The sequence below is a fragment of the Lacerta agilis genome, chromosome Z (assembly GCF_009819535.1).
Source record: "Lacerta agilis isolate rLacAgi1 chromosome Z, rLacAgi1.pri, whole genome shotgun sequence".
NCBI lineage: Eukaryota > Metazoa > Chordata > Lepidosauria > Squamata > Lacertidae > Lacerta > Lacerta agilis.
The window spans coordinates 44,478,514-44,606,192 of NC_046331.1; the positions used below are offsets into that span (position 1 = coordinate 44,478,514).

Below are 127,679 nucleotides of genomic sequence, written 5' to 3' on the forward strand. Positions count from 1 at the left end.
CTTAAAGGAGAATGTTAGCCGCTTTGAGACTCCTTCGGGTAGTGATAAAGCGGGATATCAAATCCAAACTCTTCTAAAACGTTTTCAAAGCTAACACTAACTAAAAATACAATTATGGGGAAAACTGTGAAAGGAAAGGTCTAATCTACAACAAATCATGCTCTATTTAAAAGCTTCATGATACAGTTTAGTGTGCTTTTCATTTGGCTCAAGTATGCCATCTACAAGGCCTGCCTTAGGCTCACATCACACACTTGAAGGGAGGAAGAAAAAACAGCCAGTCACAAAGTTCGCTTTGCACATATGTTGTGAAAGCATTCAAGACCCCCTGTACCCCTTTTGCCCCACACTACAAATTTAACCCAGTAACTATTATGTGGTACTGCAGCCAACAGCAATCTAGCAGGGAGTTCCTTGGGTAGTAGAGAGTTAAGAACAAAGAAATATGTTTTATCATTTGGACAAAGAAGAAGAATTTAGTTTATTTGAAAACTGCAGACACACAGCTCAAAAATGGGAACAGAGTCTGGCTTTTTCCATTTAATTAAATAAATGTATACAGTCATACCTCATGTTGCATTTGCTTCAGGTTACGCCTTTTCAAGTTGTGTCCCGCAGAAACCTGGAAGTACCAGAACAGTTACTTCTGGGTTTCGCCACTTGTGCATGCACAGAAGCGCTAAATCGTGCTGTGTGCATGTGCAAACACAGCGCTTCTGGATGCGAACGCTTTGAGTTGCGGACGTGCCTCCAGGACAGATTATGTCCGCAGCTCAACGCAAAAATGCATACATGACAAAGAACCAGCAACGGGTTGGGACTCTTCCACTGTACACTGAAGTAATTAAATGAAAGGTTAATTTCAAAGACATGGTAATTTGTCTCATTTCTACCATTCTCATCACACTGTGGAGCAAAGGAGGGAAAGTTACGGGAACACCCATTGTGGCAACTGATGGATTTGTCTCCAAGGCCTGTAAATAGTCAGGGCACAGAATAGCTTCTAAAATGATGGGGGAAAGAGATACAGATGGACTGATTATAAGAGGTGCAATCTCTCACTAGCTGGGGGGCGGGGCGGGGGGAGTGGTGTCATAAATGGACCTGCTGCATGAACTGTGGCTCTAGTACAAAGGGGTAGTGGGGGGGTGTACAGGAAAAGAGGAGCTACCATCTTGCCTTATGATGCATGACCATGCATTGCTGCTGTCAGGATGTGGCAATCCCCCTTCCTCCTTTTCACCCTGCTGTTCTTTCCCCCAACCCAACACTTTTGTTACAACAGAAATACAGGGAAAGGGAGAACAGCAAATAACATGGGGGAACAGGAATCTCCCCTTGCCCCTCACAAACAAACAAACAAACAAACAAACCTGATTTGCAGCTTTAGGATTACTGACCACACAGTGCAGAGGGAACAGCTCAATGCCCTGAACCAGCCAGCTGCCCAACGCTTTTGTAAATATTGCAAAATAGAGCTTCCTTAGGGCTCAGTTTCATTACTCCATAGTAACAGAAGTCAGGAGCAAGATGTAAAGTCCTGACAAGTCACAATATAAACCTGAGATTTATTTATTTGGCAGTTTTACCTCAACATCCTTAACTCATAAGCTTCTGTACGACTCCCATTTAAATCACGCCATATGTCACTGTTAAGTGTCAAACAAAGAAAATAATTTAAAGAAAGTGGCGTCCATTGCCCAACAATACATTGAAAAAATGATTAAGTATCAAATTAAATAGGATAAATAAAAGCATATTTACATTTTTTTCTTTAGAAAACCAAACCTAATAAATTCAAACTGTGCAAACTGAAGAACATCCAACACTCAGATGTTAGTCCTTTAAACTTTACGTTACCAATCTTACAAAAACCTAATATTCAAAAATACACATTGCATCTATTGAGACACAAAGAAATTGCAAAAAAGTTTAAGACTAGTAAAAGAGTTATCACAGGCACTTCACATGTAAACAATCTACAGTACAACTGAAAAAAATATTTTGGCACCAACCTAGAATACTGAAAAACCCACATAAAACTTGTCCTTTATACTGTATCTTATTCTGCCATCAGCATCATCAATATCAACATCATCATCATCATCATCATCATCATCCGCCCAACTAAAATACGGGAGATGGTACAACAGTAAGAAGTGCAAGAAATTAGGGACACAATCTTCTGGAAACTGAAAAAAATGCATCACATGATTTATCATCCAGATTTCTCACACCATGCTGCAGTGATTCTTTTGCTGTTGTTGAAAAAAAAAGTACATAAAATAACTTTAGACTTCTTTCTAATGGAAATGTGCTTAAGAGCTGCTATGCATATTATATTTTTTAGCGTGACCCCATAATGCACGCACTAAAACCATAATATATGCAAGACAGCATTGCACATTTTTCAAAATGCATACATGACAAAGAACCAGCAACGGGTTGGGGACTCTTTGCCATATAAAAATCTCCAAAGCTCTATGTTTCTTGCTCATTATAAAACGTGCGCAGCAAACCTAGGAGACAGCCTAACACAGTGTAGCATTAAATAGGAAAAAGAAATAATGAAATATTAATGAGAGAACTCAGAATGTGTACTACCTTGAAAAAGAGAATTTGATAATCTCAAAATCCCTTATGGCTCTGGATTAAGCAAGCAAGCAGAACAATTCTTTACCATACTGGAAAACTGTCAGTTTAACATAACACATATGCTTAAAGTAAGGCTGTCCACAATATCTGGCCTGCAATCACTTCTGATGGCTTAGGGTGTTCCTCTGAAAGAAGCTGAACTGGAATCAATCCACATCAACACACATCATGGTAACAAGTTGGTTCTCTGAGTGTCCTGTTACAGGCAGGAAAGCTGTGATGCTTTAGATGAAGGTATTTCAAGAAGAGCCTGAACAGTAACTCCAACTTTCACAAGGCCCCTTTCTTCCAAAATGTGATGGGGCAGGCAAAGTCTTTCCTGGGAAAGAAAATGACTTTTCAGTATGGTTTATTGCTGTTAATGCTCACACAGACACCCTAACTTTCCAGAGTAGCAATTTACTCAAACGTCCTAATTCCTCGGGGATTGGGAACCTCTGGTCCACACCCAGATACAGCCCAAGGAGGCCTCCCTTCCAGCCCTTCCTCCTACTGGAACATGTTAAAGACATTCCTCCTCTCCCTCCCACAATTGTTCATACTTTAAAGAAAGGCCTGTCCCCAGCCTTCTGAAGAAAGGCTGGGTCCCCAGCCGTTGTTGAACTACAACTCCCATCATTCCTAGCTTGCAGGACCAGTGGTCAGGGATGATGGGAATTGTAGTCCAACAACAGCCAAGACCCATGTTTAAGCAACATTGGACTAATGTATCTTGCATGAGCCTGTGCTATCAATAAGTTTTCCCAGCTTATACTAATCAACAGCAAATTCTTCATCATTTGAACAGGTCCCCACCACCACCCCGAAACCTATAAAGCCACACTATTGTTGAGGTTTGCACAAGTGAGATGGGGAAACCTGTGGCCCTCCAAATGATATTGGACTCCCAATTCCCATCAGTCCCAGGCAAAATGTCCAATGGCCCAGGTTTACTCCCTGGAATTTCCAGATAGGGTTGGAAGACTTCAGTGTGAAATCCTGGCGAGCCATTGCCAATCAGTAAAGTAAGTACTGAGCTATATGGACCACTGGTCAGAGTCCTGGGAAGGTAGATCTAGTAAAAGTTAAGCAGATCTGGTTGGTCAAACAGAAAATCATTTCAGCATTTTTACCTGTGGGACACCTAGTTTTTTGCAAGCATCAAGGAAGTTTTCAACATTTCTTCGGCACTTTGCCATACTGAGTTTAGGCTGTTAAGAGAGAGATACAGTTGTCATTATTCATATTTTCGCAAAGAACTTGAAGCTTTACATTACAAATATACAATAGCAGAAGCTCTGATCACTTAAAACAGTGGTCTTCAGCCAGTGTGCCGTGGCACCCTGGAGTACCTTGAATGATGGTCAGGGGTGCCGCGGGCAACACTGGTCTCTGTCCCTTTTCCCTTCCCTCCCTTCTTTGATGCCCTCTCGCGTCTCTGCCTCCCTAAGGCTTGCACAGCTTTTTACTGCAGCAGCCCTGGCTATAAGCTCTGCAGGCGAATAGTGCCTCTGGGAGGCACCTCTCTTTGGGGCGGGCCACCGGCTCACAGACCAGGGACAGCAGCAGCGGCTGCCCGGAGGGCTTCCAAGGAGAGAGGAGAGGAGGCCGAGGGAACACTCCACAAAGGAGGGTGTTTGATAAAGGGGAAGAGGCTGCCAGCTCTGCATGCAAGAGCCCCACAGGGGAGCCGCAGAAAGAATGTAGTTGGTCAAGGGAGCAATGGATTCAAAAAGGTTGAAAACATCTGTCTTAAATTATCACTTAAACCAACTAATCTTAACTCACAAGGTTACAAGGAGGCTTACATAAATGCACTGTGAAGGGATGTAAAAAAACAGAAACGGCCATGTTAGTTTTGAGAACAGTTGGTTTACTCACCACAGCTGGTGATGGGACATGAATACTGGCAACAGATCGAGGTCTTATATGATTGGCTAAATGGCACAGAACCACCCCATCCATTAATGCTGCTCCAATGTCATCTGGCAAACTGACCTTCAATCGCGACTCTAGATTCTAGGAAAATAAAGAGAGTACAAAAGGGATAATGCTCATTTCAAGGCCACTTTAAAAGAAGCCAGGTTTCATATTTTCTCTTTGTATTATTTAACTAAAGACAATCAAATGACATGAATGTTAACTCTGCAAACCAAGGAATTCATTTCAGACAGAATAAAATTACATTGCGCAGCTGCTTTATTTGTTCTCTCTCTTCCCTTAAGTGCTCCATTTTCCTCCTCATTGTGAATCCGGGGTCTACGGCACTGTAGTCCTGGCGAGAGCGGCCAAAAGCTGCAAATGGAATGAGGAAAATTTGAGGTTTTGTTTCCTTAACTGCACTGCTCACAAGAGTCACTCCCAGCAAGACAAAAAGCCGCTGATATTAAAACTAAGCTCAGTAAAATGTAAGAACGCTCCTGTACCACTTGATGACTTGAATCAGAAAATAGCTTTCTGTAGGATACCTGGAAGAAGAACACTCTGGATTTATGCAAATCAACAGAAATCAAGCATATTGCTGACTGTGTGGTGAAGCATACAATTCCAGTTGTGTAAATGGATTCTGACTTGGGCGTTAGGGGAAAGGGTCAAACAAGCATATAAACTACTTTGTCTCAAGAGAGATCATTACTCCATCTGGCCCAGGACTAGCTACTTCAAAAATAGCTCTCCAAGATCTCACAGTGGGGCTTGGAAATATGTCTGCCTGGGAGCCATTTTATTAGTGGAGGAGATTGCAAAGCAAGGGCTCTGCAACACTAAGGCCCAACTCACATCTAGCTCCCCACCCCCCAACCCCCACCCACTAATCCAGAGATCCCTCTAGAATTTTTTTGGGGGGCTGCTTTGGTCCAGGGTGGTGTCCAACTAAGTCAGGCTTAAAAGCAGACTCAGGGACATCAAGCCACAGCAACTCATTTTAATTGGTCAACTGATCTGGATCCAAACAAATAACCTTTGCTAGTTTTGTACAACCTGCATATGACTATTCACATCCTTCCCAACCACCTCTGTATGATTCTCTGCTGAAGATCACCTTCTATTGTGACTATTTGGTTCTCTTACAGCAGTTTGTGAAGGACTTCTCATGCAATTTCAGCATATGTGAAAATATATGGATTACTAGCTGGCCCAGCCACGCGTGGCTGTGGGGTTTTTTGCTTTTTAAAATTCTGACCCCGAAAGTATTCTGGAAGCTCCTGTTTTCGTTCTTCCCTGTCCCTCTAGAGCAGGGGTCAGCAACCTTTTTCAGCTGTGGGCCGGTCCACTGTCCCTCAGATCATGTGAATTAATTCCTACGCCCCACAAATAACCCAGAGATGCATTTTACATAAAAGAACACATTGGTCGGTGGTATTGATCACTTGGGACTGCGTGTGTTGAACATGAGAAGCTGCGGCAGCCATTTTAGGTGAGGGCACTTGGGAAATTTTAAAATGCCTTTGAGTGTGCAGCGGCCATTTTAAGTGAGGGCACCTTATGGAGGCCTACTGCGGGCTCTGATGACGTCAGCAGGCAATCCGCCTTTCTATTGGATGCTGTTGGAGTCTTCATTCCTTTTGCTGGTGAGGTATAATAGGGGCACCACTTTTTTCTCCTTTATCCTTTATTTTAGGTATGACAGGTGTGGTTTTTTTAAAAAAAATTATTATGCCAGATCCTTCCTGGATGGTCAAGTTACGCTTTGTCCTAATTTGATGCTGTTTGGTGCAGCAGTTACGGAGAACATAGGTTTCCGGCGTACACGCAATGGGAACATTTATATACATATATATATATTTAGATAGATAGATACATCCCAGCTTCTAAGAAACCCACAGCAAAACTGAAAAGAGCAGTTCTATCCTTTTGCCACCTCCAAAATAACCTATTTTCCAGGTTCAGCATGTGTGGAATGGTGCATACCTGATCTGGGCTTCAGTCCAAAAGGACCATGAGAATTGCCATCGGCCCTTTCATAATCCTAGGGGAGAAGGGAGATGTCAGAAGGCCCCCAAACATAACTAAAGTTAAATGAAGATTGTTTTCATGTGGCAAGTACATAGTCTTCCTTGACTGAAAGGGGGAAATGTTTTAATTTTTTTAAAAAAAAATTAGCTCAATTATAAGCTGTATTTGGCGAGATGCTACACCAAGATTGCTCACTCCTTTCTCTCTTCTCTGCATGCGTAACAAACATGTAGCCAGGGGAAGCCCCAAGGAAATGAACTGGGCTTACACAAGAGAATCTTTTATTTGGAACACAAGCAACACTTAAAATATTAATTCATCAAAAATTAATTCAATTTTTTTTATTTTTATCATGAAAATGGAATATACCTTAAGCAGTTAGAAGCTTACTTTTCTGTGTTTTTCTGACATACATTGTAGCTAATGTATAATATACTCCAGGTAATTCTTCAAAAGAACTGCCATTGTACAGTATTCTCTAATTTAGCAAAGAATGGCATATTTCATGTGAGTTCCATGCAGCGGTGTTAACAGGTAGTGAAAAACACACTGACACAAACACACTTGTACCTCGGATGACACAGGAGACTGTGGGGACACATTAGTATTATCACTGTCTTGCTAAAAAGAAACCAAAAAGATGGAATTATAAAATGAAAGATATGTTTTAAAATAAAAAATTGCATGATTATGAATATGCATGATATACAAGTATTCTTATACATAGATGTATGATTAAACATGTGTATGCACACCAAAATAACAGCAACAACTAAGACATGGCTGCTCAACAGTTTCACAATGAAGGATTTGGAAAGTTTCTGAACCTTGGTCCTTCTGCAAGTGGAACAGTGTGCCATTTTTAATACTGCATTTATGGCGCTGAACTCAGGAAACTGTCTGCTGGAGAGTTCAAACTGGATGCCATGGCCAGCTGGAGAAAGCAAAGAACTGAGCACAAAGCTAACTATTCACTGGGCAGTGTGGTCAACATCTACATTAAAGCTATTAACTGTCATTAAATGGTCAGATATAGAAGTGTAGGCCTTTTTGTATGAGCTTTTTTTTATTAAAAAAAAAAAGATATCTGGTTTCTTCTTAATCTTTCTAAATTCCCATTGGAGTTTGCCCCTGATTTATCCAGCAACCCCCTTAAGTTGAAGAACACAGCGTATCTGGTGAAAAAACTTCTTAAGTGATTAAAAACTAGGTGTTATTTGGGAAGCTTCAACAATATAAAGACAGAGGCGAGTGGGGGAATTCTGCCAGTGAACTTCTAAGTAGAAACTATGACTTGGACACTTCTGCATTCAGGCAATGACTGGGTTCATCACATTTTCCCATTTCGTCACATTTTGCCCAGTTTGAGGTAACATTTCAGTCAAAGGCCTGAAGCAAAACAATTTCTGTAGCGCATGTGTTTGGGTACCTTGCTTTCCTCTCCTTTTTTCCCCTTTTAAAACCACTTTGTCAAAGCTGATTCAAATCAAAACTGCTAGAAATGAAAAGTGTGCACCTTACCCCAGTGTTTTTCAACCTTTTTTGGGCAAAGGCACACTTGTTTCATGAAAAAAATCACGAGGCACACCACCATTAGAAAATGTTTAAAAAAATTAACTCTGTGCCTATATTGACTATATATAAAGTAATTCTTTTTAATAGGAATCAAATAAACACAAAGAAAGTATTTTATAATTACTTTATTATGAAATAGTAAGTAAACAGAAATATGAAAAATTATAAAATACTTTATTCAGTGTGCAACCAGGGCCTGTTTGGCTTAACACAAAGCTGATATTCTGGCTGGAATTTTTCCCACGGCACACCAGGCAACATCTCGCGGCACACTAGTGTGCCGCGGAACAGTGGTTGAAAAACACTGCCTTACCCCATTTGCCACCTAATACAGAGACAGCACCTAAAAAAATTAACATTACCAGCATGCACTGCCACTGTTAAATCACTTAGTGGAGATGGCAGTGACAATGAGAGAAGCAATAGGTGAAAAAAGTGGGGGAGACCCTAAATTCCAGGCGAAGTTCGAGGAACTGAGCCTCAACACTTTAGAAGCTCATGTTGACAGACACCGTGGAAACAAAGCATCAAGGTGCCCTACACTGGACAGGATGAATTCCATCTTTACAAGCAGCATCAGCTTCCCATAGGTTCAGAAGTTTTGTGCATGAGCCTAAAGTAAGATTTCTGCTGATATTACAGCCAATTGGATCAGCACAAGTTCAAATTCCTTATGTAGTAGCTTCTTATCACAGTGCTAACTCACCTCATCATTTTCATTGCCACTTGAACTCTTCCGGGAAGACTTGTACTGAAAGGCAAACAGTTTGTTTTAAACAGCTGTTTATAGCATATCATTTATGTGATGTTGCTGGAGTCCACTCCTTAATTGTGCTGTTGCCTTCTGGACCTGTGGCCACAGCTCATGCCTTTTCATGCTGTCCACAATGTCAAAAGTCTCATGGGCATTTTAGGGTGGCAACTGACAATTCCTGTGGTTGAGTGGGCTGAATCCTGCCCACGGGTTAACGATCCCCAGCTTAAATCCTCAAGTACAACAAAACATAAGCAAAAAGAAACTGAAGGACATATAATTTACTTCCTTCCATATTGCAAATGTCTTTCACAAAGCCACAGCATGGAATGTGTTTCTTCTCCACGATGTACTCAAAACTGGATTTTGAGGAAGCTAGTTTAGCAACTGCCCTTCTATAAAATTACTATTTCCAGAACAAAATTGTTTTAGGGTGTGGTGGGGAACTTGTGGTCTTCCAGGTGTTGCTGGACTACAACTCTCACTATCCCTAATATTTTCAATATCGTGATATATCAACAGCTAAACATCATGATATATTGATGGAAACTGCTACTACTTAAAGGTCTAAAACTGATAAATGATTATAAGAGTTTTGGATTTGATATCCCGCTTTTCACTACCCAAAGGAGTCTCAAAGCGGCTAACATTCTCCTTTCCCTTTCTCCCCCACAACAAACACTCTGTGGGGTGAGTGGGGCTGAGAGACTTCAGAGAAGTGTGACTAGCCCAAGGTCACCCAGCAGCTGCATGTGGATGTTATATTATATTATATATTATATTATATTATCAATCACCTCATGGTCACTTTTAGCAGCAGGCAAGCCAAAATGCATCCCAACAGGACTTTTGGTTTTGGGCTTGGTTACCAAATGGTGGTATTCAGGACAATCCAAAGTATGGCAATGAGTCATAGTTAATACAAATCATCTGAGACTGTTAAACTGCCAGCAGACAGAAGCAGCAGCAGCCTGAGGGTGGCAGAATCAACAATGGGGGGGGGCAGAAGCAGTGGCACCCTGCAAGGCCTTGTGGTGGGTGGTGGTGGCAGTAGTGGTGGCAGCCTGCAAGGCCTTGTCATGGTGGTCACAACCGTGGCGGTCTGTGAGGCCTTGTGGTGGCAGCAGGAGATGCTGGCAGAAGTAGAGGTGGTCTACAAGGCCTTGCTGCGGCAGGCTGCCACAGCTTTGTCAGCCTCCAACTACTGCTAAGAGGACTTGCAGGCCGCTGCCACTTCTTTCCACCATGGAAAGGCCACACAAGCCCTACTGCTTGTGCCACTGCAAGGCCTCCTCATCTCCTGTCACTGCTGCAAGTCCCTGCAGGCCACTGCTGCTTCTGCTTCTAAATCCTACCAGCACTGTGAGGCCTCACAGGCCAATGCCGTTACACCTGCCACTTCCCCCCGCTGCGAGGCCTCACAGTACGCTGCTGTCACTCCCTGTCACTGCTGGAAGAGTTCCTTCCCCCAGCGGCACTGCTAGCAGAGGTACTCAGGAGCAGTGGCAGTCTCACCAGCGATATATTGCTGAGCGAAACCATCATCGCACTCTGCCCTCATATGATGCAGAAGGAGAAACAAACTGTATCAGAGAGGCGCCAATACAGCTTGTTCCTCCCTCTGCATCTTTAACTGCTCGACTGAAGAGTGTTCAGCTGCCCTTACCTCAGCCAAGCAGTTAAAGGAGCCCCCACCCCATTCTGAGAGCCAGCAGTGGTGTGGGGGCTCCATGAAACTGCTCAGCTGAGGGGAGCGCGGTTGGCAATCCCTGAAGTGAGCAGTTAAAGGAGCCCTGATGTTCTGCACACTCGCCCATGAGTGGGGGGAGCACTGGGGCTGTCTCTGCTGGAGAGCAGGAACCTTCCCAATCCCCAGCTAAGCTGTGCAAAACAGCCCTGGCGATCCTGCCCCACATGTGCGAACGGATAAATTCCGGGTCTGTCTCAACTGGGGAGGGGCAACCTTCCCAATCCCCAGCTAAGCAGTCCATGAGCACCTGGGAGAAACTGCCTTAGTTCCTGTGGTGAGAGCTGAGGCAGTTTCACCAGGTGCCTCACGGGCAGAGGCCAATGCCGCTTGTTTTTCAACATTGCGGTATATTGCCAAACCACGATTTTTGGCTGGAGATACACCATGATGTTGAAAAGCTGTTATTACCCAGCCCTAGTGATAACACTGCAATGTTTAGCAGGTGATATTATGAGGTTTAGCTGCTGATTACATTGCAGTGTTTAGCTGGTGAGTTATCGTGAAGTTTAGCTGGTGAGTTATCATAATATTGAAAACCAGATATCACCTAGCCCTTATACACGTTGTGATTTGAGATATATTGCCAGCTCAAATATTATGAAACAATTATCACGATGTGAACTTCAAAGCAGTTTTGGACAATATATCAATATATCACCCAGCCCTATCCCTGATCACCAGCCATTTTGGCAAGGGGTGTTGGGAGGCTAAGATCTAGAGGACCACAGGTTCCCCATCTCTAGGCTAAAGGTGAGGCTTAATTTGTTCTCAGCATTCAGCCCTCTGAAAGTTTGGAGTTACAGGATTCCACTCTGCCTGCACTGCAATACAAGTGAAGCAATACTAAATGTCTGTAACTTGTCTTTTAATCCAGACATATCCAAAACTAACCCCACCTGCACGCATGGTTTTGAACAGTATCTGCCACCACTACTTCCTAAAATCACAGTATCTACAAATTTGAGCAAGGACCCCATTCACATGTCATCTCAGTAAAATACTCCCAAAAGAATTCTCTGCCTCATCACCCATACTGTCACACCAACTCTCACTGATTATTCAGTTGAGGCAAAGAAATTCTTTACTCAGGCAGCTTATGATTACTCCTCCTGCCCCAGCTCAACAGATGCAGCCCCCTTTTTGGAATCCAACTTCAAAGCTGCATGGATTGGGGAGGGGGAGGATTCTGAAGCGGCTACGTGACCATTTTAACTGCAAATATCAATCAAATACAGATTTAAAATATAGTTTGCTTTGAAGCGTGACATTGTATTGCGCTTGTTTTACAGTACATTCCTGAATTTTTAAGTGTCACGAGTGAAACATCTGACAAAGTCAGCTTCGTAATGGAAGACATTCTATATTTCAATCCAACTTGAAGCTTCGCACAGAAACCTCAGTTATGCTCACTGGGTTCCAAGGGAAAGTCTTCTATCCTCAGAAAGCAGGCAGTGCCCTCTGGTGGTAAACTCTTACTTTCAAATTTAAGCTGTGTTTCTGGTTCTAGAGTTCAACACGAAGTCAAAGAGAAATGCCAGAAAGTTGAAAGATTTGGGAAATCTTAAGAGCAGAAGTAATCACTGAGCACAAAAGGAGATACCATCACAACAAGAACATTTTCCCCATCCTGCCATCAGTATAAATGTTATTTATTTTGGATAGCCTGGGAGAAAGTCAGGTGCTTGGAGTCTCGTACCAATATGGGAATACAGCTGAAGGGTATGGTTAAGCAGACATTCTAAAATATCTAGTCCGGTATAAAAGGCAAGACATTGCTCCAACAGCTAATGTCATTGCTATGTCTCATTTTGTAACGGAAATAATTTAACACATAGCCATGGATGTGATTGCAGGTTAGTACAAACAGCAAATACTGGATACTTCCTAAAAAGGATTAGACACATTTATAGAGAAGATCTGCTGATAATTATAACAGCCTTGCAAATATGTCCAGAGAAGTTACTAGACTGCTGGGAGAGGAAGGATGTGAGGAGGCAGGCAAAGCAAGTGCTCTGCTGAGCTATAGCCTTTCCAATGCTATAGCAAGAGCATTTTCTTGTAGTGTAATAATGAAATCACTCGACCCTAGAGCATAATCCTGCTCAAACTCTTTTTTCACACTTTCAGCCTCTTCTCTTCTTCTTCTCTTCCATAATTTGCATCAACTTTTAAAAAAGAGAGTTTGATATCAACCACTGTCTGAGGTTCAAATAAGTCAAATTAGGCTTTTGTTACATGCTTTGAATGGACTTAGGTGGAAGTTGACACTGAAGTAACACTGAACTTCAGCTGTTTTTCAAAGGAGTAGTTTTTGTATTTAGATTGTGTGCATGTGAGAAATTGGCTATTTAGGAACACTTTGTGTGAAGAGTTGCAATCTCTTTAAATTATACCAAATTTCAAGTGAGAGGATGGAGTCTGGGGGAAGAATTTTTGTTCACTGAATGGATTTTCTTCCAGCATGCGCAATTTGTACAAAGCAATGTCAATCACACAGCACTTAGCTACATAAAGTGCTTTTCAGCACTTCCTGTGACAACCATGCAAAATTGCTCTTTATTTTCATTTTATTCAGTAAGGAAATCAAGGGCATCAGTGGATCTAGGCTTTGAACCTGAATCTGTAAGTACAGCTAGACACAACGAATATTTTCCTTGTATATCCTGCAAATGCTTATTGCCTTAAAACAGAAAAGCTAGAAAAACACTAGTTCACGGTAAAGCAACCCTCACAAGCTAAACATGCAACATGAATTAATGCACAAAACCAACTAGTATTTGACAACTTGAGCTGTCATTCAACAACAACATGCTGTTGGGGGGGGGGGATTCTATTTCAGTTGTCCCTTGCCAAAAGGTACTGCCAGGGTGATACCTTAACCTAAGCTTTCATTTTTTTTGTAATAAAATCTTAATTTTTGTAGAGATACTCAGGCCGCTAATCAGATTAAGCAACGAATTTGCCACCATAAAGGAACAACATACCTTGAAATATTCTTTTCTGATTTGCTTGCTCCGCCTCCTCTCCTCATTTTGCCAGATAACTGGCTGCATGTCCGGCCAGTGTTGCTCATCTGGGTGGTCCTTCTGATTCTCCAGTGACTGATGGGAGAAATAAGTTGCTTCGTAAGACCAGAAACTCCACTCTGACATTCCAGCAAGCGGTTCAGATTAAATTACTTATATCCTGGTCCTCAGAGTGGTCTGGTGGAACCACCCCCAATGAAAAAATAAGTAGGGGCTCCCCAAATCAGGGGTGTGGAACCTTTTTCACAGTCAAAGATCGCATTATTTCATGGGCCACCTTCTAGTGGCTGAGTGCCAGTAGGGTTTGGGGCAACAGATGCATAATAGGCTACTTGGTCAGTCATGCAAAAGTCAGAGGTTCCTACACAGGCCTGGAGGGTCACATATGGTCCCTGATCTTGAGGATCCCCACTCCTGTCCTAAACAAAGAGCTCTGAAAATCAGAGAAGAGTTGTGTTCCGCCTGTCTACTGGCTGCACAGCTAGATTCACCCCTCATTACTTCTTACTTAGAGCATTGTAAATTTGCTGATCAGAACAATGAAGATGTTCCTACTTCCAGTCAAGAAACTGAATTACATTTGGTACCAGCTTTTTTGTTTAAGATAACAGTACCATGTGTAAAAAGTTACTGAGAGGAAAAGTAGAAGGGTAGAGTAATAAAATGACTATTAAAATATTACAGTGGCTACTAATTTTCCCATTTAGTTTAAATTATTGTCATTATGTTCCCATTTAAGTAGCCTTGCAGTTGGGTACAGGACATACAAGAGAATGTAGTGAAAAATATCTGAAGACACAACGACCTCATTCAGGCACAGCACTAAGCTATGTTTTATACTACAATTTTGTATTACATGAATGAACCTGAGTGACCCTGAGGTTCACATATTACATTACCTATCAACTGGAAGCCGCCCAGAGTGGTTGGGGCAACCCAGTCACATGGACAGGGTACAAATAAATTATTATTATTATTATTATTATTATTATTATTATTATTATTATTATTATCATTTTATTTATTTATTTATTTATTTATTTATTTATACATACCACCTCCTGCCCTGGGACCTTAGGGTGAAGTGTGGGTTGATAATGGTGATGGTAATAATAATAATAATAATAATAATAATAATAATAATAATAATAATAATAGCAGCAGCAGCAGCAGCAATTCCTCATGTGTCTGTTTCACTGCACCATGGAAGAGAAAGTTCTCCATTAATGGGGAGAAATGGCCTGATAAATTTGTCAAGGCAGTTTACTCAAAAGGCTTGCACCTGGAGAAAGCAGGTTAAAAGTGCAATAATTTAAAGATCAGCACTTCTGGGAGAAAACAATCTTTTTGTTTTCTGTTTTTGTTACATTTGTGCCAATGGCTAGAACTGTCAACTTCCCTCCAGAGCTTGTATAGTACATTTGGCTAGTTTACCACCAGACCTGACCGTTGCCATGAAATCAAGCCAGTCAAGAAAGTAGGAGCAAAACTATCACAGCTGTTCAGACAGTATTTTGGATGCTTGTGTATCTCTGCATTACCTGCCAACTGTATGGGGATGATGGAGAATTTGCTTCATCTGCTGAAAGGCTAGATGAAAACACACACATACTGAGCCAAGTCAAGCAACTTACAATTATATACATATCAGCAAAAAAAAAAAGTTTTGTTTCTAAATGACCTAGACATATATTTTAAAAAAGGGAGGGAGGGAGGGATATCATCCTTATGGGCTGAGCAGGTGTGGGTAATAACACTCAGAAAGCTTGTTTACTAAGGAATAAAACAATCTAGAAAATCACCATGTTCTGGCTGTTCACAGCAGAGAAATCTTTTAATAACTAAACTCAATGAGAGTTTCCATTAAGGAACTCAGGTAACATACTTTGGAAGAAAGAATTTAAGCAGGGTTGTTTCATATCATGACTTGTCTTTTGGACATCTATCTCATGGAAGTGTATTCTTGTCACAATACTGAAGTGTTAATTTCAATGATTAATCAGCTGTGCTAAATATCTTTGAAAACTTAACACCAGAACAAATTGTTTTCTCAAGTACTCAGAAGTTTAAAAAAGGCTTTCTGGACAGTTGTTTAAATACATTAAGAGAGCAGGAATTTACAACTATTAACGCTGACTACAGAAAACAGTGCTATGCAATAAATCAACATGGTATCTAGGGAAAGCTGTCTGCATGCATTTCAAAGATCAATTTTTTAAAGCACACTTGTGCCTTTATCTCTGCCCTTAAAACACTCTTGAAATCTATGTAAAGCTTTATAGGCTGTTTAATTCTGAAACAACACCTCGAAACCAACAGTTATGAAGAGCACCCTTGCACAGTCATATATTCTAGAATCAATTTCTGCTATCTGAAGGTAATGTGGAACTTTTGAGAAAGAATTAGACACTTCTCAAGCAGCCTTTATTCAACCACCACCACCACCACAGGGTTCACTCAAAGTATTTTACTACTAAGAAAAGCACAACTGATACCTTTTTTCTGATTCCATGGTCTGTTTTGGTCTGTTTCTTGTACTTGCTGACGTGGAGTGATTCAGAAGTCTAAAATCAAACACACAAATGTGCACTTGAAACCACAAAAAAATTCATGCTGAAATTGTGTGGTTTAAAATGCATTTGAATATTTACAGTCCAGCTCTTACTGAGAATTTGAGCAAAAGTCTAGAGTCTAATAGAGGAAAAATATGTTACTTTAACACCATTTTTATTGTCCTTAACTAATTTGAAGCCTATTGTTCTTGGGTTACATGATCAAAGAAGGTGACTATGAGAATCACCGAGAAACATTCATTCTGACTGGTGACTTAGTGAGGAAGATAGTACAGAATAGACAATATTTGACTAGATGCAACAGTGACAATGGGGAAGAAAGATTCAGAAAAAGGAAACACGATAGAAAAATGCTGAGAAGAGATAAGTAGTATTTCATCACCGAGGAGTTATTTGAAGATAGGTACAATAGCCATGCTCTTGATCTAGTGAGACCCAGAGCACCCCCATCTATTTCTGAGTCAGATGTACAGAGCATGCCTGAATATTGGACACAGGCAGAAGCATTTCCACAGTCAGACTTCTAACCACTGGGAAGACTTGCAGGCGCACTACCCATAACCAAAAATATAATTTGCCCCGTGAAGAAAAGAACAATACCTTTAAAAATCGCTCCCCTGTGAAAAGTCTCATCACTTCCATCCTCAAAAAGTATTTGTATTATTAAAATTCCATTATGCTTTGAATTTTGTTTTTAAGTGAGTCATAATGGAATAATACAATTCTTGCCTCTATTTTTAAACTGTTGCAGATGAACTGCTCTGAAATTGATTCTGACAAAGGGCAGCACAGTTTTTTTTTAAAAAAAAAGCACAAGCAAATAAAGATAATCAAGCAATTCTATTGACAGAGCTGGTACTTTTAGAGCCCACCCCGGCTCTGATCTGTATCCTGCCCTATGCTATAGCTCCCCAGTTTTGGATAAGGTTTCTAACTCCTTTAAGTCTTCGCATCTTTAGCAGCACACCAAAAAAATGTTTTCATAGAATCAAAGAAGAAGAAGAAGAGGAGGAGGAGTTTGGATTTGATATCCCGCTTTATCACTACCCGAAGGAGTCTCAAAGCGGCTAACATTCTCCTTTCCCTTCCTCCCCCACAACAAACACTCTGTGAGGTGAGTGAGGCTGAGAGAATTGGAAGGGACCCCAGGGGTCATCTAGTCCAAGCCCCTGCAATGCAGGAATAGCCTGTTTGTGCCTTGTGTTGTCAGCTGAAATTCATGTGCCATAAAAACAAAATACCTTGATGCGCGTCCTGCGACCCTTGTCCTCTGGAAGAGCTTTTCACTGAATGAAGTTCTATAGCTTAATGGTCTCCGTCTGAATTCGTATTTCATGTACATCAAAACCCAAAGATGAAAGAAGGAAGGAGTAAAAGTTGACAGGAGAGGACAGGGATGTCATTAGTATAGTGAGCAGAAAGTAGTAAGGAGGTAGAGCTTTAACAGGGTTTAAAAGACAAAATGCTTAATGGTTGAGCTTTGTGTCACTCTTTTTTCTTTTTGACAAGGTAAGAATCAAAGAATTTTGAGTAATCTTAATTTACCCTCAGTCAGATTGCTAAACTCAGTTCATTTCAATCATTCCCAGTTTTGCACTTACCAGTTTTAAAGTGGACAAATTGCACTCAAATGTTAGCTGCAGAGAAGCAATAAAGTTTGTCCATGTTTATCAACACTAAATCTCAAATATGTGAATATTAGAAGAGTCTGGCTGCTGGATTAGGCCAAATGCCCTTTGAGTCCATCCTGTTTTCAGTGGGCAACCAGATGTGTCTAGGAAGCAGGACCAGAGTTTGATTGATTTCTTGGTTAAGCTTCTGTGTCATTTGCCAAATTATAAAACCCCACAAGCCTTTAAAACAAAATGCAGCCTGGGAATTGCATATAGAGTTCACCTACTGTTGTGATCCAAAGGCTAAATACCTGTTCTTCTGTTCTTGTTGCAGCAGCTGGGCAGCTATTTTCCTTAGGTCAGTCACTTCTTTCAGTTCATCATCTTCCTCTGCCAATACCTGATCCTTCTGAACCCTAAAATACCCCACAAACATTTCTGTTTTAAATCAGAATGCCAGAGAAACAGCAGGAAAAGAACTAAGACTCCCTCCTCCAACAGCTACTCATATTTCCCATTCTAGATATTTTTTAGTACCCACCTGATTTGTATAATTTTAATTTGTTTTAATCTTGTTTTAATATTGTGCGGTATTGTGTTTTAATAATGAAGTTGGGTTTTAATTGTTGTAATCTGCTCTGGGACCTTAAGATGAAGGGCAGGCAATAAATCCTCATAATCATCAATACTAGTTAGAATGCCTAGTTAGTACTGCTAGGGAACACACCTCTTCTCATCTTCCCAGTTTTCATTTTCTTCTGTTTTCTGAGACTTTTCAGTCTGCTTTGCTCGTTCCTAACATGCACACAGGGGTGGGAGAGGGAGGAGAGAAAAGAAAGTGTGCAGGGGTCACATTACTGAATTTCACAATATGTAAAGTGGGTTGCTAATATCCAAGTTATTCTTTAAGATGCTACCTTAATATATGAGATCGATGGCCCAGTTTGTACATCTCCTTGATCACAGGAAGCCACATCCTCTGAGCTGGGGTCAAGGTAATCACACACTTCTGGGTCTGGTCATCAGGGATGATGACAAAGCAAGTAGGAGGGGGGGAAAGGGAGATTTATTTTATACAGATAGATGTATGGCCCAAATAACAAAACAGAACTCCCTGAGACAAACATATAAAAACTAAACCAAACCAAACCAAACCAAGGCTGGCATGGCATATTACATTCACAGGAAAATATGATAAAGCTGGTTATCTATGTATTTATTATAAAAGAGAGACAAATAAGTGGAAAGTACCATTATAAGGAAGAGAGGAAGTGTGGTGCACATGACTTACAAAATACAGAAACCATCAAAGGCACAAGGAGTACAAAAAATAAAAGGCCCTAAATTACATGAAGGAATTTTTTCAACCAATTAGATGTTACTTATCCCAGATTTCTTGAGGGACTTGTAGAAGAGACAGGTGTAAATTTTCTTTTTTTATATATTCAATAAAATCACACCAAACTGAGAGAAAAGTGGTTATCTTTTCTTTAAAAAAAAAAAATGGGTGTGCCGGTATTCATGTAATGCAATTCTCCATATATTAATTCACCATAATGAGGTGTTAATTTTGGACAATGTTTTCCATCTCTGGGTGATTGGTAGATGTGCAGCAATAAGAAGGCAATTTAACAAAGCTTTTGATTTTCTATTTTTATTCTCTCCTTCAAAAAAAGACAGTACCAACATAGGTGAGAATTATTTTTCTTTTTTGTGGGAGTGGGGTGATCTTATTTATTTCATCAAAAATGCATAAGGCTTCAGGAAGGAAATATTCCATTCTTTCACGTGTCCTCCCACTTGTGGTTCTCATAACAATGGACTAATCCTCAAGGACAAACTCTTGCAAGGTCAAAGAGAGCCACTGCAAGGAGATAAAAAAATAAGTACCTGCTTATTTTTAAACAGTTTCACAAGGGAAACTGTTAGTGTAAAACACTGTTGGGGAACTTCAGGCCCTCAACACTGCTCTACAACATCCTCAAATGCTTCCTTTCTGGCTTCAATAGGTCCTTGAACTATGAGGATGCCCCTTGCTTGACTGGATGGAAGATGGAGGGATGTAGAAACCTCTAACTTTAAAATTTGGCTAGAAAGTACCCTACAATACATATTTATTGTCCAACACATTTTGCCTCTGGCCATTCCCACCACTGGCAAGTGCCACCACTGCCACCTGAAGATTGCACATGAGGAAAAGTGGCTATCAGATGGGAGGATAAATCACCCACCCTTGGCTTAAACAACAATTGAAACAAACAGAGTTAAACCATAGCTGATTATCCAGGATTCTTTCAAACCACCATAATTTAAACTGACAAGGATTTCCAGTTAGTGTAAATTGGTATGCTATCAATTGTCTCCTCACTGCTGAAGTAGAGGAAGAGAAGGGGAAGTACATGTGCCCAATGTTCTTTGAGGCTTGTACTCAGTGATGCAGTGTTACGTCCAAAGCAGAAGAACTGAGTACAAAGAAGACATTCCCGAGAACCAGAAATTGGAACTTACCTTTATGCAGCTCAGGTTTATTTCCTAGTAACTGATTGTCGTTTCTGAGTGTCTGCTCCCTTGTTGATTCTGATACCTGAGAGTGAAGGCTGATTGTGTCATCATCGGATGGCTGAAAAGAGCAGTTAAGAGCATAACCTGCATATTCCACTTGTTGTTCTGATAAACTTTGCATCAGAAAATCAGCTTCCCACCACAACCAGCAGAGGCCACTGTGGCACACTGCTGGAGGGCAGGCCTATATGTAGAGCATTTCCTACTCATTGAGACAGGAGAAGACATATTTTTCCATTTAATGAGCTATCCAACAGATGTGAAGTTTTCAATGAGCTACTTAAAATGACCTAGAATCATAGAATTGTAGAGTTGGAAGGGACCATGAGGGTCATATAGTCCAAACCCCTGCAAAGCATCTTTGGACCATGACCCTGAGATTAAGAATCTCATGGTCTACCAACAGAGCTATCCCAGCTCAATGAATGTCAAAAGTACACAAGTTCAAGTTCTGTTTGCTCAAGACAAAAAAAAAAGAGGAATCCTTCAGGGTTGTTTCATTTTACCACCATCAAGCTGGTAAGATACGGATTTAATGTTGAGGGATTGTTTACTGGATGGTAAGGTAAAGGAACCCTGGACAGTTAAGTCCAGTCAAAGGTGACTATGGGGTGCGGTGCTGGCACAGGCAATGCTTCAGAACACTGCTATGAAGGAGAAAGTATATAACAAAGCAGGCAAGCTATCTTATTGTACTTTACAGTCATTTTTAAACTGCAGTTTATTGAAATCAAATGGAATGGAGATTTAGCCAAACTAAGAATTCTGAGACAATGGAAAGCAGTCAGAAGAGATATTAGAGAAACCCACTGCCCCTGCTACCTCTTTCCTTTGAGTAGTTTAGAAAGGACAGGCTTACTTCTGTTGTGGATAACCTTTTATCCCCATTATCGCTGCCAATGCCAGAGTCTGGGCCGTGGTTTTTATTTGGATAAAAATCTTCCATACTGTAATAAAAGAACAAGTACCTTAATTGTGACAAATACTAAGACGCAGGTTCTGGTTCTCTGAGTGACGAACAGCCACTTCTTGTAGAGCAATATGCTCTTTTGAAGATGGAGAGGTTCTTGGTATTAAAAAGGTGTGTCCCACTGAGATGCAATTGGACAATCACAGATCATAAAAAGTCAAAAGGGACTGACTATATTGTCTGATAATCCTGCAAAATGTCTCAAGACAACACTAGAGCTGTGTCAGGCAGGGTGGATGGCCACTTCTCCCTGTTATTTGTGGTTACAAGTCCTGTGCTTTTAACCCAGAGTTTCCCTACCAAATCACAACACTGACCCCAGAAAATACTCATTGCCCCACCTACTCCTTATCTTACTGTAAACAAATACATGCATCACTTATTCCCTACATTCCCACCCCTTTCTTTGCTGTTTCCTTGTGTTTATTTCATATTAGAATCCCTTTGGAAGAAGAATCTTCTATATCTCTTCTTCATAAACCTCCATATAGATAGACGGTACTATATAAATAGTTCATGTTAGGAAGAGAGGTTAGTACACATGTGCAGAAGTCATCTTCCTAAGATTATTGAAATTTTTATTAATTATAAAAGATGGACAGGGGGTTGAGCTTAGCAGGAAAAGGTACCCTAATGTGTTTCTGCAATCACATAAAGGTTCTTTTTTGTACTGCGATCTGAACTAGTACACATATGCAGTTAAGGAAAAGACTAAACACTGGGACAAACGGCTACTGTGACAATTCCAAGTTTAATTTCACAAAGTCAACATACAAAAACCAAAGAAAAATAAACCAGAATATATGTTGAATGGAATGCAACACAACAGAGGAAAACTGCTCATCCTGCAACAGCTCATCCTGTCTATGGAGAATGGTTATGTAGTATGTATACATTTGTTAGTTATTGTATATTTTCAAAACATTCACAACTGGTCTCTGCTTGTGAGGTGTGAACTGCCTTTGAAACACTGGCCTACAGGCTTTTCTCCCTGCTGGCAAGAACAGCCTTTGCCAACCCGGTGCACCCCAGATGTTTTGATACTCCCATGCTGACTGGGCCTGATGGGAGTTGTCCAAAATATCTGGAGGGCATCAGGTTAGAAAAGGCTGGGCTAACACATGTAATGCTCACTAGGACCTCTATTTAATAATGCTAATGCTGCCCCAGTAAACCAGATGCAAGTCTGGAGAAAGTTCTAGTTGTCTAGAGGCAATTTTAGGTGCAAATTGTAATTACGCAAATGTGCTTATTAGTTTGTAGGAGAAATGTTTCACAATTGTGCCAATATTTAATCAATGCACTGACTCACTGGTAGGAAAAAAATGGTTCAGAAAATAACAAGAAAAATATCCTGTTATGTGTCAGTAGTGCTCTGGAAACAGGACCAGATCATTTGGAATCCGCAAATACAGGAGAGAAAAAATGAATAGAAGCAAAAAAATAAACATTATTAATTTATAGCCAATGATAAGTAAACTTATGGAAATATGTCCTGAAAGTTATGTGAGTTTAGACTTGAAAAACTATGTTGTACTTCTGACATTAACTGAGAAGGATTTTCCACTCCTTGAAAATAATGTAATTGTTTGACAGTAGGTGGCAGACTTCCCTTTCAGTAAAACTGCTCAATTTCTAGCACAAGTAGAAGAAAGCAACTTTCACATTACATATAGACCTGTGTAGCCACAGGAAATGCAACACTTTGCATAAGTAATTCCTTGCTCTCTGCCCCTCCTTTGGTACAGCTTTGAGGAGCACATTGGAACTTTTGTTTTTGATCATGAGGGATGAGTTGAAAATACCTATAAATATATGGCATTCTTTATGGAAGATTCTGCACAAGTGGGAACAATTTAATTCAACAGTTAATTGCTATAATGCTTAGATTACTCAGAGAACAAACTCACTGTGAGAACACACCCTACTGAGATGGGAAAGAATCTGCAAAAAAATAGTAATGGGAAAGATAGCATCCTAAAGGCTACAACAACCTTTACTTCAGAAGTACTGAAATTATTGCAATAAAGCAAACTCAGAGCTCCTTCAAGTTTGATAAATGCTCATTATGAAAAAGGGAATGCAAGTTTACCTGTCTGTGAGCGGCTGGGAAGGAATTCTTTTACCCAAGGATGGAAGATCCAAGGAATCCGGCTTTTTATCTATTCTGAGGCATGCCTGAATGCTGAGGAATTTAAATATGTGTACTTTGCCCTTTAAACATATCTGTTGAGAAGCAGATGGGGAAAGCACTCATTTAGTCAGATGGGAGCCTTTACAGAAACCTTAGCACCATTTTTATTGATTACCTCCAATCCTCCCCCCATACAGTATGCATAACACATCACAGCATATTCCCATCTGTACCCTTGTAGTACAGATAACTGGGCAGATTAAACAGGACTAAACACATCCATCAACTTCAGTGGCAGGTATAGCTGCTCACCTTTTCCCAACTTAATAAGATTTTGTTGGCTAAAGCGCATGGTGAAAACATTAAAGTGCAACAACAGTGGACTGGTTTTCAATGTTATTTTCCCTGCATCTTATTTGAGAAGAGTGAAACTCATCTCAGAATATGACCAGCTGATTAATACAATGGCATGCCCCACTTCCAGCCACTTTCCTCCAGGCATATTAAAACCAACACTGAAAAGTGATCAAGAAGAAAAAGTGCTTCCACAAATGGATTTTGGTCAAAAAGCACCTTACTCCATGGGCAGCTAGGTGAATAAGTATCTCACATAAAGAATTGTTTCTACTTTAAAAATGAGAAAAGAATGTTTTAATTGAACCTGTGCTGGTGGTATCTGCATTGGATTATTGTCCAAAATTATGACTTGCAAACGATGTAGCTTCCTGAAACACACAGGTATTTCTGTGATTTTATTACATGAGAAGTCCAGCTTGACCAAGGGAAGGTCTCCTAATTCTATTGGTGGGAAAGGGAAAAAATATCAGAAGCTCATACATCAAAAAGATTGATATTGTTTAAATGAATTAACAAAGAGGCTGGAAGGGAACAGAAGCTTACCATCAGGTAGTATATGAATATTATTTCTTCTTAAATTTAATTCTCGTAGTGACTGCAGCTTTCCAATTTGCTGGGGAAGGACTTGGATCTCATTACAGCTAATATCCTACATTAAGAAACAATGAGTCAGAATGTCAAATAGTGACTGAAATTTCAAAAGCATACATTGAAGAAGGTGGCTAATGCAAATAAGTATGTTTTATGGGAATGCATGTGCTTGCATTTTGGTTACAGCATTATTGAATTTTGCAATAGAATGGAAAAAAGGAGATGTCCTAAGACAGAGGAATTTTGCTTTTACGCAAGGCATATTTTTAAATCTTGAATACTCAAATAGATTTTTTTTAAAATTAAGATTCTTAGCCACCCTTCAGCATAAAGTACCAGGGTAGGTTTAAAAAAAAAAGTAGAGGACCCCTGACAGTTAAGTCCAGTCGTGAACAACTCTGGGGTTGTGGCGCTCATCTCGCTTTACTGGCTGAGGGAGCTGGCATTTCTCCCTGACTAACTGCAGCTACAAAAATCTGAAAGAAACTCTTGCAGATGTGACACTGTCTGTGCTGGACCATTGTCTTGCCTTGGTAATGGACTGGATGAGAGCCAACACACTCAAGCTCAATCTTATAAGACTGAGGCACTGTTAGCAGGTGTTTTGCTAGATTGGATGAATGGGAGGTTGCTCCTGGATCCTTTGCTGTCTCTTGGGGCTCAGGTGTCCTTGGTGGCATGGATTCCCTTCATCAGCTTTGGCTGGTGCCCCAGCTGTGCCCCTATCTGTACAGGGATAGCCCAAGTTCTGTTGTCTATGCTTTGGTAACCTCTAGGTTATATCACTGCAAATAAAGTAGGGCTGCCCCTAAGCACAGTTTGGAAACTTCAGCTGGCACAGAATTTGGCAGCCAGGTTGCCCACTGGGGCAAGATGGTTAGAGCCTATTGCACCAATCCTGGCTTGACTGCACTGATTGCTAATTATGTTCTGGGCCCAATTCAAAGTGTAGATTTTTACCTAAAACCCTTAAGCAACTCAAGACTGCAATACCTCAAGGGCTAAAGGGACCCCGGACAGTTAAGTCCAGTTGCAAACGACTCTAGGGTTGCAGCTCTCATCTCACTTTACAGGCCAAGGGAGCTGGCATTTATCCACTCCGCAGTTTTTCCGGGTCAAGTGGCCAGCATGACTAAGCCACTTCTGGCGAAACCAGAGCAGCGCATGGAAACACCATTTACCTTCCTGCCGGAGCAATACCTATTTATCTACTTGCACTTTGACGTGCTTTCAAACTGCTAGGTTGGCAGGAGCTGGGACTGAGCAACGGGAGCTCAATCCATCGTGGGGATTCGAATCGCCAACCTTCCGATCGGCAAGCCCTAGGCTCAGTGGTTTAGACTACAGTGCCACCCGCATCCCCTACCAGGGTATGTTAGAGTACAGTGGTACCTCGGGTTAAGAACTTAATTCGTTCTGGAGGTCTGTTCTTAACCTGAAGCACAATTTTAAATAATGGGACCTCCCGCTGCTGCTGCGCCGCCAGAGCACAATTTCTGTTCTTATCCTGAAGCAAAGTTCTTAACCTGAAGCGTTATTTCTGGGTTAGTGGAGTATGTAACCTGAAGCGTATGTAACCTGAAGTACCACTGTAATATAATTTACAATTATAAACACAGATAAATTGCTAAAATTACAAAAACTGGTAGAACTATACCATGTAATTCTGCTTATATGGCATTACACTGGCATTATGGGAAAGTGTGAAGATAAAATGACTGGGAACAGTCATATAGATTGGGGCTGGGGAAAAATCTTTATCTACAATATTCCTTTTGAATCTTGATGACAAGGAGATTGCAGATTATTGACAAGTAGCAAGGGCTTCAGAGTTCGGATGATTTCCATCTTTTGAGAAATATCAAATGAGTGGGATATCAAATAAAAAAGTTCTATAACTTAAATAAGGTAAGTCTTTTTATGGTAAATAAAATGAAATCTACTAATGCATCTTTAAAAGGAGGACTAGAGCAGTTGCATAAAAATTAATCCGTTTTTATTCCATCCTAGAAGTACCATATTGGCCTGAATATAAGCCTCACTTTTTTCCAAATTCCGACCACGAAAAGTTAAACTGCGGCTTAAATTTGTGACCTTCCAAAAATTGGCTTTTACGATATCGCTGCTGAAACAGACATGCAGTAAAACGGAACAGGTGTGAGTGCCTGTGGAATTTTAAGGGAGTGGCTTATATTCGGGTATTGTCTTTTTTTTTTCTTTTTTCCCCCTTGAATTTTAAAGGTGTAGCTTATATTTGGATGTGGCTTATATTCGGGCCAGTACGATAAATTGCAGGATCCAGCTAGCATTTCAGTCACAAAACATATAATTCATATTTTTGTCTCAAGCTAGATATAGCAACATTTGTTTAAAATAAAAGTTGAAGGAAAACTCATTGCACTGCTATTCAAAAAAAGGATTGCTCTGGGATATTTAAGTATGAATGGATTAATTTAAATTTGCCACTCACTGTAGTAGGGATTACTACTAATTGAGGATTGGGACAAACAAAGAATTAACTATAAAGATTCAACAGACAGACAAACTATACCATGACACTCACCAATTCCATTATATCTCTCAATTTTCCAATTTCTTCGGGAATGGACACAAGTTTATTATTGCTGACAACCAAAACTTTAAGTGGCAGATCAAACAAGTATTTTGGCAATGTTGATAAAAGATTTCGACTAAAGAGATTAGAGAAAATATATGGTTATATCTGGCAGCTATCACCATTCAGATACCACAAGCCACTTAAAACCAGCATGAATACTTGCTCAAAATTGTTACTTTAGTGAAAATCTTGTTACTTTAGTGTTTTTTGTTTTTTTATTCACTTTTTCCAATCAGTACAAACACCAAACTAAAAGGACACGTACAACAAAAAACCATAATAATAACACAAATTGACAACACAAATTTAGATACAGTAATATCCCTATGCCTACTCCTTGTTTATCACCACTCTCTCCCCCCTCTACTTCCCACTGTTATCCGCCTTGTCACTTAGATATTCGTTCCAAATTTCTTTGTATTTATCCATTCTTATTTTGTGTCGAAAAGCAGTTATTTCATATGTAGCTAATCTGTCCATATTATCAATCCATATGTTCAGTGGAATCTTTTTGCGACTCTTCCAATTCATCAAAACAAGTTTTTCTGCTTCTAATATAGCGCGATACAACTACCTTTTTTGGCCCTTTGAGATCTTGCAAGTTTCCAGAATATAATTTAGAATTAAATTCAGTTCCCTTAAATAACAATTTCTTTTTATTATTTTTGCTATAAATATCCTCACCTCGCTCCAGAATGGTCTGATCGTCGAGCAGTTAATCAACATATGTATTAAGTCCACATTTTTACTCCCACATCTCCAGCACTTATCTGCACTTGTTATTTTCTTCTGATATAATCTTGCTGAAGTCCACTGGACTCTAAATACTATTTTCTGTTGAATAAGTCTAAGTCTTAAATCCATAGAGGCTTTTCCTATTGATTTTATACTTGTCTCCCATATATCATTTGTTATCTGTACTCCTAGCTCTTTACCCCATTTTTGTCTTTCATATTCTAAATCGTATTTCTTCCTGTTAAGTAAAGTTTTATATAGTGCAAGTGTAGGATTTTTAGTTTTTGTTGCAGAGATTAAATCTTGTAACAGCATGGGTGTTTCCGATGCAGCTATAGCGTCAGGGCCAAACTGCTTTTCCAACATATGTTTCCATTGGATATACAGTGGTGGCCCGCTAGACGAAAAACTCGCTAGATCAGGCATGTCCAACAGGTAGATCGTGATCTACCAGTAGATCACTGAACGTCTGTGGTAGATCACCGGTAGATCACCAGCTCCCCCCAAAGAAGCTCAACAACTGTGGCTCCCCTAAAAATGCTCAGCATTTTTGCCCTGAAACCCAAAAAGCGGGGTTTTCCTTCTTCCTAAAAGAAGCTCAACAACACTGACCTGAACCCCCCAAAAGGGGGTAGATCACTGCCAGTTTTTAACTCTGTGAGTAGATCACAGTCTCTTGGGAGTTGGCCACCCCTGCGCTAGATGAACGGCATTCGCTAGCGGAAGGCTGCCCCGCAAGACGAAAAAGTCAATGGGGCTGCCTCGCAAGACAAAAAAAAAATTTTTTGGGTGCAACAACCTCCGTGCTGCATTGCCGCTTCGCTAGACGAAAAATTCGCTCTACAAAGACACTCGTAGAACAAATTATTTTCGTCTAGCGGGGCACCACTGTACTGTATATTCTGGTGTATAAGACTACTTTTTAATCCAGGAAAATCCTCTCAAAAGTCGGGGGTCATCTTATATGCCGGGTGAAGAATCTGCGGTCGAGTATATCTTAAACTCTATATTTTAACTGGAAAAGTTGGGGGTCGTCTTACATGCCCAGTTGTCTTATACGCCAAAAAATACGGTATTGCCAATGTGTCTCGCTAGTTAGTCCATACTTTACTTGCAAAGTCTTATATTCCACAAATTTGTAGTTCTCATCAATTATTTGATTCAGTGTGTAAATACCTTTTTTTCATCAAGTTTTGCCAAATTATTACTTGATTTCCAATTTTTAGTTTTGGGTTGGCCCATATTGTTAATTTCTCATACTGATAAGGGTCATCCTTATTATTTTTATTTATGTTCATCCAAATTTTTATAGGTGCTTTAATAGTCTCCAGATTAATGGGATATTTCTTACAGTTGGAGCAGAGTTTGGTCCAACCCACAAGAGGTTCAATGAAACTATATTCAAGAGTAGCCCAATTGGGATTCCTGCTTGCTCTCCAACAATTAGTCTTGCTCAGCAGGTAGGCCTGGTGATATAATTTCAGATTTGGGAGTCCAAAACCGCCTTCCTTAGTTGGAAGTTGAATTTTATGTTATGATATTTTTGGTGGCTTTGTACCCCACAGGCACAATCTAAATATTTGATTTATTTTAAAATATATATAAGTTGGGAATATATGTTGATAATCCTCTAAGAATGTATAAAAGCTTTGGAACAATATTCATTTTGAGGACATTAACCTTTCCCCAAAGGGAAAAGTTTAGAGGTGTGTCCCCCACCTTTCAATATCAAAAGAAATTTCTTTTATAATTTGATTCAAATTTATTTTTTTATATTTGATATTTGGTTAATATCTGATGAAATTTATGGAATAGCCCGATATTGTGCCAAAGGTTTTTATTTTCTCCATAATTTTTGGAATTGTATCTTCTGGTTTTGTAATAAACAGAAGGATGTCATCCGCAAATAATACAATTTTGTAATTTTCTTTGTTGTGTTTTATCCCCTTGATATGCTCATCTTGAATTATTACTCTTGTTAATGGTTCCAGGCATAGATTAAATAGTAACGGAGACAGAGGGCATCCTTGTCTCGTTCCTCGTTTTAAATTAATCACATTAGATATTCTCCCATTTGTAACAATTCGAGATGTTGGATTTTTGTAAATCATTTTAATCCAGTTACAATATTCTGTAGGGAAGCCAAATTTATGTAACACGATCCCTATGAATTCTTTATAGATTCTATCGAAAGCCTTTTCTGCATCTAGTGACATTACAGTATCATCAATTCCTCTTCCTCTTTGTTTAAGTTTATCAAATCTATTGTTAATCTGATATTATCTGTGGCTTGTCTTGTTGTTTTTTTATAAAAACCTGTTTGATTATTGGGTACCAAGTCTTGGATGACTTTTTCTAATTTTTCAGCCAGTATTGCATTCAGAATCTTTGCATCAACATTTATTAATGATATTGGTCTGTAATTTGCACATTCAGTGGAGTCTTTGTTAGGTTTTGGTATAGTTATTATTAAAGTTTCATTAAATGTTGCAGCAGATATACCTTTATGAACTATTTCCTCATAAACATCTTGAAGTCTGGGGACTAATAATTTTTTGAATATTTTATACCATTCTATAGTGGAGTTTGGATTTGATATCCCACTTCATCACTACCCGAAGGTCCAGGTGGTTTCCCTTTTCCCATTGTTTCTATTTCATTCTCAATATCTGATATCTGATATCAGGGGGGCAGACAGCATATCTTTTTTATATTCTTCAATGGTTGGTACAGTGGTGCCTCGCAAGACGAAATTAATTCATTCCGCAAGACTTTTCGTTCAGAGATTGGCCTGCTAATTTGAGGGGATGGAAAGCATTATTGGCCATATGGGTCACCAATGAATTGATGTAACAAGTTGAACAATGCTGGGGCCAGCAAACAGCCCTGTCTTATCCCCCTAGTGGTGGCAACACTAGGCCATTATTATCTAGCCTGATTTTCAAAAAGGTGTTAGCATGCAAGTTAATAATCAGGTGAAGGAGGCGGCGATCAATAGTTGTAGCGGCCAATTTTGTCCATAACTGCTTTCTAGAGCAGTGTTTTTCAACCACTGTTCCGCGGCACACTAGTGTGCCGCGAGATGTTGCCTGGTGTGCCGTGGGAAAAATTGAAAAATTACTTTATATATAGTCAATATAGGCACAGAGTTAAATTTTTTAACATTTTCTAATGGTGGTGTGCCTCGTGATTTTTTTCATGAAACAAGTGTGCCTTTGCCCAAAAAAGGTTGAAAAACACTGTTCTAGAAATTCAATCAAATGCCTGTTTAAGATCAATAAAGGCCACATGAAGAACCTTCGGGGCTTTGTCAGCATACTTTTCTGCCAGATAATTCAAGGTTAGTATTTGATCTGTCGTAGATCTTCCAGGGCGAAAACCTGCCTGTTCATTGGCAATGATATTGTCATTCTCCATCCAGTTTGATAGTTTGTTTGAAAGTACCCGGAGTAGATTTTCCCAATGACATTTAGCAAGCTGATCGGCCTAAAATTACTTGGCTCGGTACGCGGGCCTTTCTTGTATATTAGTACAATCAATGCAGAGCTCCAGCTAGAGGGAAATTTTGCTGTTTTGTTTATATACGTACAAAGTGTTGCTAACAGTGGAATCCACCAATCTTTATTGGCTTTGATGGCATCAATGGATATAATGTCGTCACCGGGGGGCTTGCCCACTTTAAATCGATCTATAAGAGTTTCAATTTCCGAACAGGTTACTGGGTCACCAATCAGGTAGTGGTTCCAACTCCACCATATCTCTGCCGACATCATGAGCTGCATACAGGTCGGCGAAGTATCCTTCCCAAGTGTCAAGTGGAATATGAGGTTCTACCCTTGCAAGCGGCCTTCCCAGGTACCAGGAAGCTGAGTTTCTATTCTCTGCAGCTATCAATAGGTTATTGCAATTATTTCTTTCTGCCTTGAGCTTCTTTTCCTTTAGTAGGGCTTTGTAGCATCTCCTGAGGTTGATAAGGCGGTTGTTAGGCATAGGCTCGTTTGATGCTCTATACACCAACCATTCATTATGGAGGTGATTCTTAAGGTTTCTGCATTCCTCATCAAACCATTTTTTGTGGACTGCTTACCATTCTGCATAGGGGCCCGTGCCAGTGCAGGTTTTAGGAGTTCTACCAAGTCATCATAAATAGGTAGAGGCTCATCTGCCTGCATAAGGGAAGCCCTTTTCACTTGGAGCTGATCAGACCAAAGGTGTTCGTTCAGCTGCCGTGCCGAGTTGGAGGTCCATTTAAGAGCTGTAGGTCTTATCTGCAAATGGTCATTTGTTAACACCTAATGTAATATTAAGACAAGAGGCAGGACTTCCCAGAGTTGAATTAAAAGTCTGGGAACAAGCAATATCCCTCTGGTTGAAAATTCATTATAACCCAAAGGGAATGTTATCTCATTTCCTGGCCGCAGCCCCTTATCCACCTTGGCTTATGCAAATTGTTAACAAGATTAAACAAATTGGCCTAAACCCTGAAGACCTATGGAACTCTGAATAAGGCAAAAACAATTATTACCCAGAGACTTTTTGACATCAAATTGCAAAAGGAAAATGCCTCTCTCCTTGAGAATTACAGGTACCTAAAATCTTGGCCTAATTTTGCAGCTGCCCCTTATTTATCCAATATCACTTATGAATCATACAGATGGGCTTTCTCTAGAGCCCGATTTGAGGTGATGCCTACAGCCGTATTGCAAGGCAAATTCTTGCGGGTACCAATTCTTGAGCGTCTTTGTCCATGCATGTCCAATAAGGTGGAATCTGTTACTCACATTCTTCTATTTTGTGAACTTTATAGTGAAGAGCAATCTCATCTTATACTACCCCTTTTATCAAAATTTATACCCTTGCAATATTATTTGGAATTTTCTCCCGAAATTTTACGTAAATTCCTTTTAGAAGACTCTTTGAGCTCAGTATCCAGTGCTATGGTCAAATTTTGCACCCTAGCTATTAGAAAATGTAAATCTCTTTATTGAATAATATACTATAAATTCTTTTAGTGCTATTTTCTCTCTGGCCTTTTGGATTTTGTCCTCCTGTGATGATGTTGCTCGTCTTTTGATTGGAGTTGTGTTGTTTTGTATTGCTGGCAATTGCTGTAATAAAACTGAACTGATGGGTTATTTGCCATATCGCCCCATAATGTTTTTAAAGAGGTTTTTAGGTTATTTTATTTTAATCTTTGCATCTTGACCTTGCTGGCAGAGAAAGATATTATCTTCCCTCTGATATAAGCTTTGTAGCCTTCCCATTCCATCAGTCTTGACGTTAATGATTTGGAGTTATCTTTAATATATATTTGCGTTTCTTGCGTTATATATTGAATGAAGCTTTTATCATTTAGTAATGATATATTAAAATACCATCTCCTCATACCTTCCTGGGTATTGGATAGATTATATTCCAATATTACTGCTGAGTGATCAGCTATAATGGGAATATCAATGTCACATCAGCTAGTAAAGGAGTGTAGTGATGCTGATGTTAAAAAAAATCAATTCTGTGCTGGGTATTGTGAATTCCTGCAAAATACGTATAGGATTTTTCTTTAGGATGGTGCAGTCTCCATGAATCCACTAAATTCCAATATATCATATAATTATTAATTGTCTCTCTAACCTTCGTCATTTTTTTATTTATGGTGTGAACTGCTGTTCACATATATATTAATGGAGGAAAAACCCCTTTGCAAAATCAAGCTGCAGTTGGTAGTTGCATTTCCCACATCTATCCTGATGGGGGGGGGACATCCCTCTCATGTGATGACTTCACACACCTAAGCTAGCAACTTCATTCAGAACCTCATTCAGGTTCTTTTCTGCCTTGTCAAATGCATTCAAAACAGGAAATTACATATGCTGCCTAAGTAATATGGTCCATTTCTAGCCTGATCTGAGCAGTTAGAAAGCCATTCCTATTAGCAATCTCGAAATTAAAAGCTTTTTGCCATTTAGTCCCCTTTAATGTTTTGCTCTCTCCTCCAAAAATAAGATGAACACACGTTTCTCCTCCTCCTCCACAATCTCTTTTTTATGAATCTGAGGTCTGTTGTGGCTTCCTATAATCTCCTCTCATACCCAGGGGCCTCTTAGCTTTCCCTCTTCTTATGCCAATTAAGCATTTTGTAGGTCTCCTCTGCAGCCACTTCTATTTTTAAAGCTAGGACTAGGACCTAACAGTTGTAGAACAAGGTACCAGGTAACAAGAGGACAGTTCTCCTACTACTATGACATCTGAGCTCTCAAAATCTGACTAATTCAAATAAGTTGTCACAAAGCTAACATGCAGAATTAGCAGGAAAGCCTCTGTCTCTCAAAGTTAAAAACTAAAAGCACAGTTGACAGTCAGTTTTACTAAAGAGTTTACAAAAGCAAGTTATGACAATATGTTATTTTTTAAAAGTTGGAGTAGCTGTCAGACTCACAATGCCAAAAGGCTACTTCAAATACATTTTTCTTACAGGGCTAGTCTTTGCAACAGGGGAGGAAATTACCCACCATGTATGTATCTTTTGCCATGTATATGGGCATGCATGCGGTAAGAGAGAAAGTTGTACATTCTTCTTGTGTCTTGTGTCTAACACTCAATACTCCAACTCAAAAATAATCAAACACAACACACACAAAGAGAACACTAATCTTTCAGAAAACATTGTCCTGTATCCAACTAAGTTTTACTCAGAGTAGACCTGCTGAAATTAATAGACCTAAGTGAGGCATGTTCCTACTCCAAGTATGACTAACATTGGATACAACCCATCATTAATTTCTCCTGTGTTATAGTTGGTCCAGCCAGTTTTTCACAGGCATGCAGAATGAGCAAACCTCTTTTAGCACTCCTAGAAGCTCAAACTGAAATTTAAAACTTTTACCTTTGCCTCTCAAACATCACAATCTGAAAAAAGGAATACCAGGAACAAAGTTAGACTTCCTTATGTTCTACCTTTTGACTTATTGACTGGAAAGTGGTTCTTCAGTCAACTGTCACCCACAGGAGGAAGCTGATACAGTCATGAGCTAAACAGGCTACCTTGGATGCCAAGCAATTACGTTTAGGAAGCAGGAAAATATTGCCTACCTGATATTGAGATATGTTAACATTTGCAGATTTTTAATTGCTTCAGGGATTGATTTGATGCAGTTGTGATAGAGGTTCAATGTCTCGAGTGGTGAAAACTGCCATACATCAGGAGGAATTTCAGTAAATCTGTTCTTGGAGAGATCTAAAAAAAGGGAGGAGGAGAAAAGACATTTCTAGGGCTCAGTCTTCTAGTTTACACTTGAGAGATGTGCAAGAAATGTGCTGCTCTTGAACAACGGCAAAAGTTTTAAAATTGTTAGGCAATTTTATTTTGGAAATTAAAGCACAGATGGATGAAAAACCAAGCATCCACAGTCTGCATAGAATGGAATCCTCTTCTGCTCATTTCAAATTCCAAGGATAGAAGAGAACTCCCTTCCACCAGTATTTAGAAAAATAAAGTAGGTAAGAGAGGCTTTTGTGAAATGTAATATGGCACACTTCTCCTTAATTCTAAAAATATTCTCCCGCCAAACCACTATTTTGCACCTTCAGTGCTCTAGTAAAGAACAAAGGAAATCCCGCAAGTCTGAAGTTTGCCTGTCCGATGCTCTTGGAGAGGAAAGAAAGGAGCCGCTGTTCCCTCTCAGCAACCCACCAAGCAAAGCACCTCCAGCAAACTCTTGTTCCATCAACAAATGATTTGTCCTAAGAAAAGGCATCCACCTCTGCAAAACTAATTTTTTCCATGAAGCATTTGGATTTGGATTAGCCACTTAATCTTTCTCCCAAACTTAAGAGAAGCCTAAGAACACATAAGTATAAGGCAACTTGTTGTGTTCATATTTGTTACCAGTGCTGCTCTACCACCATCTTGACCAATTCCCCTTATCCTCCCTCCTCCACAACTGTTGCTTGAGGCTAAGGCAAGCACGTAAATCTGATTTGAACATGATATTCTGTAAAGAACGGTGTACACTGATGTATACAGATACAGTGGTGCCTCGCAAGATGAAATTATACAGATACAGTGGTGCCTCGCAAGACGAAATTAATTCGTTCTGCAAGTCCTTTCGTCTTGCGGAAATTTCGTCTTGCGAAGCACGGTTTCCCATAGGAATGCATTTAAATTTAATTAATGCGTTCCTATGGGGGGGAAAGTCGGGCTTGTTGCCGGCAGCAGCAGCAGCAGCAGCAGCAGCTCCGCTTCAGGTTCCCGCCGCCGCCGCTCTCCTCACCTCCTCCAGCCTCGTGGCGGGGCAGGGAGCTTCCGGCTTCTGATTCCCCTCTCCACACCTCCTCCAGCCTCGCAGTGGAGCAGGGAGCCTCTGGCGAGCCTGCAGCCACGAGCGGGTCCTTCTGCCGGCTGCCCTGTGCAGCCAAGGCAGGGACTGAGGCGCAAGGCAGAGGCGTGCGGGGACGCGAGCGCTCCGCTACGGGAGGCAACGCGTGTGGCTCCAAAACCAAGCAGCAGCAGCAGCAGCGGCAACCATCCCAGGTAGCCCTGGCTCTTGACTGAGGGGGAAGCAGACTCCCTCCGAGAGCCAGCGAAGACAAGGAGGAGCCGTTCCGCTTCAGGTTCCCCCCGCCGCTGCTCTCCTCACCTCCTCCAGCCTCGTGGTGGGACAGGGAGCTTCTGGCTTCAGGTTCCCCTCTCTGCACCTCCTCCAACCTCGCGGCGGGGCAGGGAGCTTCCGGCTTCAGGTTCCCCTCTCCGCACCTCCTCCAGCCTCGCGGCGGGGCAGGGAGCCTCCAGCGAGCCCGCAGCCACGAGCGGGTCCTTCTGCCGGCTGCCCTGCGCAGGGACCGAGGCGCAAGGCAGAGGCACGTGGGGACGCGAGCGCTCCGCTACGGGAGGCGGCGCGTGTGGCTCAAAAACCAAGCGGCGGCAGCAGCCATCCCAGGTAGCCCTGGCTCTTGACTGCAGCCCAAGCTGCAATCCCAGCTCTGTCTGCGGACCTGGAATTGAGGGCGAGCCGGGGAAAGCGCAGCGGAGGAGAAAGCAATCCCGGGCTGCAAAGGAAGGAGGCTGCTTGTTCCATGCACAAAGCTTCTGGGCGATGTTCCCCCTCCCGATACTCGGCGCGGCTGCTGAGCCAGGCTGGCGGCGGAGCGGAGGGCGGTGAGAGCGTTGCTTCGGTCGCCGGGTCAAAGGAGGCGGTGGGGCGCCTGGGGTGCGCTCACCCGGTGGCGTCAGCGACTACCGCGCCTACAACGTCCTGCAGGACCCCGGGCTATGCCAAGGTAGGCGGCCCGATGACTCTGCAGAAGAACTGGGCGGAGGGGCCTCCGCGCCCGCGACAGCCCCACGAGGGGAAGGCTGGCTGAGGCAGGCTTGGCTTGGGGGGCGCCAGGGAAACTTCGTTGGCTTCTTTCTCCCTGCATTTGCTAAGGCCTGAGAAGTTCCCGCTTCGGCTTACAGTGGTACCGCGCAAGAGGAATGCCTCGTTTTGCGAGTCATGGCCATAGAAAAATTCGTTTTGCGAGTCACCTAAAAAAATCGCAAAACCCTTTCGTCTAGCGAGTTTTTCGTTGTGCGAGGCATTCGTCTTGCGAGGTACCACTGTACATAATACTCAGCATTAAGAAGATATTCTACAAAAACTGTTGGAATAAAATGTATGAGATGCATGTGCCAACAAAACTAGGCTATGAAATGCCCACATTATCTATGGAAAATCTCAGCTGTGCATATCTTTAAAATATATGTTCCTCTGTGTCTCTTCTGCTTTAATAGTTCTTTAGAAAGGGTGGGAGAAAGCATGAGCAAGAACTATGGGATCAAGTACAGCTGCATACTAACTTTTACATGTGAAATAAATAAGAAATACAACTTCTTTGACTTCATCCCTTTGTGTTCTCCAGTGTCACATAACCCCAAAAGCTTGATTAAATTATTAAAGCCACAATGTTTCCTTCCTTGTCTGTAGACTACAGACATCATTCTATTCTGCCAGAAACACGGAAGTGAGAACAGATGATAAGTACTTTCCTGTTTCACACAGAAAAATCACAGCCTTGTACAGAATCAGAAAAGTCATTTGCCTGAGGCTATATAGGGAGACACCTTGGAGAGTAAATTCAAAGAAAAATATTTTTGCAGTAAGTCTAGTATTTTACCATCAAATATGATAAACCTTTTCACTAACAATCTCAAAGATTTATAGGGTAACTTTCCCCAGGATAGCTAGGTATGGTGTTGTTGTTTTTAACAACACTGTATTTTAAATAGTCATAACTAGCCGTGCAAATAAGCCCAACTAGCTTTCAACAATGTCACATTGCCTGCAGGAGGGTGGCTGGGGAGGGATGGAAAGTCCTGTTCCACCTGCCTATTTCATTTTTATTCTATCAGCCCACTTGGCCTCCATGCTGGGTGGGAAAAGGATTGACGGAGCATTCTACCTTCCACCCCCACCCCAGTGCCCTCTAGCCTGCACACAATTTTTTTTATGCCAGCCCACTCAGTTGCCTGCATGCAATTATTTATTTTATTTGCAGATTTATAAACTGCTTCATATCAGTTACCAAGTGCTGTACAATAAAATAAAATATACAAAGTTTCTAGTGCATACTAAGTACACCTCTTAGGCAAGCAATACCCTGGCATCGCTTCATCTGAGCTCAGTTGCCATGCATGGACAGATGGGACAAGGTGGTGCCTTTGATCCTTTGTCACTAATGGCTGCCAAGCCAGTGCTTAAATACAAAGCTAGTCATAGTCAAGAAAACAAAACAGCTGCAGTGCAAAGTATAAAATCATAGCAGCAGGATAAAGAGAGGTTAAAACTTCCTGGAGAATAGCTGATGTCAAAAATACCTTCTCTGGAAAGGGAGCCATAACTAGAAAGGCCCTTTTCTTTTATTTGCCACCCACTCTGAAAGTGAGAGCACTCTGTAGAAGAGCCTCCAATCATCCTCTAAGAACTTCAGCAGGTGGCAGACACTCCTCCATGTACTAAGGATGGAAACTTTTACAATGCTGGAGGTCACAGGAGTGGGTAGCCACATTCAATTATTTTCTTCTTTCCTCCCTGTTCTTCCCCAACCTTTATTTGTACCATGTGTATTTGAAACCATGTGTATCGTAAACCATGATGGTAAATTGTCAACTACCTGCAAAACAAAAATTACTAAATGCATTGTGTGTGGAGGGTGTGTGTGTTTCCTACCATTCACACATTAGCAACAGCAACGTACGTAAACACACTTCACAATGTATCATTAAGAACTTTAGTCTGAAAATTCTATATACACTGACAGCTAAAGCCACTCCACTGGCGGATCAACTTGGGGCCTGGTCAGCACATTTCTTTAAATATCTGTCAGACCACAAGACGTTTGTGCATATATGTGTTCCTACAGTGGAATAGGGAAACTGCAGAACTGCAGTTTAGTGTGTGCGCCCACCACTCTTCGCTGTGGAAGATGTTAACCAGATACCCATGAATACAGGTTTTCTTCCAAAGAGGGCATCTAAACAACTACGTCAGTCAAATATAGCTAACAGAAATTCTCAGGCACTTTTAATTTAATTTGTCAATATTAGCTGAATGGGCAACAAAACTGCAAATGGGTGTCAAATAACTGGATAGGTGTGGAGGGAAATGATCCAAACTTCATATATGGAAGCTGATGGGATCTGAACAGGCAAGTGACTTATTAGGCAAGATCTTGCGGGTGTGGTGGATCAAAATAATAAATTCCATATGAGAGGATGGTGCAAAGGCAAATTCCTTAGGGATTATTACAAAGTTGCAGTCAGAACTGCCCACATCTGTATGCCTTTGTGTCAGTCTATTGGTCATTTTGGAGTACTGTGTACCACTTTTGTCACTGCATTTCTAAAGAAAAGAGAAACCAAAATTATCGAAGGGTTAGGAGAAAATGGGGTCTTTACTAAGGTGGCTGGGGAAACATACCTTAATGGGGGGACTTATAAAAGTATGTATGAACGTAATAAATATCCACCCCTCCATCTCTTATAACCCTACATTCCTGGTTACTCAATAAAATTGGATAGGGGGTATTTTCAGACCATACAACAGACGCAGAACAGACAAAAGAAAGTACTTCAGAGGGCAGAATGCCGTATATACTAAAGTATAAGCACATCGCCTCTCCCAACTGCAATGGCGGGACCAGCGGCCCAAAAGGGCTCCTTTCTCCACTCGTCCCTCCACTGCCGCCCACCTCACCCAAGTATGCTTTTTCAGCACAATAAATGTGCTGGAAAAGTCGGTTTATACTCAAGTATATACGGTATATGGAATTTTCACCGTCATGCACATTGTGGCGATCACCACTGGCTCAGATCACTTTAAACAGGGATTAGACAACTGAATTGGTCTTATAATGAGCCAGGATGGCAAAATGGATCTTGGATGTCCAGGCACAGCATGACACCAAATTCCAGCTGCTGCATAAAAGCCAATGGAGGAGGTCTGGTGTCTTCCACCCCTTGTTTGGAAGCTCCAAAAAGCATCTGTGAAGTCTGTTGGGGACAGAATGCTGAGCTAAATCAGCCTATGGTCTAATCCAGCAGGTCTCTTCTTATGCTCTCACAGTTACAAATCCCATGTTTGTAATAAAAACAATGCACGTGGGGGGAGGGGGTTGCAACACAGAATCAACTAACCCATACTGTGCCAGACACAGGATTATAACTAAGATGGTGTAAAGGTCATTTAGACACAATGAAAGGCCTAAAAGATGAGATCATAGTAATCAATCTGCATTGCAGGAAGCCACACACTAATTACTTTCTGCCCTGAATGCCCTCTTGATAAAACAGTAGAGTTAACGCACTGACACCATACAAATTTTGCATAAATTATCCCGAACATTTCCAAATACCTCCTACTGTAATGACACACACTGGCTATTAACCTATCTACAAATATTCGTGTCTTTGTTCTTCAGGTGAACTGTGCAACTACCTCCATCATACAAAGAATGATACCATAGTTTGCATACAGCATGTGCATGTTGCAAAGGAGGTCAGAACAGCAAACGGGTAGTAGGGGTGTGGAAATCTACAAAGTAGTTATCCAGTTAATCTAGCACTCTTCAGGAGTTCCTCAGGAATGCAAACATCTATTCTCATGCTACACAGCCCACGTGTGTCATGAAAGCATTACATGTGTGTAAGTAGGTACCGGTAATTGTTTTGTTTAATGAGACAGATAAACCACAGAGCCTAGGGCTTGCCGATCAGAGGATCACCGGTTCGAATCCCTGCAACGGGGTGAGCTCCCATTGCTCGGTCCCTGCTCCTGCCAACCTAGCAGTTCAAAAGCACGTCAAAGTGCAAGTAGAAAAATAGGTTCCGCTCCAGCAGGGAAGGTAAAGAAGCGTTTCCGTGCGCTGCTCTGGTTCGCCAGAAGCAGCTTAGTCATGCTGGCCACATGACCCAAAAACTGTACACTGGCTCCCTCGGCCAGTAAAGCGAGATGAGAGCTGCAACCCCAGAGTCGAAAGCGAGTGGACCCTTTACCTTTACCTTTACAGCTGCCTTAGGAAAACACCACCCCAAATCCTAGCTTCTATTCACTTGTCTCAAACCCTTCAATGGTGCTTCTTAATCTGATCTTCCCCCTTAAATCCAGTCTCAGCAAAACAAGCAGCCTCTTCAAAGCCATGATCCTTTCCACTCTCAGGCATCCCCATTAGCAATAATCAAGTTACTTCAAAGCAGGGTGGATTTGATTTAAATCACTAGTCAGTAAGACTTGATTTAAATCACTAGTCAGTAAGACTTGATTTAAATCTTTCTTTCTTTTTACAGAAAGACTCATTCTTGCTGGTATAATCTTAACATTTACAACCAGAGGAAGGTTTCATCTTTGGAATAATAAATTTTCACAGTAGTTTTTACAGTTATATCAAAAATTACTGATTTGGTCATACAGTACTATTAGAAATACATAGACAGATAATTATGAAATGATTGTGAAATTTCATAAGTTAACTTTTTATATTTGGACAACTTTTCTGCTGTACTTTACTGGAAGGAGAAAAATAATCATTTCCTTAATAACAATTTAAACAATTTATTTAACTAAAGCAATAACATTATAGCATATGTATCCATATTTGTTAACTGATGTGGTTAAACTTGTTTTTTTAGTTTTAGTACACATGAAAAACTTAAAACAAATCCTTATTTCCTGATGAATAGCCTTTGGAGTATGATGTAACTTAAATAAAAAGCTATCTTTAGAAAGATTTTTCCTCCAAGAGCATTTTATTTTAAAAATCTGCTTTAAATCAAAAAAATCTGATTTAAATTTGAAAAAAATCGGTGTTTTTTTTTAAAACCCAATGATTTTTATCTACCCTGCTTCAAAGCCTTGGAGGTCCACTATCTCAGTGCTGTCTGAAGGCCAGTGTTCAAGCATATAAATTTTGCATCCCTCATTATAGCAGCAACCTCCCAACTGTATGCTTGAACAACCCTCAAAGTCACCTCATGTGCGTAGGAACACTAGCACCAATTTAGGACTGCATTCATTAACACAACCACGAAGCAGTACTACCAAATGTGTGCAAGTCTTCCTGTTTCCTCAATAAAACACATCCATGGAACACAAAAATGGCAAGGGTTCATGTTCCACACAACACAATCTCTAGATTTACAATTAAAAAGCCCTATCACTCAAATGGCAGCAAAACTGTTGCACATTAGTAAGGTTAACTTTCTGGCTGCTAAGGGGTTTGGAGTTTCCGAGCATGAACACACACACACACACACACACACACACACACATGAATTATGTCAAAATATGCTGCTTGTTTATCACTCAAACTGAAAAGTTCCACTGTATTTCTTTCCAAGTTGTCAAAGCTACAGATCAGGATTGGGCCGCTAAGAAATCCAACTGAAGGAAGAAAAGATATTGCTGCATTTAAGGTGGTCATCATAGATCTTCATTAAGGAGTATCCTGCTTTGCATATTGACTTGCAGACCATATTATTTTAGATACTAATCCTATCTTTCAGTTATTTAAAAACTTGCAATATACTGAACATAGTGTAAATTCCAAGGAAGTCATCAAAGAGGGGTTTCTGTTCTTAAGTAGGTAGTTATGCCTTGCTGACTTCCATTTCTTGTAAAGCTTGGCTATTTGTCAAGTGAGGATTAGCTTAGCCTAGAAATATGATCTGGCAATCTTTATCAGAGTTTATATACTACTCTAGCAAAGACTTGTTTATGATGTAAAACAAGTTTGCTATTCAGTTGCAGGGGAAAGGCAGAGGGGTGAGTTGAGGTGAAGTTTTACCCTTCCAGAAGAATCAATATGGTGCTTTCTTATTCTTTTTAGATAGTCTGTTGAGGCTGCTACAGAAAAACAGTGCCACACACAGTTTGCTTACCTTGAATATATTTCTTCGCTCTTTAATAAAGGTTAAAAAGAACGCTCAAGAAAGAATCTTAAGTCACTAGTGGGTCTGGCAACACACAAACCCTATTTAAGACTGCACAGAAGATTGGTTATCCACAATAAGGGATGAGAGTCATGTACCTGTCATTCCCTGAATCTGTTATTTTAATGGTAAACAAATATAACTTGGTTCCAAACAAAGGGTAACAAGTCCTATTGCAAAACTTCTATAGTATGAAGGGGTTGAAGTTTTTTCTGTTGTGAACCACCCCGGGATCTTCCAATGAAGAATGTTATGTTATACTATTACTACTACTACTAATAAATAATAATAATAATAATAAAGTTGCTATACATTATAGTATGCCTGGAATTCATGGCTTCCTCATACTACTGGAAGAAACAGTGTTGGGCACAATTGTATAGTCTTTAGGAGAGCATCCTAGCAGTGTTCAGAATTCCTCAAGCGCCAGGTGTGTTTTGCAACTGGTGCAGGTCCAATTGCGATGTGGAGATCTCTGGATGCCAGGTTGGCAACTGACATCCCATCTGGCAGGCCCCTCCAGCTCTCTTAAGCAGGTATTCGCCTTGAAGCCTGAATTTATTTTATTCTGGATTTTTAAATTTGATGTCTTTATGTGTTGTAAACTGCCTTGAGCTTTTTTTCTTTAAAATATAAAACAGTATAGGAATGAAATGAATTATAATAAGAAATTTCACTGGCGACCGTAACCCAGGTTTAAGGTGCTGTTTGGCAATATATATATGAATGATTTTCTAACACTCCACCCTAGGAGCCATGGGATACTACAGATCTCACTCTCTTCAGGTAGAGAAGAGGATGCCCTTGGAAACTCATTTTCTGCCAACATGGAATGAACCATTGCTGGTGCTCCCCGGCATTCAGAGCTCCAATGGTGGAAAGGGCAAAAATGGGCCAGAGTCTAGGATTGGGGTTCCAAATCGCTCTCATTCTCTCAAAATATTCCTAGAATGGTGGGGCCTGAGTTCAACATACAGATTTTCCTCCTCATTAGCCCCAATAGGAATAAAATCTATTTAAAACAAAAAAAGAAACAGGGGAAGAATAAAAATTCCCTCCCCACAACTTCCACCTTGGTGACAAGAGCCCAACAAGGCTTTGGATTTGGTGGTTCATCCACCTCCCACCCTCACCCCTGCTCTGGCTGGCTGGCTGTTTTTTCCTGCCTGTGCTGCAGTAGATTCTCATGGCATTTGGTTAACTCTATGTTTGGGTCAAGAGGGCACTTTCAAACACAGACATTCTTGCAGCGGGAAGTACACATCTAAATCTGAGACTTCTTGTCATCCAGCACTGTTCATTCCTAAAGAATTAGAAGAACTCACATTTGAAAAATCTGTCTATTTCTTTGCTGGCTTATCTACACTGGACCAGAACAGAAGGACCTTGAATAATGATCTATTCTATGTGCCTATGCTCAGACTGAAGCCGTAGTAGTTCATTTGTTGACATCTGTCATTTTCACAATACTCAGTTGCAATGTCAGAGAAAGATATTAATTCATTTTCAAAGAAGGGAAATTATATTTTCTTGTTGCTAAGGGATAGGGCTTATGTTTCTATGTAATTGGGAGTGGGGGGAGATACTAGGATGTAAGCACCATGCCAGTGATTCAACTAATCTCAAGAAAAAGAAGCCCATAATGTCAGGTTCTTTTGTTGCTGTTACTGAAGGCATCTCCCTTGCACCAGTGCCATAACCAGCATAAATTATATTTTACTGTATTGATTTTCGGTTACAAAATTGTCCAAACATAAATAATAAAACATGACTTAACTGACAAAAAGTGAATTATAGGGGGGACATAAATACAAAATATATCATTTTAAAATACATAATGAAGTGACTACAGTAAACAGTGATTCTTCAGTCAATCAACCTGGAAAACACAGATAATAGAAGTGAACTAAAGGGTATTGCAATATACCATATTGCAATATATGTTGTGGGCATTTCTCTTTCATTTGTTGTTTCATTTGTATATTTAATAAAACTATACCATACAATATAAAGATTATCTTGGTTTTCTCTCTCCCCTCTATGAAAAAAGCAAGACTTAAGGGAATCTTACATACTTTTTGTTTGCTAGGTTATACTCAAAATATATCAAGAACCTTTGTAGCTGGCTATCACAATAACTTATTTGGCTTTTCCAAGTCCATGGTGTTGCTATGCCTAATCTTACAGAAAGAACATTACCACACCCAACGTTTTTATAGAAAGGCAACATGCCTCGGAAAGACCTTAGCAAAACTTATTAGTGCTTCTAATAGGCACAATTCTGGCATGGACACAAGTCTGTCTGGACATTATACCTAATGAGGGCCATTATATCTAAGGAGGCTGATAATGGAACAATTTATTTGCCTGTAATTTGCCAGAGCACAGGGGTTAGAGAAACGAACTAAAAGACCCAGCAGAACATAATTAATGTGAACACGATCCCCAAGAAGGCTCCTTAAAAGAAAAGGGTACTAGAAAATGAAATGCTATTCAATGGCCACCAGCAGTCAGAATTTCATTAATATTTCAAATAAGGAGAAAGAATCTAAACAGAAAAGTATGCTTTGGGCCAGACGTGAGGATCTAGCCTTCTGGGGCACTAATTGTACTAGTTCTCAGCAGATGACAGTAAATCACGACTAAAGCCTTTTCCTTAATTATTCACAAAGAGGAAGGAGGGTTTAAGGTCAACAACAAAGACATAAATGTATATTATTATTATTATTATTATTATTATTATTATTTTATTAATGCAGGGAGAAACATGTTATATAACCTCAAAGTGAAAAATAACACACACAAAAATAACACAAAACAACAACAGGATGGCAGGACAGCAACCAAAGAGTTGTTAGTAATTCACTGGGGCTTCTTGGTAGCTTTTGATACGACTATCTGAGGTGGGATTGGGAGCACTGCATGGTGCTGGTGGTGTGTGTATGTCCTCTACTCTGGATCACTGAAGGGACTGTATACACATGAAGGTAATAGATGGCCAATGAAAGACCTTGTGTGAGTCAGGGAAGGGAGGATCTCCCAGGTGGGATGCTGGGAGAAGAAAGGGAAGCTCTGAGGAGAGCTGGGGGGGGTCCACCCTCTTCTGTGTGAGACAAGGAAGAAGAGCTACCTCTGAGAGAGACTTCTGTGCTGCTGCTTCTTTTTATTTCTGTTTCTGTTTCTATCTAGATTTGTTTCTTGTATCTTATTGTACTATGAAAAAGCTTTAATAGAATTTTACGGGGAAAGAGAAAAAGAAAAAGCGGGTAGCTGTGTAGATTAATGGCCTTTAACTAGTGGGTTGGGACCCACTACTGCAGGGGTAGGCAACCTAATGCCCATGGGTCGGAAGCAGCCCATGGAGGCTGTTTAACCAGCCCACAAGCCACCCTCGACCCAAGTCGCCTGCTCAGCGAGTCCCTGTGCGCTGCACTAAACCAGCACCGCATGGTGCGGGGACTCTCTTCCACGGCTCCAGAAATCGCTTCTGCGCATGCCCAGACACTGAAAGTCACTTCTGCGCAGGTGCAATTTTCAGTGTCTGGGCATGTGTAGAAGCAATTTCCAGCACCATGGAAGAAGAAGAAGAGTTTGGATTTGATATCCTGCTTTATCACTAACCTAAGGAGTCTCAAAGCGGCTAGCAATCTCCTTTCCCTTCCTCCCCCACAACAAACACTCTGTGAGGTGAGTGGGGCTGAGAGACTTCAAAGAAGTGTGACTAGCCCAAGGTCACCCAGCAACTGCATGTGGAGGAGCGGGGAATCGAACCCAGTTCACCAGATTACGAGTCCACTGCTCTTAACCACTACACCACACTGGCACTACACCACATGGACATGCACAGAGTGATTTCCGGTGTCATGTTGCGCCGGTCCGGGCCACGGAGGAGCTCCGCGGGAATGATCCTGCCCATGCCCGGTAAGCCTTGCCAACCCCTGCACTACAGCATCACAACAGCACTACCACCATGCAAATAAATGGCAGAGGGTCTCCAAATACCAGTACATGTTTGGGTAGAAGAAGAGTCCTAAGTTTGAAAAAATTAAAGACTACAGATATAGTTTATGTCTGAAGCTGCTGTTGAATACAGTGTAAGCATGGAATTTAGTCTGTTTTTCTGTGTGATTTTCGTAATGGCAGGAGTCCAGATTTTTCTTCTCATATGGTTGCAGCTTACCCCCATTCTTTTGCATGTCCCAGAGTGAAAAGAAAATACTTAGGATTATTTATTTAACAATTATATAGTTTGCTATGGATACCTGACAAGACTGAGGATAATTACTGGTAGTGAAGTGCCTGCAGCATTGAAGAGGACTCCCAAGCCTCAAAATCCCATGACTGCCATACAAGGCTCTGAAGAGGGTTGTTTGAACTTATTTCTTCTGGCACATCACACAAGCAGGGCAATGTTCCAAACAAAAAGCAAATGAAATAACTTCCAAGTTTTGCATCCAAAACATGCAAGATGCATCGTTAAATTATATTTCACCACTTCATTTCAAGAGCCCTCAAACCATGGACAGCCCAAGCTACATTTTGCTCCTTGCGCCCTAAGCCAACATCGCCCACACATCACATTTTTTCTCTTTGCGGTTATGAATGTTCTAAGCCTAGTTTTAAAAAGAAGGAGTACTCAGGAAGCCACATTCTATTCCTGTTAAATAAGAAACAGGGAGAACATGAACTCAGTGTATCTGCCTCCATAATAAGCTGAAGTTTTCACATTCTGCTGGACTCTACCTTAAGGATTTATGCCCTATTTTAATAAAAATGTATTCATGAAATATGGAATATCCTGGGAAAACTCAGGGAAAAGATGCACACCTTTCTCACAAGAGAACACAGTGCCATTTGTTCTCCACAACTTCTCCTGCTTAAGAGAGCAGTCCTGGGTTACTGCAGAACCAGGGAGTGACCCGGTTATGAAATACATATATTGACCCAATATGAGTCTTGTGTCCACATATTCTGTTCTTTTGCCACCTCAACCCTCCTCAGCATACTGTGATTAATCCAGGAAGTCTTTAATCAAAAATCAGCATCCCGTTATGTCCAAGTCAGGAAACTATGCTTGCCAAGATAGGAACAAGCCAAGATCTTTAACCAGCTTCAATCCTAACACTTCTACCTTTTAAAAAATTATAAACCTTTATTTGTTGCTGTTACTTTGCTGAGCCTGATGTGTCAGGATAAAAGTCAAAGATAATAATATTCTGCAATTATTTCATATTTTAAAAAGTATTTGGGATGTGCTATTGGTCCAGAAAACAAAACCAGTGTACTGACCATGCACCAATGGGAACATGTTATACCTATGTTGCAACACCTGCACTAGTTGCCCATTTTCTTCTGGGCACCCTTAAAAGCAGGGTGGATTTGATTTAAATCAAATTGATTTAAATCACTAGTCAGTAAGACTTGATTTAAATCTTTCTTTCTTTTTACAGAAAGACTCATTCTTGCTGGTATAATCTTAACATTTACAACCAGAGGAAGGTTTCATTTTTGGAATAATAAATTTTCAGAGTAGTTTTTACAGTTATATCAAAAATTACTGATTTGGTCATACTATTAGAAATCTCTGTGTCCCTCTTACTTGGCCTTGTGAAACAAGGACAACCCTTTCCTTGGCTGTCTTTTGCCAAGTTTTTGCCAGCTAAGTATCTGCTAATTTATTTAAGGGCTTTGTTTCATATATGCTCTCAACCCTTTCTATATTTTTAGTGTATCCTATAGTTAACTTATGTAAAACAAAATTCGTAATTATCTAATGTGATTATTAAAGTACATTTTCTACTACTGTAATAAAGTTTCTGGGGTTGTTTAAAAAAATCAATTTGACCAATCAATCAAATCTTTTTGGTGAAGAAAATGCCCAACCCTGCCACTCCACAACAAAGTTGAACTAGTACAAATCAAAGGGTGTGATCCTAACCTAGGTTGCTGAGGGTGAGGGGGAGGCTTAAATGAACATCGGAACCACAGCTATACCTACAACCTTGTCACATACACGGGGGTTGCAAATTGCTGGGCTAGCTTGGAGCTGGCGCAGCAATGGTACCTGAATCAGCCCAATGTGACAACAGCAGGACAACCTCAGGATCCAGCAGAAAACCTGCCAATGGCACTTCTGCCCATGCAGCACAAGAAGGCGTTTCATGCTGTCTGAGTTACACTGGCACCAACCTGCAGGAAGAGGCTAGAAGGGCAGGGCATGATCCTTCTGCCCAATCTGAAGTACAAATGCCACCCCCACCCTCAAAGAGGGTTTAGATTGCTGCACCCTACATTATAAAATGCTAAGTGAAACACTTAAAACTTTCGTAACTCTAGAGTATTGAAGCTTGAAAGGTAAACCAGCAGCTCCTTTAAGGTAAAGCAGCCTACACAAAATAAAACCAAGAAACCAGGGCGGACATTTTATTGCTGCTTTCAAATTTGCTCTCTCCCCCCCCCCAATTGTTTTCTCTGACAAAGAGCTTTAAACAAAATTTTGAGAGATTTTGACTGAGAGGGTCCAATTAATATAAATTTATTGAAGTTTTCTTACTTTAACACTGCTAAAGAAAGGTAAAATCAATCAATCATTTTATTTGTATGCCATCTTTTGAAATTTAAGACTATACTCAACATATTCAAAATTACGTAACTACCAACAATACAAAAGTAGTCATAAACATATAATCAAAAAGTACACAACCAAACTGGAACAATTCCACATAAATCATAAAATCCAAAATAAAGATCCAAAAAATTAACAGCAACAACAGCAATAGCCCCCTCCCAACAAAATCCTAAACAATTCTCTAGCCCAAGATTCTGTTCAGCAGTCTCAGCTTGCATAGCTGGAGTCATTCAGGGCCCCACTCTCCCAGGCCAGGTAAGAAAAGGCTTGCAAGACAGGGAGAAAGTCTTCAAGGACTCACTGTCAAGATGGTCTTTGATTTCAAAAAAGCAGATTATCACTTCCTGACATGTTAACTGTACATGATTAAGAAGTCATTGTCTACATGTATTGTTGTATAAATAAAAATTAGTAATGAGGCACCTTAAAACCTAACAAATTTATTGAGGAATAACAGCTTTCAGGGACCACGGCAGGAGTAGGGATCTTTCCGCAGCTAGTAGGCTGGATCTTCACCTCTCCTATCCTCAGAGGCCATTTTGACAGTTGGGCAGCCCCAGCTACCTGCCAATCCCCTGAATGTCACTATTATGTCAGATGAAGTTTTTTCTTTGATGGTAGGGCAAAGACACAAAGCTTTGTAAGTGCCATGAACCAGCTGATCAGCAGTGTCTGCCAACTTCACTTTCAGTAGGGAGCAGGGTCCTTACCTGCCCCACACCTGGCATCATATATGACATCAGGTGTGGAGTAGGAGAGCATGAATTGGGGGGGGGTCTTGCAGATCAAATAACGACCCTGACTATATCTAATTAGGCCTGGTCTAGAGTCCACACAAAGCTGGGAGGATTGAAAATACTGTAGCAAGGAAAGGAAATGCAGAAAGTACTAACAGTGATAATGTTATTAACAGCAGTTATTCACAAACCACCTATTATTAATACTAAACATCATGGCATATTAACTATGTATGTGCCAAGTTAATGAACTTCTTTAGGGGACCTAAGCCTTGCTATATGACAGACATTTTATACAGCAGATCTTTATACTGATGAATACTGATAGCACTATATATAGTAATGATCTTAGTGTGTTCAATATATCTTAAGTAGAATCTTTTTATAGGCAGGAGACATTAATTTTATCTCATGCTTTAATTGTACCGTTTCTAAGGCAACTAAAATTTATATGCAATGGGTAAACAAACTCGACAGTTATTACTCCAAAACACTGTCCTATTTCACATCTGCCCTTCCAGATTTTCTCCTTCCAATAAATAGAGAATTTAACAGAGATCCAAAATGCAGCCCTCAACAGAGATTAATGGAGAATGAGGACTCAACATTGACCATGGGATCACAGAATAGTCACAGGTGCTGTAGTCCTGCATCCAGAATGATAAATCAATTATCTAATTCTGCACTCTAAGCCACCATCTCAATCTCCAAGCTATCATTAATGTTGTTTTGAGAAATGGAAGAATACCAAGCAAGATTTCATAAATGTTTACAGCTCTGATGGATAGTCCTACAAGACTGCTCCTGAAGCTTATGAATCCCATTAAATTTACATTGGTCACAAGAGTGCCTCAAATAAGAACTCTGCATTATCATTTATTAAGTATATATAGCCAATATGCTGCTTTGCTTGTATTTATAAACAAAACTACATGTGTACTTCTTAATGTTCTAGAAGCATTGTGGCGTTGTACCACTCTGGATTACCGTGGCATATTTAAGCATCAAGTCAGTGCCCCAGTCAGACAAATCATTTATATAAGAAGCAACCCATTAACAGCAGTCACTTGTATCTGACATTCCACACTCAAGACACTAATCTGTCATGATTCTCCTATCCTCCAGCTTCTTTTTTCTCTTGCAAGTCTAACCAACTCACCTAATCCCTATTATGCTAATTCCCCAACCCGTTCTCTTAACCTATCCTTGTGCCTCAAAGCTTCACTGTGCAACTGCAGTGCACCCAATGCCTATCCCATTTACACACACACACACACACACAGAGAGAGAGAGAGAGAGAGAGAGAGAGAGAGAGAGACAGACAGACAGACAGACAGACAAGAGAGAGAAACTCTGGCAAAGTCTGACTTGCAATCTATCCCACAGTAGCAAACCTGTAGCACTGTGGATTAACCCTAGCCTTAATCCACAAAGTACCAGGGTTTTTTCTCCCATGCAAACCTATCCCCCACCCACTCACCTTGTGCATCCACTACAAAAGAATATCAACCCACTCCCCAGCCTCTCCATTCTGCGCTGCTACAATGAACTTCTTCCCAAATGCTCTGCGACATTTCAGGCCAGCCCTCCACCTGGCAGCAAGCTGCGCTCCTCTTTTTTCCTCTCCACCCCCAAATCCATTATGGCATTCCCCACACATACCTCTCAATGCAGCCCCATCCCCCTGCCCTGTGCTTCAAAAGTGCAGCTCTAAACCCAACAACATACCACAAACTGTACAATATCTTGCACCACCCTCAATCCAACCTTGTCCTCACATCCCCACAATGTCACCCTGCCACACACACCCTGTCTCCCTGCAACAATGCCAGCCCCGCAGGTATGCTCCTGCCTCCCAATGCAGCTCTATCAGAGGGCAGGCCTAACAGCCCAACAGCCCATGCACCCTACATGGTATCTTTGTGATGGATTTTAAATTGCTCCAAACCATCTTGGGTGGGCACCAAACTCTCCTGAAAAGTAAACAAATAAACTAGGCCCCTAGCCCTGTAATCCAGCCACATGATAATCCTGTCACCCTTCCATCATATTCACTCAGTCACAGAAAGGCAGCTTTGACCTTGCTCCCCAAAACACCACTTTTCTCAAGCCAGCATCCATTACTCAACCCCCTCTCTCTTTAACTTCTTCTCCTGAAGAGAAAAATGGATCCCTCTTTCAGTAATGCTTTACAAGCTTCCTCCCCACCCTTGGCAGCACAGCCCTCCCGTTTCTTCTCCTGCAGAAGCAAACAATAAAGCCAATTCAGCCTCCTCCCCTTCATACGCTGCTGCTTCCCCAAGCATCCCCAACACCTTCCTTGCACATGGCACCCTCCTCCTCATGGGGCCAGGATCTCCCCAGCCCCGCTACTTGCAACTACTCCCCCCTTGTCACCTTCCAACTACCTCAGCAGCAGCCAGCCGCCTCTCCCTTAATGCACACAAGCCTCCTCCCACTTCCCCTTTTCCACCTCCAGCAACATTTTCTGCAATCAGCTCTAGCTCCCCCCCCCCAAATTGCTAACCTAGCTAGATCACAAATACCATTTCGGGAGCCTGTACCCTTTTGTACAAACCCTGCCTCCACATTCACACACACACAAACACAAAACATTTCCATTCCTTTCCTTCCTTCCTTTTTTGCAATCCCCTCTCCTTGCATGTAGGCACCTCTCCAACCGCAAGCCCCCAACTCTTGTCCCTTCAACTCTTCTTTTTTTCCCTCCTGTCTGATGCATCCTCTTCATTGACTGATTGCATTTATAGCCCACCTTTCCCCCAGCAAGCTCAAAGTGGCACACATTCATTCATTCATTCATTCATTATTTGGAGTGCTTGCACCCCCAATTCTTCTGCCAAAAAAGGCTACCAGAGCAGTTTACATACATGAAATCAAAACAAGACGCTCCCTACCAGCAGGCTTACATTCTAACAAATAAGCGAACAAAAATACAGAGTACAAGGGGGGAAAGGAGGGAAGAGGGAAATGAAACACAAGAAAACTCCAATGTGGCACTGAGGAAGCCTGGTGAAATGACTGCCCTCAGATGACAGCTGAGTGCAGCGCTCTCCTCCTCCCCATTTTACAACCTCGCAACCCTGCGAGGCAGGTGAGGCTGAGTGACTGGCCCAAAATCAGAAAAAAACCCCAACCCCACGGCGACCCCCCCCCCACTCCATGCAACGACCGACAGCCCCCACCTCTCTCACATCTGTCACCTTCTTCTTCTCCTTCTCCCCCCCTCCCCGCTGGCTCTTCTTCTTCTTGTCACCCGTCCATTCCACCCATTCATTCATCCGAAAACTCCCCCTCCCCTCGCACCCCTCACTCCCGCGCCCACCCCTCTTCCCGCGCCCTTCTCCTGCGCGCCCCTTCTGCCAACGGACACTCCCTACTGAAGAGAGACACCGATCCCCTCTCTCCCATACAGAGACCTCCCCCCGCAGCCCAGCCTCCCCACCCCACCCCACCTGTCTCTCCTCACCGGCCTGGGTGGTGTCGCTGAGGTCGTAGGCGGCGGCCCCGGGCGCTGCTCCGGAGGCTTGCGGGAACTCCCGGAGCTTCCTGCCGCTGAGGCAAAGGATGCCGGAGCTGCCGGCTTCCTCCAGGGCCTTTTCCAGGCTGCGGCCCGAGGGAGGCGCCGGGGAGGACGACGACGAAGACGACGCGGACGACGAGGCGCCGCCGCCGCCGCCGCCGCCGCCGGACGAAGCGCCTCCGCCGCCCGCCGCCCAGGCCGGCCCGGTGCCCGGGTACGAGAGCGTGAGGTGCGCCGGCAGCCCGAAGAACCCCGAGCCCGGCAGGCCCAACTCCGAGCAGGGCGGCGGCGGAGGCGGCGGGAGAGGCAGCGGAGGGGGTGGCGGAGGAAGGGGCGGCAGGGACAGCGGGGACGAAGGCGGAGGGCCGGCGGGGCCCGAGCTGGGCCCGGAGCCCCCCGCTCCTCCGCCTCCGCCCGTGGTGCCTCCGCCTTGCCCGGCCGCCATCGATGCCGCTGAGGAGAGCCGACGCCGCACGACCCACAATAATAACAAACGGCGGCAGGAGGGAGCAGCGTCGGGTACTGCGCAGGCGCCGGGGAGGGGCAGGGCCGCGCGCGCGCGCAGGCAGGCGAGGAGGGAGGGGGGCGGGCGCGTCTCCGCCTGCCTGAGGCGGGAACGGGCGGGGCGCGAGGCAAGGCCGTTTTCTCCTCAGGGGCGGCCTTCCGATTCTGCCGTCAGAGCATCTGAGGAGCCGAGGAACCTTAGCGGGGGGCGTTAAATATATGGGGAGGAGGGCAAGTTGACGGGCGTTGCCATTCAGAGGGTGTGTGCACGCGCCACGTCATGTGATCAGGGAGGGGCTTACCTGGCCCCCTCCCAAAATTTCATTCAAGTTGGCAAACCGACCAACCAAATCCCCCGCTCTGCAATGTGGGTTTTTGAAGAGAAAATGCATATCTCCCCCCCCCAAAAAAAAAATTCCCATTCACACATACTTTTTATTTCCAGACATGGGTTTTGTAGCGTTTCCATATCTTTATTTGCATCAAGCCACTAGCCATAGCAAAAAATAATAATGTTCTGAACATAGAGGTAAAAACATAGAGGTAAATACAAAATACATTCTGGCAGTTTGTATCAATCAAATGATAGATCTAATTCTAATTGCCCCTACTATTTTTTATTTTTATTTTTTGCAATTTTTGCTGTCACCTGACTGAAACCGCTTCAGTGTTTTCTTATAAAGGGAAAGTGCTGCATTATATTTTTATATTAATTTTTTATATAACAAAGCAAAAAAATGTTATCACTCTTTTTTCCCTTGCTGGCTTATATGAAAATTCATCAGCATCCATCTCTACTGGTAGTCAGCGCTTGGAGATTTAAGAAGGAAAACTGTCATCTTCACCACCATCTTCTTTACATTCTGCATAGATGGAGAAATACAAGGCTTATTGTCCTTTCTGCTCAGACAGAGCTTGTGGATTTATGTAGAAATATAGAAAAGGCCAAGATAGCTGTGCTAATCCAGAAGAAGAGGAGGAGGAGGAGGAGGAGGAGAAGAAGAAGAAGAAGAAACCCTCCAAAAAACCTAGCTGGAAACCAGACATAATGATGGAATCTACACACATACAGTATAATAAAAACCATTGCAAAAATATTTTTAAGCGTTTTTTTAATACATTGAATTTTTCATAAGGCTCGCCATCTAGTGTCACACTGTATATTGCACTTAAAACACAAAATGTTTTATTTGCAGCTGTATGGCTGCAATGTCTCAAAAATAGCAAGATTCCAAGTCCAGGGCTCTCCATCAAGCAAAGCAAGGGGGTCATCTCCTAGAGGCCAAGCCCTTTTGGGTCACCCCAATATTTTTTGGGAGGGGCTACCCCCATGTTCAAAAGTGGAGGAGAAGACCAAGCGCTGCACAGCTTCAGTGGCCAGCTCCTTCGGTGGTGGCAGGAGAAGGAGCCACAGCTTTTTTAGCTGCTGCATCACACTGTTGACTCATGTCAAGTTTATGGTCTACCAAGACTCCGAGATCCTTTTCACATGTACTGCTCTCAAGCCAGGTGTCACCCATCCTGTATTTGTGCCTTTCATTTTTTTTTGCCCAAGTGTAGTACTTTACATTTCTCCCTGTTAAAATTCATCTTGTTTGCTTTGGCCCAGTTCTCTAATCTGTTAAGGTCATGTTGAAGTGTGATCCTGTCCTCTGGGGTATTAGCCACCCCTCCCTATTTGGTGTTGATGCCTACAACTTTCAAAGAATCATAGAACTGTAGAGCTGGAAGGGATATTGAGGGTCATCTAGCCCAAAACACCCTACAATGCAGGAATATACCGGTAGATGGCTGCCCAACTTCTGCTTAAAAACACCCAATGAAGGCGAGTCCACAACCTCCCGAGGGAGACTGTTCCACTGTCAAACAACTCTTACTGTCAGAAAGATTTTCCATATGTTTATTCAGAATCTCCTTTCTTGTAACTTTAAGCCATTGGTTTGGGTCCTACCCTCCAGAGCCAGAGAAAACAAGGTAGCTCCCTCTTCCATGTGACAGCCCTTGTGGTTTCTGAAGATAGCTATCATATCTCCTCTCAGTCTCCTCTTTTCCAGGCTAAACATATTCAACTCCTTCAACTGCTCCTTATAAGGCTTGGTTTCCAGACCCTTGATCATCTTAGTCATGCTCCTCTCTCATTTTATACACCATCAAAAATTAATCTCAGGATCTGCCAATATAACAAGTGCCTGTTTCTACTAGTGTGTTCTGTGCGTTCCACTGAAGTCATATGATGAATATGGGTGACAGCTGGGCTTTCATTCCAAGCAATGGACAGGGACCTTCGCTTCTTTATTCCAGCATCCCGGTTTGTAACCTGGTGGGCTGGATGGGGGCAAACAAACTGACTTGGAAAGGCAGGTGGGTGGTTCTTGAGTCTGGTGGGCACGGTTTGGGGAAAATTGCTGCCAAGGACAACTGGGACACTCTGACCAATCAAGACTGGCCCATTTGCTGGAGGCTCCCCACAACTGTGCAAAGGTAGAAGAGCTTCTGGAAGAGTTGTGCAGAGACCAACAAATGAACTATGGGTGGAGGGGGTGTCATATTTGCCATCCTTTGTACCTCTGAGAAAACTCATCACACCCAACCTGCTGTAGCCTGAAACTGGGTGTGTGTGGTGCAGCAGAAGAGGACACTGCTGTAAGCCACCTGCCTGAAAATGTTTTATCAGTCCTGGGCGCCTGCCCATCATCCCTAGAGTGAGAGACTAGGGAGATGCCAGCAGATTGCAAGAACCCTCTTTCTTGTGAGATATTTATTTATTTATTTATTTATTTATTTATTTATTTAATTTTGAGGGTGGTGATCTTTGAGTTTGCTTGTGTGAGAGCCAGGATGGGTAGGTGAAGTCCTGGGAGAGAGTCAGGAGACTGAGAGGTGGTTTGTGGGAATGGGTTTCCAAATTTATTACTGTATTGATTAGTAATTCACATGAATTCACATGGGTTCTTTTTGAAGCATATGTCATTGCTGTTGTTTTACACACTGCTTAGAGATATCTTTTCATATAGTAAGTTGCATAGTAATTGCCTTAATAACAATAATCATAAAAGTCAATATTGTCTCACTAAATTTTGAGAGTTATTTGGGGGTATTGACAGGCATGTGGGTAACATGTGGGACAGTATTCATTCATTCATTCATTCAACTTTTAAAACCACCCTTCATCCAAAGTAGATCCCCAAGTGATCTGTTTTATTTATTTTTATATATTTATACTGCTCTTCATCCAAGGATCAGAGGGTGGTTTACAATATAAAAACACAAAAATACACAACATAGTAACAAACAAAACAACAACAACACCCCAGTTTAAAAGGCCATAGATTATTAGGCAAAGGCCTGGGAGAAGAGGAATGTTTTCATCTGGAGCCTAAAGATATGTAATGATGAAGCCAACAAGGCTGGCTTGCTAGTGGGAGCATCCCACAAACAGGGTCTGGGTCGGTTTATATGGTGAAACATGGTTTTGTATTCCTGAGCCACTTAAGGCTTTACTGGTCAAAATCAGCACTTTGAATTGGGCCCAGAAACTAATTGCAGGATTGGTGCTGTATGCTGAAATGTCTTCCTTCAGTGTGGAACCTGACTACTGAATTCTGCACCAGCTGAAGATTCTGAACCATCTTCAGAGTCAGCCCCACATATCACAGTAATCTAGCCTAGAAGTTACCAGAGCATTGAAGACAGAAGTTAGGCTATCCCTGTCATGATAGGGGCATGGCTGGGCCACCAACCAAAGCTGATGGCGCATTTGCAGCAGAACAACTGACTCCTTCACCTGTCCAGCTGCAACAAAATATGTTTCTCCCTCATCGGTCTCCGCTGTAACCTTCCAACAGTTTGACTTCACCCCCAAAGGTGTGCTTCTACACTGATTCCCGAAACAGATGGATGCCGGCAATAATCAGATGAATAGTGCTTTGGTTGGCTTTCTCTGCTTTAATGGTTTGTGATATTTCCCCCAGATTAGCTACTACATTATTGCTATCTGGAAAAGAAATAGCACAACAAACGCAAGATGAAAATAAACCAGAACAATTGTGGTACAAAGCACTTGTTGTATAAAACCTTACAGGAGTTCATTCAGGAAGTTACAGGATATACACACATGAAATGAAGCAGGGTCCCCCTCCCCTTATTTTTCATTTATTTATTGCATTTCCATCCCACCTTCTTCTTCAAGGAGCTTAAGGCTATGTACATGGTAATCCCCACTACTACCCTGTGAGGTAGGTCAGGCTGAGAGGCAGTGACTGGATCACCCAGTGAGTTTCATGGATGCATGGGGATTTGAACCCTGGTCTTTCAGGTCCTAGTCTGACACTGTAACCACTAGCCACCCCAAAACCTCTGCAGGCACAAAAAGCAGAATTGTGGGTGACTGCCCTCATAGCATCAAAATCATGCTTAATCATGAGCATGCAGTTAAAAATAAATCATTAGAGTTCATAACACCTGGAAACTGCTGCACTGGCTACACCAGATCTTCGCTGACTGGCAGGAGCCTGAGTCAGAAGCCTTTCTAACCCCTACCTTGAGATGGCAGATACTCAAACCTAGGATCCTATACAGTGGTACCATGGTTTAAGAACAGTCCAGTTTAAGAACGATTTGCTTTACAAACTCCGCAAAACCAGAAATAGTGTCTTGGTTTGAGAACTTTATCTCGGTTTAATAACAGAATCCGAACAGTGGAAGGGCACCAGCAGCAGGAGGTCTCATTAGGGAAAGCGCACCTCGGTTTAAGAACAGTTTCAGTTTAAGAACAGACTTCCGGAACGGATTAAGTTCAAAAACCAAGGTACTACTGTATATATGGCAGAACAGGAGCTCTGCTGCTTAGCTATAACCATTCACAAACACTGGCTGTTCCCTTCCCTGTTGGGACGTCCTTCCTCTTTTGAAATATTCTGAAAACACAGTACTGTCCAATACATAGAATCATGGGATTGTAGCATTGGAAGGGGTCATCTGGTCCAGCCCTGGCAATACAGAGAGCTCAGCTAAAGCATCCATGACAGATGGCCATCCAACCTCTGCTGAAAAACCTTCTGCTTGTGGAAGCAGAGTCCACAACCTACTAAGGGAGTGGTGATTACTTCTTTGCCCAATATAGGGCTACTTAACATGTTCAATGTGTGATGTAAAATGCAGGAGCAGTCAAACACAACATTGCTAGAGTGGACATAGAAGGGGAACTCTAGGCCAGCCAGTCAGAACTTGCTGTTTCTCCTGGGCTGGGATGGACTTCCTCTGTGTAACTGGAGATGGGTGTGGTCTCACCTGGGCAGGTTAACACAAAACCACAGGGACCAGTCTCCATCTTCCTCTCTTTTGGACCACATTCTCAAAGAAGTGAGACCGCTAGGATGCTCTCTTGGCTTCCAGCTTCCAGCCAAGAGAATACAAAGGAGCTGTTTTCCCTTATGGAACAGTCTCCTGAGTAAATGTAACTTTTACTAAGTTTAAGTCTGCCGTCTGGGATCCAATTGTGAACAGATGATTTCTTGCGAGTAAACGTTTTTATGCTTGTATAGAAGACTGTGTAATGTCTTATTTTGAGAGGGATTAATGGGGAAAATACCAGGACATTTATTACAGAGGTTTTAACAAACCTGAGCAAGCTTTCCACTGTGTGTGTGTGTTTAAAGGGAGAATGAGAACTCTGCTAATTTCTGGGACTTGTAAACACAAGTTGGAATAGGATATCTTAACCATTATATCCTCTCCTGCATCCCAAAACATTCCACATTCAAAACAACATTTTCTCAAACTGTTGAGTTCATGGACCCTTTGACGAGCTTATAAAGTTGCCAATGACCCCCCCCAACCCAAATTCTTAGGAATGCAAATGAAATGAAATTGGAGGGAATCTATATACGGTCAATATGTATTAATCATCATAAAATGTGAAAAATCAGGAAAACTGTTGTATGGTGAAATGCAATTGATAAAGATTAATACAGTATGGCATTAATGTGAATACATCATACAACTCTCTTCATCCCAACCATTGATCATGCTAGCTTGGCCTGATGCCAACTGTAATTCCAGCAGCCATTTTAAGGTATCATTTATTTTATTTTATTTATTAAATTTGTATACTAAATCTCAGGGCAGTTTGCAGCATAATGTGCTTGCTGTTATGAGGACTTTTTAATTGCTTTATACTCTTTATGGTTTATTTTTTTATGTATACCACTTACAAACACTAATGATTAAGCGACATATAAATGCTTTAGCTAAACGAACAATATCTGGAGGAGACCATGTAAACTTTTCCCAATCACTAGTATCCAAACCAGCATAGAGAGCGACACATTCCCAACTTGTATTCCTGTGTAGCAGCATCAATAGAAATATCAAGGTGAGTGCTGCAAACGATGGGTGTGTCACACCTGGAGCGGGGAGGGGATGTTATCTTCCTTGCAGTAAAATAGCACTGGATCCTGGTAGAACTTACACATTCCAGCTTGTCAACATCGTTCTTAGATTGTGGCACTCAGAGCTGAACACAGTATTCCAGATGTGGTCTGACCAAGGCAGAATAGAGCAGCATTATGTCTTCCCTTGACCTGGACACTATATTTCTGTTGATGCAGCCTAGAATAGTATCAGCTTTTTTTTGCTGCTGCATCACACTGTTGACTCATGTGAAGGTTGTGCTCCCCCAAGACCCCAAGATGCTTTTCACATGTACTTCTGGCTGAGTAGCTTTGCAAAATGCCATGTTCTCCAGCAGTGGAAGTGGTGGTGCAGGGAGAGCAAGAGGTGACAATTCCAATTTTGCCTCAGGTGGCAAAATGGGAAGGGCTGCCTCTGGTTATTGGCCACTGGTCAGAAGCAGTAATGTTTGTGAATACTGGTTGAGCCTGCTTGAAAGTTTTTTGCAGGCAGGGGTGCCAACTTGAATAAAATATGGGGGGGCAGGTAAGCCCTGTCCTGAATCGTCGATAATGTGATGTGGTGTACACACACACCATTTGAATAGCAATGCCCACCAAATATTTTATGGGGGTAGGGGTGGCGAAGGGTCCTCGGACTCTTGGAATTGACTCCTATGCTTGCAGGCATCTGGTACAGGATGCGAGACAAGATGGGTCACTGGCCTGCCTGATACAGAAAGCTCTTCCTATTCTCTTGAAACATTCGCTTTGGGGTGCAGAAAGATAAGGGATGCTATGCTCTACCTCAGGGGTCCCCAAACTAAGGCCCAGGGGCCAGATGCGGCCCAATAACCTTCTAAATCTGGCCCGCAGACAGTCCTGGAATCAGCGTGTTTTTACATGAGTAGAATGTGTCCTTTTATTTAAAATGCATCTCTGGGTTATTTGTGGGGCTTAGGAATTCGTTCATTTTTTTTTTCCTTCAAAATATAGTCCGGCCCCCCACAAGGTCTGGCCCCCTGCTGAAAAAGTTTGCTGACCCCTGCTCTACCTTCACTGTCTGAGGCAGTAAACCTTCCTGAATGCCAGTTGCTGGAACCCTCAGCTGAAGAGAGCGCTGCTCCGGGGCTCGGGTCCTCCTCCCTGCGAACTCCCCATCGGAGCACCTGCTCGGCCACAACATGCTGGACCACACACGGCGCTGCCTTCTGCCTGATCCAGGAGCCAGGCTGTTCTGGGATTTGAGAGCAGTGCAGAGGCCAATGAGAAGACTGATTCTGCAGGTGGACTCCGTCCGCCTCCCAAGCCGCGCCACAGGCCGGGGCCGGCCTCCGCCCCGGGCGGAGGCGACTCTGGTGGCGGCGCCAGGGAATGGGAATGGGACAGCTGGCCGGGGGGCGGGCGCAGGGAGGGCTCTCCTCCGGCCGGCCGCCGCCACCCCTCTCTTTCCCCAGAGGCCATGGCAGCGCCGGGGGCCGGGCAGCTGCTCGAAGCCGCCGGTGCTGGGGCAGGAACGGAGCCGGCGGTGGCTGCCGAGGAGATAGAACTGTCTCTGGGTAGGTGCTGCTCTCCACACTCGTCGGGTGTTGGTTGGGTGTGTCCTAGCATCTTGGGGACCCACCCCACCCCACGGACTTGCTCCAGAGCCGCATTGGCTTTATCCCCGCGGAACCAGACCCACTCTGGGTGCCCTTCTCAAAGAACCGCCCCTCCTCCCAAAGGCTGGCAATGAACCTCTCTGAGGCGCAGAAAATGTCCTCCGGCTAGGGAAGGTTTGGCAAACTCCTTGCAGCCTTCTTAGGTGCCCGAAGTTGGGTCCTCACGGGGTCTAAAACTATGCCATTCCTGATTCCACAGGCCACTTGGCCTAGTCCAACTCAAGTGGCGCCTTCTCCCCTCCCCCACCTGCAACTTCATCTCCTTTTTCCATTTCTCAGTAAATCCCTCTCCTTTCACCATGGACAGCCTATTTTCAACCCAAACACTTCCCCCTCCTCCATCCAGAGGGAAGGGAACCATCAGGGAAAAGCAGATGGCTCAGTGTGTGCTGGTTGTCTGTAGCTAAGTCTTGCTCAGAGTAGACCAGTTGAAATTAATGGCCCTTACTTAGCCATTCTCATTAATTTCAATGTGTTTACTCTGGGTATATCTAATATAGATGCAGGCTGTTAGGTTCAAATCACAGCTACATTTTGGCTCACCTCACCATACCCCACAGCAGTTTTTCCAAGCTCAAAACCCCACAGTCCAGCATGGACATGATAAACTGGCCCTCTCCAAAAATAGAAGCTTGATGTGATGCCTGGTCTATTTATGTCATTGACGGGCAATGCAAATCATCATTTCCTTGGCACAAGATCTGTTTGTGCACACAAACATCACACTCATTTATTCAGTCAGTGATCTGGAAATATGCCCCTGCCCCATCCAATGGAATTACAATGAAAGAAAGAGGAAAATCTCTCCACTCTCTATGGGCTTGCCTGGCTAATTTGCCTCCCTAAATCCCCCTCTGAAAATAGGAATGCTGGGAATGTGCTCTCTGATATTCAGGGCTGGCATTTGGGCATACATTGTTATTTGATCTGACTTAACTTAATAACCAGCACCCAGTATTTAATGATTCCCTCTCTGACTTTGAGTATTGGGAGTTTATGTTTGATATTAATATTGAAAACCGATGCCAGGCTTCCTCTCATCCCTACATCCCAAGCTAAAGGATATACAACCTCCTTTATTTATTTTTTTCCTTAAAGGACTTGCTTCTTCTTCTTTTTTTGTCTTTTCTGAATACTTTCAAACTTTCTTGAATGGTGGTAATTATTCACTTCAAGGATCACGCTTGGATCAGTGGCAGAGTATCTGCTTGCATGCAGAGAATCCCAGGTATCAATCTCTGATGGCATCTCCAGGCAGGGCTAGGAAATTCTGCCTTTACCCTGGAGTGAGTGTTCCCGTCAGTGTTGACAATACAGTAGGCCTACTAAGCTAAATGAATCAGTGGTCTGGCTCAGTACAAGGCAGCTTCTTCCTATGCTTCTATGATTACTCGAATCAACTCAGTTCTCCAGGTAAGGAGCCCTTGCGTTCAGAGTACTGATCGCTTTTATATTGGTTAGATGGTGCTATTAATACAGCTCAGAAATTGCCACACCTGTTCAGTTTGTTTCTCACTCTGCTATCCTTGCCTCATTTAATGCAATACATTTTCCCTGGTTGAATTAAAATAAAATCAACCCTAAATTAAATCCAGATTAAAACACACACCAACACTTTACATATTTGGATTAGGTTGTCTAAACAAAAATGTTTTTAGCGGGTGCCAAAGAGTATAGTGAAGGTGCCTGCTTGATATCAGCAGGCAGGGAGTTCCAAACTGTAGATGCTGCTACACAAAAATATGTATTTCTTACAAATGCAGAATTGGTATTATGTGGCACCTGTAATGATGTCAGTTCTGTAGGTCAAAGGGGTTAACTGGGCACATATTGCAGATAAACTGCTCCCAAGATATTAAGGGCAACTGGAAGCCACCCTCTGTTTTGGAAAGGTTACTGGGATTCCTTAGAGCAGTATTCTATGCCACACTCTCCTTGCCCCACATAGAGAGGGTTAGCTTTTAATCTTATTTTGTTAAAATGCTGGGAGGCCAACATAAGCAAAAGAGAAGATTTCCTTGACATATTCTGTGTGTGTTGGTTTCCCTAATTTAGATGACATCATAAAGCGCAACAAGAAAGGACAGACAAACACAAAGGAAAACAGATGGAAGCAGCCGCTCAAGAACTGGAATCCAGCCTATGGCAACAGAAGACACCGATTCCGGGGCTGGGTACCAAGGAACGTGCAAGGTATGTGCAAGAAGCAATAGCAGGAAGAGAAGGTTTGGGAGTTGGCAAAATTCAGGAAATATGTTGTTAGGGCTTTTTGTAACGGTTGACATCCTGAGATATCAACCCCTCCTTCAGCTTAATGCAGGTACCTTTAGCTAGGGGTAACCAGAGGAGGGTACATAAATTGAACATTAAAATGAATATTAAATCATGAATGAATGAATATTAAAATGAAAAGCCCAAGAGTAATGAATGTAAAAGCAGAGTTTAAGTGTAAAAGCACAGTTTAAGTGATTTGTAGCATGAATGGGCTCCCAGTATGACTTGAGCACAGCTCTTTCAAACTGGATCACAGAACTAGGAATACAGCACAACAAAGGATCTCCTCCTTTCATGGTTAATGGGCCATCGATGAAGTGGGAAAACAATCCATCAAGGTAGAGATCAGTAGTGTTGTGGAAGAACAAGGATCTGCAGAGGAGGGATGCTCCTGAATTGAGAAACGCTTTTCATGTTGACGAGCCCATCTAGGAAAAGGAGAACTCTGATACTAAACATCATCATCATCATCATTATTAAAGTTTGTATACCACCCTATACCCACAGATCTCAGGGAGGTTCACAAAAACAAAGACCACCCAATAATCCCCCTCCCTTCCATAACATATTTTAAAAGGAAATAAATAAATAAATAAATAAATAAAATTCTTTCCAGTAGCACCTTAGAGACCAACTAAGTTTGTTCTTGGTATGAGCTTTCGTGTGCATGCACGCTTCATCAGATGTCAATCAGCCAAAGGTCTGGTCGAAGAGGAACATTTCTGTCTGGTACCTAAAGGTGCATAATAAAGGTGCCAGCTGGACCTCCCTGGGGAGAGCATTCCACTGCAGAAAAAGCTCATTCTCAAGTTGCCACCCTCCAGACCTCTCATGGAGGAGGCACACAAAGAAGGGTCTCAGATGATGATTGCAGGGTCTGGATAGGTTCATATGGAGAGAGGCGGTCCTTGAGTTATTGCAGTCCTGAGCTATTTAAGGTTTTATAGATTAAAACCAGCATTTGAATTGGGATCAGAAACTACCAGTAGGTGGTAGCCAGTGCAGTTGGACCAGGATCCAACTTCAACCAGGCCTCTAGCTGATTAATATTCTACAGCCTTTTAAATGTGTTTGTGGGGGAGGTGCTATTGTTTTGTTGTTTTTATTTTAACTATTTATTTGTGCCTTTTACCTTGTGAACAGCCCTGAGATCTTTTGATGAAGGGTGATATATTATTATTAATAATAATACAATAGCAAAAATGTAGGTAATCTCACATACTCATCTCTGGGGCTCTTTGGAGGAAGGGTCAGGGGAGAGTCAAATGTGGCAAAAAGCAGAGAAACATTATTTTTAATGATGAATTGTCAACACCTGAGCATTAACGAGGAATCACATTCTGTATGGTGTTTCTCTTTAGGACCCAGCAGGTTCAGAGGAGAGTTTCAAAAGCAGCAGAATTACAGGAAGCCTTTCTGGAATGGGGTGACCAATCCCAGGAGGAGAGCAGCCCTTGGGCCAAAAGGCACGAGCCCGCTAAATCGGCCAAGCTCAGCTCAACAGGTAGGACTATGGCAATCTTTGCCCACTGATACCCTCCAAGAGTTTTGGATGGCAGCTCCTATAAGCCCAGACAGCACAGGATGGATTGGAGTTGTAGTCAACGACATTTGGTGGACTCCAGGGTGAGGAAGCCTGGGCTTCGGCAGCTGCTCCCCTGCCCATGATGCTTTATGTTTAAGAAGCCAATCCTGAGGCAAGCTGTGCTAAATTTGTAGGTGCAGCAGGAAGATGGGAGCAGGGATGGCACAACACCCAGTACCCAGCAGAGGGCTCCCACAACGGTCAATCGCTTTCGAAGGGCAGGAGCTGCTCCACCAAGCACCCAAAGGTATGGAAGCTTGGTTTTGGAAGGAGTAGACTTCTGTGCAGGGGGGCAAACTTGAATAAAATATTGGAGTGGGGAGGTAAGCCCTACCCTGCCCCATTGATCACAAGACGCAGCACATGCACACCAATTGAATGGCAATGCCCATCAACTTTTTTGGGGCGGGGGAGGCGATCCCGTCAAATATTTTATTGGAGGAGCCAAAGGGACCTCAACCCCTAGGAGTTGGCTCCTATATTTCCCTGTTCCCACAAAAGTGTGTGTGTGTGTGACTGCAGTCCACTTTGCAGTCCACAGCATCATTTTTCGCCTCCCAATCCTGGGGAATCTGAACATTTGCAAAATCAAGTGGCAAATGGCTGAACAATTTTTCACCTGAGATTCCACATCCAGGAAATATATATTTTATATGTTTGGGGAGGGGGTCAGATCATCCTGCCACCTACTTGGACATGACGTCATCACCTTGTAACATAGAAGAACGGGAGCCAGAGTTTTGTGTGGGAATTTAGCTGATGCTAGAAGATGAACTGTAAGGCTGTGATTTGCCTGGAACCCCAGTGGGGAAGAAAGACCTGCTGGGATGTGAATGCTATGAGCCCCTCTGTCCTATGCTCAGGGTGTACATCTTTGTAGATGTAGCCATACTTACTAAAGACACCAAAGCCTATTCTGACCTTCATTCCCTGGAAACAGAGCCCTGCGTAAGCACAGTCACTCCCAGAGTATCGCCACTTGGCGACTGGCATATCTACCACACAGGGCCGTCTTAAAGGGATCGGCCGCCCTGGCACGACGATCCCTCGGCGCCCCTGGTGGGCCGCCTCTCCGCCCACATCCCTCCTGCGCTGGCCGCCCCTCGGGAGGGGGGGGGTGGGCGAGCGGGAGATGAGGGGCGTGGCGCTGCAAGCCGGCTGCCCTCCGGAGCCCCAGCTGGAGCACTGGGAAGGGCGTGCAAAGCCCCGCGCCGCTCCAGCGCCACGCCCCTCATCCCCCGAGGGGTGGCCAGCACGGGAGGGAGGTGGGCGAGCGGGGGATGAGGGGCGTGGCGCTGGAGTGGCGCAGGGCTTTGCGCGCCCTTCCCAGTGCTTCAGCTGGGGCTCCGGAGGGCAGCCGGCTTGCAGCTTGCCCGCCGACGCGCAAGCGGGTACGGGTTGGGGAGGGGGCACCTGGTATGCCGGCGGGCTCGCAGGGGTGCCCCTGGGGGGCCTGGCGCCCTGGTGCACCGCGCCACCCAGCCCCTATGACGAGACAGCCCTGCTACCACAGTATCTATGGCTTGTGCACAAAAAAATTGTGTTAATATATGGCCCTTTTATTTCACCCTCCCTCCAGTAACCAGCCTTTCCGGCTAAACCGAAGACCAGCTTTCTTCCATAGGCAATCCAGATTCAACTTCAACCGAGGGGTGAGTTCTTCATTGTCTTTTATATCATGGCTACTATTTATTTATTTATTCATTTGTACCCCAACCATTTCTCCAAGGAGCTTAAAATAGTTTACATGGTCCCTATTGGGAAGACCCAGTTCTGTAAGAGCATGTTCTGGAAGTTGAGCAATAGGGGCAGTACAGGATTCCTTTTGGTGTACCAACCTCCCTGCTGCACCAGGGATTCACTGCCCAAGCTGCTTCAGGTCATGGCAGATGTTCTCCTGGAGACACCTACAGTAGTTTGGTTATCCTAGGGATTTTAACATCCATGCTGACACGACCTTACAAGAGGCCACTCGGGACTTTGTGGAAAGCATGGCCTCCATGGGGCTGTCCCTGAATAATTCTGGACCAACGCATAGCTGCAGACATGCCTTGGACTACGGATGTTGGTGATCTGACACTAAGTAAAAGCAAAACTAAAGAAGTGCCATGGTCAGATCACTTCCTGGTGCAACTGGAATTCTCCGCGACCCTTCTCCTCTGCAGGAAGGTGGGACCGATTCAGATGGTCCACCCCCGCCATTTAATGGATCCAAATGGTTTCCAGAGAGTGGTAGGGGATGCTTTATCCCATGTTGATGGCCTTTCAGCCGATTCCCTGGTGGCCTGCTGGAATGTGGAGTTAACCTGGGCTATTGATTATTTGGCTCCAAAGCGCCCTCTCCAGTTGCATGGAGCCCAGACAGCCCCGTAGTTTTCCATGGATCTGAGGGCAATGAAACAATCGCTGAGACGGCTAGAGCATTGGTGGTGGATAACTCATTCTGAAGCTGACCAGACACAGATTAGAGCTCAGTGTCGAGCCTACCAAGTGGCAGTAGCGACAGCAAAGAAGACTTTCTTCACCGCCTCTATTGCATCTGCAGAAAAAAGCAGCAGGAGACTTTTTCAGATGGTTCACAGTTTAGCAGAACCACCTGCTTCATCAGGGCCCAGTATGGGCCACATGATCTCCTGCAATGATTTTGCAAAGTTTTTTGCAGATAAAGTCACTCAGATTCAGGAAGAGGTAGACTCCACCATGGGAGCAGGGCCGGGGCAGGAGAGTGCTAGAGTCCTGTCTAGTCCAGTTGCGTGGGATCAATTCCAATCTGTTACCTCCGAGGATGTGGACAGGCTGCTTGGACAAGTGAAACCAACCACCTGTCTCCTTGATCCTTGCCCATCCTGGCTCATAAAAGTGAGCTGGCAAGGGCTGGGCGATGGGCTTCACAGGGTGGTGAATGGTTCTCTCTGTTAGGGAGCCTTCCCAGACCCGCTAAAAGAGGCGTTTATCAAACTGCTTCTTAAAAAACCATCTTTAGATGTGACCAATATGGCCAACTATTGCCCAGTCTCAAATCTTCCATTCTTGGGCAAGGTGATTGAGCAAGTGGTTGCTGAACAATTCCAGGCATGCCTGGAAGAAGCGGGCCATTTGGACCCTTTCCAGTTGGGATTCAGGCCTCATCATGGGACTGAAACTGCCTTGGTCGCGCTGGTTGATAATCTCCTGCGGGCTAGGGACAAAGATGACACGATCAACCGTAACATCCTTCTGGACCATCTTGGGGGGTTGGGAGCTGGGGGCCGTGTTATAAAGTGGTTCTGCTCCTTCCTTCTGGACTGTGTCCAGAAAGTGGGGGTAGGGGGTGAGTGTTCAGACCCCTGGGCTCTCACTTGTGTGGTGCCTCAGGGTTCTGTCCTCTCCTCCATGCTTTTTAATTCCTACATGCAGCCACTGGGAGAGATCATCAGGGGGTTTGGGCTGGGTGTTCATCAGTATGCGGATGATACCCAGCTCTACCTCTCTTTCAAATCAGAACCAGTGAAGGTGGTGAAGGTCCTGTGAGAGTGCCTGGAGGCGGTTGGAGGATGGATGGGAGATAACAGATTGAGGTTGAATCCTGACAAGACAGAAGTACTGTTTTGGGGGGACAGGAAGCGGGCAGGTGTGGAGGACTCCCTGGTCCTGAATGGGGTAACTGTGCCCCTGAAGGACCAGGTGCGCAGCCTGGGAGTCATTTTGGACTCACAGCTGTCCATGGAGGCACAGGTCAATTCTGTGTCCAGGTCTACCAGCTCCATCTGGTACGCAGGCTGAGACTCTACTTGCCTGCGGACTGTCTCGCCAGAGTGATGCATGCTCTAGTTATCTCTCACTTGGACTACAGCAATGCACTCTATGTGGGGCTACCTTTGAAGGTGACCCGGAAACAACAACTAATCCAGAATGTGGCAGCTAGACTGGTGACTGGGAGCAGCCACCAAGACCACATAACACCGGTCTTGAAAGACCTACATAGGCTCCCAGTACGTTTCCAGGCACAATTCAAAGTCTTGGTGCTGGCCTTTGAAGCCCTAAACAGCCTCGGTTCACCCCTATCATTCAGCCCGGATGCTGAGGTCCAGTGCTGAGGGCCTTCTGATGGTTCCCTCGCTGCCAGCAGCCAAGTTATAGGGAACCAGGCAGAGGGCCTTCTTGGTAGTGGCACCTGCGCTGTGGAACGCCCTCCCACCAGATGTCAAAGAGAATAGCTACTACCAGACTTTTAGAAGACATCTGAAGGCAGCCCTGTTTAGGGAAACTTTTAATGTTTAATATTTTGTAGGAAGCCACCCAGAGTGGCTGGGGAAACCCAGCCAGATGGGCGGAATATAAATTATTATTATTATTATTATTATTATTATCCCTTCCGCTCCTCATTTAATCTTGACAACGACCCTGTGAGGTAGGTCAGGCTGAGAGGTAGTGACTAGCCCAGCTTCATGTCTGATGGGGATTTGAATGCTGGTCTCCTGGGTCCCAGCCCGGCACTCTCACCTCTACACCACATTGGCTCTTATTGATCCAGTGAGGGATGTGTTGCCATTGCCCTCTGGCTTCAGTTGGCCCTGCAACCCATTCCTAAAGGGGCAACTGTAAGACTGGCCAGATTTAAAATTGCATTGTGTTTTCCCTAAGCAGTCACAGTATTCCACACACATTTTCTCTGTAATCCTTACAACAATCATGTGAGACAGAGGAGAGGATCTTAAATAGTTGTTAACAAATGCGGTTTCTTACTGATAATTTTATTGCTTTATTCTTTTTTGCAATCTGTTTGGAGGTTCAGTGATTTAGCAAAATAAACAATGAATCCTTCTTAAACACCACTTTAACCTACAGTCTGTGGAGAGCCTCAATCCACACTGTGGAACCAAGTCTCCTTGCTTTGGGAGTTTTGGTTTCTGGGACAGTTTCTGCCATGCTTGTTGTTCTCTTCCTTCTTGCAGCAAACAAAGTCCAATGTGGTGGGGAAGCCTTTAAAGAGGAGGAGGTAAGTTGGGGAAAGAACCCCCCCCCCTTTTCTGAAGGAAGAAAAAGCAGTGGTGGAGGAGAGAAAGTAAGGGTTGGCAATAAGAGTATTGGCAATATGCCTTCGTGGCATAGCCAGAGCACCTGCTCTGTTTCCCCCCAGGTGGGAGATTCTAGGGTTGCACTGACCTTACTTTGTAGGAGAATTGTAGAGGGCACCTCGGTTGGATCTTGATGAGTATCTGACCTTTGGAGCCTTCTCAACCTCCTCCAACATGGGCATGTCTTCATCAATCTGTGCTCCATTCACTCCAGTCCTGCTGCTGCCACTGCTGCTGCTGCTAGGAGTCTGGTTCTTTGCTTCCTCTCCCTGTCTCCCTTTCTCCAGGTGGCAGCCAGAACCCAATCCTGGAGGTGTGCTGACCGTTTCTGTGTCTAACCCCCAAGCAAGTCAAGCAAGCATGTACGTTATGTTGCCTTGTGTGAAAACAATGCACATTCTCTATTTTGCATCTTACCTTCCGGCTCTCTCACCCTTTCTTTCTTTCTTTCTTTCTTTCTTTCTTTCTTTCTTTCTTTCTTTCACACATTTATCTCTCTCCTTTGCCCCAAGCTGTTCAAGGTGGCATGCAGCGTCCACCTCCCCACACACAATTTTATGGTCACACAACAACCCTGTGAGGTTGGTTGGGCTGAAAGTTTGCCCAGCAAGCTGCCTGGCTAATTGGGGGCTTGCACCCTGCTCTCCCAGTTCCTAGCCCTGTACTCCAACAACTGTGCCACACTGGCCCTCTCTTTGGATTTCTGGCCCACCAGGCCTGTGGTGCTTGCAGCCAGATCCCCTTTCAGAGCCAGAGGCACAGGCAAGGGAGACACAAAATTAGCTAAAAATATGTCCATAAATATGTCTATAAATAAATAAAAATATCGATTATTGCCTCATAAGGAAAGGTTTTTAATAGAGGGTGAATTGAATGGGTGGAGGTTGGAGGAGAGGCAGTAAGAAGAACTAACGTGTCCGTGGCTAGGGGGTGCAATCTGGATGGTTCTGCCCAGGGCACATTATTTCCTAGCTACGGCTATGCACCTCTGGACCAATGCTGTGGTGGATGATGCTCATTGGGACTGGTAGAGTGAAGGAGGCCAACAGTAGGCGGCGCCAGAGCCAATGTGTTATGTGCCTGAGATGGAGTGGGAAGGGGCTGGCAGCCATCGCCTCCATCTCCTGTCTGCCCTCATGGACCGACCAGAATCCACTGGGCAAATGCTCATCTTTCCAGAGTCTGGGTCTTCTTCTGCCCTCAAAGTACAGAACTTCTGCTGTTGCTCTTTCAGAAACCGTGCCCGGGTGGGATGTTCCATTTTTCTTAGCTGCTTCCTCCCTGAGGAAGTTGTGGGTGATGCAACTCCAGCATCTCTTATGTGGGAAGGTTTGGGGGATTCAACAAATTCCACCCTTCTTCCTTGGCTCCGTGGAAAGAAGGCATCTTTATATTTTGTGTGCATTTCACAGGCCAGGAGCCAAGCACCCCTTCCTGAGGGGGAGAAGAGGCCCAGAAAAGATGAGCCGTTCCCAGCCCAAAGGCGTCCCCCTGAGATTCAACTTCCGGGCTATGGCTAACCAGGTTAGGAGCAGAAATATTGGGAGCGGGAAAGAACTGATGTCATCTGCCAGAGTATCTGGCTAATTGAAGGGAATGAGGTGATAACAAGGCTTTCAAATCTTAACTCTTGTTTGTGGTTGATTAGGATAGAGGGAGGTGGAGAATGAGGGCAATATGAAGCATACTCTGGGTAGTTTGTTCCTTTTTTTTGTTCGGTTTCCTACGTCACACCAGCAGTTTAAATGGCAATACTCCTTTGCAAGATTGTCCACTTTTTCAATTGTTTGTTATGGAAAATCAATAAAATGATAAGTTGCCCCTGCCAAAGGGTTGCATGCCATCTGGCTGAAGACTTTTTGTTAAAGTTCAATTGTGCTAAAAGTTAAACCTATGCTGGGGGTGGGGTGGGGGTGTTCATGTGGCCACCTCTAGCCACCTGCTGAAATTAGGAGTGGGGAGGAAAGCCCTATTCTTACCTTCTGAGCTTTCTCATGCTTCAGAGGACCCATGTAATGGTGCCCTGGAGGGCGGTATTCAAGAGTTCAGTTTAACCTGGAAATCAGCCTAGCTTTTCCCCAATTCTGGGGACATTAGCTTGTCTCCCTTCCATTCCAACCCCCAGCTTGAGCTGGGGTTGGGTGGACTCCTCATCTCTTAACTCTTGAGCTTCAAAACATAGAAGGTGGGTTTTGTACCCTATGACACATGACCTCATGGAAACCATTCCTGCACATCATAATCTCTAGGGTTTCTGTTGTAACCTTGCCATGGGCAGCTTTGTGCAGGAATGTTTGAGTGTGATGGATTTTTCTCATTCCAGAGCAGGGTGTGTTTAAGCTGAAGGTCACCAGGAACTCACATGAAGATTGTGGGAATGTTTAGGGATGCAGGAGAGGATATATTGTTTATTATATCCTATTCCAACTTGTGTTAACAAGTCCCAGAACTTAGCAGAGTTTTCATTCCCCTTTTAAACACACACACAGCGGATAGCTTGCTCAGGTTCGCTAGAACCTCTATAATAATACTGTCCTGGTGTTTTCCCCTTCTAATTCCCTCCTAAAATAAGACACAACACAGACTTCTATAAAAGTATAAAGAGTTTACTTACATATGTTGTCTCCAAAACTAAATCCATCTGTGTTCAGCAGAGCTGTGTATAAACCATTCCACCTCCTCCAAAGAATAACGAGAACCTTAGTTTTCCTTTCACAGTGCTATGATTCCCAGCACCCTTAACAAACCATTGTTCTCAGGACTTTTTGGGTATGGGTGGGACGAGATGTGCTTTAAATGTGCGGTGTGCAGGCATCTCTCAGCACATGTGTGTGGGGATTCAAGACTAACTCTTATGTTTTTTTTCCTTAGACGAGCTTGACATTGAATGAGAGGTTCTCTGGGTTGAGGAACACACGCCATTTCACAGCGAAGCAGAACACAGGCCGAATGGTCACTCTGCCATTGCATTCGGTGAAGTCAGACTGGCTTTGCAAAGGAGCTTGCCCCTAAACCCAGTTGGTTGGTTGCCTGCCTCTGTCTGGGTGGTGGCTTGGCATCACCAAAACACAGAGACCTCACACCCAAAGATTTCTGCCCATGCTTCAGACATGCAGCCCTAAGAGTGGCTCTGACTCCCACTTTAGGCCCCTCTACCCCAGACTTCCTCCTGATGTAGCCTACAGTCTGATCCAGCTTTGAGGTATGATTCTGTATGGCCACTAGTACTGTTGTGTTTTTGCCGGAGAGCCATGTGGTAAGGAAGATCTCTAAGCACGCTTCCTAGGGGTCCTCTTTAATCCTCAGATATGCCCACAAAGGCATGATCCAGCACCCTCATGCCACAGCTGCCTCTGGAGTGACCCTCCCTCCGGTAAGAGGCATGCCTCACAGCTGAGTGCCTGGTTGTTTGTGTAGTGTGGGGGCAGGGAATTTTGTGGGCTCCCAGATATTGCCAGATCCAATGGCCTTCTGCCCTAGCCAGCATGGCTGACCGTCAGGGGTGATGGTATCCAACAACATCTAGAGGGCCACAGAATTCCCCATCCTTGGTCTAGTGAATTTGAGGTTCTTTGTTTGTCTCCCTCTGCCCCCTTTTGCCTGGAAAAGCACTTTGGCAGATTCCTTTTGAGGGTTTGGTTGTGACAAGTTGTAGCAGCGCACTGAATAAAACAACTTTTAGAAGCTGAAATACCGGGCTGTTTTCTTTTCTAATAAAAATATTCACTGTGGAGTTCACAGGCACAAAACACAATGTTGATATTGTCCAGGAAATGGGTTTCAGTTGGAGGGCATGGGTTGTGTGAGAGCATGTTGTGTGGGATAACCAGTCTCATATAACCAACATCTCATATAACAACATGCTTCAGTCTAATTAATGCAGGAAGGGGTTAATATCATAGAGTAAGCTGTCCTGCCATCTTAGCCATGTCACTTCCCCTTACCTTGGGAGGAAATATGTAATCAAGACCCCTGGTCTATTTAAAAAACTCAGCGTGTGGAGAGAGTTGAGCTAGTTGCTCCAGCTCAGCCACATGGCTCTCACCAGCCACTCTGGAGTACCTATACCAATAATCTTTTGGATGGATTTAGAGAAGTAGGAGAAGATACTTTATTTAGCCATTATCCTTCATCTTTCTCATTTGTGTGAGAATGCAAATGATCTGTTTCAGCAGAGTTAAATATCACCATCCATGTGCAGTTTAGAAGCTATTAAGACAAGCTTGCATAATCTTCTAGAACAAGGTGGTCCAACTCTTCATACCAAGCGGGTCTCAAGAGTACTTCAACATAGAACTAGTGGGCTTCTGGGAATTGGACTCCAGACTGGGGGGAGAGGTCTGGCTGTGTGGTGTAGTGGGTAGAGTGTTGGGCTGGGACCTAGAAGGCCAGGGTTCAAATCCCCACACAACCATGAAGCTGTCTGGGTGAGCTTGGGCCAGTTCCTGCCTCCCAGCCTAACCTACCTCACAGGGTTGTTGTGAGCATAAAATGAGAAGGGGGAAGACCCTTGAGCTCCATGATGGAACGGTGGGAGAATAATGCTTGACCTCCACCAGGTTTGCTAACATGAATAAAATGGGGGGGTTAAGCCCCTCCCTGCATAATCAATCACACACACCAATTGAAGGCCAATGCCCATCCACCTTGGGCTGGGAGCCACCTTCAGAGTGAAGTCTAGCCATTGGAGATAATGCAATAAACACATCAATATCCTGTTCCACACGCCGGCTGACTAGATGCCTCTGGGAAGCCCATAAGCCGGGCAGGAAAGCAACCTCCCCACATGCTGCTTCTCCCCAACAGCTCATCTCCAGGGGCATTCTGTGTCTTGGAGCAACAATTTATACACGGAGGTCCTAACAGCATGAAACTGGGCCAGGCCCAAAAGAGGTTGGAGGGGAGATGGGGGCAGTTCCAGGGCTGATGGGAAGCTGGCGTCTGCTTCCTGGGTCTGGAAGGAGTTGCACTGGAGCTCAGTGCTATAAAGTGAAGCAGCTCAGAATTTAGGGGTACTGTTACTTCCCCTGATCTGAACGCTAGATTTCTATGGATAAAATCTAGAATTGCATTGGCTCTTCTGTTGCTCAGCGATGAGGAGTCAGGTTAAGCTTGGGGCCCAAGAAAACTAGATCTTTTTCATATGTGCTGCTGTCAAACCAGGTGTCCCCATCCTATATTTATGCATCTATCTTATTATTCCTGCCTAAGCGTAGAAGCTTTGGAAATTCATTTTGTTACTTTGTACCCAGTTCTCCCTTCTGTTAAGGCCACATTGAATGCTTTCTTCTGCAGCATTAGCTACCCTTCCCAGGTTGGTGTCATGGCGAAATGTGACTTTGAGGGATGGAGGGGGTGTGCAGGCTTTGTTGATACTTGGTCATTTGTGATATATCAGGGGTCAGCAAACTTTTTCAGCAGGGGGCCAGTCAATTGTCCCTCAGACCTTGGGGGGGGGGGGCTGGATTATATTTTTGGGTGGGAAATGAACGAATTCCTATGCCCCACAAATAACCCAAAGATGCATTTTAAATAAAAGGACACATTCTACTCATGTAAAAATATGCTTATTTCCAGACCATCCACAGGCCGGATTTAGAAGGCGATTGGTCTGGATCCGGCCCCTGGGCCTTAGTTTGCCTACCCATGTGATATACAGATAGCACAGGTGAGGGGGCTTTAGAGACACCTGTGGAGGAGGTGGCACTGCAGGTATTTCAAGCCCCTTGCATAGTGAATTGAATTGAATTTATTACGGTCCCAGACCAGACTCACATACTGTACTAAACAAATCAGAAACACAATAAACTTAAGTTTCAATTAACAATCAATATAACTATAAACAATACAATTATGGCCGCAGTTAAAATATGGTTTAAGTCCTAGTCTCTACAATATTATCTAAAATATGCTTCTAAGGCCTTAGTCTTCATAATAGCAGAGCTTGTTCCCTACAAAATTTGGCCACCTTTAACATGATCTCTGGATCCTTGTCCTCTATCAGAGGTTTTAAACATTGAGGTTTGGGCCCACTTGGAATTTTCTGTATAAAAGGGGTAATAAAAACCGAGTGTATATCCCTGTAAATATGTTGCTGGGGTAAACCCTCTCCCATTATCTTTGATTGCTGGATGCTTATTCACCTCACTCACGTGACGCTGAATTTCTACATCCCAGATTCGTTGGCGAATTATTACTCTGGCTTTCTCATAGTTGAAGGCTATCAGTGCCTGTGGCGAGAACCCAAAGCCTTTTAACTTTTCATACAGTGTTGATTACCATTTGGATTGATAGGAATCCAATAGGGTTAAGGGTGCTAACCCAACAGGAAAGAAAATGATTTTTAACCAATAATGGATCTTCAATATCCATATCCAAGCGCTAACAGGGATTTGACCAACCTCTAAGTGGACAGCTATATTAGACACGCAAGAAGGGATACCTAATAGGGAACTTGGTCTGGAAGGTTTCTAAGGGATTGAGGTTTTGAAAGCTGCAGATCTGGGAGCCATATGTCAATTGTGTTAGTACTTTTGCAGCAAAGACCTGAGAGGCTGCCAGGATGTATTGGCTATACTGTATTAGATAGTGGGTGGACACAGCAGACGACACAGTGATTTTCAAGCGGCTCTCTTTATTCTCAGGCTGGAACAGAACCAGGGGCGGAGCAAGGGGTCGGGGGGGTGTCGCTCCGAGTAGCGCCCTGGGGGGTTGACACTCGGGGCGGGGCACCACCCCCCGCCATCCGCGCCTCCAGCCCTTTCAGCGGCTTTTTTCACCACTGGGCTCCCTGAGCAGAGCCGGGGAATGGAGAGGGGTGGGCCAGCGAGGAAGGGCGTCACGCCAGCCACAAGCATGACGCCCCTCCTCGCTGGCCCGTGCGGCGTCATTCCATGCGCATGCATCATGATGTCATGCGCATGGAGCGACGCCCCGCCCCCGGGGGTGCTGCTTGGCTTGCAGCTGCCCCCGGCAGCCAAGCGGCTTACTACGCCCCTGAACAGAACTCAACTGAAGGGCTGAGCCAGCCTGCTTATATAGTATTCAGTAACATGCAACAGTAGCAACTCTCTCTCTAGCTTGGGTAATCTGTGTGCGGCAATCTCAAGCCTTCATTTGCATGTGCAGACCTGAGTGAGAACTGCAGCCATGATAGGCAGAGTGAAACTCTATACATAACACCCCTAGTGGCCTAGGGTGAGAACTTCAATACATAACAGGCTGCTTTTTCCATTAAAAAAAATCTTATAATAGATTTGGAAGATCTTTGGGCGTTTGCAATAGTATTTTTAACCTGACACTGTCATGAGCCCTTTTCCTGAAAAATTATGCCCAAATATTTAAATGATGGTACCTGTTCAATGAGTCGATTGTCAATTTTCCATTTGTGCCTTGTTCTTTTTCTGGAAAACACCATGACTTTAGATTTGGTATAGTTAATTGTTAATTGTTCAGCTTTACAATAGGCTGTTTCCTTAGGCCCACACAGGAGAATGAAATTAGGACTGCGTCATCCGCATACAGGAGTATCAGGATGGGCATACCAACCAATTTTTAGGGAGTGAGCATATACTTCCTCCATTTTTCCTACTAATGAATTAATATAAAAATTGAATAGAATGGGAGTAAGGACACAGCCTTGTTTAACACCATGATGGGTTTGGATTTCCTTAGATAAATGGCCCTGTCGATCACACCTAACCCGGACCCTAGTGTTTTCATATAAATTGCGGATGAGAAGCAGTAGTCATCTATCTATGTTTGAGGCACTTAGTTTTTCCCAAAGCCTGTCTCGTGATATTGAATCAAAAGCAGATTTAAAGTCTAGAAAAGCTGCATAAAGGGATCCTCCTTTTCTTGAGGTTTATTTTTCCACAAGATGTTGGAGTACTAGGCCTTGGTCTATAGTTGACTGGAATGCCCTGAAATCAGCTTGTGCTTCTGTAAGAACATGTTCTTTTTTCATCCAACCCACAAGTTTATTATGTAAATGGGCAGCATAGAGTTTACTAATAGTGCTTAGGAGGCTAATTAGCCAATAATTAGCAGGGTCAGATTTGCTCCCTTTCCCCAAGTCCTCCGGGATGGTTGCCAATTGATCCATGCTGGTAAACAGGGCTGCAAGCACTGGGGCCCACCAATCAAAATTGGCCTTAAGAAGCTCGGGGAAAATATTGTCCACTCCAGGAGCTTTGCCAGATTTGAGAGATTGAATAAGCCTACGAGCTTCTTCAGTAGACATTGGAGGCCACTCAGCACCCACATCACTCAGAGGCAGCGACTGTGTCTGTGGATGTTGGTTAATTGTATATAAGGATTGGAAGTATGACTCCCAAACCCCAACAGGGATGGTATACTCCACTTCAGGGGGGGTATCTTGCCGTCTGTTTGTGACTATTTTCCAAAAGGTGGCTGAGTCCCTCCTTCTGGAAGCCTCTATTAAGCATTGCCACTCTCCCCTTTGGGCTTGAAGCTTTTTATTTTTAATCAAAGCTTTATAATTTCGTTTGGCTTCAAATCACTCTACTGGGAGTGAAGGTAGATTGGCAGACCTGTAGTTCCTATATTTTACCAGCAAGGTAAGCTTCATGGTGAGATACTCCTGATCGAACCAAGGTTTAGATTTGTTGGAATGTAATGGCCAAATTGCCTTTTTGTGAATCAAGCAGGTTTGAAGAAATAACATCAAATCCTGAAACAAGTCTATTCTTGTTTCGGGACATGAGGAATTTAAGAGGTTATCTCTCTTAATAAGAAATTTCTCTAAGAGTAGCCTCCTAGAAATTTCCTTATCCAGTTTATCCGACCATCTAATACGCGAAAATCTCAGCTCCATGTTGGTAGGCCTGGGAGGTTCAAGTTTGTCATTACAGAATAGGTCCCTTTTTACATCAAGGTGGAGGCAAAGCGGTAAATGATCACTGTCTACCCGTTCCTCAACCTTGCATTCAAGGGATCTATTCAGAAGGTTATATATAATATTATAATATAAACAATTGTAGAAGTGCCTACGTTTGATATGAACGTGAATTCTCCAGCCTTCTCCCCTTTGGCGCAGTCATTCAGTATGACCAAGTCCAGTTTGTAAGACAAGCATAGTAGGCACAGGCCTGCATAATTGCAGCCCTTATATTTTGAGTGTCTAATTGGAGAAGAAAGGTATTGGAATTTTCAGAATTGGCAAAATTAACTGGGAAAATAAGAGAACAAAAGGATCGAAGGTTTCAAACGGAGTGGGGTAAATTTTTGGAATATATAAAAGATTATAAAGAGATGTAAGCACTTACAGGGTATAAAGAAATCTTGTAACAGGATAAAATTAGTAATGAAAGTATTGAGATAATAAAATATGCGAAAGAAGAAAAAGAATAGAAGAGAAAGCGTGGGAATGATGTAAAAATTAGAAAGCCAGAGACGAGAGGGAAGGAAGTCAAAAAAAACTCGGCGGAGTTTGGTGATATTGTAAAACTTTATTTGATGTATACATTTGTGTTCTGTATGAAATTGGAAAATAAAAATACTTGATTGAAAAAAAAAAAGGTATTGAATGGGTGATGGGTAGGCAAACTAAGGCCCGGGGGCCAGATCTGGCCCAATTGCCTTCTCAGTCCGGCCCACGGGCGGTCCGGGAATCAGCATGTTTTTACATGAGTAGAATGTGTCCTTTTATTTAAAATGCATCTCTGGGTTATTTGTGGGGCATAGGAATTTGTTCATATTTTTTTCCAAAATATAGTCCGGCCTCCCACAAGGTCTGAGGGACAGTGGACCGGCCCCCTGCTGAAAAAGTATGCTGACTCCTGATATAGAGCATCATCAGATTTACCGGTTCTAGCATTTAGATCGTCTGCCACTATCACTGAGGCACTGGGAAACTGATTAGTCAATTTATTAATGTACGATTCCAACCTGGACAAGTTATTTTTTATCAACTGTTTTCCTCTCTCAGGAGGGATATATGTTAATCAGTAGCAGGCTATAAAATCTGGCCATGGCTATGGCCAGGTGATTCAGAGGCTCCAATTTTACAAGGGTACCCAGGCCGCCTTAAATTCGCCCCCCTTTGAAGCGTGGTGATCCTGGGAGGCAAAACAAGGAGAAGCCGTTAACATCTATTTCATTTACACTCCAAGTCTCCTGTAGAAATACAATGTCATATCCTTGGGTGAATTGGACAAAAGATGTGTCGGATGCCTTTTTAGACCATCCTGCTATATTGCATGTTATAAAGTTAAGGTTGAGTTTGGCTTTGCTAAAATTTAGTCTTTGTCAATTATCTTCTGAAAAGATTTGGAATTTGCCTTTTTATGTGGCAGCTGGATGTTATTTATTTTAACAGTATATTTGCACAGGGAACAGCCCAGGAGTTTGATGAATTCAGACAATGGATATAAAGTACTCACATGGGAAATCGTAGAGCCTTTGTTTAGCAGGGCATCCTCCGGAGGATGTTCTATCTGCCTGGAGCCTAGTTCCTCCTCATCTAAGTATCTCATTTTAGTCCAGAAACCCAGTGAGGTCACCATGGGGGTGGTTTCCCTTTTATGGGGCAATCTACTACCCTCTCCTATACTGTACATTGTGCTTTCGTAGTTGAAGGCAGATTTATTTATCTCTGCCGTTACCTGAAATTTGTGAGGGCAATAAGACTGCCAAGTTGTGTGCCTGAGAAGGAAACTCTTCCACCATGGGAACCTTTTTGGAGGGAGTCTTGTCCTCTGCTAGATCCTCCTCTCTGGCATCCTTACATTCATCCTTTCCAGTTAATCTGTTTCTAAGTGTTTCTAGTCTTTCTAAAATTTTGGTTTGTGTTAAGGAAGGTACTGATAATGTCCAAAAATGACTTATTAGAACATTTTCTTCTCGAGAGAAATTATCCTTCCACTCATTCGCAGGACGATGCAAACCATGTAAGGGTGCACCTTTCCTTTTTTATTTTGGAGTCTCTTGTTTATGATGGTCAAAAAGGGCTTTTTGGGACCAGTGCCCCTTCCTAAATTTTTCCTGTTCCTCATTTGTCATTGATTTGTTACGCTTGGCAGCAGAGAATAGGGTAATTGGTAACCTATTTTTGTAAAGTCTTGATATTATTATTCTTTTCTTCAGGAATAGATGTCTTAATCTTTGGATAAGTTTAGCCAGGTTCTGATCTTGAAAGGTAATCATTGTTCGTACTGAATAACCATCATAGTATAAGTACTCTATAGAAGCAATTTCATTTGGCTTTACTACACCTGGCAGCATATCATTTAGGATGTTCAGAAGACGCATTATGCGGTCTATCCGTGATAGAAAGGCCTTCGGTTTTGGGTAGCTGACAAATACAAGTTTTTGAGGTATCAACATCAAATTCCATCCTTTTCCCTGGGCCGAAGTTTGCCAGGTAACAGAGTTTCCCTGTAATATGTCACAATCAATGTTATGGGTCATATCTTCTCTGATATCTGTACTTCCAGATGGTTTCTTCAGGACTGTTGCTTCTATTGCTTCATTTGTTTCGATACCCTGCTTCGGGATTTCTTCCTCAGATATTGACTGGATTATATAGTGTATAGTGGCTTGGCATCTTCTACACTTGAGGGATCGCCTTATACTCTGTGTGCCTACTCAGCCAATTCAACCTGCACAACTGGGACTGTTACAGCTGCCACGTAAGACTCATTCCACACTTGCAAGAAATCTATATTTTAGTGCAACAGCACTAACACTTTGGAACTCCCTGCCTAGGGACCCAGGTGTAATGAATCAGGTCATAGTTAGGGGCTGTTCAGAGACCCATGGTGTTTTAAGGGTTAATGGGCCCCCCAGTTTGAGTGGCAGACACCCCTTGGGAGGCGGGACATTCCACTATTTAAAAGGAGGGAGCAGCCATTAGAGAGGGGTTGGTTGATTGAGTGAGAGGGTTGGAGAGTGGTGACTGAAGAAGGAGGGTGTGGGGCGAGGTTAGGTTTAGGTTAGGTTAGGATTGTTGAAGATGTGTTTGTGTTTCTGAAAGGAAGAATCTACACTGTTAAGAAACTAAGCTTATGAACCAATACTGAAACCATTATGCTCTGTAATAAATAAAGATATCTTGTTGTTGAGCCAAGAAAATATCGTCGTGCTTTTGGTCCAGCGAGTTATATAGGCTCTTGAGGAGGAGAACTCAGGAAAAGGGCAAAACTAACCTGAAAGGCGATAGTTTGTGTCTTGGAGTTCCCTCAGGAGGGGCTAGCGGGGCGGAAAACCTGGGATTGCCACAGAGTTGCTAAGAGGGCTTAGCCAACTGAATATAGTCAGGGGATCTAATAAAGAGAGGCCCCGAACTGTAGGCAAAGGAGAGATTAACCCCTGAAGCCCAGAGCAGTGGATAGATATAACCGGCCACGGCCGCTGGACAGGAAAACTCCCGTTACTAAGAAATTCCCAGATTATTAATCAAAGGGAAGGGTAATAACAGATGGATCTCAGAGGGACAGGTGGGGTGCATGGTAATTTGACCCAGAACACCTGATTTAAAAAATTCACTTAGTAACAAGGGGAGAGTCTGAAGTGGAGGTTCGTCGCACCAGGCAGCTGCCTTCACTGTACTCTTCCCCACACCTCCGTAAAGCATTCTGGTTTAGGGACCTCTGGAAGACATGTGGAAGGCTGCATGGTGTGGAAAGCCTTTTGCTTCCTGCTGATTTTAATTGTCATTGCAATGGTTTTAAATGTGTGCCTGTATTTCACTGCTTCATTAAACATTTCCATGAGGTGTTTTTGTTAACTTGCTTTAAGTTTTTTTGTCAATCAAGTGGGGTATAAATGATATAGGATGAATTAAGTTATATTAAATTAAAATGAACTCTGTTGAAAGTGAATCTGAAGTGGTGAAAGTCTAACTATCTGCTTGCTATTCCTGAAAAACATCTTTTTTTGTGCTTCTGCCTGATTTTGTTGTGTCTGGAAACTGAGTGAGATAAAAACTTCTCATGCTACAGCAGCCACCCATCTGCAGATGTTCAGGACCTCAAGGATGGTAACCCTTTCGTGTCCAACCCTTTCTCCAAGTTCTTTTTTTTAAAATCATTTTTTTATTAAAAGATTTCAATGTAATATACAATAAACATCTGTGCTGTGCCTCATTCTGAAGAAAACAGGAATCTTGGGAAGGTGCCTGGAAGCCCTGGAACCTTGTGTTGCTCAGAGATTGGGGTAGCCTGCAGCATGTGTGCATATGTGCTTGTGTATATGAAATAGAAATTTGGGTCTACTTCTGGGTGTTAAGGAGGAAGAAAATGCAGAGAGCTCATTTCCCACGGTCTCTCCAAGTAGAGCTGGCCATTAGAATAAAACATTGCACACTCTGCCACAGCCACAGGTGTATCAGCAACATATTGCTGACAATGTACTCCAAAACTCTGGATGACCCCATTCAAACAATGACTGGGTTGCCTAGACTCACGTGTGTGTAACATAGAAGTTCGGGGGGGGGGGGACAAAGTGCATGCAGTATGCTACTTGTGAGGTGCTCAGAAGGAAGAATATGCAGAAAGATCCTTCCAGGTGACCTGTTTATTGAGCATTCATCCTGATTGGTTTGTGGGGTGGTGATACTACATGCAGTCAAGTTTTCCAGGGCATTTACCTATCACTTTTCTTATTGCAAAAAGCCCAGTTTTGGGGACCTGGAAGTGTGCAGGGAAGAGCAATTTTGTAGTGGGTTTGTTGCACATGAGCACCAAGTTGACTTACTGGCTGATTCAGATTGAATCCCATTCAAAAATAGTGCAATGGTGTGTGTTTCAACCAGCCATCCAGCTACTGCAACTATTCACTGGGTCAAAACAAAATAATAATAAAATTCTTTCCAGTAGCACCTTAGACTAGTGTGCCGCGGAACAGTGGTTGAAAAACACTTCCTTAGAGACCAACTAAGTTTGTTCTTGGTATGAGCTTTCGTGTGCTTGCCCAAAACTTAACACAGTGGTTAGACTCTATACTAAGGTAATTGTTAGAATGCTTTAATCCATTCTCATCAGCAAATCTGAAGTTCTGGTATGAACCTGAATCCCTCCCACAAAATACTGACATTCTGGAAACACCCTGGGTTCAAACATGTTTTACTGGGGAAAGGATCTTTGCCTCTTCATCCTTCTTAACCTGCAGTAGTCACAAGGTGCAGGCTCCCTTCATGGGACTCACAGCCACACCGCTTCTCAGATCACACAACCTTCTCAGATTATACAAATTTAATATATAAATAACAAATAAAAATAATAATGCTATGATTATACAATATTGATCATAAAGAATGCATTGCAACAGTCATTGCAAATCTCCATGAGCTGCCTTTCAGTCAGAAGCTCTGCAGCACAGGTGGTTCTGATGATTCCCCTGTAACGAGGGGGGAAGTGGGGACATAATAGAAGTATGCATGATGCTTTCTCCCTCATAATATCAGAACCTGGATCTCTTTAAGAAAGCTGAATGTTGGAAGATTCAGACCAGACACAGAGTGCCTAGTGACACTGAAATTACCTCCTTCCAGAGGCACTAACAGGGATGGCTTTAAGAGAAGGTTAGTCAAATTCATGGAGGGTTAGAGCATGTTGCACCTCCAGCCGCAGAGGCAGTCTACCTCTGCATACCAGTTGTGGGAGTCCCAAGTGGGGAGACTGCATTTGGAGTCTGCTTGGGGCTTCCCTTAGACATCTGCTGGGCTGCTGAGAGCTGGACTAGATGGGCCTTGGTCCGATCCTGCAGGGCTGTGACAATAAGATGGAGTATGGATGCTTTGGGAGCTATTCAGTGAACAATAGTGCAGAATTTCATCTCCCTGGGAAGGGGCATGTGCTCAACAAAGTTGTCTCTTGCTTCTGGTCCTCAGAGTTGGGGTAGGGACGAGGAGGTAAGGGGTGCAGGCTTCTGTAGAGGCCAGAGTCTCTCTCCTGCCTCTCTCTGCCACCTCTGATGTGCCCTAAAAGGAAGTGAACTAATAGTCAGGTCCATCTGTACTGGCTCAGTTTGACCTATTCTGACAGATTCTTTCATATTCATGCCCAAAAGCCTTTCAGCTGGATAGATCTGGGGCTGAACACAGGATCTGCAAGCCAAGCTGTAGTAAGAAATAGCGCCTGCCTGTAGAATGGAACCCGGGGGTTCGAGGGACATCGTGCTGCTCCTAGCAACCCCCACCCAACCCGACGTCCTCCTCTGCCTGAATCCCGCTTTCCCTGGGACGCACTTCCCATCCTGGAGCGACGGGGGGGGGCGGGTTATTGCTCCCCCCCCCTTTCCAGACCCCGTTCTCCTCGTTGTTCTTCTTCATGCCCGCTCTTCGTTCCTTCCAGCCTGGTCTCCCTCCCTATGTCAGTGGCCTCGGGTTTTTTCCTGAGTTAATCTTCAGAACAACCCTCTGTGAGGGAGGCTAAGCTGACCCAAGGACTGGCCCAAGGTAGCTCAGTCAAGTTGCGAAGGTGAGCAACACACACTTTCCCCCTCATATGAGAAAGCTGGGATGAGTCATGCTAGCAGCCTGTGGCCTTGATGGGCTTTGAGGCAGCCCAGCACACCTGGTATTCCACCTCTCAACCAAGGAAGCGCAACTGGAGAGAAAGAGCCAAGCGCCATCAATGCAATTAGCAGCTACCTTAATGACAAGCAGCCAGGACCCTTTCAAGCAAAACCCAGCCCGTTAGCAAGAGCCAGGCGGCAAAGCGCACGGGCAGAGGCGGGTACCCTAAGGCCAGGCGGTATCTCTGCCCCCGCCCCTCTGCCTCTGGCCCCTTGTCTGCAAGCAGCCTACTTCCTGGGAGAATCAGCACTTTTCTCACGGGACAGAAGCGCACGACTCCCCCCTCGCAGTTGCCGCCCGCTCCAGTCTTTCTCCGACGGCTCAGTTCGGTGCGCAAAGCGGCTCATCCCAGGTGGGAATTCGGGTGGCGCTGCTTGGAGAAGGAGAAAGGGGTTGGTGCTGGCGGAAACTCCAATTCTTCTTCTTCGGTAGGATTTCCGTGATCCAGGAGAACGTTTTACCAAAAAGTATAGGTTGACTACTGATTTACCATTTAAAAGGCAAAAAGACCTAAGTTTGTAGGACAGGTAAAAAAACCCCCACGAATTACATTTAAAGTTCTGCGAGATGCAAAGGAAAGCTTGCGTTTTAAACTTGTATTTTACAGCTTGTTGCTTGGTGCGGTTAACGGAATGGGTGATATTGAGAAATAAGAGACTTTGGGAATTAGAAGGTTAGGATTTAAGGGTTAAATGGCTTGGATATTTGTGGTCGATAAAGTTAAAGTAATTGCGCACTTTAAGAACCACTCTGTTAGACGTGCGTGGATTATTAAGAATCTGGAAATAGATATAAAGTTTGTTTGTGCAAAAATACTCCATTTTGGGTTTCACCAGAAGCAGCTTTTTATAGAAAAGGGGTGACGGATAAAGAGAAATGGTTAGCCTATCGAGAGTTCTTAAAGTCGAAACGAGGAGATTGTAAAATTAAAACATGGGAACAATTAATAGTGGAAGGTTACAATTTCCAGTGGCTTTCTCTTTTACAATTAATAAAAGAGGGCTGGGATGTTGTTTATGGGTTCTTTTTCGGGGGGGGGCGCGGGGATTTTTGCTGTTGCTGATGTTAATCTTTTATATCTTTATTTTCGTTCATATAATGTATGTGGAATCTTATGATTTAGGTGGATTTTTTTTCAATTTGGTTGTGTACCTTTTGACATTTTGTTCATTGACTAGTTTTGTTATGTTTGCAGTTATGTAATATTTTAATTTTTGTAAGCTGCCTTGCACATGGTTTGAACTTTGGAAAGGCAACATACAAATAAATGACTGATTGAGAGATTCTAGTTGGAAATGAAGACTTGGGTTATGGAAGAGTGTAAGACGGGTTTTGAGATACAATTGTGCATATCACGTGATATCAAAAATGTACAAACTTTTGTTGAAATCCTAAATGGAAGAGAAACAGATTTTTAAAATGCATGATTAAAGAGGCAATATTTTTGTTTGTTTGTTTTAATGTACAGTTGGAATAGTGGTAACATGTGGACTAAAGGGTTAAAATATACATTGAGTTATGACTTAAAATAGACTTTTAATTTTTTTTAAAGTATTGTTGGCATCTAACTCCTGAGAAGCTATTTAGAAAAATAAAATATACCAAATGTTTGTTGGAAATGTCAAGAAGATGAAGGGACCTTTTCTCGTGCTTAGTGGACATGTGAAATAGCTGAAAACATATAGGATACAAATGTATCATACATTGATACAGAGGATTTTGAAGGTTAATATTCAACTGTTGGGAAGTACCGATATGCAAAAAGCCTTTCCTGACTATAAATACCCTGCTTTGGTGCTCATCTCCTCCCTCCCTCCTCCCTCCTTTCTTTACTTTTCTTCCTAATGATCTGATTTTAAAAGAGAATTGGAATTTAGTTCAAAAATGTTGAAGACCACACTTTAAAGCTTTTGCAATGGAGTCATTGCTACTTTTCCCCATTGCAGAAAGTATCTTACCAGGCTGAGGCATTTTCCTGCTGGAGAGGTGGCTTGCTCCAGCAGAGGGATGTGGCAGTCCACAGAAAAAACACTCTGTCATACAAGCAGTCCTCTACAAGGACATCCTTGGGCTGGGAGGGGGCTGGAAGTGACCAGTTTGCAGATGAGGGGAAGCATGTAGCCAGGCTCTGGGCTTTGGTTTCATGTTGGAATGGAGATGTAAAATCACTTCTTTTATATTCAGGTCAGAACAACAGATCCACACCTGGGAGCTTGATGGCGGGTGAAGGGATCCACGGTGACCCAGGACAAGCTGCACTTGCTGCTCAGGTAAGGCCAGAAGGGTAGTTGGCGGGTGAAGTTAATCAAGTCAACTTTAATCATTCAAACTGCCAGAAAAAAGGGCCAGTTTAAAACAGTGGCTGTCTAGTTCACCTAGTTCATGAAAAGCACGCATGAAAAACTGGTTCTGTAATGAAAATTGCCGGCATTGCACCTAAGGAGAGCTTGATCAGGATTGAAGAAATGCAGTGTGATACAGGATCTGTCACCAGGGGCGTTGTAGGGGGGGCGGAGGGGCGGGGGGCCCCGGCAGCGCCCCTGCTGGGGGTGACACACTGGGGGCGCCCCCGCCCACTGGGCTTTAAAAAAAACTTTTAAAACTTTTTTAAAAAATTCTTTTTAGGCTATTTTCAGCACTGCCGGGGTGGAGCCGCAGGGGCGGCTAGCGAGGAGGGGTGTGAAACCCCCCCTTGCTGGCCGCCCCTGCGGCTCTGCCCCAGCAGCGCTGAAAATAGCCCCCCCTTCCAGCGGCGCAGCTCGGCATGGAGGCAAGGGGTGGGCCAGCGAGGTGGGGTGCTACCCCCTCCTGGCTGGCTTGCCCCTTGCCTCTTTGCTGAGCTCCGCTGCTGGCTGGCTTGCAGAGCCGGGGCATGGAGAGGGGCCATCCCTCTCCCTGCCCTGACTTGCGCTCCGCCAAGGGAGCCCAGGCGGCGGATTCGGGAGTCTTTGCAGCCTGCAAAGACTCCCGAATCCGCCTCCCAGCACCCCTTCGTGCAGCGGCTGCTCACGCAGGCACGAGCAGCCGCGGCACGAAGGGGTGCCGCTGCCGGGCGGAGGCTTCGGGAGTCTCCCGAATCCGCCGCCCAGCACCCCTTCGTGCAGCGAAGTCATGACGCACGCACCGCAATGCCCCGCCCCCAGGGGTGCCTCTTGGCTTCCCGCCCCCGGCAGCCAAGGGGCTAAGAACGCCCCTGTCTGTCACAACTTCTCAACATGTAAGGTCAAAAGGGTGGGTGAAGTCAACTTTAATAATTTAAATCACTGGGGAAAGGGCCAATTTAAAACAACAGTTGTCTAGTTCACACAGAACCTGAACAAGCATGAAAAACAATCTTGCATTCCAGCGGTGTATACGTGAATAAAATATTGTGGGGGCCCATGTAAGCCCCGCCCCACTTAATTGAGTTAGGTTGAATTTTTTTAATTGTCAGAAAAAAGGGCCAATTAAAAACAGAAGCTGTCTAGTTCACATAGTTCCTGAACAAGCATGCATGGGAAAATGGTTTCTATAATAACTGAAATGTGCTTCATTTGCAACTAAGTAGAGCCTCTCTGCTAATGCAGAGCACAATCCAAAGGTTAAGGTAATGCCATTTATATACCCATAATCCAGAGCATCCTTTTCCCAGACTCCTCGGAAGTACCACCGCTGTAACACCAGCACTTGGCCTTCTGGCACCTGCAGGCAAAGGAAAGAGCTCTCTGGGCGCTGCCTGTGATGCTTTTAGCACCCTGGGGTGGAGCTCCTTCTCAGCAATAGCACTGCCTACTCATTCCCAACTTCTTCAACCAGTGCCTCTGTAAATGTCTGGAGTAAATGTCTACCAGGAAGTGTCTGTCCTCTCCAGGACGTTGAAATACTGAAGGAGGCGCTTGATGGCCTTAAGAAGGGGGCGAAAGAAGTATTTAAGCATGCTGAAGTATTTCTGATGAAGGTCCAGGAGCTTGAAGAAAAACTCCAGCAGTTGCCAGCAGTACCCCAGGAGCCGCAAGCAAGAGGTATTTTTTGAGAATCCTGTCTTCACAAATTCCGGGGACATTGCCCTTCCAATGATGTTGGGTTTCAAGTCCCATCATCCATGATGAGCACTGGCCATGTTGGCTGGGGCTTAGGGGAGTCCCGCCGCGCCACACACACACACACAGTCTGGACCACAGTTCAGTGTGCCTTTGTGGGGAGATGCTAGTCTTGCCAGGGTCGCCTTCATGGGCAGAAGTCTTGGCAGGGGTGGCATTTCTCCCCTGTGCAGGAGACCAGAGGCTAGTAGTAGACTGTGCATGTGTCCTCTCAAGGGCATGGAGGCATCACTGCTCTGGTCAGCACAAAGTTTTGTTGTCTCTCTGTGGCCCAGATTTCCTGTCTTCCTTGCCAAAAAGAATGAAAATATGTCATAATGAAAATACAACATATGGTTGCACATACCAGGCACCAATTATAACCAGCACCAAAGTTTATTTGACAATCCAGGTCATTTCAAGCAAAAAGGAAATAAAAATGTTCTGTGCATATTGTGCAGAATATGGATAAATACACTGTTAAAACACAGTGATAACCAATCCATGCATATAGACATTAATGTGCAGGCCTACGCAAATGAGTTTCTATATTACATTACCATCAGACCACCATTTTGTCTCTGATGACTGTTCATCTCAGTTTTGGGGCTGCAACCATGAATCTTGGAATGTGGTGTGTCACAAACCTATTGGAACCAGACAGCAAATATGTCATCTTCACTCAATCATCCACATCAGGCATCCCTCACAATAGTTCACAAATATACTTACCTCTTGGTTCAGAATACATAAAGCAGTATATTACATAATGGTAGGGGCTTTCTATTCCTTTTGTGCCACATATTCAAGACTGCTTTTCTGCTGCAGTTTTGCTGTAGCGTCCCACCATATACTCTGAGGGCTTGGTCTGAAAACACAGAGCCACAAATGCTTTCCTAAGTGATTGGATTGGTAAATCATATAGATAGGGCTCAAAACAATGTTTTACTTTAATTAAATATAACTGTGGGGAGAACAATGATTTCTGGTTTGCCTGCATATCCTGTTGGGCATTAAAAACGTTCATATTTTCCTTTATATGCTTTCGGATCTGCTCTAAGGAACAGTTCTTAAGAGCCTGGGGATTATATCAAAAGCTATCATTTGCTGTTTGCAGTTTGTCTCCCAAGAAATCTGCCCTTGTAATTTTTGTTGTTCCATAAAACATGTTGTTACGGAATTCTGCAGTCTTCCATATTACAAAGTTTAACATAATACATACCCATGCTAAATGGGAATGCTAAAGTAGGGAGTCAAGAGATAAAAGGAACAACTGGCAAGTTTGGCCTTGGAGTTCAAAATGAAGCAGGGCAAAGGCTAATAGAGTTCTGCCAAGAGAACAAGCTGGTCATCACAAACACTCTTTTCCAACAACACAAGAGACGACTCTACACATGGACATCACCAGATGGGCAGCATCGAAATCAGATTGATTATATTCTCTGCAGCCAAAGATGGAGAAGCTCTATACACTCAGCAAAAACAAGACCTGAAGCTGACTGTGGCTCAGATCATCAGCTTCTTATAGCAAAATTCCAGCTTAAACTGAAGAAAGTAGTAACAACTACTGGGCCAGTAAGATACAATCTAAATCAAATTCCCTAAGAATACACAGTGGAAGTGAGGAACAGGATTAAGGATTCAGATTTGGTGGATAGAGTGCCTGAAGAACTGTGGATGGAGGCTCGTAACATTATACAAGAGGCAGCAACAAAAACCATCCCAATGAAAAGGAAATGCAAGAAAGCAAAGTGGCTGTCCAATGAGGCCTTACAAATAGCGGAGGAGAGAAGGCAAGCAAAATGCGAGGGAGATAGTGAAAGATACAGGAAACTGAATGCAGATTTCCAAAAAATAGCAAGGAGAGACAAGAGAGCCTTCTTAAACGAGCAATGCAAAGAAATAGAGTGGTGCCTCGCTAGACGAATGCCTCGCTAGATGAAAAACTCGCTAGACGAAAAACTTGCTAGACGAAGGCATTCGTCTAGCGGGAGGCTGCCCCACAAGATGAAAAAGTCTATGGGGCTGCCTCGGAAGATGAAATTTTTTTGTCTTTTTTTTCCGTCTAGCGAAAACCGCGGCTACATTGCCACTTCGCTAGATGAAAAAACTGCTAGACGAAAAAATTTGTAGAATGAATTATTTTCGTCTAGCAGGGCACCACTGTAGAGGAAAACAACAGAATGGGAAAAACCAGAGATCTGTTCAAGAAAATTGGAGTTATGAAGGGAACATTTCGTCCAAAGATTACCACAATAAAGGACAAAAGCACTGCTAATAACAAGGCCAGTGGAAGTGATGATATTCCAGCTGAATTATATAAATTTTTTAAGGATGATGCTGTTAAGGTGCTACACTCAATATGCCAGCAAGTTTGGAAAACTCAGCAGTGGCCACAGGACTGGAGAAGATCAGTCTACATCCCAATTCCAAAGAAGGGCAGTGCCATAAATGCTCCAACTACCGCACAATTGCGCTCATTTCACACGCTAGCAAGGTTATGCTTAAAATTCTACAAAGCAGGCATAAGCAGTATGTGGACCAAGAACTCCCAGAAGTGCAAGCTGGATTTCGAAGGGGCAGAGGAACCAGAGACCAAATTGCAAACATGCGCTGGATTATGGAGAAAGCTAGAGAGTTCCAGAAAAACATCTACTTCTGCTTCATTGACTACGCAAAAGCATTTGACTGTGTCAGCCACAACAAACTATGGCAAGTTCTTAAAGAAATGGGAGTGGCGGATCACCTCATTTATCTCCTGAGAAATCTCTATGTGGGACAAGAAGCTACAGTTAGAACTGGATATGAAACAACTGATTGGTTCAAAATTGGGAAAAGAGTACGACAAGGATGTATATTGTCTCCCTGCTTATTTAACTTATATGCAGAATTCATCCTGCGAAAGGCTGGACTGGATGAATCCGAAACCAGAATTAAGATTGCCAGAAAAAATATCAACAACCTCAGATATGCTGATGACACAACCTTGATGGCAGAAAGTGAGGAGGAATTAAAGAATCTTTTAATGAGGGTGAAAGAGGAGAGCGCAAAATATGGTCTGAAACTCAACATCAAAAAAAACTAAGATCATGGCCACTGGTCCCATCACATCCTGACAAATAGAAGGGGAAGAAATGGAGGCAGTGAGAGATTTTACTTTCTTGGCCTCTGTGATTACTGCAGATGGTGACAGCAGTCACGAAATTAAAAGACGCCTGCTTCTTGGGAGGAAAGCAATGATCTTAAAAAGCAGTGACATCACCTTGCCGACAAAGGTCCATATAGGTAAAGCTATGGTTTTCCCAGTAGTAATGTATGGAAGTGAGAGCTGGACCATAAAGAAGACTGATTGCCGAAGAATTGATGGTTTTGAATTATGGTGCTGGAGGAGACTCTTGAGAGTCCCATGGACTGCAAAAAGATCATCCTTAAAGAAATCAGCCCTGAGTGCTCACTGGAAGGACAGATCCTGAAGTTGAGGCTCCAGTACTTTGGCCACCTCATGAGAAGAGAAGACTCCCTAGAAAAGACCCTGATGTTGGGAAAGATGGAGGGCACAAGGAGAAGGGGACGACAGAGGATGAGGTGGTTGGACAGTGTTCTCGAAGCGGCTAGCATGAGTTTCGCCAAACTGCAGGAGGCAGTGAAGGATAGGCGTGCCTGGCGTGCTCTGGTCCATGGGGTCACGAAGAGTCGGACACGACTGAACGACTGAACCACAGCAACAACATACCCATATTTTTCCGTGTATAAGACGTCCCCATGTATAAGACATATTTTGGGGGACTCCAAATTAAGAAAACATCCCTCAGAACGACCTGTGTATAAGACGAGCCCCAATTTTAAACCTATTTTTTAGTAAAAAAAAACAACAACAACCCCTAGTCTTATTCATGGAAAAATACAGTAAATAAGACTATAAACATTTCACAGTGTGCTGGCATTGTTCCTGTTTCTGCTCTAATACGAGCTGCTGGAGGGTATGGAAGCAGACTGATTAATCTTCTTAGAAATTTATTTTGAGTAATTTTCAATTGACTTCTCTTAGTCAACCCTCAAATTTCTCCCCCATAGTTTTTATTTTTTATTATTATTAAAGATTTTCCTCGTTTACAAAAGCACATGTCTTGTCTCTTTCTTCAGGCTGTATTTTCTACAGATCAGTTGCATTTGTTGTGAGACATTGCTGTTACATGCAGTATAAGGTAGGGAAGAAAAGAGGGGGTGGTAAAGTTTATGCTCTTTTACTTAGGAAATGCGTGGCGGTTTTGTGTCAGTGCAGTGGTGTAGGGAGCCGCTTTGCTGCCCGGGGCAGCAAACACAGGGGCACCCCCTGTGGGTGGGGCACCGCTCCCTAGCGCGTGCACGCCCTGATGTCACGGCGCACGCACAGCATCCCAGGTGGACTGTGCATGTGCGGACATGCAGAGTCCACCCAAGATAGCGGGCGCGAGCAGCCAGCACCCCTTCTGACCGTGTGGCGGCGCGGCAAGTTTTAAGGCTGCAGCGCGCGAACAGCAGCACAGACCGTCACCGAGTGTCACTCCTCCAGGGTGGTACCCAGGGTGGCCTGCCCCCTATGCCCCCTCACTCCGCCCCTGTGTCAGCGTCACTTGGGTAGTTTCGCTTTTTATTTGCTTTTTATGTTTCTAGGTGGTGAGAGAGGTTGGGGTGGCCTAAGGTTTGGTTGGTTGCCTTTGGTTGGCTGCAGTGGGATTTGTTTGTGTGTGGGTGAGGGGGGTTGTCGGGTTAAGTTACCCATATTGAATTGTATGCTGTCAGTGGGTTTGTGTTGTTGTCGTCTTGTTGGGTTGTGTATGTGATAAAGGGGAGCCATACTAGAGTGAAGTCGTCCTCTTCTATTTCTCCCTGTGTCAGTTTCCGTCTGCTTCGTACAGCTGTGGTAGTTATTGCAGGGTTGTCAATCTATGGTGTATGGGTTGAGCTGAGGTTGGTTCATAATCTTGTGTCGTATATTCAATGGGACTGTTCTGTGAGCAGTGCTTAGCTGCATTGGGTTGCGCTGTCCTTTCGTATCTGCTGACTCTTTCTCCTCTTGACTGTCATGCATTCATTCACTGTTGTTTCATCGTGGTTGTTGTCTGGTGTTTCTGGTGATTGCCATTCCGGTGGCGGGTCGAGTCCGAGGTTCTCCAGTAGTTGCAGGGCTTCAGGTATGTTGGTGGCCATGTGTTGTGCTGTGTCCTTGGTTACAATGAGGCGGAAGGGGAAGTCCCATCAGTATTTGATTCCTGCTAGTTGAAGACGTTGGATACATGAGTGTAGGTTCTTCAGTTTAGGGTATGTTGTGATAAATCCTGAAAGGCCAGAATGGAGTTTTCTCCATAGCGAAGATTGGTTGAGTTTCTGAGGTTATTCCATATTTCATCTTTCTTTTTATAGTGGGTGAAGCACACAATAATGTCTCATGGAGGAGCATTGGGTTTTGCCATGGATCGTATTAGTGCTCTGTGTGCCTTTTCTAGGTTGCCCCAGCCAACAAAATGGCTGGGGCAGGTTCCACCGGGGAGGGGGGTGCACTGGGACAACTGATCTCAGTGATCACGGGTAGGAGGAGAAGTTCCTCTAAGACCAGACCCTGTCATTACCGAGGAGGCAGGTTTAGTTGTTGTTTGAGGACTATCCCTACCTCCAGGTCTGGTCTTGACCGGACGGATACTGGAATCAGCAAGGGATACCCACACGACATGAAGGTGCTGTTGTGCAATGCCAGGTCAATGATTCAAAAGACCTCTGCCATCCATGACTTGATCGTGGATGGAGGACATGACCTGGCATGTGTAACAGAGACTTGGTTGGATGAAGCAGATGAGCCTGTCTTGCCACTGCTTGTCCACCAGGTATCTCTTAAGCACAGCAACCCAGGCCTTGTGGGAATTGCAGTGATTTTTAGGAAGTCATTAGTTTGCACCAGGCATCCTATCGGGAAGACCCAGTTTTCTGAGTGCATGTTCTGGAAGTTGGGCAATAGGGGCAGTAGAGGATTCTGTTTGGTGTACCGACCTCCTTGCTGCACCAAGGATTCCCTGCCTGAGCTGCTTCAGGTCGTGGCAGATGTTCTCCTGGAGACACCTAGTTTGGTTGTCTTAGGGGATTTTAACATCCATGCTGACACGACCTTACAAGGGGCCGCTCGGGACTTTGTGGCAAGCATGGCCTCTATGGGGCTGTCCCTGAATAAGTCTGGACCAACTCATAGTCGCGGACATGCCTTGGACCTGGTGTTCACCTCTATGGATGTTGGTGATCTGACACTAAGTAAAAGTGAAACTAAAGAAGTGCCATGGTCAGATCACTTCCTGGTGTAACTGGACTTCTCCGTGTTCCTTCTCCTCTGCAGGAGATTCAGATGGTCCACCCCTGCAACTTAATGGATCCAAATGGTTTCCAGAGAGTGGTAGGGGATGCTTTATCCCATGTTGATGGCCTTTCAGCCGATTCCCTGGTGGCCTGCTGGAATGTGGAGTTAACCTGGGCTATTGATTATTTGGCTCCGAAGTGCCCTCTCCAGTTGCATGGAGCCCAGACAGCCCCGTAGTTTTCCATGGATCTGAGGGCAATGAAACAATCGCTGAGACAGCTAGAGCATTGGTGGTGGATAACTCATTCTGAAGCTGACCAGACACAGATTAGAGCTCAGTGTCGAGCCTACCAAGTGGCAGTAGGGACAGCAAAGAAGACTTTCTTCACCGCCTCTATTGCATCTGCAGAAAAAAGCAGCAGGAGACCTTTTCAGGTGGTTCACAGTTTAGCAGAACCACCTGCTTCATCAGGGCCCAGTACAGGCCACATGATCTCCTGCAATGATTTTGCAAAGTTTTTTGCAGATAAAGTCACTCAGATTCGAGAAGAGGTAGACTCCACTGTGGGAGCAGGGCCGGGGCGGGAGAGTGCTAGAGTCCTGTCTAGTCCAGTTGTGTGTGATCAATTCCAATCTGTTACCTCCGAGGATGTGGACAGGCTGCTTGGACGAGTGAAACCAACCACCTGTCTCCTTGATCCTTGCCCATCCTGGCTCATAAAAGTGAGCTGGCAAGGGCTACGCGGGGTGGTGAATGCTTCTCTCTGTTAGGGAGCCTTCCCAGACCTGCTAAAAGAGGCGTTTATCAAACTGCTTCTTAAAAAACCATCTTTAGATGTGACCAATATGGCCAACTATCGCCCAGTCTCAAATCTTCCATTCTTAGGCAAGGTGATTGAGCAAGGGGTTGCTGAACAACTACAGGCACTCCTGGAAGAAGCGGACCATTTGGATATCTTCCAGTTGGGATTCAGGCCTCACCATGGGACTGAAACTGCCTTGGTCGCGCTGGTTGATGATCTCTGGCGGGCTAGGAACAAAGGTGAGAGCTGTTTCTCGTTCTGCTGGATCTCTCAGCAGCTCTTGACACGATCGACCATAACATCTTTCTGAACCGTCTGGAGGGGTTGGGAGCTGGGGGCACTGTTATACAGTGGTGCCGCTCCTTCCTCCTGGGCCATGTTCAGAAAGTGGTGGTGGGGAATGAGTGTTCAGACCCCTGGGCTCTCACTTGTGGGGTGCCTCAGGGTTCTGTCCTCTCCCCCATGCTTTTTAATATCTATATGAAGCCGCTGGGAGAGATCATCAGGGGGTTTGGGCTGGGTGTCCATCAGTATGCGGAGGATACCCAGCTCTACCTCTCTTTCAAATCAGAACCAGTGAAGGCAGTGAAGGTCCTGTGTGTGTCTGGAGGCGGTTGGAAGATGGATGGTGGCTAGTAGATTGAGGTTGAATCCTGACAAGACAGAAGTATACTGTTCTTGGGGGACAGGGGGCGGGCAGGTCCTGAATGGGGTAACTGTGCCCCTGAAGGACCAGGTGCGCAGCCTGGGAGTCATTTTGGACTCACAGCTGTCCATGGAGGCGCAGGTTAATTCCAGGGCAGCTGTTTATCAGCTCCATCTGGTACACAGGCTGAGACCCTATTTGCCCATGGACTGTCTCACCAGAGTGGTGCATGCTCTAGTTATCTCTTGCTTGGATTACTGCAATGCGCTCTATGTGGGGCTACCTTTGAAGGTGACCCGGAAACTGCAACTAATCCAGAATATGGCAGCTAGACTGGTGACTCGGGGTGGCCACCAAGACCACATAACTTCAGTCTTGAAAGACCTATGTACATGTGCTCCCAGTACATTTCCGAGCACAATTCAAAGTATTGGTGCTGACCTTTAAAGACCTAAACACCCTTGGTCCAGTATACCTGAAGAAGCGTCTCCACCCCCATCGTTCTGCCGAGACTCTGAGGTCCAGTGCTGAGGGCCTTCTGGTGGTTTCCTTGCTGCAAGAAGCCAAGTTACAGGGAACCAGGCAGAGGGCATTCTTGGTATTGGCACCTGCCCTGTGGAACGCCCTCCCACCAGATGTCAAAGAGAAAAACAACTACCAGACCTTTAGAAAACATCTGAAGGCAGCCCTGTTTAGGGAAGCTTTTAATGTTTAATATATTATTGCATTTTAATATTCTGTTGGAAGCCACCCACAGTGGCTGGGGAAACCCAGCCAGATGTGCGGGGTATAAATAAATAAATAAATAAATTGTTGTTGTTGTTGTTGTTGTTGTTATTTACTTTGAGTTTTAAGTTTGGGATCATGGTTTTTAGCAGTATACAATGAGTTTTGTTGATTCCCCCCTCTATTTTCTAAGGGAAGTTGTGGAAACGTATGTTGCACCATCTACTGCGGTCTTCAAGGTCTGCTAGTTGGATTTTCATTTCCATGCTTTCCCTTTCTTGACAGCTTTCCATGTCAGCTAATTTATTTTTCATATATGTGTTTTTCTCTTGGAGTTCTATTTCTCTTACTTGCATCTGGTTTTCCTTTGCTAGAGTGAAGATGGTGCCAGTGAGGGTCTCCACTTCAGAGGCCAGGTCGCTGATTATTGTCATCAGGGGAATAACTGTGTTCTTCAGTAGTTCTGCTATTTTCAATTCCATTTCCCTCAGGTCCCGTTTTGTTGTTGGACTGTTGTCATCCATAATGGGTGTGTGTGTGTGTGTGTGTGTGTGTGTGTGTGTGTGTGTGGCATTCTCTTTGTCATTCATTGTCTCCCTGGTTGGTGCCATCTCAATTGTCTTGGTGGTCTTGGTTTGGGATGTGTGCTGTGTTCTTTTAGAGTGGCCGTGTTGTGGTTTGGTATTTAGGTGGTGGTGGTTTGTGGGTGTTGTGGAATTTTAGGGTTATACAAGCGATATTGATTGGTGGCTTTTTTCAGAGCATCAGGGTAATTCAGCCATTCTTGTCTTGTCTGGGCTCTGATTTAGTGACTTCTCTTGGGTCACCATGTTTGTCTCAGTGGTGTTGGCGAAGCGAGGGGCTGACAGACAGACAGACAGATAGAAAAATGTACAGGTGACACAAAGGACTAACAGGCAGACATGTAAGTGATAGGTGGGGATGGGCCAAGGGGAGGGGTGATTGGGGGGTTGTATGTCTAAATTTACTTGCACACACACACCTGCACACACATTCATACACACAGATGAGGGGTGCGATCATGTTAAGGTGGGGTTGGGAGTTTGCAGATAAAAGTTAAAAGTTAAAAATGTAAAGGCTAATGGAATTATATTTAAAAATCAAAAGTCACTGTGGTGATTCAAGTTATAGTGTGAGATAAAAGACAAGATGGAAAAGAAAAGGGAAAGAGAAAAGCGAGAGAAGAAGAAAGAAAAAGAAAAAAGAAAAATATCCGATTGAAAATGTTTTGTTTGTTTGTTCAGAAATGAGAAGGAAAAGAAAAAAACCATACTAGTAAGTAAATAGAAAAAGGGGTGGAAGGAAGAGGTGGAAAAGTAGATACTAAAAAAGAATTATAGTTAAAATAAAAATTGAGGTGAGTTGAGCTGGCGAAGTCTAAAAGATAAAAGGTGATGAAAAGAAAAAAGTAAGAAGTAAAGTAAAGTAAATTTTAGTTATAATGGTGATGAACAGGCAGGAGGGGTGTGTGTGTGTGTGTGTGTTGTGTGTGTGTGTTGTGTGTGTGTCTATCTATATACAGGGGTCAGCATACTTTTTCAGCAGGGGGCCGGTCCACTGTCCCTCAGACCTTGTGGGGGGCCGGACTATAACCCAGAGATGCATTTTAAATAAAAGGACACATTCTACTCATGTAAAAACACGCTGATTCCCGGACCATCCACGGGCCGCATTGAAAAGGCCTTAGTTTGCCTATATATAGAGATTAATGTGATTTAAAAAAAAAAAAAAAACTTTTTTTTAAAAAAAACAGACTAAATGGGTAATAATAATAATAATGAAAATGTTTAAATGAAAAAGAAGTGAATAAAAATAGATGAATAAGGAGTAATAATTGTATTAATAAAAAAAGGGAGGGTTGTCTAAAAAAGAAGAGGGAGGGAGGGAGGGAGGGAGAGAGAGAGAAAAAGAAAGAAAGAAAGAAAGAAAGAAAGAAAGAAAGAAAGAAAGAAAGAAAGAAGGGAACAAGAAAAGGGGGCAGTTTTAATTCTCCTGTGGGACCTCCAGGGCTTGGTGTTGGGTCCCTAGATCAGGGCTGAGGTGGCGGTTCCAGGAAATGGGCTCCAATGGTTCAGGCCGCCTACATGGGTCCTTCAAAGGGTTTTAAAATATTGATAAGAAATGGACTGAAAACAAAACAAAACAAAACAAAACATGTTTTTTTGCTGTGCCCCCACCCTGCACTAGCAGAGGAGGGCCCACGCCACGTTTTTCTTTCCCCTGGCTGGTTCCCTGTGCGCGGTTCCTCTGCTCTTTTGCTCCAGCTGCTGGTGATATTGGCTTGGGGTCGGACCTGGGCTAGGTGGTGCGTTCCTTCACGGCTTCCCTGTCTCTCGCCTCCTATCGTTCTCCTTCTTCTCCACACATTAACTGCGGGTGTGCCTTACCAATACAGCCGTACCTTGCATCCCAGAAGTGACTGTTCCAGTTTGCAAACTATTTTTGGAAGCCAAACATCCGACGAAGCTTCCACAGCCAATCAGAAGTCACGCCTTGGTTTCTGAATGTTTTGGAAGTCGAACAGACTTTTGGAATGGATTCCATTTCACTTCTGAGTTACCACTGTATATGTTCTCAGAGCAGGGGCAATCCCAATAGGATCCCCGCCTTTAGTTCTGGCAAAGCTAAGAATTGCTTGTGCAGATCTTGATGCCTTCAAGACCGAGGCTGTCATCTGATGTGACCAATTACTCCTATCAGAGAACCCAATCCTCAAATGATTTTAATGCCTCACTTGTTCAATTGATTGTCCATTTAGAAGCCATTTATGCTTCATGGGCTGTGCCCCCAATAAACGGCTTTTGTTTTGGAACAATTTGTATTCAAACCTTTGTTATGACACAGTTCTTTAGTAATCGCCTCATACCCACTTGCATTTGTGCTAACAACAGCGTATCATTGGCATGTAGCAAAATGGATACATCATGGGATGAAACTGAAACAGGAGAAAAATCTGACCATTTTGGTTCCTTTATTACATCATTTACATAAATGTTAAAAAGCAAAATTTTTAAAAGAATTTAAAAATATTTAAAATGATTTAGGAATTAAAAGCTTAACTTTAAAAATGTATTTTAAAAGTCTTAAAAGCCTGTATGTGTAACTGATGATGATGTTGGGGGGTGGCGGCAGGTGTGGTTGTAAGACTCCCTTAAAACTGATTTACAATGCTGGCTCTTGGGGATTGAAAGGCCTTTTGTTGTTCAGTCGTTCAGACATATCCAACTCTTCGTGACCCCATGGACCAGAGCACGCCAGGCACCCCTGTCCTCCACTGCCTCCCGCAGTTTGGCCAAACTCATGCCAGTCGCTTCGAGAACACTGTCCAACCATCTCGTCCTCTGTCGTCCCCTTCTCCTTGTGCCCTCCATCTTTCCCAACATCAGGGTCTTTTCCAGGGAGTCTTCTCTTCTCATGAGGTGACCAAAGTATTGGAGCCTCAACTTCTGGATCAGTACCAAAGTATTGGAGCCTCAACTTCCAGTGAGCACTCGGGGCTGATTTCTTTAAGGATGGATAAGTTTGATCTTTTTGCAGTCCATGGGACTCTCAAGAGTCTCCTTCAGCACCATAATTCAAAAGCATCAATTCTTCGGCGATCAGCCTTCTTTATGGTCCAGCCCTCACTTCCATACATTACTACTGGGAAAACCATAGCTTTAACTATACGGACCTTTGTCGGCAAGGTGATGTCACTGCTTTTTAAGATGCTGTCTAGGTTTGTCATTGCTTTCCTCCCAAGAAGCAGGTGTCTTTTAATTTCGTGACTGCTGCCAGCATCTGCAGTGATCATGGAGCCCAAGAAAGTAAAATCTCTCACTGCCTCCATTTCTTCCCCTTCTATTTTCCAGTTCTGAACCAATCAGTTGTTCCATATCCAGTTCTAACTGTAGCTTCTTGTCCCACATAGAGATTTCTCAGGAGATGGATGAGGTGATCCGGCACTCCCATTTCTTTAAGAACTTTCCATAGTTTGCTGTGGTCGACACAGTCAAATGCTTTTGCATAGTCAATGAAGCAGAAGTAGATGTTTTTCTGGAACTCTCTAGCTTTCTCCATAATCCAGCACATGTTTGCAATTTGGTCTCTGGTTCCTCTGCCCCTTCGAAATCCAGCTTGCACTTCTGGGAGTTCTCGGTCCACGTACTGCTTAAGCCTGCCTTGTAGAATTTTAAGCATAACCTTACTAGCGTGTGAAATGAGCGCAATTGTGCGGTAGTTAGAGCATTCTTTGGCACTGCCCTTCTCTTGGGATTGGGATGTAGACTGATCTTCTCCAGTCCTGTGGCCACTGCTGAATTTTCCAAACTTGCTGGCATATTGAGTGTAGCACCTTAACAGCATCATCCTTTAAAAATTTATATAATTCAGCTGGAATATCATCACTTCCACTGGCCTTGTTATTAGCAGTGCTTTCTAAGGCCCATTTGACTTCACTCTCCAGGATGTCTGGCTCAAGGTCAGCAACCACACTACCTAGGGTGTACGAGACCTCCATATTTTTCTGGTATAATTCCTCTGTGTATTCTTGCCACCTCTTCTTGATGTCTTCTGCTTCTGTTAGGTCCTTCCCACTTTTGTCCTTTATTATGGTAATCTTTGCCCGAAAGGCCTTACCCCAAATTAAAGAAAAAACAACAAACAACCCCAGTCAAACAATTAAAAGACAGCCTGTGGAGCTCAGATGAACAAGTCCCGCTTTGGTGCCAACTTGACCGGAATGACATGCACAGATGCTCCCTTCTTTTCCTGAGTAATAGCAGCTCTTTTGGCTGAGGTGTGGCATGCATGCTTGCCTTGAGAATTCGGGGGTGGCCACTTCCAATCTACCAGGGCGCCTTTTTCTGCTGGAGAAACAGCTTGCACCAGCAGAGGGAGGCAGCACTCCACAGATAAAAACTCTGTCATACAAGCAGTCCTCTACAGCTGAAAAACATGCGGTATCCTAGCACTGCATGATAGAGGGGGAAACTGCTTTGGCTGGGAGGGGGCTGGAAGTGACCAGATTCCAGATGAGGGGGAGAATAAAGCTCTAGGCTTTAGCTTTATGCTGGAATGGAGATGTAAAATAACTTCTTTTGTATTAAGTTGAGGCCGTGAGATCCATAGTCAGAAACATGACAATCAATGGGGATCACCCAAGCTTTGCTGTAATATCTGCTGTGGTAAGCCCAGAAGAGTCGTTGAACTTTTGGGGGGAATCGCAAAAAGAATGGACCTCTTTGAGCTTTTTTATAGTAAAATCGCCAAAACCAGCACTGCTGACATGGTTTGACATACGTCTGGATTTTTCTGAACGTTTTGCCAATTTTGCCAGTGTGGTATAGTGGTTATGAGTGGTAGACTTGTAATCTGGAGAACCGGGTTCGCATCCCCGCTCCTCCACATGCAGCTGCTGGGTGACCTTGGGTCAGTCACACTTCTTTGAAGTCTCAGCCCCACTCACCTCACAGAGTGTTTGTTGTGGGGGAGGAAGGGAAAGGAGAATGTGAGCCAGCACTTGGCCTTCTGGCACCTGCAGGCAAAGGAAAGAGCTCTCTGGGCGCTGCCTGTGATGCTTTTAGCACCCTGGGGTGGAGCTCCTTCTCAGCAATAGCACTGCCTACTCATTCCCAACTTCTTCAACCAGTGCCTCTGTAAATGTCTGGAGTAAATGTCTACCAGGAAGTGTCTGTCCTCTCCAGGACATTGAAATACTGAAGGAGGCGCTTGATGGCCTTAAGACAGGGGCGAAAGCAGTATTTAAGCATGCTCAAGTATTTCTGATGAAGGTCCAGGAGTTTGAAGAAAAACTCCAGCAGTTGCCAGCAGTACCCCAGGAGCCGCAAGCAAGAGGTATTTTTGAGAATCCTGTCTTCACAAATTCCGGGGACATTGCCCTCCCAATGATGTTGGGTTTCAAGTCCCATCATCCGTGATGACCACTGGCCATGTTGGCTGGGGCTTAGGGGAGTCCCGCCACGCCACACACACACACACACAGTCTGGACCACAGTTCAGTGTGCCTTTGTGGGGAGCTGGTAGCCATGCCAGGGTCACCATCGCTGAGTGGAAGGGGTGGCATCCTCCCCCCCAGGAGGTTAGAGACCAGTAACAGACTGTGCATATGCCTCTGAAGGGCACAAAGGTTTGCTGCCTCCTTGTGGCCCAGATTTCCTGTCTTCCTTGTGTGTCCATTTTTTTGCCATAAAAAATGAAAGTACAGCATAATGGAAACATACCCTCCAACATTTCTCCAATGAAAATAGGGACATCCTAAGGAAAAGTGGGACATTCTGGAATCTAACTGGAAACTGGGACGGCTTTTCTAAATCAGGGACACCCCTGGGAAATAGGACACTTGGAGCGTCTGTGAAAATACAGTTTATGGTTGTACATGCCATATACCAATTATAACCGGTGGTTCTTTGGCTTTTCCCTCAGCTATTCTTTCACTTGAGGAACAGGAGGAAGAAGAGGAGGAGGAGGAGGAAGAGGAGGAGGAGGAAGAGGAGGAAGAAGAGGAGGAAGAGGAGGAGGAGGAGGAGGAGGAGGAGGAGGAGGAGGAGGAGGAAGAAGAAGAAGAAGAAGAAGAAGAAGAAGAAGAAGAAGAAGAAGAAGAAGAAGAAGAGGAGGAGGAGGAGGAGGAGGAGGAGCCCCCGAAGAAGAAAAATAAAGAAAACTAAAGGATAAATATTCTCATAAAAATTTCTCTTATGTGTATTTTAAACACCCATGCAGGCACACCTCCCACAATGGTATATGGGTGTGTCTTTAACTTACACATTTTGTCATTCAGTGATATACTCCTTTATTAATAAATAAAATTGTTAATTAAATATGTTGAGAGTGCTTCTGTTGTGACCCCCCTGACCCCAGCTGAAAGCAACACTATCAAGCAGGTGTGGGAAACCTCTGGCCCTCCAAATGTTGTGGATTTGTAGCTCCCCCCACCTCTGGTCATCAGCTGTGTTCCTGGGGCTGTTGGGAGTTGCAGTTCAGCACCATCTGGGTTTGTGCCTTGGGTTTCTGACGCTGTGATAGAAACCCACAATGGAGATGACGCAGACAAGGAGGATGCACAGACCGCTTTGCATTACGGTCAGGGGCATAGCAAGGGGGGCAGGGGGCCCCGGGCGGCGCCCTGCTAGGGGTGACACTTTGGGTGGTGGCACGCCCCCTGGGCTTTAAAAATTTTTTTAAAAAAAATTAGGCTATTTTCAGCACTGCCGGGGTGGAGTCGCAGGGGCGGCCAGCGAGGAGGGGTGTCACCCCCTCGCTGGCTGCCCCTGCAGCTCCGCCCCGGCAGCGCCGAAAATAGTCCCCCCTTCCAGTGGCAGAGCTCGGCATGGAGGCAAGGGGCGGGCCAGCGAGGAGGGGTGCCACCCCCTTCTCGCTGCCCACCCCTTGCCTCTATGCCGAGCTCCGCTGCTGGCTGGCTTGCAGAACTGGGGCATGGAGAGGGGCGGGCAGCGAGGAGGCACACCCCTCCATGCTGGCCCATCCCTCTCCCTGCCCCGACTTGTGCTCTGCCAAGGGAGCCCGGGTGGCGGCTTAGAGTGTCTCTGCAGGCTGCAGAGACTCCTGAATCCGCCGCCCGGCACCCCTTCGTGAGGCGGCTGCTCATGCAGGCATGAGCACCTGCGGCATGAAGGGGTGCCGCCGCCCAGCACACCAGGGACGGGGCGTTGCGTCGCGTGCATCATGATGTCATGACGCACGCATGTGCCGCGATGCCCTGCCCCCAGGGGTGCCTCTTGGCTTCCAGCCCCGGGCGACCAAGAGGCTAGAAACGCCCCTGATTACGGTGCAGAACATGTCTGGGTTCACTGGGATTAGAGATGGCAACAGTGGCCAACCCATTTTTCCCCAGCCAAAGGGCTCCCCTTCCTCCCATCTGGGGCTAGTGTGTCAGTGATGGCTGTGGCCACTGCCAACTCCCACAAACACCTCACATGCACACATCAGAGCACCACAGTGACCAGCCAGCAACCCGCCTCCTGTCAATTCCTCAGCAAAGGACAAGGGTCTGGGGGGACACTTTCCTCCCCATCACAGTGCTGGGATGGGCAGAGTGCTTGAAACCTCTTTGCTCAGCCCAGTGCTGAGATGGGGAGGAAACCCGCAACCATTCTGCTCTTCAGATGAGAGGCAACAGGACTTGCTGTTACTTATGAGATACTCAAGGCCACTGTCGTCCACCTCCTTCTTCCAAAATTCCTGGATCTGGGCAGTGCAAGGATTCTTCCATGAATCATTCTTTTAATTTCCCCAGGCAGTTTCAGTTTTTGATTGACTCACAGTCCTGGGAATGTTGAACCTTCCCCTTGTTCCTGTGCTGTTACATAAACTGCCGTTCAGTAGTTGATGGGGGAAGTTTCTCTAGGGTGTCTCAGTCCAACCATCTGCCAGTTTCCAACACATTCCCATCTAATTGGGGGGTTGGGAATGTGCCAAAAAATACTTCCTAAAGCCTTTGGCCGCAGAATGGGGCTTCCTAAACATTTCTTGAGCCGTATATATGCTGCTGAGGTCTTCCAGGTTTCACTGAAGGTGAGGAGCCGGCCTGCCTTCTCCTGGTGAGCGGCTCAGAATCTTTGCTTTCAAAGAACCAATAAATGTCATCATTCACGAGGAAATACTCAAAATAAATGCTAGTCCTTTTCAAAGGAGTTAGAATCGCTGCACATATGCTCTCTTTGACCTGCTCATAAATTCTGGTAAAATATTGCGGTGGCACATCAGCACAATCTGTTTTTTTTTCCACTGCACTTGAGAGTAGTCAGCTAATGTAGGGGTACAGGACAGGCCACAGGGCACCCACAGCTCAACCCCCCACCACAGCATCTGCTGCCTGAGGCAGCTGCCTCACTCTGGCTCATCACAGGGCCAGCCATGCTTGGGAATATAAGTGGGAGAGGGCCAATGCACATAGGTCCTGCTTATGGGCTTGCTGTGAGCCTCTGCTGGGCAACTATGGGGAACAAGGTGCTGAACTAGATAATCCATTGGTCTAATCCAGAAGGACTGTTATTACATCCTGGGCGGAAATGGACTGGAGTCAACTCCAACTTGCAAAAATCCCTGGAACACCAAGACTTGCAGACTCCCACACTAGCAGAAGCTGGCTGAGCAAATGAGCTATTGCTTCACTTCTTTAAAAAACCAAAAACAAACCCCTTTTGCCAAGATTGGCGACCACTTCTAGTAGCAAACAGAACAAATTAAAGTTGCATTTTTGTGTGAGTAGGAAGGGTGTCATTTAGCTTTTGCTGATTTATGTCCTCGGCTTTTAGTCTCCACAATTGGCACAAACAGGGATGGAAATCTGCTTCAGTTCAAAGGGAGGTATGGTTTGCAGGCAAGGTGACACAGCCAGTTATGTGTCTGCAAAAAAGGAAGGGAGGGAGGGAGGGAGGAGGAGGTCAAGAGGGAGGAAAGAGCTCTCCACCTCAGCTCAGAATTATTTTGGAAGAGAGGATGAGAAAAGAGGAAATCTTTCTTCCCTTTCTTTTCTCCCCCCCCCCATTTCTCTTTTTTAAGAATATGCCAACTCACCCACAGAGGCAGTATAGGAAGCCAACCCTCCAGGATTTGCTTCTCTGCTGTAAACATAGTTAAAATTGAGCTGTAGCTAGTAAGACCAAGCACTGGGTACCTCTCACAGAAAGCAAACGCTAAAATAGGGTCCAGTGCTTCTCTCCAGAATTCTTTACAGGGTTGTAGCTTCACATGTTTCCTTCTAATAGCAAATTCATCTGGGAAGACCTTATAGATGGTAGCCAAACACATAGAAAACATATTTGGGGGTGGGAAATAAGAGTCCGCTGCTCCACAAACCTTAAAAAGCACCCTGTGGTCCCATCCGTCAGGGCTGAGGGTGATGAAACAATTACTGAGACAACTAAAGTGCTGGTGGTGCAAAACCCATTCCAAATGAGACCAAACACAGGTTAGAGCTCAACATAGAGCCTACCAAGTGGCAACAGTGACGGAGGAGGAGCGAGGAGGACCATTGTTGCTGGATCTGTTGGTGAAAACAGTACCAGGAGACTCCTTCAGGTGCTTCATAGTCTAACAGAACCACCTTTGCCATCAGGGTCTGATAAAGACTCCAAGATCTCCTGTAATGACTCCTGTAAAAAGTCCCCCCCCCATGTTAAATTGCTCAGGTTTAGAAAGAGGTAGACTCCACCATGGTAGCAGGGCCAGGGTGGGTGGGTGCCAGAGCTCTGCCTAGTCAGTGACATAGTATGGCATGCCAGTTCCCGGGGCCACGTGGAAGAGGGGGTAGGAGGGAGGGAACCAGATGGAGTACGCATGTGCATTCAACTGCCTAATGGCATCCACATCACCCAGGGGATCACAGCCACAGAGATAAGAAAAGAAGAGTCATCCCATTGTCTGGAGAGGTCACTTACTTGTTCGAATGGACAAGCCATTGTCATCGCACCCCAGTGATGGAAGAGTGCGGCTGTATTGAGGCAGCACCAGGTGCTGAAATTTTGCACCTCTAACAATTTTGTGCCTGGGGCAACTGCCCCTGTTGCCTCTGAGGATGTGGACAAACTTGAACAAGTAAAACCTACCACCTGTCTCCTTGATCCTTGCCCATCCTAGCTCATAAAAGGGAACCAGGCATGGCTGAGCAATAGGCTCTGTGGGCTGGTGAATGCTTCCCTCTGTGAGGGAGTCTTCTCAGACCCCCTTTAAGAAGTGATTATTAAACTGCTTATTTAAAAGACATATTTGGACATGCCCATTATGTCCAATTATTGTCCTGTCTCAAACTTTCCATTCCTGGGCAAGGTGATTGAGCGGGTGGTCACTGAACAACTCCAGGCATGTCTGGAGGATAAAATATAGGTGTTTGGGGCAAAATCTCAGGATATACCATAAATAGGTCCAAATCGGAGTTGATGTTATTAGGAAATTTGTTTTTGTTCAACTGTTTAAACAATACCAATTTCATACTTGTACAGAAAATGTTAATTATCTAGGCACATTAATACCATGAGATTTATCAGCAAAATATTCCCCTCAGCTCTTCCTCCTGAGCTACCTGATTAGGCTGCTTCTGTGGGAGAAGAGAGCTGTCATGTGCCTTGCCCTCCACCTTTTTAACAACCCGGCTGACCTCAGTGCATTTTGTCCTTTCCCTCAGGCAGCAAAATGTCTTAGTGGCCTTGGGCTGGTAGGAACACTGAGCATAAGTACTCGCCACATTGCAACTTTTTGTTTCAGAACCCACTTGTATAAATTAAAAAAGGAAAATAAGTGAATGCTTTTTTTAAAAAAATGATGTGCCGAGAACTTCTTTCTCTGATCAGTGAGTAAGTCCAAACAGCTGCCACACATCTGGGCTTAGGACTTCCAGAGTGGACGTGTGATCCCAAGCTATTGTTTGGCATGCCATATTTTTCATTTCAGAATTGGAGCACTCTTGCTGAGACTGTCCCTTTGTTCAGACACTCCTGAATTCAGGTTCAGGCCCTCCAGGTGTTTCTGGACTCCAGATTCTAAAATCCCAGATCATTGGTCATGATGGTGATGGTGATGGGCATTGGAGGACAGCAAAGTCTGGTGGGAGACAGATTCCCCCACCTCAGCTGTAGAAAAATAAGCTTTACTATCTTAAGACAGGCTTTGAAATGTGGATCCAGCAACTCCAGAATTAAGGGGCAAACCAGCAATAGCTAACTCTATTTCAGGCTGAGGGCCACACTGATTCATGGTCAACATTCGGGGGGGGGGGGTCACATGTCAAAGTAAGTGCCACTGAAGTGTGCAAGTGGGTGCAGGCTTTTTTTTTAAGGACCACATTGTTTGGGGCTTGGTGGAGTCACGAAAAGCTTTGGACCTCACAGAATAACAGCAAGGGATCCTCAGGAGAGGTCAGTTATAAGAGTATTTCCCCCCTCATATATGGGGTGGAGTGGGGGGGGGCAGGGCTTATAAAGTGAAATTGATTCTCCACTGTGGGCACTGGAGGAGGAAGAGTGCAGGGGAGCGCACCACCTCCGGCAGTGTGATCCCGGCAGGATGCCATCGTAGCTGCCCCCCGCCCGCAATGGGTGCCCAGCCCCGGCAGGCGGTGTACCTCTCCCCAGGTGGCACACCAGGCCCGCCCCCACCTTCTCCCCCCCCCCCATGCAGGAGCATGAAGCTCCGCCACTGACTGTGGGTTACTTTTGTTCAAAGCAAGATTCCTCTGGAGGGAGAGGATGTTGCAAAGTAAGCCAGAGGCAAAGCATCCAAAGGCCAGGTTCTATATCTGCACACATGATTTGCAGTGAGCCAAGGGCGGAATTGCTGCTGTTGTTTCATAGCCCGGAATAGCAGGTGTAGGCGAAAGGTCTAAAGTTAGACAACCAGGTCTTTGTCAAGGCATCCGCTGACCAGCAGGTCATGGAGAAGAGGAACGTCAGCATTTCAACTCTGAGCCAAAAGTTTGGCTTTTGCTATTTTTTGACACCCTTGGTCATGAGCCAAGTGTGATTCTTGAACTCTGAATGCTGACTTTGCCAAATCCATACAGCCCTTTTCATCTCTCATGCTCAGGAAGTAGCAGCCACAGCACAGGAGAGGATTTTTAATTTGATCCTTTTCCATGGGGTGGGGAAAACCCAACACTTTTAATCTTGTCTTATTTTTATGCAAATTGGGGGATCCTAAACAAGGAGGGTTATATCTGCACCCTCTCTTTAGCACAGATGGCCTGCAGGAGAATTTCCTGTCCTTAAAAGTAAAACTGAACTTTTTTGGCAGTGCAACTGCTGGGAAGGCATTGTCTGCCACATTTGCAGTTGAAGGCAGAGCTGGGTTTTTGGGGGGGGGGCAGGAAGGTTCAGCAGAGGGCAACCAAAATTATCAAGGGGCTGGAGCAACTTCCAGAAGAGGAGAAGCTGAAACATTTGGGGCTTTCTAGTTTAGGGGAGAAATGAGTAACAGAGGACACAGTCAGGGGTACATGCATAGTATAGACTGAGAAAGTGGAATGCGAGAAGTTTTTCATCCCTCCGTAATTCTAGAACCCAATGGGGCCATCCAATTGTGGGTTACTGGGTTGTTGTTGTTTTTATTTTGATTACAGTTGCACCTTGGAAGTAGAACAGAATCTGTTCCGGGAGTCTGTTCGACTTCAAAATGTCCGAAAACCAAAACACAGCTTCTGATTAGCTGCAGGAAACTCCTGCAGCCGATTGGAAGCCACGGAAGCCCCATAAGGCGTTTGGCTTCCAAGTGTTTCCTGCTTGGCAGAGGGTTGGACTGGATGGCCCTTGTGGTCTCTTCCAACTCTATGATTCTATGATTCTATACTTACTTCCGGGTTTGTGACGTTCTGGAGCCAAAACGTTCTGGAACTAAGCTGTTTGAAAACCAAGGTATGGCTGTATTTATTTTATGGTTTTATATTCTCATTTTACTCTGTGAACCTATACCCTGAGACCTGCGGGTATGGGGTGGTATATAAATTCAATAAATATTTAATAATTAAATAATATATTGAAGAGCAAGAAAAGAGGACAGCCTGAGGCACTGCCAGCCCAAGCTGGGAAAAGAGGTGTGCAGGGTCACCATTGCCATGCCCCTTTCCCCAGCTCGGGCTGGCAGGGGTGATGGCGGGCAGAGCAGCCCAATCCCAATCCTGAGCCACCTGAGCCCGAGCCCCCCAACAACTCCCCCCCCCAACCTGGACATTTCCTTTAAAATGTAAAAAATTGCCCAGATAGGCATGTTTGTCCCCATAAAGAGGACATGTCTGGGTTTCCCCAGACATATGGCAACCCTGAATTGTGGTGAAAGATGATCCTGAAAATACTGGCAAAGCCTTGTATGGTACAGCATGGAAAAGAGAACTAGAATAAAGGACTGAAGGGGCTGCATTAGTGAGGTTGTTAGAGCTGTTTAAATAAGCACTCTTAGACATTAAGAGTTAGGGGTCCTCCAAGATGGGTGTTTTATTGTGTGGGTATCCTACATGTTCCTTCTGCAATTTCAGCAGCAGTGGATTTACCCGGTATTCTGCTTTATTTGGTGCTGTGATGCTGCCCCAGTGCTACCCTAATGTTGCGTGCCAACACAGCCTCTGAGCAGTGCAAGATACCAGGGGTCCCAGGCACTTACCCAGGACTCAGTTTCCTTGGAGGCTCAGTGGAGACTATGGTGTCTTTATGATATATGGTTTATATCAACCTGAGCCTAAGATGGAGAGGCTCACAGCATTAACGCCCCAGAAGGCCTTCCTTCTTCCAGTTACAGCCTTTGAATCAAGAAGAAATCAGACATGGCTCTCTCTCTGTGACTTCTGCCAACTTCCAGCCCAGCTCTCTCACACAACTCTGACCTTTTCCTTTCTCATTACCAGCCAGGCGAGGGAGGAGGCCCACCCTCATTTGCCCTCTGGCACAGAGCAACCACAAGGTACATAGGTGGCAACTATGACCCTTGCTTGGTTAATTCAACAATGGAATCCTCCATTAGGTTTTAACCCTTGCAGACTAACTCCCAAACTCACAAGGCTGAGGGACTAGGCAAGATATCCTTACCTGCCAGAGCACTGCCTAACCTGTGAGCAGCACCTCTGTCTAACTAGGACATAGTTGTTTGTATTCAGGATAGATGAGAATTCAAAGAAGAGGAAATGTGCTTAAATATGATCCTGGAGATCATATTATATATTATAGCTTTGAAAGTGAAAGTAGAACCAGGACTGAAGATAGTTTGCTAGGGCTGCTGTACAGCCACTTTAAGACAATTTGTTGAGTGCAGCCTAATCTCTGGGTGGTCTGTGCTCCCCCTAGGTTCAGTTTCCTTGGAGTGAAGTTCAGTGGAGACTGTGAGGTCTTTCAGATAGATGGTTTTATTTACACGTTTATATACAACCTGAGCATAGGCTGGAGGGGCATGCAGTATTAATACTTCAATAGATCTTTTTAGGTTCCCATGCTATGAGTTATGTCCAGCATAGAGCAAGACAAGTACCTGTGTCTCCACTCCCCAGCATCAGCCAACCCACCCCCACCCACCCTCCTCCGTCTGTTGTTCTTCATCCTAGAATGATGTGGCATCCAACCAGGTTAAGTGGGGAAAGGTCCCTTTGTCTCTATAGCAACCTCTTCGGACATGTAAATGGGAGTACTTAACTGTAAGTGGCCAGCTAAGACCATTATCTTACAAAGAAGCTTGTCTGGTTCAATATTCTACTAGATTCTAAACATCACTGAATACAGAACCACAGGCCTGGAAGGGACCCATGGATACAATCCAGACTGAACCCCCAAACTTATAACAATATGATTTCCACTATCCAAGAACAGGAAGTAGAGCATCGCTGTAGCAGGTGGAAAAGTGAAGATGAGTGATGGATGGGGAAATAGAGACACAGCAGCTGTTCGGCATTCAGTCTCAGGCTGGTCCTTGGTAACAACATCCCGTTCATCCAGCACTCCCCCCACCCCAGAACAGGATGCTAATGCAACATGGCTGACTTTGTAACAACATGACCTCATGGAAAGGGAAGAAATGAGAAATGTTGTGGTTAAGGACAGGAAAGGATTTCTCCACCAAGGCTATTTCAAAACCAATTTTTAGGCGCATTTAACTTTGTGTTCTATAGCTTTTAGCCCAATATTGATCAATGGGGAATGGAGGCTTATTTTGGGATGATTTGTGGTGCACAGCCCTGTCTTGTCTTGTGCTCTTGTGCGTGTGCATTTTTCAAGGGCTTTTTGCTTGTTCACTGGGATCCTTCAGAAGGAAGAGACAAAAGAGTAGTGGCATTTTAAGACAACATAACAAAAACTTATGCGGGCATAGCCTATTCCATCAGAAGCATAAAGGAGACTGAGGATGTTGATTGATAGTTCATGACTGATAGTTCAAGGTATTGGTTGAGGCCAAGGCACCTGAAAAATCATATCACCCCTTATATACCCAATTGATCACTCTGCTCTGCAGATGATGGCTTCCTTGCGGGTACCATCTTATGGGGGGTCTCTTCTCTGCTGTCTTTTCAATGCCTACTTCCTCTTCCTCTTTCAATAAGCCTTCTAAGTAGAGATTTTTGGTTGTTTAACTGTTGTGTGTTTGCTGCCCTGGACTCCTTTGGGAGGAAGGGTGGGATATAATGATACTGAGTTGTGCCTCCTGCCCATAACTGAAGGTTTTGTGGAGGCGCCATAACCTCAGTGTGTGAGCATTGCATGCAGAAGGTCCCAGGTGCAGTCCCTTGCACCTGCAGTTAGAAGCTCAATGTAGGTAGGAGCTGATGTGAAAGGCTCTTCTCTGCCCAAGACCTTGGAGAGCTTCTGTCATTCAGGGTGGAAGTGGGCAATACTGGGCTAAATGGATCAATAAGGTTTAGGATCAGGGACTTAAATGAGCTACCTTCCCACTGCTCTTCACTTCCCTCTATAGCACAGGCAGAAACTGCCTTCTTGACTGTTGGACCACCTAGTGGTCTCATCTGCTCAATCATTTGGAGCCTGGATGTCTGGGCTGATTCAGCTGCAATTCAACACCAAAACTCAGAGATGAACAGTAAGGTGGACTCTTTATTCAGAGAGACAAACCCCAACAGAGAAACTCCACAGTAAGGACTAGCCCCAGTTGCCAGAACTGAAGATCTTAGCCTCCTCCTAAGGTAGGGCTATCATACATCAACAGCTTCTGGGTCTTCCTAAAAATAGCTCAACAGCTTTCAGGGTGTCTTGGTTTCTACTTTTAGAAATGTGGCATCCCTATCCTAAGGCTCCTCCCCAGTTGGCTGACTTCCCAACAGTGGTGGAGGGGCTCTCTGTGCCTTTTGTTCTGCTACATGTAATGCCCTCCTTGTTCCTGGGGACAGAGGAGGAGGGGAGAAGGGAGCAGTGGAATGGCAGGTGCTTGGGGATCTGTTGCAGCCTCAGCCTCAGTCTCACTTAAACCTGTTGCTTGTTTAGCCTCCATCTCATCTGCTCCCCCTGCTTCTTCTTTTTCTGACTTGTCTCCTGCATCCCACCAGCAGTCTCCTGGCTTGGAGCCTTCCCATTTTGATGCTTCCCTGGGGGGTTCCCTGGCTGTAGCCTCCCACCATTCCTCCTCCTCTAGCCGGTACCTGACACTGTCTTCGCGTGCAGGGGAAGTCCCTAACTCACTGAGGGTTTGAGACCCATCAACTCCCCTCACCTGGTTTAGCCCGCCAGCTGAAGCCGTTCCTGGGGTGTGGCTGCTACTGCTGCTGCTGCAGGCTGACAGTTTCTAAGAGCTGTAGTGACTGAAGGCAGACAAACTACTCCAGAAGGTGCACAACGTGCTCCCCACCAGAGGTACTACCCCTCCCCTCACACCCTTGAGTCATCCATGAAGGACAGAGAGTGGAGAGATGAACATGTATAGAAACCAGCCTCCCTTAGGAAAGCAAAGTTTACATTAATCACTCCACCCACTTTTACTTGTGGCCCCTCCCACCATGGGCACATGGCCCCTGGAAGGCTTCCCAGAGGAGAATCTGGCCCTTAAGACTGAAAAAGATTTCCCAACTCCAAACTAGTGACTGCCATTGATGGCTCCAGCTGGATGCTGAAATCTCCCTCCAAGCTCCTTCTCAGATCCATGTTCCCTTTCAACAACTGGCTTCCTCCTACAGGCCAAACAGTCCCCTCAGTACAAGGACCCATTGTTTCTCCAGGTGCATTTTCAGCAGCCTCCCATGTGACTGCAAGTGATATCATTTTCCCATCCTCAAATTTTGCCCCACCCCCGGCAGCCTAAAATTCTCATCAGATTATATCTTCAAAGGAAATAAGACATCTTCAGTTGAGCAAGACCTGGTATTTCCCCCTCTTCTGATAGCTCTGAATATTCAGCTGAAGAGAAAAATGCCCACGGTCCTTTAAAAATTTCCAGTGTATTCATAGGAACATCACCTGTCTTGGAAAAAAGGAAGGAACAAATGTCTCAAATGCAAGCCCTTTTATCTAGAATTGCTAACTCCATTTAATATCATTCATTACCCAGTGTTGTTGCACTGTATTCTGTGTTTCTCCATGCTTGATTTGTGGCGTTTATTTTTCATTTTGGCAACAAAAGCCAACTGCCATGTCATCCTGCCCAGTGTGGACTGGTAAAGTGTGGTTGGGGTGTTCTGGGGCTTCTGTACCTTGAACTATTAATTTCTTGTTTGCATGTTGAAATATACTCGGAGTCAGGTGTGAATTTCATGCTCTTTATTCAGCTCATAGTAGTGAGGAATGCAGTTTCCCCAAAACGTCTGCTTTATATACACTATTTACACAATGGGCCCCACGTGATTGGCTAATTCCAGGATACTCCTGTATGCCAATCAGGTTGCGGATTCACATCCACCTAAAGCTGGATTGGGTGGCTCCTGCGGACCAATCAGACAGCTGCATTCTGGATCCTATTGTTCTAGGACCAATCAGACTGCTGCATTCTGAATCCTATTGTTCTAGGACAAATCAGACTGCTGCATTTTGGATCCTATTCAACTCAGTACATAACACATGTTCTACCCCTGCTGCTGCTCCCTGTTCAGTTCAGCTGGGGGATTAATTATGCATTGTCATTTGATTTGTCAGGGTCTGTTCCATACATGCAGGGTGGAGAAAGAAGTGTCAATTACTGTTTTCTTTTGTGAGCTGTTGGGTGTGTGTGTGTGGAGATAATGAAAAGAAACACATTAAAGCAGCTCTGTGTGCATGGAGAACAGAAACCAAGTAGTTAAGGGGCAGTTCATCAAATAATCTTCCTAGTTGTGCAGAATGAGAAGAACTGGGGAGCTGCAAGGATAAAACTACTAATTAATGTTACGCCTAACTGGTTTGAGTGAAGGGCTTCTCAGAAGCTAGGGCATGTCATAAAATACAGCAATGTACAAAAGCGGGTGGACAGTGGACATTAACATCAGTAAAAATAATTAAAATGTCCGGGTGCTCAAGAAATGTTTAAATGATAGCAGAGACCTGTTGGTATAAAAAGGTACTCAAGAGATGCCTGAATATCAGTATTTCATTATAGATCAGCCTTCTCACTGATCTAGATTCTAGATTATTGCTATCACCTCAGACTGCTTGGATCACTATCCCCTAGGCTAGGCCATCTGTGGAGGGGAGGCGCGGACAGCAGCAAGAGCTGCCCCAGGAATGCAACCCCATTGCTGAAACTGAGCCAGGAGGAGCAAGACTTGGTGGGTTGGGTAGGCATTCTGGTCTCTGAAGGGAGGTGTGTGTCTCTCTTTGTGTGTGTGTCTGTGTAACCTTCTACTTCACATGGGTACTGGAACTGAAGAAGCATGCTCCCCTCTCCCCACAAGACCTCTATGAGCAGAGCATCACTGCACAATCTCCTCCTGAGCATGCATCCAGACAACCTGTTTAATGAGCATTCATCTTGATTTGTTTGCAGACAGATCAGAAGATGGCTGCACGCCACACACCATACATTTAAAGCTCACTCACCCCTCCCCCACCCAAAAAAGAACCAGGGGAACTGTAGCTTGTTAAGGGTTCTGGGATTTGTAGGGTTCTTTTGAGGGCAGATGCTTTAAATATATGGTGTGCAAGCAGCTAACATTGGCTATTTAACAAGCATTCATCCTTACTACTTTGCAAAGAGATTCAGCAATAGCTGCACACCCACCATACATTTAAAGCCATTACCCCCCCCCCAAAAAAAAATCCTGAATCCTGGGAACTGTAGTTTGTTAAGGGTGCTGGGATTTGTAGCTCTGTGGGGGGGGCAAATTACAGTTCCCACGATTCTTTCATTTTTTAGGGGTTGCTTCAAGTGTGATGGTGTGTACCCAGCTAACATCGGCTATTTGATGAGCATTCATCTTGATTTGTTTGCATTACTGCCCTGGACTGAAATCAAGTCTGTCCCCTCCCCCCCACCACAACAAACAAATTAGGAACAGCTTAAGCGCTCCAACTGGAGCAAAGCTGGTCTGAGAAACAACACATCAAACAGTAGTGTTTTATAACAAAGTTCAGGAGACACATTGTGCATCATGTGAACATGGATTTACAAAACCCAGCACTGGAAATGAAGTGAGCGCATAACAAGGAGTGCGAACCCCACCTGAATAGGATGAGCATTAAATGCTACTCCATATCTGAATGGACTACTTGCAATATTAAGCCCCTGTCTGGGACCCAAACATATATTTTCATCCATCCCTTTATTTAATGCAGCTGCCAGAGAGTGGCAAACAATAGCAGAGGTGTGCTGAAAACTGTAAAAGGGTTTTTAATTAAAAAATGACATGGCAGACAGTATTTCCTCCTCCTTAATTTGCTTCTCTGAGCAGTCTCTCTCTCTCTCTTTCTCTCTCTCTCTCTGTCACACACACACACACACACACCAAAACAAGTTCAAACGAATGTGATATTTGACTGCAGGATTTCAGCTGGATTTGATGTAGGAACTTTAGAATATTAGAGTCTTAAAGCGGCTTATGCCAATGAAAAACCAAAGAAATATGAAGGCGGGGAAATTGAATTAAAGTTAAAAATGTCCAAGCCATCATAGATTACTGTTCAAATACCTTCCCTTCAAGTTTTGCAAATAAAAATAAAAGAATGTGGGAGGCAACTAAAAGAAGGTGGGAGGCAGCATTCACAAGTTTCTCCAGTGGTTTGACTTCACCCGTGAAGGTGCCCTACATTGTCTCTCAAGACAGACAGATGACAACAACAATAAATTTCATCCAAAATAGATGGAATTTATTTTGTAAATTTATCAGTCAATAGGGCATGAGACTCTTAATCTGAGTGTTGTGGGTTTGAGCCCCACGTTGGGCAAAAGATTCCTGCATTGCAGGAGGTTGGACTGGATGATCCTTGTGGTCCTTTCCAACTCTATGATTCCAAGTTCAGGTCAGGCTTTTAACTTTGTATATAGCTGATTATGTTTTTGTTCTCTAGCTAGCCATGCCTGGATATGTCAGTAGCAGAATTCTGGGTTTTAAATTCTGAATTGGTAGGTGAATTCACATACATTTTGCTGCAATTCCTATGCAGCCTTCCTTCCATGCATTGCTGTTTTGTTTCCTTGGCTGGGTGGTAAATGTGGGATGTAAACACAGAGCAGTCAAAACATACCATTGCTAGAGTGGACATGAAGGGTATCTCAGTCCTCCAGCCAAAGCTTCCTGTTTACCTGGACTGAGATAACTTCCTGTGTAACTAGAGGTGGGTGTGGTCTCACCTGTATACAAAACTCTTGAGACCAGATGCCATCTCTCTTCTTTTGGATTCGTCTCTTCAAGGAAGAACACCTTGGCTTCCAGCCAAGAGAGGCCTGGTGAAGCCTGCTCCCTTATGGAGATAGCGTCACTCATGTGAAGCTACATTTATCTAAGCTAGCCTGCCTTCTGAGACTGTACTGTAACTCAGGATGAAAACTGTGAGTAAACTCTTTTTATACTTTTAAAGAGCACTGTGTTGTGTCTTTACTTTTAAGAGGGAAGAAGGGGAATATAAAAGGAATATATATGTTATTCTGAGGCTTTAGCAAGCCTGTGCAACCGTTTCTGCTGTGCTTTAGAAAGGGAATGCAACTCTGCTACGTTTGGAGCTTGTTAACACAAGCTGGGATAGGATATCTTAATCAATATATCCTCATCCTAAACATTCCCACAGTAAAGGTGTTGTATTTTTGTGTTTCCATAAATGTGAATGACTATTTGGTTTTTGCCTTGGTATCCTGCAGCATTAAGACTACAAAATTCCTAGAGCAGAGCAACTGCGAAGAAATACAACATCCGCCATCGCTGGTAGGCAACGATAGCCCTCTCCTTCATGATTTTGTCTAATCTTCTAAAGCCATCCAAGTTGGTAGCTGTCATGGCCTCCTGTTGGAGCGAGTTCCATAGTTCATCAATGCACTGTGTGAAGAAGTCCTTTATTTTAGCAGTGAGAACTTTATATACACAGGAGAGGAAAGAGAAAGGATTATCAACTCAGGAGGAATGACTTGTGAAACTGATGGACTATGCTGAAATGGCTAAATTAACTGCCAGATTAAGGGGACATAATGACAAAGTGTTTAAGGAAGGATGGAGACCACTGATGGATTATCTATCAAATGAAGTCGGGGGCAGGATTTGAAATATAAGCAGTGGGTTACTAAATATTTAATGGTAGTAGGGTTTAGATAATAAAAATAAGTGTGTTATAAAACAGCTAATAAAAAGGAGTAAAAAGCAAACATCAGGAAAGAAGGGGTGGGAAGAAACTTTGTATGCTTTAAAAAAATGTATATGATGATAAATGCTTTGAAATATTTTTGATCACACCCACACACACACACACACATACACCCACCCACTCACTTTCCTTTATCTCTCCTGAATCTTCCAACATTCACCTCCATATGCTTTTCAGTGTGGTCAGATGTCAGGAGCAGGTCAGGAACAGGACAGCAATAAATCACACATCATATTCAAGAAAACACGGTTGACTCAGGAGGCCAGGCCTATTGAGCACAGCAGGGGAGACACCTTGATCATGAAGTAGGTTTTCCTAGAGTGGGATAATAGGAGAGGCGCTCCTACAGGAAACCCAAATTTCCAGTATGCATGGGCTTGGCCAAGGGGGGGCAGCTGCCCCCCAATCAATACAAATCAAGGTTATGTCCCCCCAACAAAAACCTGCCCCCCCCCCCGCAACAAAAATCCTGGCTACGCTCATGCCAATATGTGCTTTAATCCCTCTTGCAAAATACTGACAGTCAAGAGACACAGATTGCAACCGGGGATTCTGGGTATGTTTTTCCAAGGATCCTTGGTCTCATTACAATACTTGCGAGAGAACATAAGAACAGCTTTGTTGGGTTAAACCAGGGATCCAACTAGTTCAACTTTCTGTTTCTCAGTGAACACAGTGTTCCCTCTCTCTCCATCTCTTCTTTTTAGCCCTACAGCTGCAGAGATATGTAAGAGAATATTAAATCAAGAAATTATCAAGGATAAGAAATAAGGAAGCAGGTCTGAAATATGGAACTACAACATGGAACTAAGATACTGAGTTACAATTTTGGTTTTCCACCTCATAGCCAGTTCCTGTCTTGGCCCCCAGCCAAGTCTAAAAATAAGTCTTTCTAGCCTGGCAAAGGCCGCAGACTTCAATGCACAGGGCAGAATGGAGTTCTGCTTGTGCAGCAGGCAGGGCTTCACTTTCCTCTCCCACCCACTCCACCCTGCATGCACAGCCTCAAAATCTGCTGGTGTAGGGTGGGCAGCAGGAGAGGAAAGTGAAATTCCATTGCATAAGCAGAAGCCCAGTTGGGCAGCCCTGGATTCTGCCCACTGACCGGGGGACTAAATCAAAACCACCAAATAAACATGCATAGGATCTCCCAAGCGAAGGCACTGCTAGGGCTGAATGCTGCAACACAGCTGCTGACAGGAGGGAGACACTGTCAGCATATACCGGTATAACACCTGTGGTCAGAGATCTGGCTGCCAATTTGTTACTGTTAGTACAGTGGTGCCCCGCTAGACAAAAATAATTCATTCTACGAGTGTCTTCGTAGAGCGATTTTTTCGTCTAGCAAAGCGGCAATGCAGCGCGGAGGTTTTCACGCCGAAAAAAAAATCGTCTTGCGAGGCAGCCCCATTGACTTTTTCGTCTTGCGGGGCAGCCTTCCGCTAGCGAATGCCGTTCGTCTAGCGAGTTTTTCGTCTAGCGAGGCATTCGTCTAGCGGGGCACCACTGTATATAGAACCATTAATGACTTGGAACCCATCATCTTTCCCCATATACTATATCCACTCAACCACTTCAATCTGCAGAACTGGCACCATCACAGGTGCCACATAATACTCGTCCTGCAGAAATTTATCTTTTAATGTGGTGGCACTTACACTTTGGAACTCCTTGCCTTTTGATATCAGCCAGGCATCTTTGCTGTACTGAGATCACTCTGGGTGGCCTGGTCTGCAGCAATCTGGGGCTGTTTTTACCCAGCTTGGGCAAAGCCCAGATTTTCCCCAAATCAGCTTGATTCAGTTTGCATACCCTCCAAGTGTCCCTATTTTCCAGGGACAGAATTACAGAAGCCGTCCAAGTTTCTGATTTGATCCCAGAATGTCTCAGTTTCCCCTTTTTCCTTCCCTCCACTTCAAGGAGAACAGTTAAGTGTGCATGCACGTGAAAGCTCATACCAAGAACAAACTTAGTTAGTCTCTAAGGTGCTACTGGAAGGATTTTTTTAATTTTTTATTTTGTTTTGACTATGGCAGACCAACATGGCTACCTACCTGTAATTAAAAGTTGTGTGAAACAGAGTCCTGTTTATACTGAAAATAAAATTCCTGCACCAAATTAAGGAGCTGGTGTGAAGGAAATGGTGAAGCCAGCATACGAAGCCCTTCCTATAATTTTGAAGGAAAATGCCACCAATCCACTTTTAATTCTTTAATTCTTTTTTAATTCTTGCAATGCTTCAGAAGCATTTTTAGGGAAATATGTGAAATGCTTTATTGCAAATGGAGCTTTACACTGTGTGATGAGAAGTAAGTCCCACTTACTCCCAAGTACCAGGGCAAGGACTGTGCAGCCTTATGCTGCATTCCTAAGCATTTTTACTCAGAACTGAGTCCCACTGAGTTCAACAGGATTTACTCTCTGGTATGTTCCTGATCAACATCACAGTTTCCATTACTACTACTACTATTTTCCACCTGGGACTCAAGGCAGCTTACAGTTAAAATTTTATTTAATTCCATTTTATCTGTTGAGGGTGTTGCACACAATCCCTTCCCTTGCACACTTTTTCTTTACAACAATCCTGTGAGGTGTGATAGGCCAGGCTGAGAGGTTGTAGTTGGCTCAAGGTGACAGATGTATATATGACGTCTATGTGTTGGAGGATATGGTTCTGGACCCAATGCACAGCCCTAGTTTTTATATTTTAAAAGGGGGAAGCAGGCATGTTTCTCAGTTGCTGAAACCCAGCCTTCACAAACCTGGTGCCCTCCAGATATTTTGGAGTACAATTCCCATTAGCTAGTACTGGCTGGAGCTAATTGAACTTGCAGTCCAATATGGTATCAAGCGTGGGGACTGGTGGAAGTGATGCTACAAAATGGCTGTGTTTTCTGGGGTTGATGGGAGTTGTAGTTCAAAACATCTGGAGGACACAAGGTTGTTTGAGAGCAGAGGTTTCCAAACTGCGTGTCACGACACGTTAGCATGTCAGCTGCAGTGTGTAGGTATGTTGTGCAAATGCTCCCCACCCTTCTCCCGAAGCTGGAAAGAGTTTAGTTTAACCTCCGGTTTGCTAGTAAAACTGAATTACCGTGTCACGAAATGATGCATGTCCAAAAAGTGTGTCACAAACATGAAATATTTGGAAAGCTCTGAGCTCTGATTTTAGAGCTTCCATTTCCCTGTGACTTCCTTTAATCCATGGAGTTACCTGCCAACATCATGCATTAAAGCAAACATTTCCAAGTTTGTTCACAATTGGGCACATCAGCATTCATGGGATTTATTAAATGTCTCTTGAGAGAATCAATAAAATGGAGAAGCTTACGGTCTACCCCCAACCCCAGCTGCTTGAGGGACTTCCCTGTGAGCTGATGTGACTCAACCAACTTCCTTATCAGGCCAGGGAAGCTGTGGGTGAGGAAGGGGGACTGTCCAGAAGAATCCTCATTGGCAGCTGTTTGGTTATGAATCCAGGGCAGAAAACAGTGCGGTCCCAGTGTAGACATCATAGACAAGAGGCAAAGGAACCATAACATTTTCTGGTTTTGCCTTGGCAAGTTTTGCAAAAAGTCAAGGCAAACCTGAAGATTAATAGCAAGAAGGATGGCTGGAACCCAGCCAGATGGGTGGGGTACAAATAATAAAATTATTATTATTATTATTAAGACACAATGAGTAGCTAATTATGTACAACCTCTCTCTTTTGTGTGGTGTGTGTGATTTTCTAAAATTACTTCATTTAGATTAAGTAAAATAAACGCAATGTGGGGTGAAGCATAAAGAAATACTCATAATGTTATAGCAGGTTGAAAGCAGCATAAGGTTGAATGCAGACCCTCCAAGTGTTCCTATTTTCCAGGGACAGTACTGGATTTACAGAAGTTGTCCCCATTTCTGATTTGATCCTAGAATGTCCCGCTTTTCCTTAGGACATCCCTATTTTCATTGGAGAAATGTTAGAGGGTATGGAGTTATCTGACCCCCAAGCCATCTGAAGGCAGCCCTGTATAGGAAAAAAAATATTTAATGTTTTATTATCTTTTTATATATGTTGGAAGATACCCAGAGTGACTGGGGGAACCCAGTAAAATGGTCAGGGTATAAATAATAATAATGTTATTATTATTATTAATTATTATTATTATTATTATTATTATTATTATTATTTAGGATGCCCCTATTTTCATTGGAGAAATGTTGGAGGGTATATTGAACGTTATCATTAAACCTATTGCACCAAAATATCACTAACCCCCTACCCTGCCCCAAATTTTACATTAATCTGTTATGCTGGTTGATATGTATTCTTTTGTAATAAGTTAAGTTAATCATCGTTACTATAGACCAGGTTTCCTTAATCCATTTGTCTACAGTAAGAAATATGCACCACCCCCTCCAAAAAGAATTTAAAATGTAAAATCTCTCTCTTTTTATTGCTCAGTTATATAGGCTGTGTACACATCAGGGCTGGCCCACCCAAGAGGCAAAGTGAGACAACATGCTCAGGTGGCAAGACCCACAGGGGCGGCAGATCCCAATGTACATCTTTATTCCCTACCCTGTTCTCTTTTTTTGGAATATATTTTATTGGAATTTATAAAGAGAGATACAGAAATTATTATCTTTTTCGTCCAGACCGAAAAATTAATCTTGATAAAATAAATTTTAAAGATCCAGAGGAAAAGAAAGAAAAAGGGAGGGGAGAGAGAGAGAGAGAGAGAGAGAGAGAGAGAGAGAGAGAGAGAGAGAGAGAGAGAATTAAGAGAGAGAAAGAGAGAAGGAGAATTAAAAGAGAGAGAGAAATAGAGTTAAAAATGAAGGAAGTTAGAAAAACTAACTAGTAACCTGAAACTGACACGGGGACAAACGGAAGAAGACACCTTCATCCCGGTACACACACAGCCCAACAAGACAATGACAAAAATCTACCAACAACATACAAATCAATATGGCTAACCTGACCAAAAACACCCACCTACCCCACTCACACAGGAAACCAAAGATCACCACAGCCAACCACAAATGCACAATCACGCCCCACGCCAACCCCGACCTCTCTCACCGCCAAAGGAGCACAAGCAAACAACAGAGAACCTACACAGACAACGCTGACACCAAACCCTACTCATATTAAGTAAGACAGAAACATCCCCACCCCACCCATCTCCCCATCCCACCCACCTCTCTCCCCCTTCTATCCCTAATGTCTCAACAACAACAACCAATTTGTAAAAATGTTATATGGAAAAATACGAGAGACATTGCATTACCTTTGTAAATCAAGAAAATCTTTAATAAAAATATATAAAAAACAAACAAACAAACCCACAGGCAGTTAAATGCAATAAAATAAAATGAAGGAACTTCCGATTCTTCATCTGTCAACAATATATAAAACTCTTCAGCTCATCCACTCTAATATAACACCCAGTACAACTACTTTCTGTAAACCAACATTGTCTTCAGCCTTAGAGGGAGGAGAGTATCAGTTAAAAGAATTTAAGGAATTATCATGAAAATTAACAACAAGGATACAATATCATTATTTGAACGAAGTATTTAAGAAAGAGAATACGAGGGTTTGGGGAACAAATATCACAACTGGAGAGAGCATTGTTGGAATGTAATGTAAAAGTGCTGTCTAAAATGTGTAAGATATTATTGGAATGGGAGACAAAGGATGAGCAA

At 43.9% G+C, this 127,679-nt stretch overlaps 2 protein-coding genes across 2 annotated transcripts; one reads left to right on the forward strand and one right to left on the reverse strand.

Annotated features, from left to right (window-relative positions):
- Positions 1–1,548: 1,548 nt before the first annotated feature.
- On the reverse strand, positions 1,549–54,656 carry LRCH2 (leucine rich repeats and calponin homology domain containing 2). The gene is made up of 21 exons (XM_033137296.1): positions 54,158–54,656; positions 34,935–35,079; positions 27,057–27,183; positions 24,446–24,551; positions 24,207–24,343; positions 23,504–23,637; positions 21,301–21,388; positions 20,388–20,499; positions 18,797–18,894; positions 18,607–18,674; positions 18,191–18,295; positions 16,189–16,257; positions 15,235–15,283; positions 13,652–13,768; positions 8,870–8,914; positions 7,159–7,209; positions 6,544–6,601; positions 4,820–4,929; positions 4,516–4,653; positions 3,768–3,845; positions 1,549–2,974 (listed from the first exon to the last, which is right to left on the reverse strand). Exons 1-21 carry the CDS (start codon positions 54,654–54,656, stop codon positions 2,855–2,857), a joined length of 2,454 nt encoding a protein of 817 aa, XP_032993187.1. The 3' UTR covers positions 1,549–2,854.
- Positions 54,657–62,502: 7,846 nt separating this feature from the next.
- LOC117040272 (UAP56-interacting factor-like) lies at positions 62,503–75,372 on the forward strand. Its single transcript, XM_033137945.1, has 9 exons — positions 62,503–62,663; positions 64,821–64,958; positions 66,401–66,543; positions 66,759–66,871; positions 68,204–68,276; positions 71,559–71,602; positions 71,969–72,043; positions 73,094–73,205; positions 74,553–75,372. The coding sequence occupies exons 1-9, from the start codon at positions 62,567–62,569 to the stop codon at positions 74,691–74,693; spliced, it is 936 nt and encodes a 311-aa protein (XP_032993836.1). The 5' UTR covers positions 62,503–62,566; the 3' UTR covers positions 74,694–75,372.
- The last annotated feature ends 52,307 nt before the right edge of the window (positions 75,373–127,679 follow it).

Coding starts and splice junctions, on each gene's coding strand:
- LRCH2 (XM_033137296.1), bottom strand. CDS start 54,656: ATGGCGGCCGGGCAAGGCGGAGGCACCACGGGCGGAGGCGGAGGAGCG. Junction 24,552..27,056: donor TGAGAGATATAATGGAATTG/GTGAGTGTCATG, acceptor TTCTTAATGTAG/GATATTAGCTGTAATGAGAT. Junction 18,296..18,606: donor AACTGGGAAGATGAGAAGAG/GTGTGTTCCCTA, acceptor GGGGTATTTTAG/GGTTCAGAAGGATCAGGTAT.
- LOC117040272 (XM_033137945.1), top strand. CDS start 62,567: ATGGCAGCGCCGGGGGCCGGGCAGCTGCTCGAAGCCGCCGGTGCTGGG. Junction 66,872..68,203: donor GCTCCACCAAGCACCCAAAG/GTATGGAAGCTT, acceptor CCCTCCCTCCAG/TAACCAGCCTTTCCGGCTAA. Junction 68,277..71,558: donor GATTCAACTTCAACCGAGGG/GTGAGTTCTTCA, acceptor TCCTTCTTGCAG/CAAACAAAGTCCAATGTGGT.